Raw genomic sequence first — 144,179 nt, forward strand, 5'->3', positions numbered from 1 at the left:
TAATTCTGCACCCTTATTTTTACTGTGTTGTAATATCGCGATTTTGAAAGAAAAATGTCAGAAGAATCCTGGATACACAATAGAAGACATATTTCTTATTTTTATAATAGTTCAATATTAAATACAGTTTTGTAGCGCATCTCATTTATTTGCATGTCATGTCACCACACAATGTCCTGTTTCATAGTTCTTTACGGATTTGTTCTATTCTGGTTTTCAGTTCTGCAGCTGATGTAGAATCTTTATAAGTATCAGTAACATTTTCAAGTAACAGTAACTGTAAACTACTTACGTTATGAAATTAGTAATTGTAACTCAGTTATTTTTCCACCTAACTAGTAAGTTGTACAATTACTTTACTGCATGGAAAGAAATATTAAATTGAACCAAATGTTCTCCTCAAAGAATGGGTAAATTGACGATTATTAAAGCCGGCTTCCGTGGCGGAGTGGTTAACACATCGCGCTAAGACGCCAGGGATCCCGGGTTCGAATCCTGGCCTGGGCATGGATGTTCGTGAGTGTCCATTCATCAATTTCATCATATCCACTCATCTCTATCATCGTAAACTAGCCAAAAGTGACACAAAAAGCGAAGTAAAATAAAGCAAATCAATCAATCAATCAATTGATGATTATTAAAATCTCGAGACCATGAGGACAATTTTGCATTTTTTTCGTCAAGAGCCAGGATGTATCCCAAGTTTATTTTTATTAGAACACTTACCATATAAGACTACATACATAATCTCCAACAATCCTCATGGACAGTAATTTTATAGTTCAACAAAAATTCTAAAAAATATTTGGTTTGCTCAACAAAATGAAATGAAATGTTAATCGTCATTGCTTTGTAACAGAATTTTACCGTGAATTTTATTGCCTCAATGTTTGTACATGAAATGTAAGAAATAAGTTATAATTTCATGAAACTTAATGCTTAGCATTTAGTGGTCATCGGTCGGTGAAAAGGACATCGTGCTTGCAACTCATGATCCGAACAACGTCTTACAAGATGAAACAAATTTAGAGTAAAGTAACTGTAATAATAACTATGTCAAGTACTTTCTAAAGAACAGTAATAACAATAATTATATGCGAATTACTTTCTCAAGTGATTAACTCGGAGTTACTTTTAAAGAGTAAGCATTCAAACACTGCTGATATATCATCGAGTTCAGCAACATATTAGTATGAATTGCGAGGGAAGTTGAGCCTCCCCCTTGGCAAAGTGGTATTGTAATACAGGAGTCCCAGGATCGATAGACGGTGAGTGTACAGTGATCGTCAAATAAAAATGGGACAACTAGATCCTGAAAGTCTCCCTTTTCTGCAATGCGTCTTGTGTGTTATCTAAATCTACGGCGATGAGTGATGTAATGGCAAGTTCTGTCACTGCCGTTGAGTTAGGCAACACACATAACGCATTGCAGGGATGCAGGTATTTCAGAATATAGGTGCCCCATTTTTATTGCCGGTGACTGTATATAGTGGTTTCGATCCCACTTTAAACTGTAGGTCCAGTCCCAATTAGCCTTTCTGTGTATAAAGAAGATTTAAAAACGTATTTCGAGGGAAGATACAATACAGTAATAAATACCACTAGAATAGAAGTTCAATAGCTTACAAAATAATTGTTTACAGGGACTACTAAAACTAGATTTTCGGGATATATAAAATCATATTTACGTTGTTGTTTCAATGCATATTTATTATTTTTCTTTATCGTACCCTGCAAAACATTATTGCGTTCTCTGAGAGCAGTGTTGGCGATTTGGTTCCAAAACTGGGAGAGGGCAAGGACACTTTAATTTCCATTGGTAGATGAGGTTTTGTATAGTATTGGGGTAAAAGTGGGGGCCATCTGCCCCTCCCCCTAATTGCCGCCACTGTCTGAGAGAGATGCTTTTTGCCAATCATCATCGTATTCAGGAAGAAATTTATTTTCTTAGGATTTTTGAAAATACCTCTAAAAATTTAAACTTGCAAGAATATCAATGAATGCGTACCAGTGCTTGACAGACAAGACAAGTAAGTCGCACCCCTGGCACTGTTTTTTTTCCTCCTGTTTCCCCTAATATACAATTTACAATTTATGACCACTTGCTATCCGATATTATTAGGGCTTGAAACATAATTTCTTGACCATATTTTGGACTCTTGATTTCTAGTAAATCATCACCATTCAATCAAGTGTCTACGCTAGCAAGCAAAAATGTATGTACTCTTCCATGTAAAGTTCAAACAGTCCACTTTGTTGATTTACAGTATATTCCGTAGAAGCTTATACTGCCATGGTACGCAACTGCCATTGTCGGTCAAACCTATTGTCCTTTTGTATAAATTTCAATAGTGCTCTTTACTATTGGTAGAAGACACTTAGATTAGTTTCTCAAATGCTCATCTGCAAAAGGAACAAATAAAAATAGTTTTAACATCGTATATGAGACTATGAACTTACAAAACATGTTTAAAAATTATTGATATTACATTGTTACAACCTTAGACAAGTTGAGTTAATAATGGAACTTACAGATGTTGAGTAAATGGATTTGAAAATAATGGATCCAATTGGCACTATAATGCTTAACGATATCGTCCTTTTATTAAAGGGCAGTTTGGTTCACGATATGAGCTCACTTCAATGATCTAACTTTATAATGAATGTTAAATATGATGAGCCTAAAACAGAAATTGGCAAAATAATTGTTAGAAATATTTTCATAGTAGAGTGACGATTGCAACGTTATATGGAGTGAGGTTCCTCCAGGTTCGAATCATGGTTTCATGTATGTATTTAATCATTATCTTTGTTCCAATCATCCATTTTATCAAATCATTATTCAATATCATTGTTCCAAGGAGCAGAAGTTGGAGGTAAAATAACAGAAATACATTATGAAATGCAAATTCAGTTCCTACTATATTTTTATTGAATTATTATAGTAGACCAGCCAAGAAGCAAAAAAGCTTAAATAAACTTTTATCTGCATGGAATGTTAATAATAGGCATCCATGCAAAATCAATCAGTCATAGGTCTGAGAGAAAAACTAGTCAAGCTTCAAACTCACTGGTACTTGAAGTAAACTACGAGGGGGTGCTGGTAATTTCTTAGCCTTTGCAAGAAACAAATGAGACAGAGATGGGAATCAATTTTTTTTATTCAACATAATCCCCTCTGAGGTGAACACACTTCCTAAGTCTTTTCTCCAGTTGTTGTAACCCCCCCCCAAAAAAAATTATTTTGGTTGGTCCGCAAACCACGTACGTACAGCATCCTGTGCCTCAGAAAGTGACCCAAATCTGACCCCCTTCAGAAATTTCTTGAGATATGGAAATAGGAAGTAGTCAGAGGGGGCCAGATCTGGTGAATAAGCAGGGTGTTCCAAAACTGTGAACTTCAAATCCTTTAATTTTTGCTGGGTAATGCCTGCAGTGTATGGAGAGGCATTGTCGTGCAAATACAGAATTCCATTTGTCAATTTTCCGCGTCGTTTGGACTTAATTGTCTGCTTCAAATTATCAAGAAGTGATTAATAATATGCCCCTGTAATAGTTGCACCCTTTTCCAAAAAGTCAATTAGCAGTACACCGTCTTTGTCCCAAAAAACACTGGCCATCACCTTGGCTGCCGTCTTTTGCACACGGGCCTTCTTTGGGCGTGGAGGGTCCATGCCTTTGACTGTTCTTTTGTTTCAGGATCATAGAGGTAGATCCAGGTCTCATCCTCAGTCACCAATCGAGACAAAAATGTGGACGCATCCTTTTGAAAATAATCAAGAATCACTTTGGATGTCCTCACCCTGTCACGGTGCTGATCAGCGTTCAAAAGTTTCGGGATCCACTTTGCTGAAACCTTACTCATACCTAGATGGTCGTGGATAATAACACCAACTCTTTCACGGGAGATGTTTAGAGACTCAGCAATGATTTTAGTGGAAATTCGCCGATCTTGAAGAATTAGGTCATGCACAGCATCGATTACTTCCGGAACAACCACACATGCTGGCCTTTCTGTGTGTGGCTCATCATCTGTGCTGAAATGGCAGGTTTTAAATTTAGCTACCCAGTTCTTAACAGTGGCATATGCAGGGGCATGGTCCCCCAAAGTCTGTACCAACGTGTCATGTATCTCCTTGCCGGACTTTCTCTGCAGGAATAAAAACTTTATCACCACTCTATGGTCTTTCACTGTAAATGTTGCTTCAGGTGCTGCCATCTTTCAGTCACATCTGAAATAAAGAAAAACCATTAGACGTACAAATATACTTTTCTCTACCAACAATATACAGACATTAAGCTGCAATTTAAGACCAAATTCATGAAAATACGACAACATGAAGGGGGTAAGGCTAAGAAATTACCAGCACCCCCTCGTATTTAGTAGAAACGGCTACTGAAATCCAATCTGATATTGAACCAAATATACGTAGCATAATCAGGACAAATTATGATTTCTATGAAGCTCTGTGTCATCCACAATTAAATTATTGCCCTTGTACTTGCAAGTATGGGAACATTTATCTATACCGGTACTCATTTTGAAATTCTCAGTAAACATACAGACTTGTGTTCGATAGACGGTAAGATTTTAGTCTCATAACTGTTAGGGTGTACTTTTACACTTTAAATATATACAGTATCAAGTTATTGGACGAAATGCACTCTCATTATGAGCCGTCCTAAATTATAAAAGGACAAGAAAACAGAAGAGCTTCATACAGTTTACAAAACGGTTTTCTGACGTGTTTCTGTAAAGGAAGATAACAGAACTGTGTCCGAAACTTGCAACATTCAGGGATCTCCCATTACATCTAATCGAATCAAACCTAACTTAGCCTGACCTACTTAATACATATGAATATTTGCGAGCTGCTTCAAAAATAAAAAGAGACAAACTCTTGTAGAAAATAGGTCAGCAAGTACTCGTTTCAACCATGTACAAGGACAAAGTAAAAAACATTTAAACAAACTACTGATTTGTAATAAACATTCCGATGTTGTACATGTGAATAGCACGAGTTTCGTAGGTTTGGAAATTAACTTACAGGAATGAAAATAGAGCATTTTATGCAATATTGATTTAATGATATCAGATATAATACATATTAAGCTACGTATATTTTATGCTATAGTAATGATCTCAAAACGGTAGTTATTAAGATTATGCCTAACGTAAAATATAACATTCTATTCTGATTTTACATTTACAAAGAATTATCAACTTCGTTTGGAAGATAAAAAAGTCTTGCAGTGTCAAGCGATATTCTCAACATTTTGCCTTTGATGGATAATATTAAGCAACAAGCAATTAAATATTAAGACTTACCTCCGAGCTTGTTCAGATTTTTAACATCCTCCGTAGAACATTTGTTCCATTGTTCTCGTATCTCTACGGGATTCGATATCCTCTGGTAGCTTGGTTTGATTTTCACTCTTTCAAGAACTTGCATTGATCATATCGTTAGACAACACGGAATGAAATATTGGCAACAGTGTATGCTAAATCTGCACCACGGAGTTTATTGCGACGAAGCGCCACTTCAAAAGTTTTAATGATAGGCACTACTCTCTGAAGGTACGAAATGTTTTTATTTTTTCACATAGTATTTAAGATGCTTGCAGGAAGAACATGTGATCTTTGTTTCACCACGAAATCTTCCATACTAATCATAAAAGAAAGAAAATGCACCGGTATTAACAAAACTACCACTTCAGCGCCATCTGTACGCAGCAGTTTGAACATGACGGAGACCTTATATTTTCTGTTATTTATTTAAATCCCTTTAATCGTAACAAAATTATAAGATTCACATGTTCTAGTGAATAAAACAATCTTTTATATCGGAAAATTTCTTCCTTACCGAATCTATATTAGTTGTACGGTTACCCTTAGAAATTTGGGTCTATGCTTTAGCATGGCTTTAGAACCCCCGTAAGGAATGAAACTATGATGGTTCGAAGCAGGCATTGTTCTCTGCTTATTGACGTCATCATTTCAATTCATTTTCATCACAATGTGTAATACAGACCGAATTAAAATGGTGGTGGACAATTCGCCTACTGTTTTTTACGCCGTTGCGTGTACCGTCGTCGACTTGTAATCAAGGGATCCCGGGTTCGAAACCCGGCGGAAACATATACCGGGTGGTCCAAAAGTCCCGGAACAAGTCACATATCATGAGAAATACATATCGCCATATCTCCGTTCCTAATTGAGCTAGGAGGATGGTTGATAGCTCGTTGGACTCGGAATGAAGTCCTCTTTCCGATTCTACAATACAAAATTGGAGTTTCCATTTAAAATTTCAAAGTTGCCCCCCGCCCCATCACCAGGGGGCGGGGATAGGGAATCAAGTGTGATATCGTTGAATAGCTTTTTTTCACTTATTCAACACGTATTTTTTCGTTTTCCGAAACTATGTGTATTTCTCATGGTATGTAACCGTTCCGGGACTTTTGGACCACCCGGTATATAGTGGTTCGGATCCCACTTTAAACTGTAGGTCCAGTAGCGTTACATAAAGTGGACTTCCAACTCCAACTCAATCAAAAAAAGTATTCGCTGTCTATTCGAGGATGAGAGTTCTGGATGCCGTACAGTTTAACCATGGACGAGATGAAAGTAATCCTAAGATGGAAACACTGTTATATAAACTGGTAACTCGGCGGCCCAGGTTCGAGTCCTGCCTTGGGCATAGGTGTTCCTTTGTGAGAGTTCATTCATTCTCACCTTGCGACTGCTCAAAGGTGGACGAAGAACCATCCTTTCAGTAAAGCGAGAAACAAACTGTGAATGTTCGATTGTAATTATATAGCTGCGGAGTTTTTCAAACGGTGAAAATATTAAATTTTAAATTAAATTAATTACAATTTTGAATAAAAATGTAAATATTTGTAATATTGGCCAGTTTGCCATTAGTGAAAAACATTCATAATCAGATAGTTACTATTATTACAGATATTTATATTTTACTGTCCTCGGAATACGAACATTTTTAAGCCCTTCCATTTATATTACAGGTATTACAATTTCGAATTAACATTATTCAGCATTTCAGTGTACATGTCGACGTGCACTAATTATTTTTACAATTACATTATTTTTCATTATGCAAATTTAAATATTTCCGAATTGTAAAAATTCAATGTTTGTTTTTACTTGATATTTATTAGATATGAATAAAATCAAATTATTGTTCATGAAGAGTATAAGATTATTCATTATGCCTGTGGACCGCCTCGAAACTATAACTTATATTTTCGAAATTATTACATGTATTATAGTGATATGTTCAAATGTTGATGCTATTATTCAGTTAATGCAAAATGTTCATTAACCCAATGGATCCGTTAATCCCCCTTATTGACACGAGACAGAGACTCAATATTATCCCTAGCCGAGCCGACGAATCTCGTCGCCGCGAGTCTAACTCGAACCACATTAATACCAATAAAAGGTATGCTTTAATCACTTCATCCATAAAATAGGTTTAGTACTAATAACTAAGAATGTTAAATACATATGTAGTAAATGAAGAGGTTTAATTGTTCCTTCATTACATTAATTTTTGTTTTTACTTCAACCTCTTCTATATGTTCATTGAGAAATTAAGACCTGAACGACGCCATTTTGATTAATGTCCCAAAGATGGCGGATCCACGAGCGGTATTGATTGGTTGAGCACGTCTTCCCAAACGTCCATGAAGTACGCCTTGGAAATATTCCTCAAAGCTTGATCGAATACCAGTGCTGCCTGGGACGAAATGGTATCGTCGGATATCCCAGTGACGTCAATGATCATCTCCCTGAAATAAACGAATAAGATAATGTTATCCAGAACACACAACTGGGAGAATATACTCTGTCTATGGAGCAAGTGATAGTGCGGGGGCAAATATTGCAAAAGGTACGGCAATTGACCCCACCAAGCTCCCCTTAATCGTCGCCACTGGTTGTGTGTGTCAGACGGAAGTCCGCCATATTTTTCACCGCCATATTGAATTCAGCTATTTCTTTTTTAAATGGGCCTCTGTTTAACACACACAATTATGGTTCTCCTTGGGCCTAACCTGTTTCTATCATAACCTATGGTACCAGCCAGCATAAATCCTTTACACTTTATAAGGGGTGTTAAGGACCTTTTGACTCAACCCTGTATTTGCAATTATCCTAGATGGAGAAATGCAACGTGAATCAGAGAGTGCACATACTACCTAATTTTTAAATGTTAAGAATTAGACAGATTAAATTCGACCTCGATAGTCTATCGGTAGAACTGCTGGTTTGTAATCAAGGGTCCCTGGTTCGATTCCCGAAGGAGTCATATTTCATTAAGTAACTCGGATTCCACTATAAGCTGTAGGTCTCGTCCAGATTATTTTCTGTGCAAGTAAAGCAAAAACGTACTTTTGTATATTATGGAAACAGAATGCAGTGTTATACCTTTATAAACATATATATGTATATGACTGTAAAATGTGCCATTGGTAAAATTTTACCATAGTAAAGTATTAAGTAAATACGTTTTAGCCTGTATTTGTTAGTTCCCAATTAATTGAAACCAAAATCTCTAGCCCCCCTGCTTATTTTAGGCTTAGCAATTATTTTTCGTGAATTGTCGATGCATCGAGTGTGGGTAGACGAACCCCATATTCTACTGGGTCTGGTGCGGGGCTCATCCAGCTGCCTAGTCACTAAGAGCTTTAAACACGACGCTCCTACATACTATTCCGCTTACTAAATAGTTTCGATGTTATGTTAGAAGGGCAAGGTTTAGAGATCTCCGAGATTAGTTTTAGTGACTGTTAACAGCTGGTTGTGATCCGCGCAATTCTCTTACTTTTGATTCTCTTAATCTACCAAACGTTATACTCATTTCATCCATTTTATGCCTAGAGACAGCTCATACAACTAAGGATAGGATTAAATTACGAATTACTTCGTTTACCATTTTATTATCCAAAGGCTTATTTAATATTTGAAGGGCAGTTTTAAATAACATGTTGCATAGAATGCATGCACAACTTTAAATGTTAAAGAAAGTCAATAACTTTTCATAAGAATGTTATTTCATAAAAAGTATTTCCTGCGAAAAGCGTTCAGATTTTTCGACACGGTCAAAGTAATCGTGATTTGTAAAAACAAGGAACACTGCCATCTATTTTTCATCAGTAGAACTAGAACAGCGTCCGGGTTTTATATATAGCAGGAGACTCGAAATTAGGTGGAGGGAAGAGAGAATGTAAGATAAAGATAATAGAAAGAAAGAGAGAAAATAAAATAACGATAATGAAATAAGTTAAAGGCGAAAGAAGAAGAATACCACCGAAGGAAAAAAACAACTCAAAATACAAATTCCCTGTTGACGCTTGGGGGGCGGGCTAATCTAGATAAAAATAATTGTTTGTATATGGTTTATTACGAAAGTTAATAAAAACAGAATTATGTTATTAGTAGACCCTGGATATTTATGTAATATCAAAGTACAAAATATGTATATAAATATGTAACAATAATTGATAAAATATGTACATAAATATGTATTATCAAAATGATATGTAGTTAAATATGTAGTATCAAAGAATATGTAATATTAATAATAATCGAGTATCCAAGCAATTTCAAGAATTCTGAAGATATTCATTTTATTTGAACATGTTCAACATAATTTTAAGGAGCATATTTCGATAAATAACAGTTCCCGTATTTTGTTTTTGTCTTGAGCCTGTCTTTCAACTTGGCAGTCAATTTTAGGTGACCTTAAGCACTATGCATATCATTGATTAGAAAATATGACGTCACTTGAGCTACAAATTTTCTTCATCCTGTTTCAGAGATCGAAAATACAGGAAATAGGATAGGAAAAATATACCGAAATATGTTGTTTTATGTAAAGTAAATTAGAAAATATGTAAAACTATGTAATATCCTGGCAAATATGTAAAAATATGTTACATAAAACTTATGCAAGATCATGTCAGTTATATAATTCGCTGACATTTTTCTGTTCAAGGTATGTATCTGGAAAGGAATTGAATATGTAATTACATTCAAATCCGGTCTTTAATAATTAAATATGATATACAGGGTGTTTCTAAAGGTCGTTTACAACACTTGGGAGGTGATTCCTCACACGAAAACAAGCAAAAAGTCTAAGTTCCATTTTTACGACTGAGGCTTCGTTTCCGAGATAGGAGCCTCGCAAAAGGTGACAAAGTGAACGTCACACCTGACTGGGACGAATACTATAACAGATAGAGAGGCGGTTCCAAGGGAATCATAAAGGAATCGTATGTGCTCAGTCCGGAAGTCACTACGAAAAGTTCACTGCACGCATGCGCAATGGAGTCCTCAAAGGAATTGGGGATTTGCAGCAAGAAGAATGCATGGAAAAGGTATGTAACGCAGCAAGAAGCACCGTGACAATGAGAAATGCGTTAAAGACAACACACCCCGAACTCAAACATCAAAACATGAGCACGGAACACAAAATCCAAAAAGTTGAGCACGGTTACATACCCCAGTTACACGCGAGGAATGAACGAATCATGTCATGTGGCATACGAGAGACACATTACTACACCAGGAGGAGGGAAAGAAAAACACAATATCAGATGATTACGACAACGTGTATTTTTACACGCGACTACTACGTAATATCCCCCCCACACACACATACAACAAACAACAAATGCTACAATGTCTTACGGACAGACAGTGTGTGTCACTGTACAACAATTGAAGATGTCACTTTCACCACACAAAGGGGGTGGGAAGCAATACCAAGAGTGTTCTCACTGGGATTTGCCGAGGGCGATAATCACGGACTGTTTTAAAAATGTCTGCCGTTCACGTCTACGCAGAGATGACAGCGACGAATCAAGTATTGTCGACTACGAGCAAACAAGTCAGGTGTATCTGCTACCGTCGCGGCGGCGACGTTGATGCGAGCAACGAGGTCTTCAGCTGATGTGACAGGTGTGTCTTATACGAGGGTTTTCATTTCTCCCCAGAAGAAAAAATCTAGAGGGTTGAGACCTGGCGACCTCGGTGGCCAAAGCACAGGCTCATCCCTATCAATGAACCTACTGCGAAACTCGTCATGCAGAAAATGTCGTACATTACGATCGAAATGAGCTGGTGCCCCATCGTGTTGGTATCACATTTCTTGTCGCAGTGCCAAAGGTATGGTCTCCCAACAGTTCAGGCAGAACCTCACTAAGAAATGCATGATACGTGCAACCATTCAGGCGAACAGGGAGAATGTATGATCCAATTAAATGATCATGTACTATCTCGCACCACACATTCACTGAAAACCTGTGACGTTGATGGGCCACAAAAAGTGCATGTGGGTTGTCAAAGTCCCACACATGACTGTTTCTACTATTGAAGACATCCATCCTGGTGAAAATGGCTTCATCTGTCCACAATACCTTTGCCCTGAAGTGAGGGTTTGTGTCCAGCTGATGCAACAACCATTGGCAAAATTCCATACGAGGGCGAAAGTCACGAGGTAACAGTTCTTGTACTTTCAGCAGTTTAAAAGGGTACATTCCTTCCTCTGACAACACTCGCCAAACATTTACATGAGACGTGTTTCGTGCCCGAGCGGGCACGCGCGTACTGGTGCCAGGATGTTCTGCGACCACTGTTAACACATCTTCTGCAAACTGATGTGTGCGTACACTTCGGGGTCTTCCAACTTCTTGCCGCGGTAGAGACACTGACCCTGTTTCACGCAGTCGACTGTCCACTACCTGAAAGAAGGCGTGAGACGGTAAACGTCTATGTGGAAAGCGTTCTCCATAAAGACGCCTTGCCTCATGACTATTACCACGTGCCTCCCCATACATGAGATGCATGTCTGCTAACTGCTGGGTCGTATACGCAGCCATCTGTGTAATAGGGAGCTGAAACTGCAAAGTATCGTTTTTGTTTAACACTGACAGACTTCACAAATTGGCCGTATCACCGTACGAACACCACAGACAATTGTTGCGATATTTGACTTCCCCACTCCACCACGTCAACTTCTTCCAATACAACATACTAGTACTCTTCAATGCGTATGGCAACCTAGAGCGAACTGCTGATCATATCCCAGCACCTGCAACACGACTGGGACGACTGCCGGAGAGAACCAACCCTTCGAGCTCCTCTCGCGGGTACAGCAGTCATGAAGGTCAAACGTAGACTACGAGAGGCAGACTTGCCTGCGCAACGCTTTCAAAACTGGTCTCTTTTAAGTCGCAGTGATCGCTTGCGAACACTCTTGGGTGTGGTGAAAGTGACATCTTCAGTTGGTGTACAGTGACACGCACAGTCTGTGTGTAAGACATTGTAGCATTTGTTGTTGTTGTGTGTGTGTGTGGGGGGGGAATTACGTAGTTGTCGCGTGTAAAAATACACGTTGTCGTAATCGTCTAATATTGTGTTTTTCTTTCCCTCCTCCTGGTGTAGTAATGTGTCTCTCGTATGCCACATGACATGATTCGTTCATTCCTCGCGTGTAACTGGGGTATGTAACCGTGCTCAACTTTTTGGATTTTGTGTTCCGTGCTCATGTTTTGATGTTTGAGTTCGGGGTGTGTTGTCTTTAACGCATTTCTCATTGTCACGGTGCTTCTTGCTGCGTTACATACCTTTTCCATGCATTCTTCTTGCTGCAAATCCCCAATTCCTTTGAGGACTCCATTGCGCATGCGTGCAGTGAACTTTTCGTAGTGACTTCCGGACTGAGCACATACGATTCCTTTATGATTCCCTTGGAACCGCCTCTCTATCTGTTATAGTATTCGTCCCAGTTAGGTGTGACGTTCACTTTGTCACCTTTTGCGAGGCTCCTATCTCGGAAACGAAGCCTCAGTCGTAAAAATGGAACTTAGACTTTTTGCTTGTTTTCGTGTGAGGAATCACCTCCCAAGCGTTGTAAACGACCTTTAGAAACACCCTGTATAGTTAAAGTAACAGTTCGATATTGAACGCACCCAGTTTTGTAATTAAATATAGTGAACGTCGCACCAGGGATTCATCAGGATTGAAATGGATCAATAATTTTGAAACTTTTATGAGCCTCACAAAATCCAATTATGGTCAGTTTGGCTTTAAATTGATACTTGAATAAGCCTTCGTTCTCATCTTCGCGACTATTCTAAAGTGGCAGTGTTGCGAAGTTTAAAAAAAAGCACGTAGAGGTTAGGCATAGCTTGGTTGAATTCCGGTCATTTATGTATTTGCTAATATTTTTGCATTTTAAGAAATTTACGTCGATTTTGCGTCATTTTTGGCTATCGCGGCGATGAGGATGAGTGATGATTGGCTGAAAAATATGGCGGACATTCACAAAGAACACCCGTTGCTGGCCATCAAAGTTACGCAATGCTATAAAATTTAGGTATTTCCATAGCCATTTGGTTGGTTTGGTTCATACTTTTCTGGCACTTTTGGATAATCACGACGATGAGGGTGATTGATATCATGAAATGATACTATTTGAGACTTACTCGTCCTGATTGGCGGAGAAGTTGTCCAGGTGTGGTGGCTCCGGCTGTAGAGCGATGGAAAGGTTCCCTCCAGCGTGGTGGATGGTCGCCGTGGCTGTTCCATTGAACGTTTCTTCCTGGTCATCCAGAACGATTTCCACGACGTAGGTGGCCTGTTGGGAAGCAGTAAAGGCAATGTGAAACTACTTTTCCTACAAGTTGCACCGATGGCGCAGTGATAATGTCGTTGCCTTGTATTCAATGTTTCCAGCACATAGTGGTTCGGATCCTACTTTAAACTGTAGATCCAGTCCCGATTAGCCTAATTATACCGGGTGGTACAAAAGTCCCGGAACGGTCACATATCGTGAAAAATACACATCGAATCGGAAAACTAAAAAATACTTGTTTAATAAGTGAAAGAAAGGTATTCAATGATATCACACTTGATTCCCCATCCCCGCCCCCTGTGGGTGGGGCGGGGGGCAACTGTGAAATTTTAAATGGAACCCCCATGTTGTATTGTAGAATCGGAAAGAGGACTTCATTCCGAGTCCAACGAGCTATCAACCATCCTCCTAGCTCAATTAGGAACAGAGATATGGCGATTAAAAAAAATAAAATAATAAAAAAAATTGAAATTTCATAAAAAAAACCAAAAATTCAAAGGAACGCTCCTCCTCTAATTGAGCTAGCGTGAAAGCGATTGCAGAGTGGGAATCACACCGGATCACACCGGAATAAGTTTCCATTATCCGTTCCAGCCCCCTCTTACCAATGGAGTCGTTCAGTCAGCGCATGCGCAGAATGGTCGCGACTAATGAAGCTCTCAGACCCTGTATTTGTTTTATGTGAATTATTTCGCTAACAATAAGAAACATTTAAAACAATGTTACGTATTTGGTGATAATCTGATGTTCACAGTGTGACTTCCGCAATGGACAAAGCATTAAACTATATATGCTAACCACTGGCGGCGATTAGAGAAGGGTATTGGGGACACTTGCCCCACCCCTCACTTTTTGACACTTTTGCCCCCGCACTATGCTAAACCTTATCTACCAAGGGAAAGAAAACTGTCCTTGCCCCCACCCCCAGTTTTGGCACCTTCCTTCCACACTTTTGGAACTCAACCACCGCCACTGGTGTTAACTGATCAATTTTTGCAAGTTGAAAATGTAATGGTAAGATTTCTGTTACAATTAATACTGGCAGGGCTGTAAAATAATTATGTACTTGTCACTTACTTCTATCTCCCACCACTCAGTCTCTGCTGTCACGACGTCATTTTCCAAGATGGCGTCAGAAATCCTTCTAATCCCTGACCCTCCGATGCAAACGCCATCTTTGATTGTCATAGTCCCGCTGCGTTCCTTTGGAAAGATTCAACAGAAGAGGCTGTGTTAAATGAAGATGATAGGTTGAACATATTTAGTTTATGTAATAAATTCACGTATCAAGCAAAATAAGTGTCATTGGCAACAGTTAATCTATGTGGGCACATACAAGATATATTGTTTTCTTTGACGGTTCATAGCGTATATATATACTGGGTACATACACATATATAATATGTGTGTGTGTGTGTGTGTGTCTAAGTCTTGATCTCATGTTGACAAAGTCACATATAAGGTGCTATAGGGTGATTCAAAAGTGCCTTAATACCGCCTATAAAAAGTAAAGGAGTTAGGCTGGGTACAACTGATCATAATATAGGGTGTTCCGTATAGGACGCCAAATTAGAAAATTAAATAAAAATAGGGAAAATATCTTGAAAATAGTTATATTTCACATATATGTAAGCAGTAACATCTCCCATTTATATATGAAAGACAATGACAGGCATATGTCCACCCCTATTGAGTCTGCATGCATTTTTACGCTCCACAAAATTATTGATAACCCTCTCGCAGATGTCTGTCCCGATGCCTCCAATCACCCGTATGATTTCCGCCTTCAGTTCCAAAAGGGTTCGTGGTTTGTTGGCGTACACCTGTGATTTCACAAACCCCCATAAGAAGAAATCAAAGGGTGTAAGATGACACTCTACCTGCCAAAACATACACCACACAGTCGTTCTCAGCGGATGGATGGATTTCGCGCTCCTTCGAGGATCTTCGGAAGGAAACCACAACAAAAGAGTCAAAACAATTGAGGCTACATTAATCGGCATGACAACAGATGCCAACATTGGTAAGTACAGGTCTGCCAACCTCGAGAAACAAAACAATAACAATCGATTCAAATTCGGCGTCCTATAAGGAACACCTTTAGGGTCAGAGGGGATTTACATTGCTGTGTTCCAAGCGGACATCCGTCATATTGAATTCAACTCAAATTTTTTGCATAGGATGATGTGAAGTGATATATATATATATATATGCACAGGAACTTTACCTTTACCTGTATATATTGTATTCGTTTCTGTACCCCTGGGTAACTAAGTTTATTTTTTACATACGCATATACGAACCCTCTAATATGACAATGGCTGAGGGCCCCCTAAAGGCTTACATGTCTCCGCCCCCCCCCCCCACACTGCGGGGTTTTGCGGCTTGTAGATCCGGCACTGGTTTGAATAATGTACATCAGTGGTTCTTGGTCCTAGTGATACCGTAAAAGTGTATATGATTTGTACGGTAATGAATATATTCATATTAAGAATGAATAAAGAAATTATGCCTTAACCATAAAGAATAATAGTGGAGACACGTATTATTTTGGATCTCACTTTCAATTTTAGGTTCAGTGTCGATTAGCGTAACTGTGCAATCAAATGTCCTTAAAATAATACATAAAAAGTAATAGCTTGTATATACCATAGGCTTGCTGACAGATATAACCTTAGATTTGAATTAGTTGCCAACCACTTGATCTAATGAACCTCTCGCGACCTGATATAATTTATGCCAGGACGAGGCGGTTCAGAAACACTGAAATACAGGGTACCTAAAAAGTTCTGAAACCAATTGGGGAACTGATGAAGAGAACAACTCCTGAATGTGAAACGTTCCCCATTTATCCGCTATCAACACACATCCTCAAAAGTTTCATAGTTTCTTGAATTCTCCTCAAAATTTGAAGACCTAGATCAGCTGTTGAGGTGCATATCCTTTCCCGGAGACGGCTTTTCACCTAGGATTTCTGGTAAACTTTCCGTATCCGGAAAACGGATTTCTTAAAATTTACAGGAGAAATTACTTACCGAATGCAGTTTCTTTAGACTTGCGGAAGTTCGGGGAAGTGTTTTCTCGCATCGTTCATTGAAATTTGCCGGCAAATCATGTATTTTTCGATATAAATGTGTGACCGATGCACGAAAGCTGTTGCGTCCATTTCCCTCCAGCCGGATATTACCTGTGTGTGATGACGTAATCCCCGTCAGTGTTTCCAAAGACGTGTTTTTGTAACTGAAGAAGGTGCGTTTCCGCAAATGGTTTGTGGGGCTATGTACCAATGGTTCGTGGGGCTATGTGTCAATGGTTCGTGGGACTATCTGTCAATGGTTTGTGGGGCTATGCGAGAATGTTGTGTGGGGTTACGCATTTTTTTGTAAACCAATTTTTAACTATTCTAACCTAAACGTGACCAAACCTAACCTAACCTTACCGGAAATGGTTCGTGGGGCTATGTATGAATGGTTCGTGGGGCTATGCGTCAATGGTTTGTGGGGCTACGTATGTATTTTTGGGTGGAGTGGGTTGGAAACACTGCATGCCGACTACGGTAGTGAAACTGTGACCTCCATTTCGCGTATTACCGAAGGGAAAAAGAAACGAACAAAACTTACTCCATACGTCGAAAATATAGATTATTTCCGTGAAAAAGCAAAATACCACCTTTAGCAATGTTTCTTAATGCAGAATACTTAAGTACGAATATGGAAAGTGACATAAATAGCGAGTTTCAGGCGTTTTCCGGATACGGAAAATTTACCAGATCTAATTTTCCCATGTGGTTAAGTCCATGGAGTTGAAGTCAGGTGACCGTGCTGTCGTTTATCTCAACTCGGTCGTCTTTGGTTAAGTGTGATAGGTCACGTGTAATCTGAACAGTATCATCATTGTCTAGACGTTGTGGGCACCTTGTAGATGGAAACACTGTCCACGAAGACTAATTTAAGCCTGAAACGGAAGTTAGAGCTATGTTGCGAGAACTCTACCTGTGTTTTTAGTGGAAGAGTAGCGTTTGGAAGGTCCAGGGGATCCAGTTGTTGTTCCAGGATTAGTTCCAGCGCCTCGTGGAGGACTTGGTCCACGTAGCCGTTCAACGCGTCATCTTGGCAGAGCGCAAGGACGGGAAGAATGGCCAACAGCAAAACCTTCATTGTTTAGCTCCCAGATTGAAGTTCCTAGTGAAATTATAAAGTATATACGTTTTAGAAACCGCTATCAGAGGCATAACAGACTCTTAACTACTTTGTATCTTCAATTAAAAGATAAGATTAAGCTAACCCCCTGCAGATTGCAAAATGGACAATCTCGGTGATGTGATCAGCACCATGCTCCGGTCTTATTTCGTAATGCTTTCCATGGCAAAGTTAAGACTGTTTGAGCATTTTCTACTACTTAACCATGAACACATCTACAGTTTTTCATTGAAATATGGATACAAGGAATAAAATCATTTCGTCAAGGATATTCAACACAAGATAGTACAAAGTAATTTCATCAATGGGAAAAGTAAACACAAAAAAATATAAACCTATACTCTATCCCGGGAATCTCTGGAGCAAGGCCGCGCATGATGGTAGAGAAGGGGAGAAAGCGAGTGGATGGAGCGATGCAGTACACGCTCCTGCAAACGAGTGGTAGTTGCAGTCGTTTTGCCCTCTACGCAATCCCATTCCCTCTTTCGCGTTCACTAACAGAGCCCTGTCGAGTCACTACTTGCGCAGACACTTGTTTTCGTTCGCTCCCTCCAGAGATAACCGAGACAGACTGTAAGGAAAGACACACACACATGCACGTCTGTCTCATTTCGGAAACATTGGGGTAATATTGCAGTAGTGTCATAACTAGAGCCCGGATTTTTATGTAATATGAAAGTACAAAATATGTACATAAATATGTAACAATAATTCGTAAAATATGTACCTAAATATGTATTACGAAAAGGATATGTAGCTAAAGTATCATAGAATATGTAATATTAATAATAATAATCGAGTATCTAAGCAATTTCCAGAATTCTGCTAGATATTTATTTTATTTGAACATATTCAACATAATTTTAAACACATAAGTTATTCAAATTAAATTTTGTATGAAATTTATAAACTCAAGAAAGCACATCAAATTGCACATATTTAAGAAACATATTTGTCAACTATTAATTACTTTTCAAATCGCAAATTATTGTAGAATATGTAAATATGTACGAGAGCTCTTCGTAACTTTCGAAACAAACTGTAAAAACAAAGCGTCTACCGAAAGAACAATCGAATGAAATACATAGCTACTTTTGTACGTATTGCAAAAAGGAACATATTGTGTAACTCGCTACGTACAGGAAAGTACTTTCTTGTCCACCGATGCCAAGTTTTTACAGAGCATTTCCTGACATTCGCTACGAGACTCGGCGGCAAGCGGCCCTGCGTCAGCGCTTGTCTATCCCGGTGAACGGGGTCCGCGACAGTCACACGCTACAGTCTGTTTCTTTCGCTCTCCCTGCCTTCGCTCTTTTTCCCTTTCTGTTGAGGTTGCAGACTGACGCCAGTATAATACTCCCTCGGAAGTTGTGTTGTGTCGTGTCCGTGTGTTGAAGATTGTGGCTTAATATGGCACCACAAAAGTTTACATTACAACAAAGGATTTATCTTGTCGAGTGTTACTTCGGAAAGAGGAATTGTGCAGAAGTGCGACGACGTTTTGCAACGAAATTTCCTGGTGTTCCCGTTCCACATAGGGCCACTATATTAAACCTCGTAAAAAAGTTTAGAGTAACAGAGTCAGTTCTGAATAAAAGTGGAAAGAAAACCCCACGTGTACTTACTGAGGAAAAACTCGATGAGATAGGACAAAGGTTAGAACAGTCTCCTCGGAAATCTATCCGCCGCCTCTCACAAGAAACGGGTGTTTCAAAAACCACAGCATTTAGAGCCGCTAAAATTCTTACATTTAAGCCCTACAGAGTGACAATAATGCATGAATTACAGCCTAGAGATAATGCGAGTCGTGTGAATTTTTGTAACTGGGTTTAAAGAGAGTATTGTACGAGAAATCGGGAGAATTGCAGTAGACGAACTTGCAGGTGTAAATGCCAATTTCCTTCGGACATTCCAGAAATGTGTTGCAGCAGAGGGACATAATTTTCAACATCTTCTGTAGTCAAGGTTAGTACACAATATGAAAAATGTAATTTTAATAGCAGACTGTAGCGACTGTCGCGAACCCCGTTCACCGGGAAGACAAGCGCTGACGCCGGGCCGCTTGCCACCGAGTCTCGTAGCGAATGTCAGGGAATGCTTTGTATCTGCTTATCCTAAATCTGAAAGCGAAACGAAAATATGTGACCAGAAAGAGAAGGGTAGAGAAACTCCAGTAAATAACAGTTGCAGAATTATTTTTTCTTCTTCATCCTCTCTTTCGACTTGGCGGTCAATTTTAGGTGACTGTAAGCACTATGCATCTCATTGATTAGGAAATATGACATCACATGAGATGCAAATTTTCTTCATCATGTTTCAGAGATGGAAAATACAGGAGCAAGGATGAAGATAGGAAAAAAATACCGAAATATGTTGTTTTATGTAAAATAAATTAGCAAATATGTAAAATATGTAATATCCTGGCAAATATGTAAAAATATGTTACATAAAACTTATGCAAAATAATGCCAGTTACATAATTCGTTGACATTTTCGTGTTCAAGGTATGTATCTAGAAAGGAATAGAATATGTAATTACATACAAATACTAGCTCTAGTCAACAAACGATTGACTGATTTCAGTGTCTTTTTTTGCAGTTGTTTTAAATTAGATTGACATTCATGACTTATTCCTTGAAGTAAACTTATTTTAGGAAATATCTTATTCGACTCTAAGAAATAGATATTGTGAACGCATTTCGAATTTCGAGGGACAGTTTGCTCCACAGACGGGCAGTGGACACCGTGAAGGAGTTTGTGTAGAAGTCTGAGCTGTGAAGGTGAATTGACAGCTGAGATATATCTTGCGATCTGGTGTTGAGGTTATGGCAGTCAGAAATCTGCTTGATAGATAAGCGGATTCTTTTAAAGCCATTGTTTAGTAGAGTATGGTAAGCTTAGTCAAAGACTTGGACTACCTCACGATGACACGTGGTTCTAGGTTATGGAGGAAGGGAGAAGACTAGGCTCGCCTAAACCCTCGGTATAAGTGGTTAGACACATCCATTTTGCTCGCTCTTGGCTTATTCAAGGAAGCCACGTTGTCATCCCAACGACAGCCAGGTTGCCAACTTCTGAGAATTCAAGTTGCCAACTTCTGAGAATTCAAGTTGTCAACTTCTGAGAATTCAGGTTCCCAACTTCTGAGAATTCAGGTTGCCAACTTCTGAGAATTCAGGTTGCCAACTTCTGAGAATTCAGGTTGTCAACTTCTGAGAATTCAGGTTGTCAACTTCTAAGAATTCAGGTTGCCAACTTCTGAGAATTCAGGTTGCCAACTTCTGAGAATTCAGGTTGTCAACTTCTGAGAATTCAGGTTGTCAACTTCTAAGAATTCAGGTTGCCAACTTCTGAGAATTCAGGTTGCCAACTTCTGAGAATTCAGGTTGTCAACTTCTGAGAATTCAGGTTGCCAACTTCTAAGAATTCAGGTTGCCAACTTCTGAGAATTCAGGTTGCCAACTTCTGAGAATTCAGGTTGCCAACTTCTGAGAATTCAGGTTGCCAACTTCTGAGAATTCAGGTTGTCAACTTCTGAGAATTCAGGTTGCCAACTTCTGAGAACTCAGGTTGCCAACTTCTGAGAATTCAGGTTGCAAACTTCTGAGAATTCAGGTTCCCACTTCTGAGAATTCAGGTTACCAACTTCTGAGAATTCAGGTTACCAACTTCTGAGAATTCAGGTTACCAACTTCTGAGAATTCAGGTTACCAACTTCTGAGAATTCAGGTTGCCAACTTCTGAGAATTCAGGTTACCAACTTCTGAGAATTCAGGTTACCAACTTCTGAGAATTCAGGTTGCCAACTTCTGAGAATTCAGGTTGCCAACTTCTGAGAATTCAGGTTGCCAACTTCTGAGAATTCAGGTTGCCAACTTCTGAGAATTCAGGTTACCAACTTCTGAGAATTCAGGTTGCCAACTTCTGAGAATTCAGGTTGCCAACTTCTGAGAATTCAGGTTGCCAACTTCTGAGAATTCAGGTTCCCAACTTCTGAGAATTCAGGTTGCCAACTTCTGAGAATTCAGGTTGCCAACTTCTGAGAATTCAGGTTACCAACTTCTGAGAATTCAGGTTGCCAACTTCTGAGAATTCAGGTTGCCAACTTCTGAGAATTCAGGTTGCCAACTTCTGAGAACTCAGGTTGCCAACTTCTGAGAACTCAGGTTGCCAACTTCTGAGAATTCAGGTTGCCAACTTCTGAGAACTCAGGTTGCCAACTTCTGAGAATTCAGGTTGCCAACTTCTGAGAACTCAGGTTGCCAACTTCTGAGAATTCAGGTTCCCAACTTCTGAGAATTCAGGTTGCCAACTTCTGAGAATTCAGGTTGCCAACTTCTGAGAATTCAGGTTGCCAACTTCTGAGAACTCAGGTTGCCAACTTCTGAGAATTCAGGTTGCCAACTTCTGAGAATTCAGGTTGCCAACTTCTGAGAATTCAGGTTGCCAACTTCTGAGAATTCAGGTTGCCAACTTCTGAGAACTCAGGTTGCCAACTTCTGAGAACTCAGGTTGCCAACTTCTGAGAATTCAGGTTGCCAACTTCTGAGAATTCAGGTTGCCAACTTCTGAGAATTCAGGTTCCCAACGTCTGAGAATTCAGGTTGCCAACTTCTGAGAATTCAGGTTGCCAACTTCTGAGAATTCAGGTTGCCAACTTCTGAGAATTCAGGTTGCCAACTTCTGAGAATTCAGGTTGCCAACTTCTGAGAATTCAGGTTGCCAACTTCTGAGAATTCAGGTTGCCAACTTCTGAGAATTCAGGTTGCCAACTTCTGAGAATTCAGGTTGCCAACTTCTGAGAACTCAGGTTGCCAACTTCTGAGAACTCAGGTTGCCAACTTCTGAGAATTCAGGTTGCCAACTTCTGAGAATTCAGGTTGCCAACTTCTGAGAATTCAGGTTGCCAACTTCTGAGAATTCAGGTTGCCAACTTCTGAGAATTCAGGTTGCCAACTTCTGAGAATTCAGGTTGCCAACTTCTGAGAATTCAGGTTGCCAACTTCTGAGAATTCAGGTTGCCAACTTCTGAGAACTCAGGTTGCCAACTTCTGAGAACTCAGGTTGCCAACTTCTGAGAATTCAGGTTGCCAACTTCTGAGAATTCAGGTTGCCAACTTCTGAGAATTCAGGTTGCCAACTTCTGAGAATTCAGGTTGCCAACTTCTGAGAATTCAGGTTGCCAACTTCTGAGAATTCAGGTTGCCAACTTCTGAGAATTCAGGTTGCCAACTTCTGAGAATTCAGGTTGCCAACTTCTGAGAACTCAGGTTGCCAACTTCTGAGAATTCAGGTTGCCAACTTCTGAGAACTCAGGTTGCCAACTTCTGAGAATTCAGGTTGCCAACTTCTGAGAATTCAGGTTGCCAACTTCTGAGAATTCAGGTTGCCAACTTCTGAGAACTCAGGTTGCCAACTTCTGAGAATTCAGGTTGCCAACTTCTGAGAACTCAGGTTGCCAACTTCTGAGAATTCAGGTTGCCAACTTCTGAGAACTCAGGTTGCCAACTTCTGAGAACTCAGGTTGCCAACTTCTGAGAATTCAGGTTGCCAACTTCTGAGAACTCAGGTTGCCAACTTCTGAGAATTCAGGTTGCCAACTTCTGAGAATTCAGGTTGCCAACTTCTGAGAATTCAGGTTGCCAACTTCTGAGCATTCAGGTTGCCAACTTCTGAGCATTCAGGTTGCCAACTTGTAAGAAATCAGGTTGCCAACTTCAGAATCGCCCATTATCTATCGTCTTATTGAAATGAGCAAGTTTATTCACAGGTGAAGGGCTCGGGTGTAAAACATGGTAAGTTACATCTTGGCCATTTCTGAGTTCATTAAGAAACAAAGGTTATTAGAAGATGTACTGTAGATAAATTCATATCTTGTGATTTCCAATTTCAGAAGGCTTCACTGACAAGGGAGGTTATCTAAGTGACATTTGAGCGGGTATTGCCCGCTAAAACAGTTTTTTTTTTTAGCTGAAACACAAAAACACGTACTTCTTCCTTTGGGCCCCTCTATACAACTGCAAAGTTTCATGGAACTCGGAGGGGGACACTTAGATAACCTCCCTTGTGAGTCCAATGCAAATTGTATGACATGGCAATTTCACTCGAAGATTGAAGGATTGCACATTTTACTTTATAACTCAAAAATAACCAAAATGTCACTTACCATGTTTTACACCCGAGCCCTTGAATTAGTTATCGTTTTTTCTTCTGTATTTTACTCTATGCTTCAAGCTTCGCAGAGAGATAGCCTAGAATATAAACTGCTGATGGAAAGATTATGTACACTTTTGTTCAGATAAAGTGGCACATTCTTCAACTGTTCAACCCTATAAAGTGTGCCACTTTATGTGAACAGGACTGTACATTTCCTCGATCGGTCAGTTTAAGTAAGTTTAATTGATCATAGAAAAGGAGATAGGTGATCTCTGTATTTGCAGTGGAATATAAACCAGACGCAGTCCTTTTGGTCTTTCTGCAGACTTTCGTAGATCATCTAATAGATCAGAGTAGACTGAGGTACAGTAGTCAAGGTGCGGGATGAGCGCTTGGACGAGCTTGGTCGGTAGAAAATGTTTAAACTCGCTAAGTTGACATGCTCAGACCAGGAGAGGTTCTGATCCAATACACCCAGGTACCCAATTTCTTAGTGCCTGCGTGAACCCCAGAGCCATTCCGTGCAGGGACATTACTGGACAGATTCCCTCCTGAAATTACCAGCCGGGGAATCGAACCTTAGCCCAATTCGTAAATACAATCTACGACACTCTGTACACAGACACAACACAAAATTCAGTTATGGGTTTACACACTATCAACCAGCCTAAGCCAAGTACAATATGAGTACTTACAAACACATAAGAATTAAACTGTTCAATATCTTACCAGAGAGACCTCACTATGCACCCCTTGAAAAAATTTAGAAGGGTGCTACAAGACTAGGTAAGGGACAAGATTCTGTACAAAATGATGAATTCATCCTTGACTTAAAAGATGATTTAAATTTCTAGTATTCTTAATATGTAATTCTATCTTCTCCATACCTACCACTCCAGAGCCATCTGTATCCTACTCTAAGCAACGGATTGCGCTGAAACTTGGTACAAAGGCTTTGGAGACCATGGGTAAACGTTTGGTGGTGAACATTATAGTTCAAATTTTCACCACTAGGTTGAATTGTGGCGCTGAATTAACACAAACCAGTAATTTGAGTTTTTATCGGTATAGCAGTGTTCAATGTATGCCATGTCAATGTGAATGACCTTTTGGAAGCGTAAGGCCCGCCTTACACGAAAGCATTTCCCTTAGCACTTACCATAATGCTACCATGTAAAGTGAAAAAACTTAAGGAATTTCAGATGCCATAACATATTTCATGGCATTTCTTAAGGATAGAATCTCTAGGTCACGAGTGTAGATGTAATGGCGGCCGCGTGAGATGTAAACAATGTATCACTTCACATTTTTAAAACACGATAACTATTCAACCCAGAGGAATGTTTCCTATTAAATGGTTTTAGGTCCAAATCAATGGCGGCGCTTAAATACATGCTTTATAATATTGACAGTACACATATGGAATAATATTTTAGTTGTTTCAATTGTAAACAACTTGCATTCAGCATAGATGGTATAACTCGACGTGCCTTTCGTGCTGTATAAATTATACATTGTAGTCGCAAATGCTAACCGAAATGTTCCATGAAATGCTTCCGTGTAAAGTACTATCTTCTATAAGATTTTTGGAAGCATTTTTATTTATGCTACGAAAATGTTAAAGGGATTGCTTTCGTCTAAAGCAGGTCTAAGGCAGTGTGGTCAATGGCGGATGATGTTCACCGTGCATGAGATTTCAGCGCCACATTTTGACCTGGTGGTGAAAATTTGAATTTTCTTTTTTGTTCCCCGTGCCCTTCGTAGCCTCTATACCAAGTTTTAGCGCAATCCGTTGCTTCGAACGGCCTCCAGAGGGCTCTGAGAAGGACAACTTTAATACTGACAACCCGTAGCTCTGTATGTTTCAGCCATTCTTGTATCATGTTTTGTCTATGTAGAGTCCAGCGCAGATAATTCTGCCGTGCGATGCGCGAAACAACTAAAGAAGCAGTGTTGCTAATGGAGCAGATAGAAAAATCGCTGCAGTGCGCCGATGCACAGCTGTTACGTACAACAATAAAATTAGATAATTCAGGTCTATCTAACGATGAGTTTTAAACGTCATGCATTATACCAGGACTAGGATTAATATGTACTAACAAGTGGCTTTGTATGTAGCTACATACATATGAACTAAAAATTCGCAAAATATGAACTAACACATAAGTAAAATTACCAAAAATGCTGCAAAGAAGACTTCTTCATACGATTCCTTATTTGAGTGATTTCAAACAAAATAAAAAAATATATATATTATTTTTCATTGCATTAATGCACTGGTGGCGTTCTAACTTTTCACTCCCAAAACCCGTATACACTGGTATGGAACTGCAACGGCAGATAATAACATGCCAACGTGTTAAACCGCTACAATTGCACCATAACACTCCTCCTGAAGCAATATTATTATTTCCTCTCTGAGATCGGCGACAGTCGGTTGCCTTTGTTGTACATTTACAAAGGATGCCGGCTTCCACAACAATAACAAGTACATATACTGCCACTAGACGATAAGCTGCGCGGCTTTTTCTTTTGTTATGAACCAGGGCCGGCGCTAGTCATTTTGCCTCCCTGGGAGGTGGCGGCAGATGCCGCTCTATTTCGACCCCCCCCCCCGGTCATTACGCAGCAACGGAAAATTGAAAATCAATATATTCCTAACTAAAACATCAAAATATAAAATAAATAATGAGACTTCTTATGCTATTTCAATACTATTCAGCGCAAAAGAATATCTCGCTCGATCACAGTTTTCAATAGGCTTATTTTTTTCTTCTCTTCAAATTTTGCCGCTCTGGGCGATGGGACGGTTCGCCCTCCCCTTCCGCCGGCCCTGCTATGAACTTGGTCACCCATCAAAGCATGGCAATTTTAACACAGAAAACAATATATATCGCATTAAGCAGCAAAAATGACAGCCTCCTCTATGCAATATCTACAAGAACACGTGCCGGAGCCAGAGTTGAAATGATGTTGGAGCCACATAATTTATTTATTTTGAATAATTCCAAAATTATGAAATATGAACAATTTGTTGCTGCTGTTCGCTGCTCTCTTGCCAAAATGCTTTATTGGGATGCTAACACCATGACTGGCTTCCTCCTTCATGAACTCGTGCACGTTGCTTAGAATTTCCCGAGCTTGGCTATGCAAGGTTTTTGATTTCAACTTCGACAGAACTGGAGGCATTATGGAATTTAACGTTCATTAGCAAACACACAATTTTACATACACACACGCAATACACGCACACAACGTCAAACCGGTCAAATACTTAGTATAAAATAAAAATATGGTGCTTCCAATCCAACAAAACTCACCGCCACTTTACCTGCCTTTTCCCCTTCCGTGACAGAAATAGTGCTTCATTATTACAGTTGGCAACACTAGTTACTAGCTAGCCAATGAACATGCACTGCATAAAAGAAGCAAGCACTACGCCGTGCTATATTGCCACATTAGCGTCCCTACCGAACGGTGGGAACCGCGAGCTGGAGCACTATTCAATTGTTTTCAATGATGTTTGCGCGAGTGTGTCCAGGAATGGAATGACAATGTGGCAACAATAGCGAAGGTTTTCGAGCAGGGTAGAACACATGATGCTAAGAGAGAGGGAGACGAAACGAAAATTCGTTTCTACGCAACGGCAAATTTACGTGTGTGGCACTCTACTGATGACAACATCTATTCCTTATTGTAAAACTTAATCATGAAAACACATTGATATATTGAAAAAATACACAAGAAACGTGTTGGCCAGGTACGGATTACTCTTTACGGTACAAACACTGACCTCTCTTGTTGACCAACGCTGGTTCCGAGACCACAACAGGCTGCACAGAAGAATGGACGTGTTGGAACAATTCGGGGTCTGTTTTCTAGACAGTATCTCGGTATTTCTCAAAGTCACTTATCTCTACAAGATGGCGGAGTACTTGTAACGAATCCTGTTTGTGGGGAAGGCACATGGGCGGGTTGTTACGTAAGAAGTGATGAAACGAAGGTCAATTACTGTTTATAAGCTCCATTATCTGCTGATTGAAGGAGTTATTGTTCTAATTGGATTTTTGTCGAGGTACATCGGCCAGGTAGATAAACCTTGTTGAACTTGCCGAAGTGATTTCCAAGTTTTAAACTCAGGGACAGCTGAATATTGAAGTTTTAAGTTTAGTTTAGGCACAGATACGCTATTTGGGACCGGACCTACAGTTCAAAGTGAAATCCGAATTGCCGATTTCTTTACAGTCTAAAACTTCTTCTCTAATTTCCTTGTATGTATTTTTAATTTCGGTCCATTTGTCATTTATTTATTGTCTCCAGTGGAATTCCCTCTTGCTCCTCTAACACATTTCCTAATACTGAAAATCTATTATTTACTTCTAGAATGAATCGATTTTTTATTTCCTTTGTTTTTAACTTATCAATGTTGAACTTCTTGGTGGCTACTCACCGGGAATTCCTTGAATTCCGGGAATTATGCATGAATTATTGTCTCTGGGAATGTTGTAAATAGCCAATTAAGATAATTAAGAATATGCTCGTATATGAAACAATTAGGAAAGTTAATAAGTGAGCAAATGAATTCAGAAATGTATCTCCTTTTTGATCCTAGTGATCAAAATTTGATTTAATACCTCTGACGAGGAGAAAGTCATCAGCTTTTGTGTTTGTCCGTCCCTCGGTGGCGCTGTGTTCAATTAGAAACCCCGAAGCACTTATGGTTGCGCTCCTTATTAGACGCACTGGGCCATAGGCAGCGCTTGCTGTTAGCGATCCTGGACTATTCCCCTTTTGGTCGTTACATAGGAGGTGGCGCTACTGTCAGTTTAGTCGCCCCTAATCTTTCTATAAGTATATAGCTTGTGTTGCTGTATAATGCCAAAGAAGCGAGGAAAGCGAGCATATATATGTAATAAATGAGATTACGCTTTAAAAGAAAAAAAATAAATAAGAAGAAAAAGAAGAAGCCTTTCCCAAAATAGAAGAAAAGAAGTAGAAGCCTTTTCCCAAATCAAAGATAGGAAGGAAGAAGAAGCCTTTTCCAAAAATTAGGAGAAGAAAAGAACAAGAAGCCTTTCTTATTGGGAAGGATAATCCATTTCTACATGGTGGTTCATATGTCTTGTTACCCCCCCCCCCCCCGAATCAATATCTTGTTATCTCTAATTCAGTGTTTCATTTGCAGAGATGGCTGACACAAGCTCCTACAATGTAGAAGAGCGTCTTCTTCTTCTCCGATGAATGCGCAAAATATCGAAGTGTACGTGCAAGGAATGTGTATTTCTGGTCCAAGGAAAGTCACGCATTATTACGAAGAGCTGGAAAACAACCCCCCACATGTGATGCTCTGGGTCGCTATGTCCGCTAAACACTTGATAGGTCCCTATTTCTTCGATGGCATAGTCAATCAACACTCCTACCTCGCCATGTTACGGGCATTTTTTGTTCCACAGCTCCAAAGAATGAATCTCCTGGGACGTTCCTGGTTTCAACATAATGGAGCACCGCCCCACTATGCCATCGCCGTCAGGGAATGTTTAAGTGAATTGTATCCCAATAGGTGGATAGGACGCGAATCGGTACATCATCCGGCGCCTCTGGATTGGCCTCCCAGAAGCCCTGATCTCTCGTCTTGTGACAATGCCGTCTGGGGCATTATTAAGGAAAAGGTATCACAACAATGATACCAAACAACAGAACAATTATAGGACGCTATTAGGGCAGCCTTTCAGACAAGAATCACGAAAAATTTGCTTCGTAAAATCTCACACAGGTCATGTCGCCGTGTCATTTTGTGCCATGAAAATAATGGTTACCTTACACTTCATTATATTATATTGTATTATTATAAAATAAAGTTGTATTATTATCAAGTTATGTAAAATTATGGGGGTAACAAGACATATGGACCACCCTGTATTTGAAGAAGATGATGAAGAAGAAGATTTTGCTTTCAATGATGCATATATATATATATATATATATATATATATATATATATATATATATATATATAAGAAGAATGTAACCGATGTAATTTTTGAATCATCATATATTTCATTGTACATATAAGCTTCGCTATATATATATTTTTCTCCGTATTGTGTACGGTTTTCAGAATATAGATCCGCATTTAACTATATCCTCTTGGCTACAAAACGCTTTCTTATTTGGAATTCTCGAATATAGAACCTATCCCTGAGATTAAGATATTTCTATAACCGTGGTAAATAACATTATAGTTCCTCACGAAAGGGGGTAGCAAGTTTAGCTTCTATTTTTATCGAGGAAGGAAAAGAAAGTTGCGTGGAAAATGGAACAGAATTATCTCAATCCGTTTGCTTTGTTAGAGTCCTTTGGAAAACATCTATCTGATAGATGAAACATTATTGGAAGATAAGAATGATTAGGTAAATTTGAGTTGGAAATTCGTAGACAATAAACAATTTTTCCTAGATTAGTAAATCCCGTAACATTTGGGACTTTTGCTTCTAGATGTAATTCGAGTGTGTGAAACTCCGCACTTTAAATATTTTAAACATTATATACCGTTTAATTGATTTGAATCAGACATTTTTGGTACGTTGGAATCACACAGACCCTTAATATTGCTAATATATTGATGTGTGTAGGTGGCGAGGTTAACGTAAAGTTGAAATTGAGAAAACATCTGCCTGTAGCCTTGAATTTTTCTAAATTTTGCATTGAAACCCCGGAATTATACTTGAATTTTAACATGTTCCCAGAGTGGCCACCCTGTAACTCTTTAAAAGGAAAACCTTCCACAAAAGGTATGAGCATTCCGTGACATTTGCTACGAGACTCGGCGGCAAGCGGCCCGGCGCGGCGGTCAGCGCCGGCCGCTTGCCGCCGAGTCTCGTAGCGAATGTCACGGAATGCTCTGTATAAAGGAGGTAATGAAGCTACCTGCCACTAAGCTATCCTGCAGTACAAATTTGACCCAAAAGAGTTTTCTGAAGGTGCTTAAAAAGAGCGTCATTATTCCTTATTTTTGACTTCATTTGGATTTAGAGTAACCATTTTTCATAAGGGGTAAAGGCAGGGACGATGTTCGGCATTACACCGAAAATTCCGGTCAATGCCGAACATGACAGCTGTGACTTTTTTCTTAGTCTCTTGTGCAAAGCAAATAGTTTGGGAACATTGTTCCAGAATTGATTTTAAAGGAAAGGTATTAAGTTTTTTTTTTTTTTGGAACCTATGAAATGTCTAAAATGTTTTCAAATAATTCACTAATTCACCCTCAAACTTAAATGTTTGGCAATAACCCGGTTTCCCATATACCATATATACACATGTGTAATTAATTGTGTTTGTCGATTCATAATTTACCATCATGATCGTGATTTACCCAGCGAAACAGAAAAAAAGACAAGAATGTTTGCGGAAATCATCTGGTTTACAAAAATAGTTCCGTGTTTCTACGCAATTTCTTCCACTATTAACGAATAAATTTGCTTTTAATATGTATAATTTTAATCCATCGCAAAATACAATAAACATGCTGGCGATCTACCGCCGCGGTGGTAAACCGATGGCCCGCAGCGCATTTTCGAAGCATATGTGAACTGGTTGATGGATGAACTCTTGCTCCGTGTACAGCAAATTCACGACCAAGTCCTCGATGTTCCTCGCAAATTCGGTGAAGTCTTCGATTCCAGAAACGATTCCATCAACGATTCTGAAAAGAGAAACAGTCTTGATTTATTGAGAAGTTTGCGAGTATTTTAGGTTTCTAGGATCCAACTCAGATCCATGGCACTCCGTGTCGTTGCTCTATCACTAAATTAACAACTCAACCTACAGGCATTCGTTGATATCAAGTTCAAATAGTTCCGTCAATTGGCGGGAGATGGCACTACCTGTTCCATATCTTGACTCTCAAATAAATTTGCGTTAAGCCTCTGTATGTTAGTACACTAATCTAGTAGCTAAATCAATTTTAAATACTTTCATATATTGAGATCTACTTCAATAATATTAATATTTGCACTTTAATTGGTGATAACCTGTTGATGAGAATCTGAATATTAATTTATTGGGTTCTTTTATATTAAGAACACTAAACTTCTTTTCGATTACAAACCTTATTGTTCATAGTGTAGTGAAGCTAAGGAGTTTTCCGACCAACGTGTCAAATGTTACTTGGGAACGAACCATCAGAAATAAAGGCTACGTTTCGAACTGAAGTGACACGGCAAGCTCTCTTGTCGCTTTTAGACTTGATAACAATAGCGCTCAAGTTTCGCTCCGGTCAAGATACGATCATAGTCAGTCTGGTGTTGAATACTTGGCAGTATAGACAGATTTTTCTTGTACCCTGACGATTGTTATAACTACAATGTTTAAGCGTTTTAAGCGGACTTAGCTGTTAATTGCATTGGCGTTAGAGAAAACAACAAGAAGGAATGAATTAACGAAGGCTGCTTTGGGTCCATTCAATTAGTGCAAGCCGTAATAGAAGAGTTTTATGCCCTGTATCCTCTCCTAGTGGACACGACAAAGTTTTTCAAGAATTTTCGAATCTCACTTTCAACTTTTGAAAACACTAACTTTAATAAGAACACTTTCAAGTCATTTTATTAACCATATGTTTGTTTTCGTTTTATTACTTTGTATGTTTCAAGGATATTAATAAACAAGCATTATAGCTATAGCCTAATTGGATTTTTCTTACATTAGACATACTACAAGTTTTTCCCTAGGAGAAATGTCTTCGCGGAATTTCGTGTTTTTTTCTTCTTTATTAAAGGCTAAGTTTACCTAATAAACCCGTACAGGCACCATGAGTAAGGTGTTAGATCTTAAGAAAGTGCTTACTCGAAAAATGGAAATTCTGTTGCGAAGGAGACGTAGTCTAGTAATTCATAGTTGAACACCATTTGCACCTCTATCTCCCTTGCGCTGACAATGGTCTCTATGTTGCCATCAAGCTCGAACTCCTCGAAACGGAGGGTGTAGTTGTTCGCCACCTGGAAAGAACAAAAGAATTTGCAGCACTGAAAAAAAAACGAACATACAGTAAAACCTCGGTAATTCGGACCCCGATAAGCCGGACTTCGCTTAATCCGGACAAGCAAAAGGCAAAATGAAAAAAAAAGCAGAAAGCAAGGTTTAAAATGTGGCTAGAAGTCAACAAGAGAACTTTCCAAAGAAAGGGCTGTCAACCACTGATGAAATTCTGTTTCCCGCAGACTTTGTACTGTACTGTATAGTGTATTTAGGCCTATGCCCTTGAAATACACCATAATAAACGTGTTTTGTTGCTATAAACGGAGTTTTAATGCACTTTACTGTTCTTTTAGGTTATTTCAGTTAATCCGGACTTTCGTTAAACCGGTCAACTTATCCCCCTCAATAGTCCGGATTAACTAGATTTTACTGTATTTTCTGTAATACAAAGGGGCTGAACCGGTATCGACGCCGATGCATCAACACCACCGCTCCAACACTGATTAGCTACTCCAGATTAGTTTTCTGTAGCGTTCTACAAGCGAGAGACTATATTTGACCAGTCAACGCACTACGGCTGCGTCTGAAAGGCGTAAAGCGCAGACTTGAAGTATGGTCTTGTCGTAAGTGACGTCACCTAGTGCAGTTCGAAAGCGCCAATTAGAGGAGCAATTCAAACCACAGCGCGGAGAACGCATCGTTGCAGGCTTGAACACTTGACTCGTGGATGCAACATGTACAGTTACTCACAATGTTGTTCGCACAGGACAAACGTACTGACAGAGTCGGATTTGCTAAAGAGCATTTACATAAGGATCAGGAGTTTTGGGACAGCGTGATCTTGTCCGATTAAACCAAAATAAACCTGCACGGATCAGATGGTGTGACCGGAGTGTGGAGGAAGGCAAATACGCAGGACAATGTTGCCAATACAACGCCTGCGGTAAAACATGGTGGAGGATCCATTATGATCTGTAGCTGTATGTCGACTAAAAGAGTTGGGAAAATGCAAGTCATTGGTGGAATCATGAACAAATATGTCTGTAATAATATCCTGAAGAATAATGTGAAAAAAAGTGCCCAGCAAATGGGGTTACCATGTGTGTTGACATTCCAGCAGGATAACGACAGCAAACATACTGTTCAACTCAACAGGGACTGGTTGATCTAGAATGTACTAAACCACTTGCAAACACTAATTAGTTTAAAGTTCAGGTCTGAATCCGATCGAGCATTTATGGAATTTTTTGAAGAAACGTGTCAATAAACATGAGTGCAAGTCAAAAGAACATCTGAAGAGGACCGTAGCTTTAGTAGTGGGATGGTATCAGCCCAGACATCTGCAAGTCCTTGGTCGCTTTTATGCACAGGAGATGCCAAGCAGTTATTAAGGCCAGGGGTTATGCATCTGGCTATTAAACTGTCTCATTTTGTAACATTTGTAATGTTTCTTTTTCTGTTTTCATTGCAAATGTACGAACAGAAATGTGACATGAAAGTAGCAAGTTTGTGCTAAAATGTAATGTTCTTTCGTTATTAATAAAGTTTGTGTTTGAACAAACGTTTGTAAATAAATCTACATACGTGTTATACGTAACTGCATGTTGGGAGAATATATAATGTACTAAGGCTTATTGTAATTTTTGCTTTCGTTTACTTCTCACACTTCATCTGCACGAACAACAATGTGAGTAATTGTACCAAGCCCACCATGTTTGCTATTATTATATAAAAAAAAAAGACACAAAATTCTACCCTCTCTAACATTGCACGTTTTGACTTCAGTGCCTTTTCCCGAACAGCCTACAATTATAATTCGTATGAAGAAAACATTTCTTACCAATTGGCTGGAGTTGCGTAAATGAACATCATAATGACTAATAAATTCATAATAATATCTGCATGTTCCCATACGTTAAGAATGTGTAGTAAAATAGAGCCATACATTCACAAGCCACCTTAACAAGAAATCAGAATTAACTGGAAATTCAGGAGTACCGGTGAAAATGTTGATAAACACGGATGACATCGTAAATATGTATGCATCAAATATTCGTTATTTTGAATAAGCAATGAACGAAGCCGTGTCTGGAGAAACTATTCTAACACATTGTAGTACGATACGTTATTCAAAAGTGAGCACGGTTTCCTGTAATCGACAATAGATGTCACTGAGATTTACGGGTTTAGAAATCGTGAGTAAATTTCACGCGGATTGCAGACTAAAAGTGTGTTAAATTAGTTTGGTTTGGCTTAATAAAAGTGGCGTTCTATCGGACCACACAATCTAGATAGTTTACGTATAAGGAACAATAATGGAACTCATTATAAACGTTCAGTAAGCCTTAAACATATTTTGTATATAATTAACAGTTTCGGGGAAAAAAAGATTTAATATTCTCGCATCCTTCATGATCCGTGTGTAGCGTTGTGAAAACAGAGGTGCAATGGTGCATCAAAAATTTGTCAATGAAATTTCCTCTCTTTACAAATAAAAATGAATCTATAGCAGTTTGAAAAACAGCAGATATTTCAAAGTTCTGGCGGTTTTACTTCTAGATGGCTGTGTTATGTGACTTCATTAAGTACAACATATTTCTCGTCCTTAGCAGTTTGAATAGACGAGTGGAATGCGATTAGACGGCCCCGTGGCGGAGTGGTTAACACATCGCGCTACGACACCAGGGGTCCCGGGTTCGAATCCAGGCCTGGTAAGGATGTTTGGGAGTGTCCATTCATCAATTTCATGTCATCGCTCATCCCCATCTTCGCAAATTAGCCAAAAGTGGCACAAAAAGAGAAGTAAAATATAGAAAATCAATCAGTCATGGAATGCAATAAATTGATGGCCAGAACGTGGACAAGAATTGGCCTCCAGCCAATTATCCACGACATCGGCCAGGAAGATTTACTAGCCAGGCTTATCGCCTAACTCGATTACATTTTCCTTTTCAGTGTGAACAACATTGTTCATACTCTTTAATAGTATGAACAATGAATAATATGAACTTTACGTGGAGATGTGCTGATTCTGCGAGGGAGCTTAGCAGAGTTTGATAGCGTCTGGTATGCTGCATTCATCTTTTGGGGGCCTGTGTTCTTATGTTCACTTATTTATTTGCTAATTATTATTATTTGTCGTGACTTGTGGATTCGATTGTTGTGACATTAACCGAAGAGTAAAATTTCAAGTCAGCCAAACAATAAATCTACAATAAAACTACAAATATGTAAGTCGGTGATAGAAGCAATACTAACTACTGTATGGAAGGGAAAGCTGGCCAACGAAAGGAAAGGAACTTCGTCCAAGATAACGACAGTCGAACTAAAGTGCTACCGAAAGGTAGTAGACAAAACAAGAAGAGCCAGAGTAAGTAATGAAAGGATAAGGGAAGAGCTGGAGCAAACATGAATTGTAAACCAAGTCATGAAAAGACAAATGAAATGGTTTGGCCACGTAACTAGGATGAAGGAGGAGACCCAAGCAGTTATTGGAGGCAAGACCAGAAAGAAGAAGGCGCAAGGGTAAACCGAGGAAGACATATGACGATGTGGTGGAAGAAATAGGAAGGAAAAGAGGAGAAACATACCAATAAATAAGGAAGGTGACCAAGAAGAGGGAAGAATGAAAACAGTGGGTCGTGGCATCCGCGACGCTGTAATGACATAAGGCGTCCCCCTTGATTAGAGCCAAAACTAATTTCTGATTTCATAAACGTGGCTCTTTGTTTGTTTGCTTGATTTTACTTTGAACTTCACTTTATGCACAAAAAGGCTAATCAAGACTGTACAGTGTAAAGTGGGATCCGAACTTGTTTGAAAAAGAATTGGATTTATCGTTGACAATAATTAATTGAAGTTGCTGCTACATTAGAATAACAAGTATATTGTAAAATCATGTAGGAATTTAATCTAAGAGATTACTGTTATTTTGATGTCACTGTGTAATAGTAAACAAACACATACTTACAGGGGCGCCGACTTGTCAAAATTTTGGGGGTGCCTCTGATCACTGAAATAAATTAATGAATGACTCACTTTTTAAGTTGTGGCCTCAGTGTTCGGAATCTCATAAAAGCCCATGAATTCCTCAAAAATAACAAATTTTTTATACACAGTTCGAATGCAGAATGTTAATTGTCCACTGATGGATATGTCACAAGTTTCGTCAACCATAATAGCAAAATATTCCCGACTTTTAATATCTGCTACCACGGAGCGCAAAAACAGATCTCCCTAATATATCAATGATCTCGTTCTGAATGTCATGCGAGAGCCATTTGTAGCCCGAACGTCCCATCCACTCTCCCTAGTTCATGCACATCGTTTCTTGAAACTATTTTTAGTAAACATTTTAACAATACTCATAATTACATACTTAGTATATAGTAATAAGTCATGAGTTTTGCTGTCTCTGGTCATAGCCCCCAAAAGTTCATGGTTTAGCGGTCTCAGCCCCCCCAAAGTTGATGGTCTAGAATATTTCAAATGTGTATTTAAAGTTAAGTTCATGTGGCACAATTCAGAGTGAACTTTACAAGAGAAGCAAAATAATACATTAGATCCTCTTAAGCAAAATTATTTGGGGGGCTCTGCCCCCACATCGTTAACATTGGGGGGCTCGAGCCCCCCCAAACCCCATGGAGTCGGTGCCTATGCATACTTACAATAAGCGTGTTCTCTTACAGTAGCACTTGAGTATTTTGAAAATAAGGCTACGAGACAGTATATAACATGGCCCTGTTTTTTATTGGAGGAAGTTGAAAGTAGGATCAGAAGGGTAGGAAATAGGGGGGGGGGGGGTAAAAATCCACCTCGCCCGAGTGAAAATTTTATCCTGTGTACTATACGGCGGACGGTTTTAGAAGCGATATCGGGCGGGGACACGCAGAGCCTGTCCGTGGCGATTAGCCAATGGCTGGAGTGCAACGTTGTACACTTAGGAGGAAAGTGTGGCGCGCAAGTTAAACGCCGTGTTCTGTATTTATCTTGCGCGCAAGAATTTTTCATAAAACTCGCTAGTTTAAAGTTCATCATAAGATTGGGCAGGACATTTTGAAACTAACTGTCCAAGTCGGCTACAGATGGAATTATCGTCTCTTGAAGGAACACTGGGAAACAACACGTCTCAACACACACACAATGACCCTTTTATTTTTCATCTGAATGTTTTTTTTTCTTTGCCACCGTGTTGACAGCTGAGTTGTTGTGTCTTGGGAAAACAATGGGTGTTAAATTCGTCATAACATGCACAACGACCCTTCATCGTCGTGGACGTTCTCCAACACTTCGAGTCTAAGTCAGTTTGAGTTCAGCGTTTTAGTAGCGAGGACTGTGTAAAATTATTCGCTTATCGTTCACTCGTGCGCCACAAAGAACAGTTGTGAGAGGATTCCATACAGCCCTTTGTGCAATAGTGTGTGTTCCGTGAGTGTTATTCAATAATGTCTCTCTCGAAACCTAGCACAAGAAGTACAGGCACCAAGGGTAAAACAATGCATTCACAAGGCAGAAATATCAAATTTAAAGCGTAGTCTTACTTCAAGGAATCAGCGTCGGAAGAAGTGCGTGCTAAAACAGTGATACCAGCTTAAATTACTTTGAAAAGTATCTACTCAGCCGTTCTGCAGTCTCTCTCTCTCTCGCTAGCAGTTAGTTTGGCAACAGCGCATTAGCACTGGCTGCGTATTGGCTGCACTCATGTTCCTCCTAAAAGCGTACGCCGTATAAACTTACCTGCTTGTTACAATGCACCAAGTAGTGGGTAAACCTAACTAATGAGTACTTGCAGTCTGCGTTCGAGTTTTCTCTGAAGCTCAGTTTCAATTACCACAAATTTGCCGCGCAACATGGCGCGCGGCATGCGACGCGGCATGTGCCAAGCATTTGTTGAAATGGAAACTGTCTGCAACATGCCGCGGCGCAAGTGCCGGGGACAAAATTGCCCCAAACGATTTTGACGCACAACATGCGCCAATGGAAACAGCCTGCAGCAAGTTCCTGGGGCACGGGCATGCGCACTAGAGTAGAAACAGACGACGCGACTACAACCACGTGCTCGCTGTTCGGACTGAAGCGGCGTCACGACACAACGTCCTGTTATTTGAGTGTAGTTGTACGTGAGTGTTTGTTTTGTGGACAATATGGAGTGGTCGAAATATGAAATAGTAAAACTTAAAGAGCAATGTGAACAGGAGTCAGTGTTGTGGAATATCACCAATCATTAAAGAGTTTTCGTATCCACTTTGAAGACGTAAGTCTCTCATCAACGAGTTATACGCTCCTTCCGAATTTATTTTCGCTAGAAAACTTCTAATCCACCATCTAGGTTGTTTCGCCTCTTTTTTAGAAGTTCGTGGTATGCGCCTGCAATAACCACAAAACCCACCATAGCTGTATTGTCCATCATTACACAAGTGAAATCATCACCAAGTTATTACAATATAAGTAGTGTGTTTGATGCTACAACCAGCACAGAATTTTTCGGAAAGGAAGAGTTCTCCTCTAGCAGATTTGCTTACACTTAAAACAGGCTCAACATGAGCATATGAGCTTTTTGCTCAAGTGTAGTACTCTGCATAACCCAAGAATTTTGTAAAAATGCCCTCAAATATTTTTCGGAAAGGAAGAGCTTTTTCGGAATGGAAGAGCTCCCTGAGAAAGGAAAATATGCCCCTCTTGTTGCCCACACTTAAAACTAGGCCACCCACACCCATACATACCCACCCATACACACCTACACCCACCCACACCCACCCACACATATTCACTTCCGGTCTACTTCCGGTCCACTTCCGGTCCACTTCCGGTCTACTTCCGGTCTACTTCCGGTCCACTTCCGGTCCACTTCCGGTTTGAGTTCAATTGGACACCAGGCCCATCTTGCATATCTAGTACTAAGACAATGCAATATGCAGAGACCCTCTAGAACTGCTCCGTGACTCTCTCATTTCTTACATCATAAATATATGATTTTTCACCTATGAGAATGACACTACATATGGTGTCATCAGGTAATGCCTCATGGAATTCACAGATAATTTTAATGTTTGTCCTGTCATTCACCACAACCTGTTTTCTTTTTGAAGTGTTGATGACAAACATGGGTCTCTGTGCCTTGAATTCATCTGGTGTGTAATACATGTCAGTATTGCCAGTAGTGACCCTTTTGAAAGCCGAAAATGCCTCATATAATTTGAGGAAATCATCCTTGGACATGTCTAAATTATAATTTTCTCTAGGAAAGACCTCATTTCTGCCATTTTTAAGATATATGTTCTTGATGTTGCAGCTATCAAATTTACTTGAATTTTTTTCCTGATTGTTGTGTCTTCCAGTCTGAAACAATACTACTACAAAATCAGGCATGTCGTATTGAATACTGGAGAATGAATTTGTAGCATCAAACTCATAATATGTACCAGATGCAGGCTTCTGTACGCATTGATATGTGTAAAATTGCAGAGGAACCTGTGGATTTTTTATTATATCTGCTTTGTATTTAAGAGCATAACTGGCCTCATACTCAACAACAGGGATTCTTAACTCCATAGTCTGAATAATGCATTTGCCTGCATCAGGTAGGGTATTGGGCAGAGCTTCCCCTGTAGAGTTTAATGTGCTGTACCTCATCAAAGCATTATTATCATTGGCAGCTCTTCTAAATGTGATTCTTAAACCACCCTTCCACATAATATCTTTGTAATCCGAGAAGAATCCTGGCAACAGGCGCATCGGGAACAGCACTGTATGGCTCTTGGATAATATTTTATCACCAGCCTCAAATCCACCTATTTGGTAGTAAGAAGCCTCGGTTTTGGATAATTTTAGTGTGGCCAAAGCCGTGGAGGTAATGCCGGGATAATCTATTCTGTTTATAACAACACCATGTTTTCTGATCTCAATTTCAGAAAACAGATGCGGCACAAAATTGTCTACAAGTCTTATATTAGAATTTGCCGGATAATCTGTTCCATCGAGCTTTACAACATCAAATTTGATGTATAGATCTGCTCTGTGGGGGTGTATAAAGCCATCCCCTACATCAAGATCAACCTCAACCTCTGTGTTGGGTTGATTTAAATTTGCAAATGTCCTCCTGTTTGGGGGGAATGATTGTAGCTCATAACTCTCAATATTTTCCATTGTATGTATTTTTATTTAAATATTAATCTCTATGATTGCAGTTGTTGTGGCTCCAGCAAAATCAACTAATTCTTCTTTTTCATTAGTGACCATCAATTCAATATAATCTATTCTATTATGGCACACAGGAAAATATAATGTTGGGGATGGATTGTAGATGATTGGTTCCATGAATTCAGAATTAGGTTTGAATGTTGCAATGATGCCTGTTTGTTTGTGAGTGCCTATGCCATTTGATTTGGTGATCATACCCTCGGCCACATTACAGTGAATATTCAGAGTCTCTATGGCTAAGAATTTAGGTATATTCATAGCAGTGTGTTTGATGCCTGCTTCAAGTTTTGTGTTGTTCTCAAAGCCTAACAGCTCTCCTATAGTACCCAGATCCACTGTTTCTGTGGCAGATACAATCTCTACTCTGTGAGTGACAGAATTTTGACTTAACACTACACCTCTGGGTAATTGAGCATTTAGAGTGGACAGATTATATTGCCCTGGAGTGATGACAATTTTTTCATAACCAACTGCAATTGTGTTGTTGTGGTGTGTAATATTGGGGATCAGGTACATGCCGTAAAATGCTCTGAGAGCTATTGTTTTGGGATATACTATATCATCATGTAATTTAAGTTTCAATATTGAATTTTGGCTGGTGAGATGGAATACCCCCATGATGTTTTAAATACCACAAGGCCTTTTGAAAATTTTCAATTGATGGTTTATTTATTTGAGACATGTATCTGAGAACAGATAAACACAAATGTCCGCAATTAACATCTTTGAAGTTTTGAATACGGGTATTATTGTAATAAAGATTAGGTGAATTTAGATATTTTACTAAATTTTCAGGCGGAACACCTCCAAATGAATCAAACACAAATGCCTCATTTTTTAAATATTTAAGATAACAGATCCAGTGAGTGCCCTGATTTTTGTACTCATCCAAATTAACAATGCCACACTCTTTGTTGAGTGGTTGTTCTGGTAAAGAATCGGACATGTACACACCTCTAAAATGTTTGATGCCCAGTGGCTTGATTAAAGCTTCAATATCTTGGTTTGTAAGCGGCTCTTGTTTTTTTTAAACTTATTCTTAACACCTTTGCCTTTTTTCTCCATGGCCAGGTTATGGCGCCTCTGCTCATCTAATTCTGCCCTATTTTTCTTGGAATCTATTACTGTTTTTGCTATTGCAGCTGATCCGCCGGCCAAGCTCCCAACTGCCCCGAGAGCAGCTAAGATGGCCGGGATAGTAAATATGAAACCCCCCACATGTGATTTTTTTCTTGATTGCTGTAATTTTTTTAATTGGGGGGTGCTAAGCAACAATTTCATACCATGACCCTTTGCAATACAAGAGCTTTTTTTCTTGCGCTGCTTTTTGGTCAAAAGACTGTCAATAGTTTTAAGAGATTTGAGACCTGCATAAGGTATTTGATACATAACACCCTTGGCCTTCATTGTAGGTTTATTATATACATGTTCACAACCCCCACCCCAGTTTTTGTTTGGTGCTCATAGCTATGGTGGTCCCCAATGCTGCTATTTTTTCACACAAAGAAGCATCTTTGCTTACAAATCTACCAAATGCAGCCTCTTCTAATTTCTTGTCTGCAACATGTCTCTTGTCAAGATCAGAATGTGTGTTGTATGCAATATCATGGTCTCTACAAGCAGCATCGAGGGGATTTACACCAGGATCACCTCTGTTTAATCTATGGTCCAATTTTGTGCCTGGACCACAATACTGATAGCCTGGAATATGTAGTTCAAATGGCAGCTTGTTTATAATGTCATTAACAAGGCCCCGACCCTCAGAAATATTCCAAAATTTAGGTGGTAGAGTGTTAATAATTTTTATGAGATATCCAATCCCCTTAGTGTCATTCACTATAAAATTAGACAATTTAGTGCTTATCATGTCCATAATTCCAACCTTTTCATTGTAAAAATTGTTGTTGCCAGCATTTTCCTCCCCAGCTATCACCAGCAACCTATCTACAAGTTTCCTGACATCATCAACCCACACAAATTCTTTAGGCAGGGTGTTGTATTGTTTGATTCCACTGCCTGTCTTGATCTGTGACCATATGGGCTTGATTAAATTGTTGTATTTTGCTCCACTGCTAGACTTGACTCTTTTTTGTGTGGGATCATTGTTCTGGTACAGAGCATCTGATTTTATTAATATTTCCTTGTAATCCTCATAATCTTGATCTGTATAGCTGCCAGGCCTTTTCCTAGTCATCAGTTCCCACAATCCAGGTGTTCCGGAGTACTTAACAAAAGCACCTTTTTCTCCAAGTCGAGATTCTGAATATACAATTATATCATCTCCCATAAATGTTACTCTGAAATTGCCAATTCTATGTATGATGCTGCCATCAAGCTCTGTGTCAGCATATAAGCCAAACACCTCATCTTTGTTGTCTTTAGGTGTGGTTAAATATTTTTGAGCAAGAAGACCCAATTCAATAGGATCCTGACTAGCCTCAATTCTTCGAGGAGCAATAGGACTAGGTGTATGAATACTGGAAAGTGGGGTGAATGGATAATCTAATATGTTCCTGGCAGCTACAGGTACAAGCTCTGTGATCAAATCTTGATTTTGCTCTGTAACAGTTTTGATATTCTTACCTAAATTATTAATAGCGTCAATTACAGGCTGTTCTGTTTGTTTGTGTTTTTCATATATTCCCCGGTTCTGTGATTTCCATCCCTTAAATCTTTTTACAAGATAATCTCTTAACTTAAGATCATCAATGATTGGCCTTTTCATGTTTATTTATTTATGTCTCAACGTCTAGAAAATCGTTGATTTTATTTCTGTATTTTCCAGTGTTAGGTGTTCTTGTCATATCAATTGTGACAAACCCATAACTGTCCTGGTTCCAGCACTTGCTGCAAAACTTGGAAAAATCATTGTAGCTCAAGTCCCCACCTACATATTCATCATGTATGTGTTTGAGGTTGGTATGATCTTGATGAAACACACATATAAAATTGCTGTTGTCCCGAATCAGTTGCTTGGGTATTTTTGAAAAAGTCTGTGCCAGGTAGAAACAATCAATGTTTTTGTGTCGCCCCTGTGTAAAGAAATTTCTAACCTTGTTTTGATTATCCAGTATAATGTCATCAAACACAACAACAGAATTATCGAGACATTCATGAAGTGGCTTAACATCTGGTTCAAAAATGGCAATATCCAATCCATCATATAGCTTCATCAGCTGCTGATATTTTAATTGTTCCAAGCTCTTAGAGAAGACATACAAGTGCCTGTTTTTCCAGTCTAACCAGTTGGGTGCCAATAAAAAATTATCAACCATTAGTGTAGTTTTACCACAAGCAGATGGCCCAACAATAAGACACCTAATATTTTCAGGTAGCAACTTGCCATTTCTCTTATTTTGTTGTTCAGGTTCTGGCAGCCTTTTTATAACATCCCAGGTGCTCATATTATTATTTTGTTTGCATCGATCCAGCTGTTTTCCGGATGACCCAGCCATTTGACAAATAACTTGTTGCCTTTTCTGCGGATGATTTTTTCTATGAGATATGTGTCAGGCTGTTTAGTTTTGCTGAGCTCTTGTTCATAGAACCGGCCTTTGAGAATTTCTCCTCGGTGATCTTTTATTATATATGTGTTAAGGGTCCCGGGTTTAACTTGAACCACTGTAAATAATTCAGTGCTCCAGTTTCTTGTAAAGCCTCTCTTGAATAAGTGCTTATATTTGCTGATTCTTACTTGATCACCCACCCTGTATTTGGCCCTTCTTATTGTTGGCTGGTATTTAGGATAATAAACAGTCCTGATCAATTTTTGCTCATCAGATGGAGTTACTTCAGAGGGTTTCATGTTGATTGTGGAATGGACCGAGTTGTTATATTTATGTAGAAGTTCTGGAAGAATATTAAGCCATTTATAATTACCCTGCAGTGTGAATTGTTTATACATAAGATTTTTTAAGGTTCTGTTGAATCTCTCTACAATTGAGGCCTTGAGGTCACTGTAACTCGAGTAATGTTTTATTGACTGGCTTTTAATAAATTGTTGGAACACAGAATTATAAAATTCTTTGCCATTATCTGTTTGCAAATAGCGCGGTGATCTTCCACTCTGATTGATGATTGTCCTGATGGCTTCTGTAACACATTTTCCAGTCTTGGATTTGAGTGGCACAGCCCAGGCAAATTTTGAAAATGTGTCTATGACAGTAAGTAGATACTTGTAGCCCTTGTTGATTTTGTCTAAGTTTTTCAACTGCCCACTTGCCATCTCAATCAAGTCGCTCTGCCATAAATCATCTATGCTCTTTGTGACTACTGGGAGTCTCTTAAAATTATGTCTGGCTTGTCTGTGTAATTCATCAACAATAATTTGTCTAGACATAATATGTAAACAAGAATATTGCAACTATAGGGTGTTCAGCAGCTGATACTGCAGGATTTTCTAAATATAATTTGTCCCCTATTTGTATTTTAAATTCCAGAGAGCCATCATCTTCAACATAGGCTGTTTCCAATGTATTGGGATCTGTAAAATCCTCTAACTCTACACTGGTGATTTTTACTTTGTTATCAGCATTTGTTATTGATAAGGTAGGGTAATGATGTGCCTGTGGTTGAAGCCAATATTTGATCTTGATTGGTCTCAGTGTGCCCCCAACAAAAAACTGGTAATAAAACTGTGCAGGGGACAGCATATATATTTTGCCACCTGGTGTAAATGGAGAATCATATTCTTTGTTGGGGATGCTGTACAATTCAAGAATTACTGTATGTTTTGGATTCTCGATTATGCCTGTTATTTCTTTTTCTGCTGTAAGCAATCTGCTTGTTACAGATTCAAGGTGCTCATTGATCGTTCTAACAACATCATCATGGCCTGGCTTGATTTTTATGTCCACAATAAGTTTCTTGTATTGTTGCACAATTTCTTGAAGCTGGGTGGCAAAAACAGACAAGGCATTTGCTTGATTGGATTCCATGGTTCCTAGCTGTTGCTTGATATTAGGTACAATTTGCTGTAAATTTTCAACAACTGCCAATTTTGAATTTTGAGCAGTAAGATCATGGACCTGTCTTCTGATATCCTCAAACAGGGCATGCAATTCATTAATATGTTGATTTGTTGGTAGAGTGGCCACTGTCTGTGTAAGTTGCTTGATCTCTGTCTGGATATTCTTGATATCTTCTGATTTCAATATGCGATTCACTGCCCTCTTAATATTTTTAAGTTCCTGTGATGTGGGCAGATTTGATACTGTATTTTGTAAAAATTCAAGTGCCAATTTCACATTGTTTAATTCAGAAGCATCAGCCACATTTTGCATAGCATTTTGGAGCAGGGCTATATCTGCCTGAGAGGGTGTGGATTGTTGTAAAATTTCAAGTTTTGTTTGGATATCATCTATCAAGTGATGAAAATGAGATAGCTCAGATTCAGTGTTGAGGTTTTCAAGCTTTGTGATCTGGTGCTGGACACTTACAAGGGTGTCTACAATCCCAGGCAATCTGGATTCTAGTACATTTGCCAAATCACTTTGCACTGCTGCTATTGTACCTTCAAGATGAGTTATGGAACTTTGAATTTTTCCAAAATCTTCATATGTTTCAAGTTGCAGCTTAATGTTGGCAACACTCCGAGTTATTGCATTCAAAGCATCAGAAGATGGCAAGTTGTTCATAAAATTTTCAAGTGTCTCAATTTTTTCTTTAACCTCGGCTATGGCATTGTTCAAGGGGTCCAGATTAGGTATTTGGAGTGACTGAATCTGTTCCTTTAGAGTGGAAATCACTAGATCAAAATCTTCTTGTGATTTTATGCTTTTGACAATTGTTTGGAGCTGTGCCTGGACATTATTTATCTGCTCTTCCAATTGTTGTTTCAATTGCTCGGAGTTGTTAGCCTGGGTCTTAAATTTGGCTTGAAGAGCTGCAACAGCCTCTTCTAAACTTTGAAAATTATCCAATGTAGCCAAATCAGTATATTTCTGAAGCAGCACTTTGAGTTCAGAATCAATTTTAAGGAGAGGGTCCATGCATTGTGATTGCAAATTTGTAATTTCTAATTGAAGACTGGCATTGAGTGTGGTTTGTAAAGCTTGTAAATCACTTCTTAATTTCTTGACTCTGACATCAAGCATCAGAATCTCATCACTGTGATCTTCATGCCTTGTATGGCCAAATATATCATTAGGCATTTTCTTTTAGTGGTTATTTATTATAGAGTATCTGATTCTTAATTCTATAAAAAAGGGTATAAGCTTGTCATAAGATCCCGAGACCTCAATATATAAGCAGTCACCAGCAGAAACAGTATAAACAGTGCCAGAAATCATGTTTGAGTGCTTTATTCTATAAATATTTCTCCCTATTGAAATCTTGACATCACCCTCAGGAGTTGTAATAAATTGCAATTGCCCACCTACAGGTAATTGGTAATGATTTAAATTATTGTTAAATATGTACAATGTTTTGCCTGTTTCATCATCAACTTCTGTAAGTATGCTGTTCAGATGAATAATTAACAAGCCACTCAGTTTAGACAGCATATCAGAAGAGGGTTGTGGTGTTGGCAGCTCCATAATAGCCTGTTTTTTGAACCCAAATAAGTTCATAGGCATGTTTATTTATTTCAAATCATGCTCTGTGCTTGTGCATTGATTGCCATTTTTCAAATCACAATGCCCCCAAGGTAAAGTATGTATGCCACATGATAAAATGCATCTCTTATCATCATGTGGGTCCAGAGCCACTTTTCTTACAATATTTGAAGTTAGCAAGTGATCCACACTCTGAATTCTATTTTCTGATGTTTTGATTGAACTCTGGGATTTGATGCAATTTTCATAATCTTCAAATTTAAGCTCTTTGTCAACAGTTACTTTGCCAATACCCTTGGCTTTTTTGACAACAGCACTACATGTTTTAAAAGTGTACATCTTGGCACTTAACCCAGCAAATTTCACAATAACATCACCAAGTGTCTCATCTTTTAACTTGCCGGGCACCTTTTTGTTGTGGTGGTGTTGAATTATTGTATGTTCACTTGTATCAAAGTATTGAAACAATTCAGGCTGTAACATATCTTGATAAACATCTTCTGTTTGAATATCAAGAATAAAACTATCCGTGTCCATGTACATCAGTTTTACACGATCACCATAAAAAGGTTTCAGCACATCATAATACAATATTAACATATGTAATTTGGACCTTTCCAATATCGCAGCCCCTACATAAATAGGTTTATCAAACTTAATTTTTGTTTTCTTCATGTTGAAAAGTGCCATGTGATCATCATAAATTCTTCTGTAATTGAAATTAGGCTTTGCAATCAATTTTTTGCTCCGGCTGGGGTCAGTAATTATTTTAACATCGGTATGTTTTCTGACATTTTCAATTGTTTTGCCATATACAGAATTCACAATCAATTTAAACAAGCCCTTATCAAATTCGCTCTTTGCAGATGTTCGAAGCTCTGTATTTGTATCAATGTATAGTTTCAACCATTCTGAGTGCCTGAACCTCCAAACTTTGCCAATTTTGGTCACTTGAACACCATGTTTCATCAGGAACTGGAGGTTTTTGTAATATATGACATAACCCTCTTTTGGCTCCAGGGTCATCATGAGCTTCTTCTGTTTAGAGCCAGGTGAGCACTGAACCTCGGGAATTGGGGGCAGATCAGAAAATGTGCTGTGCAAATCATCAGGAATTGTCAGATCAACCTCTAAGAAGAGGCCATAGTCACTGTCATCAAAGTCCTGAAGATCTTCAATATTGAAATCTTCAACCCACTCAAGCCCTGCATATGGCAGTTTTTGCATCATGGCGTGACCATAGAGGTTGTTGGCATCTACATACAGTATATAATTTGATGGCAGTGCTGGATCATAATCAGGCAGCATAATATGCTTGTTATTTGCTCTGGCATATCTCTGGGAACATTGCACCATCCCCCCTCTTATACCTTTCTCCACAAACAGATACGTATCTTGATCGTGGATCAGATCCAATTGCATGTTGGTGTTCAAAAACATTGCAGCCCATGCTAGGCCCGGGGCAATGTAAAAATACACTGGGTCCAGCCTATAATTTTGCATGGAAGATTTTCTGAATGCTTGCAATATATCAGCTAAGAGGGTCCCATCAAGTTTCGAATATGCCTTGTGATAATCACCAAATGTCTTGCATTTTAAATTGTTCCACACCAACTGGGCATGGTGATAATCATCATCAGTGATTCCAGATCCTCTGATTCTGCTGTAAAACTCTTCTTGAGGTGGCAGGGAACACTCATCAAATTTAGAAAAATCTGTAACATAGTCATATGGATATACACCCTTCCGCCTAATTAATTGCAGGTCCTGATTTGGAAACGAGGCACGTGTAATTTTTAAGTCATCATCAGGTAATTGACTGGCCAGTGTAGCCAGGCTAGCAGATAAAAATCTGTGAGAATCAAGAAATCTTAATTGAATAGGAACACCATCAACTTTAATTATCTTGGTAATGGCAATATATTTTTCATCATTTTCAGCTAAAATATTTAAATTCTGCTTGTCAAACCCCTCATATCTGATCAGATGATGGAAATCATAATTGGATGCTCCATGGCAAAATATGGGGATAAATCTTGGTCTCTTGATCTGAATATTGCAGCTTTTACACAGGGCCATTAAGAATTTACCATCTGTATGAGAATGGCGATGTACCTTGATATTTGCATCTGAAAATTCACAATCACATACCGGACATTTTTCTGCATTGTTGAAATCTTCAATCTGATCCTCTGTTAAAGGCAACATAGGCTTTGATTTTAATAAGATGTTAGATGCTATGTCACGGCACTCATTTTCTATTCTTTGTGCAAATTCTTTGACGGCATTTGGTCCCATGTATAAGCACAGCTCACCAGCTACACCACCCTGTACAACCATATAATAAAAGGTGGAAGGTTCATGTAACTGGTATGGTGTAATTGAGGATTCTTCAGGATCTGGATTGCAGAATGCAAGAGGTTTGAGGTTCGATTCAAAATCATAGACAATAAATGCTGGGTGTTCCAACAAGGCTTCAAACTTTTTGAATTTGCAATTTTCACTTGGATTGGGCATCACCATATGAACAGGTTTATGATTCCCACAGTATTTCAGATGCTCAATTAACTTGTTTTTGGCAATTTCTGCACTCTTTTCACGAACCCCCTTCACCATTTTTTGACCATCAAATACAGTTAAACATCTTCTACACAACTTGAATATTGTATGAGTTTTGTCTAGTTGTGTTCTCACTAAAGCTTGAAGATTATGTATCAGAGTGTAATGATAAGTGCTATCCCCTTCAATTAAGAGCAAATCAATCAGAATAGAAGATTCATCATCAAATGTACTGATTCTGAGAGGTGCTATCAAGCAATTGCCAGTGGAACAAATAAATACATTAATAGATAATTGTTTGCCATTGATGTGCCTGGCCCTTTTTTCAAATTTGTCAATATTCTGAACAGACATTGGATATTCCAAACCCTCCATTGCATCGTCAAAAAGATGTTCATGTTGTTTGTAATAACTTATTCTCTGAGGATTCCTTGAAACTGGAAACAAAGCAGCTAATATACACCACAAAAAGCATTTCTGGTCGGTATTTTTTATATTAACCACGGCTTGTTTGTTTTTAATATTGGCAGGTAATGGCAGATAAGTGGAACCTTGTAATGGGCTGAATTCAGAAATATGAACATATAACTTGTGTGATGAGCCGCATAGGCTCCATCCAGACTCTTTTGCTGCAAATTCAGAGTGTTTAATATTCAATTGATTTATCAAGCTGCTTATTATTCCGTCTGAATTTGTATTTGAATATACAGGTACAGTTTCTGTTATGTGGGGTTGTGTAAATTTTGTGCCATTTGGTTTCTTATATTGTACAAACAATTTGAGGGACAGCTTATAAGAGCCATTTTGTGCATTTAGAATTGCCTGCACATCAGAATTTACACTGTTCAAAAAATTCTGAATGCCACATCTTGGCTCTGATACAAACCGATAATCTCTTAATTGGCCAGCAAAACTGCTATGGATAGGTAGTGCATAGCGTGGCTGCTTTGCAGGTCCAGCAGTAACAGGTGCTTCGTGCTTTCTTTTCAGACCAGATGTAGATGGTTGAGTTGATGACTGTACAGAGCAAGTATCTTTATGCGTATATGTGAAGTATTTCATGCTGTATTTTCTATTGCATTTGGGGCAAGTTTTTGTGGGAGTTCTATATTTGTCTGGGTTACAAATCTTTTGGTGTCTGGCCCAATTAGAGCTAAATATATTTTTATTGCATTGGTTACAATGTTTTTGATTCGGCATTTTTGTTGTTGTTTATTATATACAATTTCCTGGGTTTCAATTCAAAACTTTATACTGAATCAGTTGGGTTCAACACTGTACTTTGTGTGTGTGTATGTGTGTATGTGTATATACACTTAATATTTTTGGCTTTGGTATTTATATACAATTTCTTGGGATTCAAATCAAAACTTTATGCTGGATAAAAAATATCAGAAATAGGCCACAACTTGGCCACAAGTGGACCAGAAGTAGGCAAACCGGAAGTAGACCGGAAGTGGACCGGAAGTGGACCGGAAGTAGACCGGAAGTAGACCGGAAGTAGACCGGAAGTGGACCGGAAGTGGACCGGAAGTAGACCGGAAGTGAATATGTGTGGGTGGGTGTGGGTGGGTGTAGGTGTGTATGGGTGGGTATGTATGGGTGTGGGTGGCCTAGTTTTAAGTGTGGGCAACAAGAGGGGCATATTTTCCTTTCTCAGGGAGCTCTTCCATTCCGAAAAAGCTCTTCCTTTCCGAAAAATATTTGAGGGCATTTTTACAAAATTCTTGGGTTATGCAGAGTACTACACTTGAGCAAAAAGCTCATATGCTCATGTTGAGCCTGTTTTAAGTGTAAGCAAATCTGCTAGAGGAGAACTCTTCCTTTCCGAAAAATTCTGTGCTGGTTGTAGCATCAAACACACTACTAATATAAGAGAAGAAACACTGAACTAATCTAAAGCACTACACACGCTACACTGCGGTCCTGCACTCCAGTGTTGTTGCGGGAGTATTTTGCAGAAGTAGTTTTGAATTGGAAACAGTGCACTAAATGACGTCATAAGTCTGGAACTTGTCAGATTGGAAACTAGGCTTAAGTTCACCTGCTCGACGTAATGGACAGGATTCGTACCCGTTTCGCCCAGTACCGAAGAACTTGTTTTATTGACCCAAGTGATAACCCGCGCCAGAACGGATGTACCGTTTCGCCCAGAGGGAAATGTGAAAGTAAAAATTCCCAATTGTGTAGGGCAACGATGGATATTGCGCGACTATTGTGTTTGCCTAACCTAACCTCACTGGCTAATACTATTGTTGATATTGTGTTTGTACTGTGTGTTCTTATGTACATATATCTGTATTTCTGTCATTAATGCATTAAACAATGCGACAAGTCTCCCCTTTGGAAGCCACACCTGATTATTTGGCTTTTTACTTTCACATTTTCGTTCACATTCAAACCATCTTTTAAAAATCCTCTCTGGGCGAAACGGTACTTCCGTTCTGGCGCGTTTTATCATTTAGGTCAATGAAACAAGTTCTTCGGTACTGGGCGAAACGGGAAGACACGAATGGACAGAGTAGCGGGTGAACCTACCGAGTGAGTATGGGCTACTTCAAGGGCTGGTTTAGCACCCGATAGCTTTTATTACAAATTTCATCTACGTAATATGTAGATACAGTCTGTATGGCGAACGTAGATATACAAACCTCAGCCTGGCTGATGTTTCCATAAAAGGTAAAGATGACAGAATTCTTATCCATCGTTACGTTGACGTCACTCGCTCTCTTCAGCTGGGATAGGCCCTTCATCACTCCAATACTCAGCAGGTAGTCCACCAGAAAGAAGGAACCGTTCACCTGTAAATAAGAGAGTCACTAATAGATCATTACCTGTGCGTGATTGGAGATCGGTTGGTTCATTGAACTCTCCAGCCTAATTATTGCCTATTTTTTGTGGGAGCAGGAAAAGGTTTATTATCCATTTTGCCTTGACTCATCTCACTCAACAGGTCGTTAGGTGCCGGGGCTTGCCCCGAGTTGATAGCTTCCTGTAGATGAGGCCTTGCTCGAAGGAAAAGGTTTATTATCCAAGAGGGTCACTAATAAGTTGTAGAAGCTACATTTATGAATAAACTTTGACACGTACAGTGGCGAAGCGTGACATGTTTACGTAGTCATCGCAAGATTTGCCAAACATCAGGGTCGACGGAAAGGGGTGGAGGGGGGGCACAATATTTCTCTGCGACAAACGCCAAGGTTATTGCCAATTCAATGTAAAAGCTCATACCACAGACCTTATGACTACAAAAGACACATAATTCTATCCCATACGACGAGAATTATTAAATATGATGGAAACTGAGACGCAAACACCTCAATTGTTGCGTTTAAAGGTAAGAAGAACTTTTACGGTTCGCCGCCAATTGTTGTTTCGATAATGAAAAGCAGATTCATGTCGTTCAATGTGTGCTTTTCCTCTTAACAAGTGGAAATAGCAGACATTCGAGTGGCGTGCCCAGGATTTTCAAAGAGAAGAGGGGGGGGGTTACGTATACTTCTTAGTAGTCATTCCTGAAGTCTTCATTTTGCCATCTTTCCTGTCTTTTCTTTCTTATATTTTTTCGAAGAATATTGAGCCTAAGCAGAATTATGATCCTCACCACCCCTCCTTGAGCACGCCACTGGACATTCGGAAGAATGTTAATGACTCCAGTCCAGACAAACCCTGCCGTGGCTGTAAACATGGGGACGGGGGCTGAAAAAAGGGCCTGTTATGACCCAGACCTTCAAGAGTGGGGGAAAGCACAGGTCGTTGAACCATGTATGGTCTGCCTGTTCGGATGCGTTCGGTTGTTCTCGGCACCGGCAGAGACCAGAGAGATTCGCACCATTCTGCGATGAGCTGGACCGACGAACACCATTGCCTTCAATAGGAAACTTGGCGGGAGGGTTCGGCGCGAGGGGTAGTACTGGGGCCTCATTTCGATGCGCTAAGATTAGCGAATCTCTTGCGTATTTCGAGCTGTTTCATGCTGTCGCTTGGATAATTTCGCACAAATATGCGAGTATTCTGACTTATTACTTTTACTGCTTCTCTAAAATATATAAAATGCAATATTTTTATTAATTGCTTGGTCATCTCCGTATCTCCCGATGACCGGACGCCTCGCCTCGCATCTGACGTACCAGGTACAATTGCAAAAATGTAGGTACCCTTGACCCTCTGTACCTCCTAGAGAAAGTGGAATATATTGCATGTTTTATAAAGATTTTGTTGTTTATGAACGTTTTCAGTTCATTTTAGCCCTCGGAAATGTGTTATTGTGAAGAAAAGTACGTCTGTTTCTTTAGCGTGTTACTTTACTGTGAAGCAGAACAGCCCGAAGGCTCCACGCAAGTGAATATAGCACCAAAAACGACTTTCCACAACAGCAGCTATAATTTTACGTAGTTAGGTTAGGATTGTTAGATTTGGTACTGATAGTTATTTTCGCCGTATTCTTTCGCTATTTTAGTATACATACAAACAGTTTTTACTAACAAGAAGCGACGAATATACTTCGAAATTGCAGGTTTTTACTTACCTGTGCCATTCTTTGGTATCAAATATCTCCGTTATTTGTGCTTTCCCAACGCTTGAACCACTTTTACATTACATAAAACATTGATCTGTCGATTGAAAGAAAATGCGGCGTAATTCTCCAGGGGGTACAGTGGGTAAGCGTTCCCAAAATGTATTTGAATTAAGGTACTGTTGCAAAGTAGATATTTATTTCTTGTAATTTTGCTTATCTTAGTGGTGCCGTGGGCGAAGCGCACAGTGGTTGAAGCGCACCTGACTTTGTGACCTTGACTGCACCTAACTTCTGGTTCGCGGAACCGGTCATATGTCTTAAGATAGTAGAGTGGAGGGTTTAGGTAAGGTTAGGTTAGGCTATTAGTATTATAATTATAGTATAGTATATCTCTGTAGATGGGGATGTCATTTTGTAAATATTTGTATATTTTCTGACTGTATTTGTGGATTAGACTTAGTAATTCTAATAATATAAATGTTGCTTGTACAGAAGAGTAACCCACCGAATTCCCTTTGTGCGTTTCGCCCAGCGAACTTCCCTTGTGCGCTTCGCTCCCGTGCGTCTCGTCCACAGAATCGTCTTAGTCCCCTAACTCTTAGGTTAATCGCCACAATGAAGATGAATGACGGTTATAGTTCTCGTCTAGTCTTACGGCGGGCACTCTACAAGCTGGCAAGGGAAGTGGGAAGTGGGGAATAAACAGCAGGCCAATCAGATAACAGCAGTGGCGCGGAGAGTTATGACGTCGCGGGAGGAGGTGCTGCGCACACCTCGTTCTGCAGGGTGCTGTGTTTCCCTGAATTGCTCCCCACTTTCCTTGCCAGCATGTAGGGTGCCCGCCGTAAGACCAGACAAGAGCTTTGGACGAAATTGATTTTAAAAAGGCTGTCCTGTGTCTTGAACAACACCAATCGTGGCACATGTTATATATGAAATTATTACGATAGCTGCCGCCCTCTGTGGCTGAGTGGTTATCACAGCGCCCTGAGACGCCAAGGGTCCTGGGTTCGAATCTCGGCTTGGGTGTTTGTGAGTGTCCCTTCATAAATTTCATCACTCATCTTCATTTTCGCGATTATTCAAAAGTGGCAGAAAAGCAAAGCAAAATATACCAACTCAATCAATCAATTTCGATAGCTACACAAAAGCACGTGAATGTCTACCCACTACTATCCATCTTCGTTGGAGCGTGGCTAAGTTCTGACGGGAGATCAAGTGCGGACCTACCGTTACACGGAAGCCGTAACATCGGTATGTGAGAAATAGAGAAAGTTAACTTCCTCTAAAATAGTTTTCAACGTGTCGTGAACGGCTACAGCCGGATTGCGCACACTTTTCCGGTTTTTTCAGTGGTATCTGATAAGCCGTTGACAAGCTGTCACAATGTACAGTATTGGGCACAAAAAATGAGGCGATGTTGTCAGATGTAAAATGTTCTCAAGCCGTTCTCACTTCTGTTGTGTTTGTTTGTGTGTGTGTGTGGGTTTTTGCTGGAAGGGTAGAATTAGATAGGCATAGAGGATGAACCTGATTGGTGGACTAGAATGTAAATATACTGAAGGTCACGAGCTTCGATTGACAGAAGTGTTTGTTGTACAATCATTAACCTAACCTAACCTAACCTAACTTTTGAGTTTGAGTAAATTGTATGAAAATTGTATTTTGACTTGCTACATTTACTGGACAATTTTATATTTTTTTATTTAATCCTAAAGAGATTTAGTATTTTATTTCTAATTTCTCTTCTTGTCTAAAGAAAAAAAACAGTTTTGCGCACAGACTTTAAAGCTATCAAAGTGGCAACGTTCGATCAAAATCTGTGCGCAAAACAGGTCAGTGAGATTTGTGCGCAATTCTGGATCTAAAGTGTGCGCAATTCTGTTGCGGCGGTCGTGAACATGCGTAAGCCACGTGCCCTGCAATTTAAAACACTAGTTTAAAAGAACCATGAAGGTGTAATTTCAGGTTAATTTTGATATAAAAATGTGTCAAAATAAAAACTCAAATTTTGGAAAAAATTTCACCAAAATTCTTGGTCCCTATTAATGGGTTACCCTGTGTATACTTTTCTTGGAGAAACTGCTTCCGAGGCACTCTTACCTCCGATGCTCACCTCTGCTTCGAAGTGTCCGAAGTCGTGCGGGAGGTTGAATCCGTTCCCCCTCATAATGAACTGCTTCGACATCTCCTCTAGGAGGACGTCCACATACTTGTTGTGGTCTATTGGCTGCGGGTAGACCCTTAGAAAAAAGAACTGTACAATTAGTTTCTGAGCAGGTATAGAAAGTAAGTTTTGTTGGGCTTATCAAAAATACTGCACACACACAGGTTCTCTCCTAAAGTCAGAGTTTTTAAAGGTTCAGGAATTTTAAATAAATCCAATTCCGGTCCAGGAGAGAAATTCAGCAAGCGTAAGTGGGTTCTGGACCGTAAAGAACCTTTTTATCTGTAAAGTATTTCAATTCGGTCCAGGGACCTGTTTTCCGGATCAATTTAAATACGGTCCAGGAACCTTTTTCCCCGTATGAATTTAAATTCGGTCCAGGATCAATTTAAATTCGGTCCAGTAACCCTTTTTCAAGAAGGATTTAAAGTCGGTACGTGAACCTTTTTTCAGGAGTAATTTAACTACGGTCCAAGAACATTTTTTACAATAAAACAATACACAACTTAGATTGTATTTAACTTGTGCGAGGTAAAAGGTTTCGGTCTTGCAGCGAAACGTAACAGAACCCATTAGAAATTATGGGTTTCTGGACCTATAACAACCCTGCCTAGAATACAGTGTGTCCACAAAAGGTCCTTCCTGATTGCAATACCTGGATCTCACTATAAACTGTAGGTGCAGTCCCGATTAGCCTTACTGTGAATAAAGTGGACTTAAAACTCCAAACCAACTCAACTGATTGCAAAACCTTTGAACCTTATGAACATTTTAAGATAGAGGAGTTAAATTTACGGCAAAGTGTGGGAAAACTCACCACGTTTCTCAGTTATTGACGTTGAATGAGTGTGAACATTATTATGGGACACTCTGTATTTGCTACCAACTTATCTTGGTTAGAAACTTGACATCATAAGACAGTGTTGAGCAAGGCAAATCTTAAACTACCCCCTGCACATTGTAATATGTTGTGAAGGCATAGGGGATGCCGAGGTAGAGTCTCCGACATTCAGGATCGTGGCCATTTCTGAGGATGGTGTGGTCAACACCACGCTCATGCCGCCTTTTCTCCTCATGGACACATTTAATAGAGGCTGCATGCAGGGGAATTGCCGGAAAAATTGCCACTTGAAATAACCCCTAGAATCGAACCTGTCTCTCCCGTGTAACAGTCATACGCCTTACTGACTGCACCACAGCGGCTCTCAATGTTGATATTATAAAGATTAATACAACAGTTTGAATTTTTTTAAGTCCACTTTATGCACAGATAAGCTAATCGGGATCCAAACCACTGTTCAATGTAACTCCACCGGGTATCGAACCCGGGATCCCTTGATTAGATAAATACAACTATAAGTTTACTTTGTTTACTAAAATTAGGGCAGAAAGGTACTGTGCCCAGTAGAGTGCTGCAGCAAGAGCTTTTCGCTCGAGCGCCCAATAGTTCGCACGGACGACGCTAGATAGCGTACGGAATTGAGAGCTCCTCGTTCGCCATGACGTCACGAGCGAATGACGGTCGACCAGGCAAAACGAGCGCAATGCACTCGAAGCCAGGTGTATGTCTCTGGTGGTGGGCCCTCAAATATGGAAGTGAAATATACAGGGTGTCTCATAAGTAATAGCGGAAACTGACATAGGTGAAAATACGCAAAAATAGAAGCAAAAAAGTCTCAGTAAACATGGGTCTGCAAACGAGCCGTTTTCGAGATAATCGTGAATGTGTGATAACAAGCCGCCACTGACTTCATTGTTTGTAAACGTCGTCCTAGTTGGTAAAATGCTAATAATACAGTAAGAGAAGTCATTGGAGATCTCATTGCTAGATTGTGTACCGATTGTATCCATCCTGTTTGATTCCAACGCCACCTCTCGGAAGAAATATTCTGTTTTGTAAACAAAGAGGAAACCTCGGACCGCGCAGGGAGTAAAGCACTCGGTGTTTACAAAATGCAATCAGTGATGGCTTCCAACCACACATTCGCAGACATTATTAGCATTTTACCAACTAGGACGACGTTTACAACCAATGAAGTCAGTGGCGGCTTGTTATCACACATTCGCGATTATCTGGAAAACGGCTCGTTTGCAGACCAATGTTTACTGGGACTTTTTTGCTTCTATTATCGTGTACTTTCACCTGTGTCAGTTTGCGCAATTACTTATGAGACACCCTATATAGTAAAGTGAAAGCCGAAGTGAATTTGAAACTTAAGTACACATAGTAATCATCTCCATGTTAAGATGTAGTTTAGTCAATCTTACCGATACAGTGATGAAAATGAAATAAATGATTAAGGGCTGAAACTACCAGTCGGATAATTTACGCATGTGTAAATTTTGTCAGATAAAAATATTTGATTGTATACGCTCCAGCATGGGAGACTGGAACGAGGAAAGTGGATTTTTGACGTCTCCTATTATCCACCCCAACTTTCTATCCCTATTTTTCACAACCTCTCAATAAAAAAATAAAAAAAAACTTGTTATATTAGAGTATTTACAGTAAAGGAAGAAAAGTATTGTAGGTTTGTATTTTATTTAATGACATCATGCCATCAACACAACAGCAATCTCTTAGCTTAGATTCCTACATGAATTCGCAATATACTTATTATGTCCTGGAGCAGTAACTTCAATTAAGTTATCTCTACCCAAATCCAACTCCTTTTAAATCAAGTACATTCGCTTATGTCATCACAAAGAAGGTTTTGCGGCGCCCGTGGCGGACTGGTTAGCACATCGCGCTACGACGCCAGGGGTCCCGGGTTCGAATCCCGGCCTGGGCATGGATGTTTGTGAGTGTCCATTCATCAATTTCATATCATCACTCATCCCCATCTTCGCAAATTAGCCAAAAGTGGCACAAAAAGCGAAGTTAAATCAATAAAGCAACATCGGGACTCATCGGGGACGCCCCGGGCAGACGTCAATGTCTTAAGCACCTCCTGGGTGGGGGTATCCCAAAAATTCTGGAAGACACCAAATCCTTAGCACGATAAGGTTCTGCTGAGTTATGTCCAATAGAACCCTTATACTTATAGCACACCCTGTAGTCCGATAGCCTTTGAAGCGAAGATACAAGAATCGTCAATCCTTACGCATGCTATTAAAGATAGTGCAACGATTCTGCAAGAGAGTATAGATGGCAGTTTCATCTCCTTAACGACATGTTGTCCACATTGAGGTTGTTTTTATTGTCTGAGAAAACAAAGGGTGGTCAACAATTGACGGGATATCTTGTGGAGGTAATTACATGCTTTCTGGGTACATTACGAAAGAGAAATGGCTATCTCGGTACGCATTGCCTCTTTTGACCGATTCAAAATACGAATCTCGCTTCTTTGCTGTTGATTGGCCAATCAGAGGTGACGTTTCGCATTGTCATTATGCACGCATATGGCGTTTCTGCCAACAATCACTCCCTTTCTTTCCCTTCAGTATTGCTGTTCTTGTCTGAATCTCGTTGGTGTTTACTAACGCACGGTTGATGTTCACCTGTTTCTGTTATTAATTAGTGATATTAGGCAACTTGTTTCACGTGGCTTCGAGACGACGCTCTACATGCTCTCGCTATGTATCCTTCCGAGTCTACTTATTTCAACATAAAGTGCATTGATCACAAATGACATCTTCGTTTATACCATCCAGAAATGGGTTGTTAAGATGTGACCACGATTGGTTTGAAAGAGACGACAGCTTTCATGCGAGTCTCTTTTACCATGTGCGCAGACACTGGCGTACGAAGGGGGTGCTTATGGGGCTACGGCCCCTTCTCAAATTTTGAGAATATATACATTTTCGGGAAAACTTAAATGGTGAGTACAACCCAAACCCACCACGGAATATAGTCCACACGTTTACTTCGTTAACGTCCAAGAACTGAAGGAAACCGCCGCCACGAACGTGGGTGGAGTTAAGCAGCGGGCGAGTTGTCTTCGTACAATCACATTCAACCTTCAGCCAATGGGCGCAGCTATCATTCTGCTCGTCTACTCCACGTGGAGTCTCAGTCACATGACTGCGCATACGCTGTTGCCGTACTTTGCAACTTCATGTGGAGACCGTGGGAAGGTGCTAATGCGGGGGAGGGACAAGGTGGCGTAGGGTAGATGTGTGGCAACACTGTGCTTTGATAGTGATTGTTGCAGCTGGTGGGTCCGCTTCGTGGACTCCAAAGCCAGCCTGTCGTTAACGAAGCTAGCGCGTCGACTATACCAATATTGTCTTTTGAAATACCTTTTGAAGCGTAGGATGAAAATGTTAGCTACGACTAAGGATGGGCGCAAAATCCGGATAACGGATATCTGGATTTGAAATTATTCGGTATTCGTTTCGGATGCAACGGATAATCCAGAGAATTAGGATATCAGGATAGAACAGTTTTGATTAAAGATTTGTAGAAATCCGTACAGTGAAATACGATAGAGATTAATAAGATAATATGTGGATGGCAGTGGCGTATGCTAAGCCCAAGATATGGGCTATCTCACTATGACACATGCCCTGAACACCGTGTATAAATGGGTACACACACACATTTTGCTCGTTCACGGCGTCTTCAAGGAAATATCGTTGCCATGCCAACGGCGGCTAGGTTGCCAACTCGTAAGAAATCAGGTTGCCAACTCACAAGAAATCAGGTTGCCAACTCGTAAGAAATCAGGTTGCCAACTCGTAAGAAATCAGGTTGCCAACTCGTAAGAAATCAGGTTGCCAACTCATAAGAAATCAGGTTGCCAACTCCTGAATGAGCATAATTTATTTGAAATGTGTAATTTTATGAACAATTTATAATATATGTTTCTCCTGTATTCTACTCTCTAGTTTACAGGCTTCGCAGATAGCCTAACTAGCCTCGAATATATGCTCCTGGTGGATAGCCAGTAAAACGGATGAAACTGTCCTGATAATGCACACATTCGTATATCCAGACGCTTCAGATATTCGGATAATGCGAATAGTGGGTATCCTGATAATGCGGACAATTCGAATATCCGGATAATCCATCCTGATATCAGAATATCCGATATCTGAATATTTGAAATCCGGATAGGAAATTACCAGATATTCGGATGAAATCTTATCCGGATATGGTCATCTCTACTTCCGACATACTTTATAGTGTATAAACGAATAATGGAATTTGGAGAGACACTTTTAATGAAACTGTATGAATGAAAGGGAGAAAATAGCTTAATAGTCACAATTGCAAGTACTGTTTGTCAAAGAGTGTTCACGTGTGGGGCGATACCGGGGATGATAAAGTCCGTGAACTTAGCCCGCCACTTGTCTAGAAAAATAACCAAATTTTGTCCATCGTTAGTGCTACATTAGTGCTGTTTTCTGCCGTAAAGAGTTTCGTTAGTGCTGTTATATTTTTGGAACAAGGGCCGTTCCCAAATGGGACTGGCTAAGTTATTGGTTTCTGGAAATTTTCAAAAACCATGAAGTTAGCCAGTCCCATTTTGGAACAATCCTTGTTCCAAACATATAACAGAAAACAGCATTAACGTAGCACTAACGATGGACAAAATTTGGTTATTTTTCTAGACAGTGGCAGGCTGAGTTCACGGACCAAGGATGATATCTTCCCAGTTGGCAAATTTTTTGCAAAGAATGCACCATCTGTCTCACTGTCAATAGGACGTCCAGGGGATCCGGACCCCCCCCCCCTCCCCCGAAAGACGTACAAAGTGCTTAAGTTAAATAATGAAAATATACTTCTTTAGCATTGATTGTATAACCAATCGTAATTTTCTCTCAACTTATTGGAAGGCAAGGATTACATTGGGATCATACGGCTTTTAAAGTACAATTAGTGTTGCCCATGAGACCAGACTTTGGCCTGTCTCGTCTCGTGGAGTCTCGTGGAAATGCTGTCTCGTCTCGAAAATATTCGTTTGTCTTATGACACATGGTCAATCTCGTCTCGTCTCGAATTTCTAAAAGCCTGTCCCGTCTCGTCCCGTGGGCAACACTAAGTACAATGCACAATATGCATAAAATATTAATCAGGAACTTTAAATTTCGCCAAATGGTTCTAACATCCTTGTTTGTAATTCAATAAACATTCAATTCATCATCTATTTGCCATTAATTTCCTTGCCAGGACAGTTGTTTCCCATAAAGTCCTGCAAAAAACTAAAACTCTATAACTTTTTAGCTGTTGCGTTTAACAATACACATTTTTTGGGTGAGAAGGGTGAAAGTTTAAAGTTTTGTTCTGGTCACACTGCTCAGTGACGCTTGCACTGGTAATCACGTGATCATGTGACTTAAGATGGCGTCCGTCCAGGAAAAGGCACAGTGTGTTCTGTGGTTTGCAGAGTTAAAATCTTGTGTTTCAGTGCAGAGAAAGTTCCAGACAACATATGGGAAACCACCCCCAGCAAATTCAAGTATCAAGAGATGGTATGAAAAGTTGAAGGCAACGGGAAGTGTGTCAGATTTGCCACGCAGTGGAAGACCAGGATCGAGTGACGATGTGATTCAGTCAGTGATTTTTCTTCGAGGAAGACACGGTAAATGGCAACAACTATCTGAACATGCTACAGACATTCCTTGTGCCAGAACGTAATAGGTTAGGCATATAGGTTAGGCATCATCAATGACGTCCACATGCAACAAGATGGGGCGCCGCCGCATTTTGCCCTTGTAGTTCGACAGTTTCTTAACGAACAATTTCAAGGTAGATGGATTGGCCGAAGAGGGCCCACACCTTGGCCTGCAAGATCACCAGACTTACCACCTTGCGATTATTGGTTGTGAGGACATGTAAAGACCGAAGTGTATTCACAGAAACCAGCTAATCTCAATGACCTAAAAGAAAAAAATAAGAGATGTGGTTCTGAATATCCCAGGAGAGCACCGTCAGCACGCAGTTCTCGGTTTCACAAAAACACTGCAACATTGTTTGGAAGTAGTGGGGGTTTGTACTACAACCAGCACCACTTACAAGTGTAGAAAAGGCGAGGCTATTTGATTGAACAATCTGATTTGCTTACACTTAAAACAAAGCCAAAAGGGGCCTATACCCCAATTTTTCAGGTGTGATATGCTCTGATTTTTAAGAAATTCTGAATTTCTAGTGTAGAAAAGGCGAGGGCTCAACAGATAGATTTACCCATACTTAAAACAATGGCAAGAGGGGCTTATACCCCAATTCTTCAGGTGTGGAGGTTCGGGTTTAAGTCCTCATAAAATGTGAAGCCTCCCCTGATGGCAAAATGTTAATATTGTTGTCTTGTAAACAAGGGGTTCTGGGTTCGAGTCCTGATAAAATATTTAAGATTGAAAACATGTGGCAAAATAATATCTCTACAAGTGAGATTTTGAGAATAATTACTGTTAGTTGATATACAACTCCCAGATCTGAAAACCTGGTAAAAAGTGTTTTACAATAATATATTGTACAAAAAAAACTGAATTTTCTTATTTTCTCATGTTTTATAACCAAATGCTCAATACAATAGAAGAAAAGTGGGTAGGCATAATTAATTGCTTCCATGCTTTGCCGGCACGCAAGAGATAAAATCTACACGCTAGAAGGGAATAATAATGATTTTTCTGTGCGATTCACTGAAGGGGCCATTAATCTTTCTGTGCGTGCAACATGTCTGTAACAAGGAAAATGTAACAAAGATTGAGACAAAGATACATATTTTCACACAGTGGCAATGAACTGTACCCCCCTTATGTTGAAAGCAATTCTGTTCTGATAATATAAGCCTAGGCAAGGACTTAGAAAATAATATCACAGTTCAAAATCCAATTTTGTCTGTATAAGGGTCTCAGAACCCAGTAAAATGTGGGCATATTCCATTTGGAGACGTGTTAATATTGTGGCATTGTAATCAGGGGCTTTGGGTTTGAGTCCTGATATAAGATTGAAATATATGCAACTGCCCACACATAAGATATTCACTGCTAGCTGATAAACAGTTGAGGTTTGTGTGTTGTTGTACAACAGGATAATATCTTCTAGAACTGCTCTGTGACCCTCTCATTTCTTACATCATAAACATATGATTTTTCACCTATGAGAATAACAGTACAAATGGTATCATCGGGTAATGCCTCATGGAATTCACAGATAATTTTAATGTTTGTCCTGTCATTCACTACAACTTGTTTTCTTTTTGAAGTGTTAATTACAAACATGGGTCTCTGTGCCTTGAATTCATCTGGTGTGTAATACATGTCAGTATTGCCAGTAGTGACCCTTTTGAAGGAAGAAAAAGCTTCATATAATTTGAGAAAATCATCCTTGGACATGTCTAAATTGTAATTTTCTCTAGGAAAGACCTCATTTCTGCCATTTTTAAGATATATGTTCTTGATGTTGCAGTTATCAAATTTACTTGAATTTTTTTCCTGATTGTTGTGTCTTCCAGTCTGAAACAGTACCACCACAAAATCAGGCATGTCGAATTGAATACTGGAGAATGAATTTGTAGCATCAAATTCATAATAGGTACCAGATGCGGGCTTCTGTACAGATTGATATGTGTAAAATTGCAGAGGAACCTGTGGATTTTTTATGATATCTGCTTTGTATTTAAGAGCATAACTGGCTTCATATTCAACAACAGGGATTCTTAACTCCATAGTCTGAATAATGCATTTGCCTGCATCTGGTAGGGTATTAGGCAGAGCTTCCCCTGTAGAATTTAATGTACTGTACCTCATCAAAGCATTATTATCATTGGCAGCTCTTCTAAATGTGATTCTTAAACCACCCTTCCACATAATATCTTTGTAATCCGAGAAGAATCCTGGCAACAGGCGCATGGGGAACAGCACAGTGTGGCTCTTGGTTAATATTTTCTCACCAGCCTCAAATCCACCAATTCTGTAGTAAGAAGCCTCGGTTTTGGATAATTTTAATGTGGCCAAAGCTGTGGAGGTAATGCCGGGATAATCTATTCTGTTTATAACAACCCCATGCTTTCTGATCTCAATTTCAGAGAACAGATGCGGCACAAAATTGTCTACAAGTCTTATATTTGTATTTGCCGGATAATCTGTTCCATCGAGCTTTACAACATCAAATTTGATGTATAGATCTGCTCTGTGAGGGTGTATAAAGCCGTCCCCTATATCAAGATCCACCTCTATCTCTGTGTTGGGTTGATTTAAATTTGCAAATGTCCTCCTGTTTGGGGGGAATGATTGTAGCTCATAACTCTCAATATTTTCCATTGTATGTATTTTTATTTAAATGTTAATCTCTATGATAGCAGTTGTTGTGGCTCCAGCAAAATCAACTAATTCTTCTTTTTCATTAGTGACCATCAACTCAATGTTATCTATTCTATTATGGCACACAGGAAAATATAATGTTGGGGATGGATTGTAGATGATGGGCTCCATGAATTCAGAATTAGGCTTGAATGTTGCAATGATGCCAGTTTGTTTGTGAGTGCCTATGCCATTTGATTTGGTGATCATACCCTCAGCCACATTGCAGTGAATATTCAGAGTCTCTATGGCTAAGAATTTAGGTATATTCATAGCAGTGTGTTTGATGCCTGCTTCAAGTTTTGTGTTGTTCTCGAAGCCTAACAGCTCTCCTATAGTAGCCAGTTCCACTGTTTCTGTGGCAGATACCATTTCTACTCTGTGAGTGACAGAATTTTGACTTAATACTACACCTCTGGGTAATTGAGCATTTAAAGTGGACAGATTATATTGCCCTGGAGTGATGACAATTTTTTGATCCCCTACTGCAATTGTGTTGTTGTGGTGCGTAATATTAGGGATTAGATACATGCCATAAAATGCTCTGAGAGCTATTGTTTTGGGATACACTATATCATCATGCAATTTGAGTTTCAATATTGAATTTTGGCTGGTGAGATGGAATACCCCCATGATGTTTCAGATACCACAAGGCTTTTTGAAAATCTTCAATTGATGGTTTATTTATTTGAGACATATATCTAAGAACAGATAAACACAAATGTCCGCAATTAACATCTTTGAAGTTTTGAACACGGGCATTATTGTAATAAAGATTAGTTGATTTTAGATATTTTACTAAATTTTCAGGTGGAACACCTCCAAATGAATCAAACACAAATGCCTCATTGTTTAAATATTTAAGATAACAAATCCAGTGAGTGCCCTGATTTTTGTACTCATCCAAATTAACAATGCCACACTCTTTGTTGAGTGGTTGTTCTGGTAAAGAATCAGACATGTACACACCTCTAAAATGTTTGATGCCCAGTGGCTTGATTAAAGCTTTAATATCTTGGTTTGTAAGCGGCTCTTGTTTTTTTTAAACTTATTCATAACACCTTTGCCTTGTTTCTCCATGGCGAGGTTATGGCGCCTCTGCTCATCTAATTCTGCCCTATTTTTCTTGGCATCTATTACTGTTTTTGCTATGGCGGCTGATCCGCCGGCCAAGCTCCCAACTGCCCCGAGAGCAGCTAAGATGGCAGGGATGGTAAATATGAAACCCCCCACATGTGATTTTTTTCTTGATTGCTGTAATTTTTTTAATTGGGGGGTGCTAAGCAACAATTTCATACCATGTCCCTTTGCAAGACAAGAGCTTTTTTTCTTGCGCTGCTTTTTGGTCAAAAGACTGTCAATAGTTTTAAGAGATTTGAGACCTGCATAAGGTACTTGATACATAACACCCTTGGCCTTCATTGTAGGTTTATTATATACATGTTCACAACCCCCACCCCAGTTTTTGTTTGGTGCTCATAGCTATGGTGGTTCCCAATGCTGCTATTTTTTCACTCAAAGAAGCATCTTTGCTTACAAATCTACCAAATGCAGCCTCTTCTAATTTCTTGTCTGCAACATGTCTCTTGTCAAGATCAGAATGTGTGTTGTATGCTATGTCATGGTCTCTACAAGCAGCATCGAGGGGATTAACACCAGGATCACCTCTGTTTAATCTATGATCCAATTTTGTGCCTGGACCACAATACTGATAGCCTGGAATATGTAGTTCAAATGGCAGCTTGTTTATAATGTCATTAACCAACCCCCGACCCTCAGAAATATTCCAAAATTTAGGTGGTAGAGTATTAATAATTTTTATGAGATATCCAATCCCTTTAGGGTCATTCACTATAAAATTAGACAATTTGGTGCTTATCATGTCCATAATTCCAACCTTTTCATTGTAAAAATTGTGGTTCCCAGCATTTTCCTCCCCAGCTATCACCAATAACCTATCTACAAGTTTCCTGACATCATCAACCCAGACAAATTCTTTAGGCAGGGTGTTGTATTGTTTGATTCCACTGCCAGTCTTGATCTGTGACCATATGGGCTTGATTAAATTGTTGTATTTTGCTCCACTGCTAGACTTAACCCTTTTTTGTGTGGGATCATTGTTCTGGTACAGAGCATCTGATTTTATTAATATTTCTTTGTAATCCTCATAATCTTGATCTGTATAGCTGCCAGGCCTTTTCCGAGTCATCAGTTCCCACAATCCAGGTGTTCCGGAGTACTTAACAAAAGCACCTTTTTCTCCGAGACGAGATTCTGAATATACAATCAGATCATCTCCCATAAATGTTACTCTGAAATTGCCAATTCTATGTATGATGCTGCCATCAAGCTCTGTGTCAGCATATAAGCCAAACACCTCATCTTTATTGTCTTTAGGTGTGGTTAAATATTTTTGAGCAAGAAGACCCAATTCAATAGGATCCTGACTAGCCTCAATTCTTCGAGGAGCAACAGGACTAGGTGTATGAATACTAGAAAGTGGGGTGAATGGATAATCTAATATGTTCCTGGCAGCTACAGGTACAAGCTCCGTGATCAAATCATAATTTTGCTCTGTAACGGTTTTGATATTCTTACCTAAATTATTAATAGCATCAATTACAGGCTGTTCTGTTTGTTTGTGTTTTTCATAAATTCCCCGGTTCTCTGATTTCCATCCCTTAAATCTTTTTACAAGATAATCTCTTAACTTAAGATCATCAATGATTGGCCTTTTCATGTTTATTTATTTATGTCTCAACGTCTAGAAAATCGTTGATTTTATTTCTGTATTTGCCAGTGTTAGGTGTTCTTGTCATATCAATTGTGACAAACCCATAACTGTCCTGATTCCAGCACCTACTGCAAAACTTGGAAAAATCATTGTAGCTCAAGTCCCCACCTACATATTCATCATGTATGTGTTTGAGGTTGGTATGATCTTGATGAAACACACATATAAAATTGCTGTTGTCTCGGATCAGTTGCTTGGGTATTTTTGAAAAAGTCTGTGCCAGGTAGAAGCAATCAATGTTTTTGTGTCGGCCCTGTGTAAAGAAATTTCTAACCTTGTTTTGATTATCCAGTATAATGTCATCAAACACAACAACAGAATTATCGAGACATTCATGAAGTGGCTTAACATCTGGTTCAAAAGTGGCAATATCCAATCCATCATATAGCTTCATCAGCTGCTGATATTTTAATTGTTCCAAGCTCTTAGAGAAAACATACAAGTGCCTCTTTTTCCAGTCTAACCAGTTGGGTGCCAATAAAAAATTATCAACCATTAGTGTAGTTTTACCACAAGCAGATGGCCCAACAATAAGACACCTAATATTATCAGGCAGCAATTTTCCATTTCTCTTATTTTGTTGTTCAGGTTCTGGCAGCCTTTTTATAACATCCCAGGTGCTCATATTATTATTTTGTCTGCATCGATCCAGCTGTTTTCCGGATGACCTAGCCATTTGACAAATAACTTGTTGCCTTTTCTGCGGATAATTTTTTCTATGAGATATGTGTCAGGCTGTTTAGTTTTGCTGAGCTCTTGTTCATAGAACCTGCCTTTGAGAATTTCTCCTCGGTGATCTTTTATTATATATGTGTTAAGGGTCCCCGGTTTAACTTGAACTACCGTAAATAATTCTGTACTCCAGTTTCTTGTAAAGCCTCTTTTGAATAAGTGCTTATATTTGCTTATTCTTACTTGATCACCCACCCTGTATTTGGCCCTTCTTGTTGTTGGCTGGTATCTAGGATAATAAACAGTCCTGATCAATTTTTGCTCATCAGATGGAGTTACTTCAGAGGGTTTCATGTTGATTGTGGAATGGACCGAGTTGTTATATTTATGTAGAAGTTCTGGAAGAATATTAATCCATTTATAATTACCTTGGAGGGTAAATTGTTTATACATAAGATTTTTTAAGGTTCTGTTGAATCTCTCTACAATTGAGGCCTTGAGATCACTGTAACTCGAGTAATGTTTTATTGACTGGCTTTTAATAAATTGTTGGAACACTGAATTATAAAATTCTTTGCCATTATCTGTTTGCAAATAGCGCGGTGATCTTCCACTCTGATTGATGATTGTCCTGAAGGCTTCTGTAACACATTTTCCAGTCTTGGATTTGAGTGGTATAGCCCAGGCAAATTTTGAAAATGTATCTATGATAGTAAGTAGATATTTGTAGCCCTTGTTGATTTTGTCTAAGTTTTTCAACTGCCCACTTGACAACTCAATCAAGTCGCTCTGCCATAAATCATCTATGCCCTTTGTGACTACTGGGAGTCTCTTAAAATTATGTCTGGCCTGTCTGTGTAATTCATCAACAATAATTTGTCTAGACATAATATGTAAACAAGAATATTGCAACTATAGGGTGTTCAGCAGCTGATACTGCAGGATTTTCTAAATATAATTTGTCCCTATTTGTATTTTAAATTCCAGAGAGCCATCATCTTCAGTATAGGCTGTTTCTAATGTATTGGGATCTGTAAAATCCTCTAATTCTACACTGGTGATTTTTACTTTGTTATCAGCATTTGTTATTGATAAGGTAGGGTAGTGGTGTGCCTGTGGTTGATGCCAATATTTGATCTTGATTGGTCTCAGTGTGCCCCCAACAAAAAACTGGTAATAAAACTGTGCAGGGGACAGCATATATATTTTGCCTCCTGGTGTAAATAGTGAATCATATTCTTTGTTGGGGATGCTGTACAATTCAAGAATTACTGAATGTTTTGGATTCTCGATTATGCCTGTTATTTCCTTTTCTGCTGTGAGCAATCTGCTTGTTACAGATTCAAGGTGCTCATTGATGGTTCTAACAACATCATCATGGCCTGGCTTGATTTTTATGTCCACAATAAGTTTCTTGTATTGTTGCACAATTTCTTGAAGCTGGGTGGCAAAAACAGACAGAGCATTTGCTTGATTGGATTCCATGGTTCCTAGCTGTTGCTTGATATTAGCTACAATTTGTTGCAAATTTTCAATAACTGCCAATTTTGAATTTTGAGCAGTAAGATCATGGACCTGTCTTCTGATATCCTCAAACAGGGCATGCAGTTCATTAATATGTTGATTGGTTGGTAGAGTGGCCACTGTCTGAGTGAGTTGTTTGATCTCTGCTTGGATATTCTTGATATCTTCTGATTTCAATATGCGATTCACTGCCCTCTTTATATTTTTAAGTTCCTGTGATGTAGGGAGATTTGATACTGTATTTTGCAAAAATTCAAGTGCCAATTTCACATTGTTTAATTCAGAAGCATCAGCCACATTTTGCATAGCATTTTGGAGCAGGGCTATGTCTGCCTGAGTGGGTGTGGATTGTTGTAAAATTTCAAGTTTTGTTTGGATATCATCTATCAAGTGATGAAAATGAGATAGTTCAGATTCAGTGTTGAGGTTTTCAAGCTTTGTGATCTGTTGCTGGACACTAACAAGGGTATCTACAATCCCAGGCAATCGGGATTCTAGTACATTTGCCAAATCACTTTGCACTGCTGCTATTGTACCTTCAAGATGGGTTATGGAACTTTGAATTTTTCCAAAATCTTCATATGTTTCAAGTTGCAGCTTAATATTTGCTACACTCCGAGTTATTGCATTCAAAGCATCAGAAGATGGCAAGTTGTTCATAAAATTTTCAAGTGTCTCAATTTTTTCTTTAACCTCGGCTATGGCATTGTTCAGAGGGTCCAGATTAGGTATCTGGAGTGACTGAATCTGTTCTTTTAGAGTGGAAATCACTAGATCAAAATCTTCTTGTGATTTTATGCTTTTGACAATTGTTTGGAGCTGTGTCTGGACATTATTTATCTGCTCTTCCAATTGTTGCTTCAATTGCTCAGAATTGGTGGCCTGGGTCTTAAATTTGGCTTGAAGAGCTGCTACAGCTTCTTCTAAACTTTGAAAATTATCTAATGTTGCCAGATCAGTATATTTCTGAAGTAGCACTTTAAGTTCTGAATCAATTTTAAGAAGAGGGTCCATGCATTGTGATTGTAAATTTGTAATTTCTAATTGGAGACTGGCATTGAGTGTGGTTTGCAAAGCTTGTAAATCACTTCTTAATTTCTTGACTCTGACATCAAGCATCAGAATCTCATCACTGTGATCTTCATGTCTTGTATGGCCAAATATATCATTAGGTTTTTTTGTTTAGTGGTTATTTATTATTGAATATCTGATTCTTAATTCTATAAAAAAGGGTATAAGCTTGTCATATGATCCCGGGACCTCAATATATAAGCAGTCACCAGCAGAAACAGTATATACAGTGCCAGAAATCATGTTTGAGTGCTTAATTCTGTAAATATTTCTCCCTACTGAAATATTGACATCACCCTCAGGGGTTGTAATAAATTGCAATTGCCCACCTACAGGTAATTGGTAATGATTTAAATTATTGTTAAATATGTACAATATTTTGCCTGTTTCATCATCAACATCTGTAAGTATGCTGTTCAGATGAATAATTAACAAGCCACTCAGTTTAGACAGCATATCAGGAGAGGGTTGTGGTGTTGGCAGCTCCATAATAGCCTGTTTTTTGAACCCAAATAAGTTCATAGGCATGTTTATTTATTTCAAATCATGCTCTGTAATTGGGCATTGATTCCCATTTTTCAAATCACAATGCCCCCAAGGTAAAGTATGTATGCCACATGATAAAATGCATCTCTTGTCATCATGTGGATCCAGAGCCACTTTTCTTACAATATTTGAAGTCAGCAAGTGATCCACACTCTGAATTCTGCATTCTGATGTTCTGATTGAACTCTGGGATTTGATGCAATTTTCATAATCTTCAAATTGGAGATCTTTTTCAACAGTTACTTTGCCAATGCCCTTGGCCTTTTTAGCAACAGCACCACTACATGTTTCAAAGGTGTACATCTTGGCACTTAACCCAGCAAATTTCACAATAACATCACCAAGTGTCTCATCTTTTAACTTGCCAGGCACCTTTTTGTTGTGGTGGTGTTGAATCTTTGTATGCTCACTGGTATCAAAGTATTGAAACAATTCAGGCTGTGACATATCTTGATAAACATCTTCTGTTTGAATATCAAGAATAAAACTATCCGTGTCCATGTACATCAGTTTTACACGATCACCATAAAAAGATTTCAACACATCATAATACAATATTAACATATGTAATTTGGACAATTCCAATATCGCAGCCCCTACATAAATAGGTTTATCAAACTTAATCTTTGTTTTCTTCATGTTGAAAAGTGCCATGTGCTCATCATAAATTCTTCTGTAATTGAAGTTGGGCTTTGCAACCAATTTTTTGCTCCGGCTGGGGTCAGTAATTATTTTAACATCGGTATGTTTTCTGACATTTTCAATTGTTTTGCCATACACTGAATTAACCAACAATTTAAACAAGCCCTTATCAAATTCGCTTTTTGCAGATGTTCGAAGCTCCGTATTTGTATCAATGTATGGTTTCAACCATTCTGAGTGCCTGAACCTCAAGACTTTTCCAACTTTGGTTACTTGAACACCATGTTTCATCAGAAACTGGAGGTTTTTGTAATATGCAACATATCCCTGTTTCGGCTCCAGGGTCATCATGAGCTTCTTCTGTTTAGAGCCAGGTGAGCACTTAACCTCAGGAATTGGGGACAGATCAGAAAATTTATTGTGCAAATGATCTGGAATTGTCAGATCAACCTCTAAGATTAGGCCATGGTCACTGTCATCAAAGTCCTGAAGATCTTTAATATTGAAATCTTCAACCCATTCAAGCCCTGCATGTGGCAGTTTTTGCATCATGGCATGACCATAGAGGTTGTTGGCATCTACATACACTATATAATTTGATGGCCGTGCTGGATCATAATCAGGCATATATTTGTTATTTGCTCTGGCATATCTCTGAGGACATTGCACCATCCCTCCTCTTATACATTTCTCTATAAACAAGTACGTATCTTGATCGTGGATCAGATCCAATTGCATTTTAGTGTTCAAAAACGTTGCGGCCCATGCTAGGCCCGGGGCACTGTAAAAATACACAGGATCCAGTCCATAATTTTGCATGGAAAATTTTCTGAATGCTTGCAATATATCAGCTAAGAGGGTCCCATCAAGTTTCGAATATGCCTTGTGATAATCACGAAATGTCTTGCATTTTAAATCGTTCCACACCAACTGGGCATGGTGATAATCTTCATCACTGATTCCAGATCCTCTGATTCTGCTGTAAAACTCTTCTTGCGGTGGCAGGGAACACTCATCAAATTTAGAAAAATCTGTGACATAGTCATATGGATATACACCCTTCCGCCTAATTAATTGCAGGTCCTGATTTGGAAACGAGGCACGTGTGATTTTCAAGTCATTGTCAGGTAATTGACTGGCCAGTGTAGCCAGGCTAGCAGGTAAAAATCTGTGAGAATCAAGAAATCTTAATTGAATAGGAACACCATCAACTTTAATTATCTTGGTAATGGCAATATATTTTTCATCATTTTCAGCTAAAATATTTAAATTCTGCTTGTCAAACCCCTCGTACCTGATCAGATGATGAAAATCATAATTGGATGCTCCATGGCAAAATATGGGGATAAATCTTGGTCTCTTGATCTGAATATTGCAGCTATTACACAGGGCCATTAAAAATTTACCATCTGTATGAGAATGGTGATGTACCTTGATATTTGCATCTGAAAATTCACAATCACATACCGGACATTTTTCTGCATTGTTGAAATCTTCAATCTGTTCCTCTGTTAAAGGCAACATAGGCTTTGATTTTAATAAGATGTTAGATGCTATGTCACGGCAAACATTTTCTATTCTTTGTGCAAATTCTTTGACGGCATTTGGTCCCATGTATGAATATTCTTTACTAGCTACACCACCCTGTACAACCACATTCCAAAAGGTGGAAGGTTCATGTAACTGGTATGGTGTAATTGAGGATTCTTCAGGATCTGGATTGCAGAATGCAAGAGGTTTGAGGTTCGATTCAAAATCATAGACAATAAATGTTGGGTGTTCCAACAAGGCTTCAAATTTTTTGAATTTGGCATTTTCACTTGGCATTGGCATCACCATATGAACAGGTTTATGGTTGCCACAGTATTTCAGATGCTCAGTTAACTTGTTTTTGGCAATTTCTACACTCTTTTCACAAACACCATTCACCATTTTTCTACCATCAAATACAGTTAAACATCTTCTGCACAACTTAAATATTGTATGAGTTTTGTCTAGTTGTGTTCTCACTAAAGCTTGAAGATTATGTATCAGAGTGTAATGATAAGTGCCATCCCCTTCAATTAAGAGCAAATCAATCGGAATAGCAGATTCATCATCAAGTGTACTGATTCTGAGAGGATCTATCAAGCAATTGTCACGGCCAGTAGAACAAGTAAATACATTAATAGATAATTGTTTGCCATTGATGTGCCTGGCCTTTTTTTCAAATTTATCAATATTCTGAACAAGCATTGGATATTCCAAACCCTCCATTGCATCGTCAAAAAGATGTTCATGTTGTTTGTAATAAGTTATTCTCTCAGGATTCCTTGAAACTGGATACAAAGCAGCTAAAATACACCACAAAAAGCATTTCTGGTCGGCATTTTTTATATTAACCACGGCTCTTTTGTTTTTGATATTGTCAGGTAATGGCAGATAAGTGGAACCTTGTAATGGGCTGAATTCAGAAATATTAACATATAACTTGTGTGGAGAACCGCATAGGCTCCATCCAGACTCTTTTGCTGCAAATTCGGAGTGTTTAATATTCAATTGATTTATCAAGCTGCTTATTATTCTGTCCGAATTTGCATTTGAATATACAGGTAGAGTTTCTGTTATGTGGGGCTGTGTAAATTTTGTGCCATTTGGTTTCTTATATTGTACAAACAATTTCAGAGATAGCTTATAAGAGCCATTTTGTGCATTAAGAATTGCCTGCAGATCAGGATTTATACTGTTCAAAAAATTCTCAATGCCACATCTTGGCTCTGATACAAACGGATAATCTCTTAATTGGCCAGCAAAACTGCTACGGATAGGTAGTGCATAGCGTGGCTGCTTTGCAGGTCCAGCATTAACAGGTGCTTCGTGCTTTCTTTTCAGACCAGATGTAGATGGTTGCGGGGGCAATGTTGATGACTGTACATAAGAATTACACTTATGCCATTTGTAATATGCCTTGCTTAATATTTTATGGCATCTTGGACATATTTTCATGGCCTTTCTGCATTTCCTAGGCTTACAAATATGCCGGTGCCTAGCCCAATGAGAACTAGATATATTTTTATTACACTGATTGCAATATTTTTGTTTTGGCATTTTTTTCTTGTTGTTTATTATATAAGATTTTCTGGGCTTCAATTCAAAACTTTATACTTAATAAAAATATCAGTTGGGTTCAGCAGTTAATGGCTGAGCTGGTGCTTTTATACCCAAAACAACAGCAGTAACTAGGTTTTGGTGATAGTTTTGCTGATGTACAACACACTTCACCAGGTTTAAAACCTCATCTCTATATCAACTAAATACAATTCAAAATTGGATTTTGAACTGTGCAATAAATATTCTGTAAGTCTCACTTGTGTTTATATTAACAGAACAAGACAAAACCGGAATTATATTCAGGATTGCATGTTTTCATACAAAAAAGCCATATTTTTGACAAGTTTATAAACAACAATCATACAGATATAACTTTTACACACATGGCCGAATCTGTCTGAGCAGAGGAGAAAGAAGGTTTTCAGATCTGGGAGTTGTATATCAACTAACAGTAATTATTCTCAAAATCTCACTTGTGGACATATTATTTTGCCACATGTTTTCAATCTTAAATATTTTATCAGGACTCGAACCCAGAACCCCTTGTTTACAAGACAACAATATTAACATTTTGCCATCAGGGGAGGCTTCACATTTTATGAGGACTTAAACCCGAACCTCCACACCTGAAGAATTGGGGTATAAGCCCCTCTTGCCATTGTTTTAAGTATGGGTAAATCTATCTGTTGAGCCCTCGCCTTTTCTACACTAGAAATTCAGAATTTCTTAAAAATCAGAGCATATCACACCTGAAAAATTGGGGTATAGGCCCCTTTTGGCTTTGTTTTAAGTGTAAGCAAATCAGATTGTTCAATCAAATAGCCTCGCCTTTTCTACACTTGTAAGTGGTGCTGGTTGTAGTACAAACCCCCACTACTTTTGGACGTGAATGGTGCACAATTGTAGGTTTGGCGACGAACCTAACAAGCAGGAAATAAACTTTGAACCTTGCTGTAAGTACACACACAATATTTTGTTAATAAACTTAATAGTTTTCAAGTTATAGAGTTTTAGTTTTATGCAGGACTTTATGGACCCCCTACGTATGAATTATGCCGATCTAATCTACACGTAAACTACAGCAGATAATGTCTACGTGCGGTTATATCTCTATACGAGTAATGGCGGCTGGTCGCTAGTGCGTAACGTTTGTGCTCCCGAAATAACGTAAACAACTGCAGTAAATTAACATTCTAATGGTCAAACTACTATTGTAAGGTGAGATTAATATCTGAGAAGTGCATTTGCAAATAACACGCCTTCGGTTTATTACTTTGTGCCTTGTATTGTACTATTTTCTAATTCACCGTTCAGTATGGCACCGAAGAAATCTGGAAAGAACCAGGGATCACCGAACAGCGTAAGCAGTGTTTCCAACTTCAACAACGTAGAATTTGTGAAACGTGTTTGTGAAGAAGTGAAGATTGCTGTGCAGGCACCTGAAATGATGAAAATTATGGTGGACTCGATAGTCGAGGCAGTGACAAAATCAGTGCTTCAAAGTCTGGAGGAAACACTAAACTTTAACGTTGAAGAAATGCACAGCATGAAGGATGAACTGAAGAAGAAGGATGAGCAACTCCGAGGGCTCAGGGACAAATTGGACGACTTAGAGCAGTACCAGAGGAGGAACTCCATCCGGATATTCGGTATTCCCGAAACTTCCAACGAGAATACCGATAACAAAGCAACCGCCTTGTTTGAAGAGCAACTGGGCATCAAAATCCAGCATGGTGATATTTGCAGAAGCCACAGGGTAGGAGGACAGAAGAACGGAGGTAAGCCAAGAGCCATTCTTGTTAAATTTACTAGTTACCGTGCGAGAGCAAGTGTGTTTCGAAATAAAAGGAAACTGAAGGGTTCTAATATCACCATCACAGAAGATCTCTGCCGCGCACGTCTCGAGCTTCTGAAACTGGCTACGAGCAAATACCATTACAAGAACTGTTGGACCCAAGATGGGAATATCGTGATAAACATTGGAAACGTGAAGCACTTCATCACTTGCAGAAAGCAATTAGATGAACTTTGAACGCTTACCGGGAAGATATGAGTGATCTGTACTTTATCATTTTTTAAAATCTCTTTTACCTTTCATAACATAACATTTAAATTTCACATTACTCTTATAATTTTTATTTATCGGGAACACATTTAGTCTTAAGTTGTAGCTTCTAAATGTTTGAGTTCCTCTTTTCTTTGATATATACGTGTTTTGCTTCTTTTATTATTGTTTACTACTTTCAATATTTTAATCGCAACTGCATAATTTTACAGTTTAGTTTCGTAAATGTGAGATACGTTCTTGTACATAAGCAAAGCTTAATTGTTAGTAAATCAAAAAAACATATTCATAAGTTTCTAATGATCAAAAGTACCGTAAAAAGCAGAAAACTTTTATTTGTATTTGTATTTGTAACCTTTATCCATCTGCGGATAAATGTAGTGAGTTTGCAACCTCTCTCTGCTCTGCAACCCTCCAGAAGTTACTTCTACCGTTATGCCTCTAACAGAACCTACCACCCCCCTTGAAATGAACTCCACTGCTCTAGGGCATGTCCTCCGTCGCCCTCTCGCCGATGACAAAAGAACCGGCTGCTCCCTGGGTCTCAAAATAGCAAATGTAAACGTCAGGTCATTATTCCCCAAACTTCAGGAAATATGCATCGAAATTACAGAGAAACAGATTGACATTCTTGTCATAACAGAAACGTGGTTAACTTGCAATATAACGGATAATGCATTGAAAATTCCAGGTTATGACTTAATACGCTCTGATCGCCATTACAGCATGGGTGGGGGTGTCTGCATATACGCACGGGAGGGACTAAAACTGCATCCGTTGTCTTTCGAAATCGAAGGAGAGTTTGACGTTGAGTACCTTGCAGCTACGGTTGAAATAAAAAAGGAACGTCTCGGTATTTGTGCCGTATACAGGCCTAAGCGTATTCCATATACACAGTTGTCAATTTTAGAAGATATATTGACCGAAATGTATCCCTTAGTTAATGACCTTGTTATAGCTGGAGATTTCAACATTAATTTCTTACATCCAGACTGTGCTGACGTCGTTTACATTCAAAATTTGTTTAATCAATTTCAATTAACGCAAATAATCAATAAACCGACCAGAATAACCTCCACGACTAAGTCATTAATTGATCTGACGTTTGTCAGCAACATGCAAAATGTAATCCAACATGGTGTCGGTGAGCCAGTCAGCAATAGCGATCATAGAATGACCCACGTTGTACTTGCGTATACCAAACCAGAAAGCGTGAACAGAATTATATACCACAGAAAATACGGTGATATTGATTATGATAAATTCGTGAAGGATGCAGAAAAAATTAACTGGGGAAAAATATATAACACCGATAACTTGAATATGAAAGTAGAGTATTTCAATGTCAACTTACTTGATCTCTTTGACAAGCACGCGCCAGTCCGTAAAACACGAGTTCGTAACAAACGTATGCCGTGGATTACATCGAATGTGAAGCTGTTGATGAAACTAAGGGACAATGCGTTTCGTAAATTCAAGCGAATCGGAACTGAATCTGCATGGAAAGAATACAAAGAATTGAGAAATTTCACGACATACGTTATTCGGCAAGAAAAAAAGTGTTATTTTGAGCATAACATCAATAAAACACCAAGACAACCAAAGCATTTATGGAAGCAGCTGAAATCTGTAGGCATTGGCTCATATAAAAATGATCTCCCCTCCACGTTTGACAATGCGAACGAGATAAATGAACACTTTATTAATTCAATTGATAGTCTAAATATCGACCAACGTCTGATATCTCAAGAATGTTTAAAATTTAGTAACCAAAAGTTTAATAATATGCTTCCCGAATTTGCTTTTAAAAAAGTGGATGGCTATACTGTAAGAAAATGTTTGTACGAAATCAAGTCTACTGCTATTGGTGCAGATGGAATATCAACTAAAATGCTGAAGTTATCGCTACCTTTTATTTTGCCTATTATCACACATATTATTAACTTTTCGCTCGAGAAATCCGTATTTCCCAGGAAATGGAAAGAAGCTTTGATAACACCACTCCCTAAGACGACCCGACCAACTAATGTAAACGACCTTCGACCTATTAGTGTTCTGCCTGTGTGTTCAAAACTACTAGAAAAAATAATCTATAAACAGACATTTAGCTTCATTGCCCAAAACAATATTCTTCCACCCTCACAGTCAGGATTTCGGCCGGCACACAGCACTGCTACGGCTTTGCTGAAAGTCACAAATGACATCCTCCAGGCTATGGATAAGAAATTCCTCACTGCATTAATATTATTGGACCTGTCCAAAGCATTTGATACGGTACAACATAAATTACTGCTCAGTAAACTGAAATATTACAGTTTTTCACAATCTACCCTTAACTGGTATTTTTCATATCTAAGTAACCGAAATCAACGTGTAAAACTGTCGCCTACTTTATTATCTAATAAATTATATATTTCATCTGGTGTTCCACAAGGATCTATACTAGGTCCCTTATTGTTTACGATTTATATTGCAGACCTACCCTCAGTTGTCAAATACTGTAACGTACATTCATATGCTGATGACACTCAACTAACCAAATCATTCAATCCAACAGAAATTGCTAGAAGTATTAAATACATAAGTAATGATTTGGGTGCGATAAAAACATGGTGTGATGCAAATGGCCTTAAAATTAATGCTAATAAGTCATGTTATACATTTATTGGAACTCGAAATGCTATTGGTTCGGTCGAGCACACTAATACAACAATTACAATAAATGATGATGTCATACCTAGAGCTCAAGTAGTTAAAAGTCTTGGACTGATATTTGACATTCGTCTATCATGGAATGAGCATATTAGCCGCCAAATCAATAAATCATTTGGAACACTTAGATTCTTGTTTAAATTTAACAAACTATTATCTTCACAAATCAAGCAGCGATTAGTTGAAACACTTATATATCCATTTCTCGACTATTGTGACGTAGTGTACTCTGGTAGAATAAATAAAACTTTACAAGCAAAGATTCAAAAATGCCAAAATGCGTGCATGCGGTTCATATTTTGCATCCCGAGACGTGAACATATTTTACCTTCCATAAATAATAAGAATATCCTCAATATGTACCGTAGGCGGCTACTGCATACATATTGCCTTATACATAAAATTATTACATCTGGCAAGCCGTCGTATCTGGCAGACATGTTGATCCCTCGCACCAGTATTCACAGCCACCATACAAGAAATAATTTCAAATTTAACCTTCCACTCTGCAACACACAGGCATATCAGTCGTCGTTTTCATATTCTGCTGCAAAAATATGGAGTGCCCTACCTAAGACCATGTCGAGCATATCTAAAATAGAATCTTTCCGAAATGAAGTAAAGAATTTTCTTTTGGCAGAGCAGAGATTGTGTTCAAATACTATGATGTAACTTGTATGTTTATGTTATGTATTTTGTCTACATGTTTTTATTTTTACTTATTTTGCATTCATTTTATTTTATTTTTATGTAGTTGTCTTTTCACAATTTTTGTATCATTTTATTCATACATTTATTACAATTATTTTATCAATAGATTTTGTAACTAAATCATACAGTTTATTGTACACTGTACTAATACTGTAATAACATATGTATAAGAAATGTAAATTTAAATGTAATCGATGACACGGGTTAGGTGGCAGAACAGCCTCAGGCTGAACCTCGCCCACGTAAATAAAGAATTTGAATATACTTATACCGTTTTTCTACATATTCATGAAATACTAATAAAATATTAATTTATTCATATATTTTAATTATCTATTTTAATATTTTAATTTAAATATTATTATTCCTGAAACACTTGGTTCGGACACCCCTAAAGGTATTTGAAAAAACATGCCTGACTGGCGCCATGTTAACCCCCCCCCCCCCCCACTAGGTAGCCCCAAGGCTTCGACCAAATACTTTCCAATTCTGAAGCCCATTCGAAACATTAGATTGCGGTGAAACTAAGTATTGAGACCACGGAAAAGCTAATGCCGACGAAAAAAAATAGTTCAAAATTTTCACCACCATGTGGAAATATGGCGCTGAAATCAAGTGCACAGTGACCAACATCCTGCTGCTGAATTATCTTGTCTTAAGCTTCCAAATTCACGTTGACGGCTCGCATATTGAATACTTCTCTACTGACGTAACGTAAATATGAAGTTTTGCATGTCTGATTTCTGGTTGTTATTGCAGCGCCACATTTCCACCTGGTGGTGAAAATTTCAACTATTTTTTTTGGTCGGCATTCGTTTCCTCATGGTCTCCATAGCCTCTGTACCTAGTTTCACCGCAATCTCATGTTTCGGAAGGGCTCCAGATGGCTGTGAGTGGGGGAAATTTAAATATGGCCACCCGGTACAAAGAATTGTGGAGATTGTTTTTCTTCGTGGGGAATTATCATCGCATTGCGAATTAAGAAAACATAGCAGACAAACTACTAGATTGTACTTACGTCAATCTTCTTTGGCCAAGGTATTCATTGTTGGAAGTGCTCAGTATACAGGTGCAGAAGCAGACGGCAGAGGAGAGGACCAATATGCGGAGGCAAAACATCGTGCGTCACTTCAAGGAGTCCTAAGATGAGAAAAATGAAGATCGTTCTACAATTGAATTTTACTTTTGTTATTTAGCGTCGCTTTGTTACCTTTGGATAATCGTGGCGATGAGGATGAGTACATGAAAATAAGGAAAACACGCAAGGAACTAGGCCGGGACTGGAACCCTGGATCTTTGGCAGCGAGATCACCTAACCCGCTGAACTCACGTTAATTGATTAAGTAAGTTAAATAATATATATTGCAGGGTTGTCCACACATGTGGACGATAAAGTAGACAGTGAAAGTGCGAAAGGAGCTTAATTTTAATGTAGACAATTTCACAATACATGCTTCTGCGTGCACGAAAGAGAGCACATCAAATAGTAGATGTATAGCTATATTATGTTAGTAAAGTTGAAGTCCTCATTGAAGTCCTCAAAGAAAGTTCCGGAAGATCAGTTTCCCTCTGACAACCACATGTCAAGTCTACGCGGAACCCCTCAAACCTTTCCCACAATAGCGTCCGTTTTAGGAACTGACAGCACTTGTCAAGTCCACGTGGAGTAAACGAGATGTTGCCAATTCAGTTTCTTTAGAGATTGCGTTGCGTGAGGTTGCGTCATCTTTGCTTGGTTGCGTTATTCTGTTTTGCTGTTTTTATATACAAGAATGTAGATACCTTGATAGCGTAACACCGCAATGAATGGGTGTCTATAAACACTGCAGGTAAAAGTGACAATAGCACTTTTTAGAAAAACAGGTGCCGACTCGAAACGAGATACGTGCCCGGTCGGCTTCCTCTTGAGCTACGTCTAAGATACCGAACTGGCGTTCGAATCAGGACGTCAACTTTACAGGTCCATTGTCTGATCCATCGAGTCACTCATGTGCGCAAGGCCAGGTGAAAGTTCATTTGCTAACCTATTTGTCTCGCTCGCAGGCCGGTTTGAATTGAGCAAGTTGGCGTATGTACACGTGGTAGTGAAGGATAGTGCATACTCTGCTTATTATTGATATGCAAATAAATATATATCCTTTTTCGAATGTAGGGTAAAGTCTCCAAATATGAGACCCATTTCATTAAACGCAAGAAAATTGGAAACCTGAAGTTATAAATTAAAAACAAAACGCTCCGTATATGAAATATATTGTGGTTTTTAACATACTAAAGGTATATTCAGCACAAAACTATTCTTAAACAAGCTATGTGGAAATGTTTCAAAACATGTGTATTTTCTGTTTAGACAAAATGTCTCCTAATATGAGATACTTCACTTCTTTTTCTTCTTAGCACACTGTGGACACACGAATGTTTTGTCAGAAGCCCCGCTATATTCATGAGCCCAACGATGACAAACCAATGCACTCTTTCCACTGTTGACCTTGTACACCCAACGGCGAAAGAAACAGTAGGCGAATTATCCACCACCATTTTCACTCGGTCTGAATTACACAATGTGTTGACAATGAATTGAAATAAGGATGTCAATATGCAGAGAACAATGCCTGCTTCGAACCATTCCTTAAAACAACACAGAATGTAGAATAAAAATGTAATGAAAATAGCGGTGGACAATTTGCTTACCATTATCTTTGCCGTTGACTGTACATTGTCCGAGAATAGAGTATCACAAAACAAACATTCTGCGTCATTATCTTCGTCATCGGAGGTGTCCGACAGATTTGGGTCAGATTCTTCTGAACTTGATTCTTCTGTTTGTCTTGCTGAGTTAACCTTCTTTCGTTTAAGGACAAACAGTTGTGTAGCCATGTTTCTTCCTTTTGGCCCCACTTTTTCAGTCACAAATTTCTTTTTACCTTTGGCCTGATCGTCGACCAAAGAAGCTCTGTACGGGCACGAAGTAACAACCTTTGCAGCACCTCTTCTATACTGGATCCGCGCTTAGAAGGAACTGTACTGTAAACAAATGCACGTGTATGAATACAGTGTTGCCAACCAATAACTGCAGAATATAGCGAAAAGCGAATTCTCACAGTGTGTATGGTTCTACATTATATTGTAGAAATGCTTGTTATGGATAATCTCCATAATCACAATGTGGACATGTCATACCCTATTTGTTGCTAGTTTTCATAGAATAAAGAATACAAATTTTCCTCCTCACTTCCCTCACAATAAAAAACATTTTTTGAATGGCCAGTTCTTTCCGAGTGGTATCTTTGTATATCCGTAGGTTTATTAAATATATATATGTATAAATATATTCACATAACTAGAGTAGTTTTGCATACATTTTTAGATGCTATCAAAAAGCATCATTTTTTTATGCTATCAAAAAGTGAAGTAGACCCTGTCTTGCAATGGACGTAGAGAATAGATGTGCAGAATTTCGTCTAATTTACTCAAAAATCGTAAGAGGTTTGACGAATCGAAAATTACCAACGAAATGGAACTTCAGCCACTTTATTTCTTCCATTTTTCAACATTTTGAAAATCTAGCATCATATTTACAAACAGCGACGTAGAGAAAGTTCGAATAGGAACATCTGCAACAATACCACAAGGAATAATACTGCTGTTAAAGACAATAAATAAACAAACGAAAAATAGGTCACTTCCGTGTCTATTTTTGAATGAAGTCAAATAAGTATGATACTACTGTGCAAATATCTGAAAGCCATTATTGTCACCAATGCAGGACCAAAAAGTTCAAACAGCTAATTTTAGCAAAAGAATAGGCGGATTGGCAACACTTCTCGTTGAGTCTGCTTGAACAACAGACCCTACCACGCGCGACAAAATATAGTCCACTTTCAAACTTGCAAGAATAGAACATTCCTTCAACACAATTGTAATTATCGTACTCTAGAATTATCATAACCAATATTTAGTATGTAAATGAACTCCAGGTTGGCATAAATACACAAGACGTAACAATTTTTACTCTGGGTACAACACGCATGCGTAAAGGCTGGGCAGGTGGGAGGGAATTTCAATTTGTGCGAGACGGATGTTCGCGTTGACTACGTTAAACACTGCAGCAGGAAACCGTTGAAAAGCGGCGAGAAACAAATTGTATTGAATGTGTTCGCAAAGTTTTGCGAGAAATATCCAACTATGGTTTTCCAGGACGTGATGAAATTGACATCTGAGTTTACTGGTGTGTCTGTTAAGAGTGTAAATCTGCTCGCAGCGAGGTTCTAAATAAGGGCATTTTAACAACACCAGGGAAAAAGCGTCAACGTCAAAAGCCTGTGTTACAAGTTCAGTGCGATGAGTTTGCGAGAAGTGCCATCCGTCGTAAGGTTCATCACTTTTTTGAGAGGAACGAAGCGCCAACAATAAATAAAGTGTTGGTGAGTGTGAATAGTGATCGGGATCTGCCGAACCTTAAGAAAACAAGATTCCACACACTTCTGAAAGAAATCGACTTCGAGTTTGTGCAACGCAACAGAAAAAAATATTATTGTTGACCGAGAAGACATATTGTTGTGGCGCCGGAACTACCTGAGGAAAATACGCGAATACAGGCGGGAGGGGCGAAAGTTGTATTTTCTTGATGAAACGTGGCAGAATGAAGGTCATACTGTTTCTTAGGTGTGGGTAGATTCTGCCGTAAAATCTAAAAAACAGGCTTTCCTCTCAGGATTAACCACAGGGCTAAGAAACCCGACCGGCAAAGGCAGACGCCTTATTGTATTGTATATTGGAGAAAGAAGAGGAACGCTTCTGGGAATCAGATTACATGTGCGACACGGTTGTTACCGACTTGTTATCAATCCAGCTGATAGCAGTAGCGGCGGCACCAGCAGTGAAGGGGATGAACCTAGTTTCTATCTGACTCTGCTTAGGCAAGTAAAACACTTTTATATCTTCAAATTAAATTCTTAAGTACAGAAGTTCAGCTTATCTTGTGAATAGTTATAGTTTTCCTTTTTATTTAATTTCTCGTAGCTTGTAACATTGCTTTCGCGCCAACTTTCTCTCACACGTGGTGGAAGCAGCAGAAGCTTTATGATCATCCAATCGCTGAAGCCTGGCGGAGTAATACCTTTGCCCTTGTGTTTACAGTGCAGTCCCTTCTAAGCGCGGAAAAAGTATAGTACTTGAAGATCCCGCTGCTTGGAAGAGGCCTGGGGCGCGCCAAGTATCTGAGCGCTCAGCGAGCAACGTGATCGCTCAGCTTTTTTACGAGCAATTAAGCGTTGCTCGGCAAGCGCTGCTCACTTGATCGTTGAGCGAACTTGCGCACTTGATGGCTGAGCGAACTTGAACCTTGCTCGCCACAGGTTTGAGCCACAGAATATAGCATTTCTGTGTTTCGATCTCGTGAGAAACTGTATAAGGATGGCGGGTGGCGGGCGGCGACCAATGACGAAATATTTATGATGAACGGTTTGCGATACAGCGTAATTTGAGAGGAAGTTCAAGTAATAAATGGTGATGTAATATTCTAGCTTTTTTAATTTGTATTAAAATGAAAGTGTTGTTTATTCTAAATAATAAATATTAACTCTAAATATACACCGTAGTTTTGGAAAGATGTGCAAGGGTGTGAAAATGAAAATTTCGACAGTTTTGTTCACATCAACTATTCTATTTCTACAATTAACAGCTTTTTCAAACACCGAAATATTGTCAACTCGACGCAGCCACACTGATCACAGATTATTCAAAGGTACTGATATTTTGATCAATGAGCAAACAGCGTCAAGTAAGTGATCAGCGTGCTCAACGAGCGAAAATCTTGCTCAGCGAGCGTCGCTCAGATACTTGACGGGCCACTGATATCGGATAGGGATACTGCTACATTCGAGAGCCCTGCATCAGGAGCTGGAATGGCAATTTCCTCTCGAACTGGTTCAGCCCGGTGGCCGGCGAAATCATGTTATCTGAAAACATGTCTATTTACTGGATGGAGGCCTGTTTTTTCTGAAGCCGGTAAAGGAGCCTTGTTGTAAGATCCAGAAAAAAGTCTGGATACCACAAATGGAGTGATGATTCTGTCAGGATGATTTCTAAGCTACGTTTCAATTTCTGTGGCATTGTAAGACTTCAGATGCTTTCCGAATCTAAACGCTAAAATTACATTTGAATTTGTTTAGTTTTAGTTTTATTGGGTAAGTTTCAAAACACGCAAGCAACGCACAGTTTTGGTTCATTCTGCATTAAACTTTCCCAGAATAGAAACGAGAATTTTCACGCAAGATATCACTGTAAAATAGTAAAAATAAAGGAAATTGCACAAAATGAATGTTGTAAAACCGAAGCCATTTTTGGGAAAACAAAGAATTTTACATACTATATCGTGGAAAGTGTCCTCCTCCGTGGGCATGCGGCCTTTTGACTCCGATTGCGGGATGGCATGGCCTGTGTATAGGACAGGTGGCAACCCACCATCGTGAGGAAATTAGGGGGGCTACGAGGGTTCAGTTCGTCCGAAAGCGAAATTCGTAGAGAAATGCTACAGTTCGTCCGTGACGGTTTAATGAGTTGTTTCTTTCGAGCCTGGCTGATGATGAGTCACACCTTGACTAACCGGTGGCAGCGGTGGAATTGGTGACTAGGATGCCTCAGTTTACAACTTTTAAACTTGTCGAGAGCAAGTGAACTTGGATCCAGAAATTTTAGCCATGGCAGATGGAAATACTTTCTTACTAGCTGACGACTGTGAAGGTGAGAGGTTATTAATATTTGCAAGTTCCAGAGGGAAATAAATATTAAAGCAACCAAGAAATATTTTCTTGGATGGAACATTTAAGAGTGTTAGCAAACAGTTTGCTCAGTTGTATACAGTTCACGTAGATTTAGGAAACAGTAGAGAAGAGACAAATGTTACGCCTGCAGTTTTTGCGTTGCTTCCGGACAAGAAAAAGGTTACCTATGTTACCACTGAAGCAATGGAGCAGTCAGAAGACATAACCAAATGTTTAAGAAATGTCTCTTTCTTTATCCAAATGGATTAAATATCTTGATTTGATTTGCTTTATTTTACTTTGCTTCTTGGGCCACTTCTGGATAATATGCGAAGATGGGGATGAGTGATGATTTGATGAAATTGATGAATGGACACTCGCAAATATCAATGCCCAGGCCGGGATTCGAAACCGGGACCCCTGGCGTGGTAAATACCTTGATATTATAGTTTATTATTAAGATGTTATCTATATTTATATCAACTAACTGACAAAGCAACAGCTGCTAAAATTAATGATATCAAGCATTTTGTGTAATTTTGGGGCTAGGCCTAAATTTTTTATTAAATTTAAGGCCGAGTACGTAAATTCCATGAAGCTGTTAGGCATTTTAAACACTCTAAATATCCATGGATTATCCGTGCGCGTCCAATGGTGTCCGTGGGTCACTTATGACCCCCTGTCGTGCATGCCGAGTACGAGGCTATACGGTAGGCCCACCTCTATTTACATAGAAGTGCCAATTAAAGAAGGCACGCAGTCCTGGCTGGCGATAACAATGAACCTTATCGCCCTGTAAACCTAAGCAATGAGCAATAGGCTTTAAAGCTTCATTAAACACTATTGGTAGCCCTCGGACGAAACGCTACTCAGTCAGGTAACCGTAAGTTGCCTGTTCCTGAAATACGAGTGAGTAGCGTCACCCAGTCTGGGAAATCTCCTAAACGGCTGAGGGTTCGATGTGCTGACCCCACGTCACCCCATTACTGGTTGAAGATCTCCACACCTCTAGGTAGGATTGTGGGAGGGAGACTGGCAGTCGGGAGATAGGCCTAGGCCCTTCCAGGACTGTAGAGCCACAGGTTATTTATATCATGGAAAGTAATTTAGAGAAAATAATTCAAATTTTACAAAAAAAAATCTTCTCTTGTTCATAGCGATTTAAAACTCTTGGAAAAAATTTCATTTACTGACAATTATCACCATAAGTGCCGATTTTAGGGTTTTAAGGCATTTTCTGCCCTCCAAATCGCACAATAAGTATGTGCACTACAGACACACGCACAAACAAAACAATACTGTTGTCAATACTGCCCCCCCCCCTAATATTGATATGAAGTTGACACCCTCGGGATATCACACTATCGAAATAAGACATTCATTACCAAAAACGCTCGGATAAGGAAGCCTTGTCATGGATCTAAGTTCATTTCATACCATATGGAAATAAAGCGAAGAAAGTGTTTTTATTTACATGTTTGGTTGTTTTTCGATATTTGTTTTATCCTGTATGATTTTGTACTCCCCATCTCGGAAAACGTGAAAGCCACGGAAGTGTTAGCTGGATCATAAAGTTTTAAATAAGATAAAATTGACAGGTATTAATCATGAACATATTTTCTACGGAATTTCCTTATCTAAGTAAACTAACGTAAATCCAAAAACAGCGAAACTTCTTGAAGAAGAATTTGTGAGCCTTTCTTATGGACAATATTCATTAGATAAACGTGTACGGAGTCAATACAAGACTATACTTGAAGCACTGACATTTTCCTAAACACTTACATCTTGAATTAGTTCGGGTGGGCAGAGGAATTTTTGGGTTGGTGCTTGCCCACCCCAGCCCACCCGTCGCGCCGTCCCTGCTGAAAGATTATCAACATTTTCCACAGGGGGCGCCATATTCTTCTCTCCACTTACGGTTCTGATCATCAGCTACTGCACACGTGACAATGCACATCCCTTAGATGAGATTATTTTCGCATTGCTTCAGTTCTGATCTCGGATCTGTAGTTGATTTCTTACCGCTTGTATGAAATGACGTCACAAGACGTTCGAGTTTTTCACGAGTCATTTGACAGTTGGGAACAATGGTGAGATATTTAAAAGTTTCTTGTTTGGGAAGTGATGGATAAAGAAGTACAATTAAGAAGAGTTAGTGTAAATGTCGTTAAGAATCATCCACGCTTACAACATTACAACTTTATTAATGTTATGGAAAAAACAGGGTTGTCAGTGTGTTCTTCTTTCTGAGAATATTTAGAACACAATGCACGTTATATTGTTCAACTGTTCGTATTGAAAATTACTGAGCGTCAAGCAGAAGATGTGTAGATGGAGGGCTGATTGAGTTTCAGACCCTGTAAATTAAAAAGAAAAGATTTTTGGATTATTGATTCCACTTACGTAGTTTCGTCGTACGTTCGAAGACAGTTGATTGGTTTTGTTTACAGTAAAACCTCGTTAATCCGGACTAATAGAGGGATAAGTTGACCGGTTTAACGAAAGTCCGGATGAACTAAAGTAACCTAAAAGAACAGTAGAAAGTGCATTAAAACTCAGTTTATAGCAACAAAACACATTTATTATGGTATTATGGTGTATTTAAAGGGCATTCCTGTGTCAATGCGGCTTCTTCCCGAAAGTCTGCGGGCAACAGAATTTCATCAGTGGTTGACTGCCTTTTCTTTGGGAAGTTCTCCCATGGACGTTGGATGTACGTATTTTTAGCAGTTACGGATTAATATGACGAATGCAATTGTTGACTTCTACCCACATTTAAAACCTTGCATTCTGCTTTTTTTTTTTTTTTTTTTTTTGTCTTTTGCCTGTCCGGACTAAACGAAGTCCGGCTTATCGGGGTCCGGATTAACGATATTTTACTGTATTTTACTTCGCTTTCTGCCACTTTTGGCTAATTCCGAGGATGTGATGAATTGATGAAAGCACAATCACTAAGAAAACCCATGCCCAGACAGGGATTCAAAGCCAGGGCCCCTGGCCTCGTAGCCGCCTGTGCTAACGACTCCGTCATGGAGATTCTGCTTCGCAGTTGTTAAATGAATTTGTTGGACCCTTTCAACACACTCCAGAAAATGCCCAAGGACGACAAAGGAAGGGGGAAGATGTAGAAACGTACGTAAAGGTACCTTGTAAACCCCGGTGGGTGAATAAACGCCCAAGTAAGCCTTTGGAAAGTTCGTCGTCGTCTGATGAAGACGAACGAGTATTATATAATAGGTCCGATTTGAGAAAGTTAAACATGGAAATGGCTAAAGAAAATTTGACTCAGTTAATAGCTACTGTACCTATAGTTAAGGAAATTAATGCTGAAAGCCTGTATCGATTTCTGTATGTATTACAGGGTATTAAAGACAGAAAAATGGTTTCTTCTCACGAGATTATTCTCGCAGTTTTACGAAAATTAAATGCTGAAATGGGTAAATTACGGATGAAATGTATAATTGAAAATATCCCTTGGAATGATGCTAGTTCAAATGATCTTAAATAAGTATGCAGCTTCTATTGGGAGGCAGTCTTTATGTAATAAGTATGTAATGGGCAATCAAAGAGACAATGAAACTCCCTTAGAGTATTTCGAAAGTAGAGTTCGAGCTGCTAAGATTTTGCAGTATGATCAGTGGTGTAGCGTTATAGTACGCCCGTACGCCCGGCGTTCCCAGATTTAAAATTTCAAAAATGCTTAAATGCTGTGATTATAAAGTAAAACGTGACTAATTTCATATATGGCTATTTTTCGCGATCCGCTTGCAACGCTCCACTCTCAACACTCGTTCTAGCATCTCTTTTCAATGCCTTTCCCGGCCGGACGCCGAGCAGGTTCGGCGTACAGGACTCCTATATTCCTTGCTGCCTTTATGGAGGGAAAGCTTCCATTTCTACAGCACGCCCGTAAATGGGCTCTCTTACGCTGGCGTACGAGAGGTCTACCGTGATTGGTTCATGTGACCCTTCCTGCCTTCTGAAGCAGAATTCCTACCCGGTTCTTCGTTCTTCGCGCTCATGCAACTCGTGCTATGTGATGCTACAATACGCAATATTGACTGACGTAACTTTACCAATCCCAAATATACTGCTTCTTAATGGCCACTGCATTGTATAATTTATCGCACGAACAGCGATGTGTATTAGAAACTAAAAGATCAACACAGTTTTTGTCAAATAAGTTGGTGAAGTCCTCGTGATAGAAATTCAGCCTGTGGCTGCTCTACCACTTAACCCGCAAAACTATTATTTTCTTATTGTATTTTTTCGTTATTATCTAACTACTTAATATTGTGTGAATGGAAATGTTTAGCATTCATTTGAAAACTCTTAACATCGAATGGTCTCTGGAGAAAATTATTTTAAAATGTTTATCAGCATTCTCAAGATGTAATAAACAGTGGTCTGAATTACTAATCGGCACTGTTACGTCAGTAGAGTGTACGATATTTGGATCATTCACTCTGCTTTTCACAGTGCGCCAAGACGACAGAGGTCCCTGGTTCGAATCCCGGCGTGAGCACGGGTGTTCTTTGTCAGTGTCCCTTCATCAATATCATCACTCATATTCATATTCGCAATTAACCAAAAGTGGTAGAAAAGCGAAATAAAATAAACCAAATCAATCAGTAGTTGGATCGCCCACAACAATGACGTCTACTGTGGTGCAAAGGCGCTTGTGATTCAGGTAGGTTTTTAATGACTTGCGTCATGCAGAAAGATATAAAAAAAGATATAGAACACCAGAGTTCAAAACATCTGTGGCATAGTGAGGCATCTAATTTTCTAGCTAAAACATGCAATGATGATGTTTTATTGAAAACCCAGCTTACTTCAGGCAAATAATACCTGTGGCGACTAATACCATAAGTAAATTATTAAGCAAGAAAGGGCCGACTCTTCCTTCGGACTTGGCGTTCCCACCCGAAATGTCCATGCTACGCCACTGAGTATGATATTGATGAAAGTACATTTGTAAGTAAGTTGTAAGGATTATAGTCGGGATGTAAGAATCGTTTAGATAATTTCCTGGGGTCCTTTTTATCGGTATCATTCTAAATGTATTTAAGGTCCCTGATGCAAATATGGCCAAGCTGGTAATATGGCCAACTGGCTATCCTGCATGTAATTCCTAATGATAACTACAGATGGTGCTATACATGTTATATGGGCATGTCCCCTGAGGGGCTTCACAAGAGTTGGTGACGCGGTGTCCGTTACAACCAGTGTTGCCACATGAAGGGAAATTTCTCTTTTGCAGGGAAATTCGGACCGAAATTGTAACCAAAAGGGAAAAGGGGATTTCGATGAAAAATACCACAATTGCAGGGAAATTTTAAGGTCATCTGACTACATTATTACAGTTTATGTTAATTTCGAATTTCATATCCACATTTTGATGTTATTTATTTATTTTGCTATTCCAACTTGTTTCTGCTCCTTTAAGTTTATTGTGCGTTGCTTTTATGCATTTTTGGATAAATAGTAACGATGAGGATTAACGATTATATGGATTCCTGACCAGGATTCAAACCTGGGACATCTGGTCAGGAAGTGAGGAAACCGAAATGTGAAATTCTTTAAAAATATTTTTTTATTCAAACGAATAATGAATTCAACAGAATACTTAACTACGTACTACGTACTACTACTGCTTCCACTACCACCACTACTACTAATTATTATTATTATTATATAATTTGCTTAGGTGAAGGGAAAAATTGGTTCAAAAAGGGAAATTTTGTCCCTTGGAAAGGGAAATTGTGCCCTCATCTTGTGGCAACACTGGGTACAACGGAGTGGAGACTCCATATTTTCGAGTTGTTGTTGCGAAGAAAATACGCTTGTTATTTCGCTGCGGTAAGTTCACATTTGTTTCTACGTCTGTTTAACTGATAATTTCAATTTCGTAATTGTATAGTGAGTAGTGCTTAAACAAGTAAATTGCCATAATTACATTTATCTTAACCGTTAGTTTACTATTTACAATTTGTGTAATATTACGTTGAGGTTGTTGTTATGGCCATACTTGGCATTTTCACTTGTCTAAAATGCACCCAATAAAGTCAACATAACGAAATGAGGTAACTTATTGTTTTATTGTAATTCTTATGTTCCTATTTTCATTTGTAGTAAGCTTAAATGTTTTTATCTAACATCTCAATGCATAAAAAGTAACAAAATTTATCATTTAAAACGTAAACAACTAAAAAAGGTGCTAAAATGTTCTAAACGTCTTTTACCTTGCTTATTCGTCTTTACATGTTTAGCTGTATGAAATTTAAAACCATGTAATTGTATAAAATAGCATTTAAAAGGTGTGAAAACTAACTTTACATTGTATTTTTATTGACTTATATCATTTCAAAACAGAAAAACAAATGGTGGCCATATTAACTTCATATGCTTTTAATATGGCACAAAGTCAGACTTACGTTCACGTGCTTATTTTTTATATTCATATTCACGAACGAAACTTGTTTTTTTGGTATGTTATAACCAAAAGACCAACACATTTCCTCGTACAACTTTGTTTGCAAATTGCATGCGACGATGTCAGGATATTTAATTAAAGCTTAATGTGGCCATATTTGCATCAGGGACCTTATCAGAATTTGATGACTGTAATTAAATGTTATAGCGAAAGCTTTCGAAGGAGATTACACCCACGTGTTTCATACACTGTCGCAAGTACGAGTAATTACATTTTGTAATAACCAATTGGAATTTTTCATAACTTATAAATATATGAAGCTAACGAGAAGTAACAAAACGAATTGAATTAATTAATCTCCGGATAGATTTTTTGCGCCGTAAAGCAGTCCTTCTATATCTTTATAGTTCAATGGTATACACACACTGAAGAAAGTGAATGACAGCAAGAGCTTGGACATTTCCTTTCACAACTACGTGCATTTGATATAGAGAGGGCCTTTAGCAATACAGTTGAACCTGATTTATACGTACATGTGTCAAGGTGAAGAGAAAATAATGCGTGGGAATGAGAATTACTTATCAGCTTTAGATACCATGTCATATCATTATTAAAATACTGTAATTGTATCTATTTTGAGGAACAAGATAATACAGGATATTTCTGCCATGAAGTAGTAAATTAACTAATATAAAACTTTGATTCTTAAAGACATTACATTAGCCATCTTATTACTGAACACTTTGATACAGAAACTATATTTTTTAGTTTTACTACCCAATTATAAAAAATCGTTTAAGATAGCATTTCTTTTACTAATGACTGTGCAAAGCGTAGCATAAGCGATGCCTAAATCTGCAGCTTCTTCAGTTTCAGTTTTATGTGGTTTAAGCGTTCCCTCCCCGTATAAACTTAACTTTCTGGTCAAGCGTGTAACTTTTCCTCTTGCTGTTCTCAATGGCCGACCAGTAGCATTGTGACATTGTTGTAGCTTGGTTACGTACAAATCAACTGTATGAAAATTAGTACTAATTACGTACATATACGAACATCGAATTACGTACAAATTTGGTTTAATTAACACTTTTTAAATTATATTTTGTCGGGATCTGCAGTAATTTACGTATACAAAAGAATTGCGCAGAATTGAGTTACGTATGAAGCAGTCTCAACTGTATTTTGCGGGATGGCTCAAAATCTGTAGACCTGCCACTGGAGCGAAAAGAACACTGAAGTACTCACAGCAATATGTCTAGTCCTAGAGCACCTTCTCGTCCAACCAGATGTTCTTAGGCCTTACTTCGAAAGAAATAAACTGCGAGCAGATGAGATCGTTAACTTCTCGCTAATCTCTCGACTTGTAACGAACGGTCTTACTTCCCCAAGGATACAACGTTGCTCAGCATCTCCATTGTTAACTCGATGTCCATAAAAACGGCGTATATGGTCTCCGGCGAGTGACGCCGGTAAAAGGTTCCAATTAGGAAGCAGATTGCTACAGGACGCGGCGATGAATGAGCATAAGATTCGCTTTTCTAGCCTTCTTCCAGTGGCCTTTTCATAATTTGCATGCGGACTCCACGCTGCGATGCCAAATGTTGGTTTCGCGATATCCCCCACACAATCAGGTCCGTTTGGCACGGAAGCGTATGCCTCGCCAACACTTACGATACACCCGAAGTGTCACTGTGCAAAGTGGAAGTGATAACGCACTAAAAAACGGCAACAATATGCACTAATATATCGCATATACGAGGTGTGATCAAAAAGTGTCGAGATTTGTTTGTACAGCTCTCGTAATTTTTATGGTAGGGACTCGGCTATTGATATTCAACCTTGAATGTGCATTTCTTGCATGATAAAGAACTGCGCGATACCCGTTATCAGTGTACTTAGCTATCCTGGGCCGCACCACGTTTCAAGATCAGATTTTCAGATGCAAAAGAACATCTTGTGCATCAAATTTCATACAGGGTGTTTAACTCGTTCTCGGTCCATGATTTTTGCTTATAAAAATCAAACTATTGGTCATAATGTAATGCAATTTGCTACGGACGTACCTTGGTCTGTGAGATGCATAGTGATGTTACAGCGAGCGTTGATAGTGGTGGTTGCTATTAGCATCAATGCATGTCTGCACATGATGCTTCCAGTTTCTTCACAAAATATTGAATGGAAGACTTTGAAGGCGGTTTCAGGACCCCAAACTGTGCAATAAATTGTCGCTGGCACGCCTATATGGACTCCGTTTTCAGCACGTGCGAACGATAAACACACGAGTAGTGTAAGTTGAGCGTTTCAAAATAGTACTTGGTACGAGCCCTCTTTTAGCCTCTTTTTTTATCAATTGAAAATCAGTTTTTGACATATTTTGACAATTTTTTGTCGATGTTTTAGCGTTTAGCGATGTTTTAGTAAAATTTCCCTTTTTCCCACTCGTACTTGGTACGAATGCCACGATCTTACGTGATATAACTTAACCTATTCATTTTTTTTTCGTGCTAAACTACACGAGAGCCTCTACGTGCTTTGACCTACTTTAGAGTAGGACCATGAAGACAGTTCTGCAACCGAAAGTGAGGCTCGAAGTGAGGCTCGGTGAGGCTCGACTTAATGGTTTGCTCTTGTAAGACATAAGCCTCATTTTCTCGCAGTGTTGCCAACACCTTACTCGAAATAAAATCACCAAGGTTTTTTTCTTGGTCTAACATATGTTATTGAACTGCGTCGTCACGTCCAAACCCGCATGAATTCCGGACACTATTGGTTCTATTCATATTTTTTCTTACGTATAGGTGTACATGATGAATCCCCAAACAGATTTTTCCTAAGTCTTACAGTTTCCAAGATAATCCCACTTCCGGTCGCCATTTTGGATTTCCAAGCATAGGTTCTATTCATACTTTTTCTCACGTATAGATGTACATGATGAATCTGCAAACAGATTTTTTCTAAGTCTTACAGTTTTCCAAGATAACCACCCCTTTCGGTCGCCATTTTGGATTTCCGAGCATAGGTTCTATCCATACTTTTTCTCACGTATAGGTGTACATGACGAATCCGCAAACAGATTTTTCCTAAGTCTTACCGTTTCCAAGATAACCCCACTTCCGGTCGCCATTTTGGATTTCCGAGCATATGTTCTATTCATATTTTACTTACATATAGGTGTACATGATGAATCACCAAACAGATTTCTCCTAAGTCTTACCGTTTCCAAGATAACCCCACTTCCGGTCGCCATTTTGGATTTCCGAGCATAGGTTCTATTCATACTTTTTCTCACATATAGGTGTACATGATGAATCACCAAACAGATTTTTCCTAAGTCTTACCGTTTCCAAGATAACCCCACTTCCGGTCGCCATTTTGGATTTCCGATCATAGGTTCTATTGATATTTTACTTACATATAGGCGTACGTGATGAATCCGCAAACAGATTTTTCCTAAGTCTTACCGTTTCCAAGATAATCCCACTTCCGGTCGCCATTTTGGATTTCCGAGCATAGGTTATATTCATATTTTACTTACATATAGGCGTACGTGATGAATCCGCAAACAGATTTCTCCTAAGTCTTACCGTTTCCAAGATAAACCCACTTCCGGTCGCCATTTTGGATTTCCGAACATAAGTTCTATTCATACTTTTTCTCACGTATAGGTGTACATGACGAATCCGCAAACAGATTTTTTCTAAGTCTTACCGTTTCCAAGATAACCCCACTTCCGGTCGCTATTTTCGATTTCCGAACATAGGTTAGTAGATAGTAAATGTGATTCCCACCGCAACCCTGATTTCTTGACCCCACGACCGCCAAAACCTCAAAAACTCACTTTCTCTACACGTTCCGCGCCTCATTTATTGCGCTGACGATGTTTCACAGCGCAGAAAAGCAGTGATGAGTGAAATGCACTCTCTCATCCTCTCATCCTTCAAGGATGAGTGCACCTTATCGTAATTTTCCAAGTCCGGGGCCAATGTTTATATATCGTGACCTTTGTAAACCTCTCGGGAACGATGTGCCACACACGCGCGCGTGCCTCTCATTATTTCCGTATTGTGACGCAAGCAAACAAACAAATAATAATTGTTTTTTTAGGATTCCTGGCCCCTATAACCCCGCCAGGAGTGCGTGGTGCCCAACCCAAAAAAAAAAGGTTCTAACGGCTGCGGTTAGATAACCACACCTCTGTAGAGTTTCACGTGTTTTATTTTCTCAAAGGTCCTATGGGACACCTCTGTTTGTCAAAAATTCGAGATATTTGCAATTTAACGCAGGACTTAGAAAATTTTCGATTGATGAAAAAAAATTGGTTCTATGACGACCTATGTTTATTTTGGTATGGGTGGACAGAGGACACCGAGACTCGACCGACGCACTAAACCCGACCTCTCTACGACTATTCGTTCAAAAGTTACGAGTGATCAAAGTTTTTGGGAGGGGGTGGGCTAACTTCTTAACCCTTGACCCCAAGACCACCAAAACTTGGTACACGTATCCTACACCTCCAAAATCGACAGGGGGCATCTAACGATGCCGTATGGGGGTGTTTTTCGATATATTTTTTCGATAACTCTTACCATTTTCGAGATATTTGCAATTTAAGATTTTTTTTAACGCTGGACTTAGAAAATTTTCGGTACATTTTTTTTTGTTCCATGACGACCTATGTTTATTTTGGTATGGGAGGACAGAGGACACCGAGACTCGACCGACACACTAAACCCAACCTCTCTACGCGTACTCTACGTCACCAAAAAAGGTTAAAGGTTCCAAATAACAATAGTTAGAGTTTCGCCAATCTAGTAAAGTGGATTGGTTGAAATCTCCAAGGCGTATTTTGCATTTTTTTTCCAAATATGAACACGTTAAAACTGAACTGTCTTGGATTTTTGAGTTTTGTATTCGCCCTGAGAAAATTCTATATAAAATAACATACCTGAAAATTATATTCGCAGTAGATTGATTTTTTTGAGTTTTGTAATCACCTCAAGAAATTCTATATAAAATAACATACCTGAAAATTGTATTCACAGTAGATTGAATTCTTGAGTTTTTGTATTCGCACACAAGAAATTCTATATAAATAACATACCTGAAATTCTATTTACAGTAGATTGAATTTTTGAGTTTTGTAATCACTCCAAGAAATTCTATATAAAATAACATACCTGAAAATTGTATCGCTATATACTAGATTTTTTTATTTCTGTGATTTTGGAGAAAGCAATGGCATCCACCACCAGTTTCAATCATAAAAATGATAAAACTGAATGTGTTACTTGCGAAAAATTAATATCTAAAACTAATATTAGCAAACACAGGGCAAGATGTAGCGAAACAGGTTCGAGAATTAATCGTTCCTTACCTTCTAAGTCTTGTGCTCGATGTGGAAAGATGATTAGCATTACAAATTTAAGTAAACACCTCAAAATTTGCAAACCATCGACCGGACAAGCATCGAAAAGGAAAATCGATAATGCAGATACGGAAGCTTCCACTTCCAAGCAAATTAAATTATCCAATGAACGCAAACCAATTTGATCTGCATACATACGTTGAACGTATGTTGAAACGTTTATATAGGAACAATAGTGGAAAATATCAGAATCAGATTATCTGGATTCTCTGAGTATGACCTGTTTGCAGTTTGCAATGAAACAGAGATGCAATGGGTGCTTGACAGTGCCTTGCCCTTTCACTACCTGTGCCTCAGACATATAAGCAAGATTGAAAAAATTGTTTACAACAAATGTGGCAGAATTGCTGGATTTTTTGTGAATTTTTACAGAGATAATTATAGTTATTATTATGTACTCAAAATATTTCAGAATCACTGGTCAAGCAGTTGCTACAATTTGTTTACAGAGCACAGGGTGAGTATTGCTTTATATCCAAGCTTGAATTGGATGCATTACAAATTTGGAGTATTTAGAAATTATAATAGTGAATTTGTCACAACAGATATTGGCCACTTTTACAGTGGGGATGATTTTGATCCAGATAATGTATGGTATTGTAAATATATATATCTGAATAAGATGATTATGTATTTTATAAGACAAAAATTCAAGAGTTGTGATTCTGATTGCATTGCAAAAATTCTAAGCGGTAATTGTTTTAGTGGCAGATGCAATTGTGGAAAACAACTGTCTAAATTGAGAATATAATTTTCAGAGCAGAGCTGAGAGCAGAGCTGAGAGCAGAAATAGCAGAGCTGAGAGCAGAAATAGCAGAGCAGAAATAGCAGAGCTGAGAGCAGAAATAGCAGAGCAGAAATAGCAGAGCTGAGAGCAGAGCAGAAATAACAGAAGGTATTAAAATTTAATATTTTATCTTAGCCATGAGTGAAGAATATATTGTGAAATTTGTAAATAATCAATATATTGTTTATAGTGTGTATGACACAACTGCAAGAGAATTTTCAGATAATTTCAATCACAGAACTGTGTGCTTTGAGGAGGCACTGGATGTGCCCACCCAAATTATGCAAGTGAGCATCAAGAAAGTATTGAATGAAAATCAAGTTATTAACATCCTGTTGGATTTTATTACAGAGATTAGGATTATAGATTCTAGAATTGTTGTCAAAATTTCAGACAGTGGCACGGAGTGTTTTGTCAACAAGATTTTTAGACCCAAGCTGAGCACATCACTGAGTAAGAATAAAGTTCTCAGATTCTGTGACAGTGTTGTGTCCCCTATGAACAAGTTGAATCTGTTCAAGCTCAATACCCACAAATATAATCATTTGCTCAGATCTCCATACTCTCAAATTGGATATTTTGATGATTTTTATGTCATGGCTCTTGTCGGGGCAACAAAAATACATTTTGTTGAATTTAAGGATAGGGTACCTGACAATATATTAACATATGAGTATATTCTCAACATGGGATATGCATTTATCAAAAATTCCAGCAAATCGGAAGAAAATTCCAATTACATTGAGCTGTGTGAATTATGTTGATTGTGTGGATACAAAAATTGTGTACACATCTGAGCCTGTAAGTGCCATTGTTTCATGCTACTTGCTTTTTAGAACCCAGAAAAAAAAGGTTCTTGCAGTTGAGTGCTTCATGCAACTTGACCGGTTGCAATATATTGAATTGAAGAAATTGCCCCATCTCATACATAGCCTTGTTCTGGAGGAATCAATCAACACTGTTATTATTCACTGGGTGATATCTTTTATGGGTCTTGAATTACATCGAAACAGTTTCATCTCAAAATTTGCAACAGTTATTAACAATGATCTTATATCGCAGCATATTGAAGATTCGGCCTAAATAATGCAAAGTTTTTTTGATAGAAGATCCATTTCCAAATACATCAAATCACAATCACTTATTGAGGATTTCAGGCTTAAGTTTTTGGATTTGTCTGAGCGTGACTTGTTCACAGTTCAGAATGAAACTGAGATGCAGTGGGTGCTTTCAAGGGATTTTGTTTTTCACTGCCTGTCTCTGAAATTTCTGACAGCATTTGAAATATCCATGTTCAATAAGGGCAAAAGAATTGTTGGATTTTTTGTGCACTATTCTGTTGATTGTTTTGGATTTGCAGATGATGAATTTTGGTACAGCAATTGCATTGGGGATAGTTTTGTGTACAGAATAAATATGATTATGTCACAGAGTTTAAATTGGATCCATTGGAACAGAATTTCTGTACCTTTACACCAGAATCTTGTTGAATATGTCACCACGGATGAGGGCAACTTGTACCGATTTGAAGATTTTAAGCCACTCATGAGCAAATTTTCAAAATTTACAAATTTCAGTGAGGTTTTGATGTATATGTTTAGGCAAAAATTTAAAACATGTGAGCATGAATGTATTTGCCTGTCACTTGAGGCACATAACATACAAGATACATGTCAGTGCGGCAGGAATTTGTTTGCATTGCCCCTGGACCTGTCGTGAATTTTTTGACAGGAGATCAATTTCAAATCACTTGTTGGTGATTTTAGGCTCAGATTCAGGGACCTGTCCGAGCACAACCTGTTTGCAGTTCAAAATGAGACCGAGATGCAGTGGGTGCTCAGCAGTGACAATAATTTTCAATATTTGTCACTGGGGAAGATTGGCCGTGTTGAAAAAAATATGTACAAAAAACTGAGGAGAATTTGTGGATTGTTTGTGCATTACCAAGCTGAGACCTATTATTTTTACTGCAGGTTGAAATTGTTTGAGGATTATTGGTGTAATTGTAGTATTGTTTCAGATCAGAGATTGAATTGGGTACATTTTAAGTTTTTGAATAAGATTATTCCCAGCCCCAATCTGCTTCAAATTTGTGACCACAGATGAGGGAGTTCAGTACAGATGATTTCCACCCGGATCTTGTTGAGTACACAAAACATCCCTGAATGAGCTTGTTTTGTATTTTTTCAGGCAGAACTTGTACAGTTTCTAAACTCCTGATAATACATACATACATTATTATAGGCATGGTATAGGCATGGGGTTTTTTGAGAGATGAAATTTGTCACAATATATAAAATCAGAATCACTGGTGGAAAAGTTTAGGCTTGCATTTTCCACCCTGAGTGAATATGATGTGTTTGCAGTTAGAAATGAGACAGAATTTAGGTGGGTACTTGACAGTAACCATGAATTTGGGTGCATACATGTGGGCATGTTGGGCAAGAAGAAAAAATATGTGTACATATTGCAAAGGAGGATTGTTGGATTGTTTGTGGGATGTTCTGATTTTTTCCGGAAAGATTATTGGTTCACAACAAAATATTTTGAGGCATTGTATTGTTTTGATATCCCCTTTGACATATCTCAAAACTGGAAACATTTGACTCCTGACACTTATCTGAAATTTTTTGATGATTTTGAATTTTTGACCACAGATACAGGCTTGGTGTTTTCCGGTCCGGATTTTGTCGGAAAGAGATTATATGTCAAAAGTCCTATGAATCCAAGTGAGATTATTCTGTATTTGCTGAGCCTGAAGATAAAATTTCACGATTTGAGATATTTTGAACCTTTGAATTGCAATTTTCTGAAATCTTGAAATTTTAACATATCTCTAATTTAGGAATATCTACATACATACATACATGTGATTGTGTCCAGAGCCACATGACATTTTTTGACAGAAGGAATGTTGCAAAATATATTAGGTCTGAATCACTTATTCCTGATTTCAAAATTAGATTCTCAACACTCTCAGAATAGATGTGTTTTCAATCAACAATGAGACAGAGTTGCAATGGGCACTGGGCAGCACCCAGAGTTTCAAATGTTTGAATTTGGGATATATCTCTGATTTTGAGTGCCACAAGTATAATATTTGCAAGAGAGTTGTGGGGCAATTTGTTGTTTTTTATTATTGTGTTGATTCTTCCTATTATGGGGGATGGTTTTCAAATCATGCAAGTGTGGGGAGATTCTATGATTTTGAGAATCAGAGCTCCAAATCAGAGCTCAAACTGGAAACATTTTAGATTTTTGATGATGCATCTGGATAGGTTCCAAAAGGGAGAATTTGTTACAACAGATAGTGGAATGTTGTATAGTTGTGCAGATTTCAATCACAATAGGCATATATTTGATGCATACAGCTCTAAGATGTTGAACATGAATGAGATAATCATGTATCTTCTTCAGCAAAAATTTAAAAATTGCAGCATTGGGTGCTTTAATAGGATAATAAAATCATGGAATGTATTTACAGAGTGTGAGTGCGGGAAACCACTAAGCTGCATGCCTCTGCTGTTGAGATAGCCCAGCCTAACATGTAATATTGTTTGCAGGTTGATTCAAGATGCAAACATTTTTTGAAAGAAGGGATAATTCCAGATACATCAAATCCAAATCTCTTGATCCTGAATTTAAATTGAGATTCTCAAAATTGTAAAGTGTATTGTGTGCTCCATGATGCTCACATAATTTGTGGATAGGCATTTTATGGCCTGTTTCTGGTGCAGAGGGTCTAGCTCCTGGTCTAGAAAATTACAAAATATGGCCTTGCAATCTAAGTTATACAGGGCAATCACTCAAATATTTCCATTCAATTTTGTTTGGAAATGTTGATGACTGTGCAGAACAAGCATAAGTGAAATATTTCATGTTATATTTTCTATAGCATTTTGGGCATGTTTTTGTGAGAATTCTGCTTTTGTCTGGATTACAATTCTTTTGGTGCTTAACCCAATTGGGGCTGGATATATTCTCATTGCATTGATTACAATATTTTTGATTAGGCATTTTTGTTGTTGTTTATTATATAAAATTTCCTGGGCTTCAATTCAAAATTCTATGCTTAATAAAAAATATCAGTTGGGTTCAGCAGTGTGTTTTGTATATTTAGTGTGTGGGTGTGTGTATGTGTGTGAATATTTTTGGCTTTGGTATTTATATAAAATTTCTTGGGGTTCAAATCAAAACTCTATACTTAATAAAAAATATCAGTTGGGTTCAGGAGTGTGCTTTGTGTGTGTGTGTGTGTGTGTGTGGGTGTGGGTGTGTAGGTGTGTGTGTGTGTGTGTGTGTGTGTGTGTGGCATTTTGCCTTAGTTTTAAGTGTAGCCAAAAAAATATCAAGAGGGGCATATTTTTGACAAGTTTATGGACAACAAACTGAGAGATGTAGCTTTTACACACATGGGCAAATCTGTCTGAGGGGGCTCGTCATTTGTACACTAGAATTCAAGATTCTTGGAATTTTGACAGAATAACACACTATAAACAATAAAATCATATGGGTACTTGACATAGTTTTAAGTGTGGGCAAATCAATCTGAGGGGGCTCATCATTTGTACACTAGGATTTAAAATTAAGAGGGATTAAGAGCATATCACACTTGAAGAAATGGGGAATAAGAGGATCTTGGCATAATTTTAAGTGTGGGCAAATCGCGCTGTTTAATCATTTGAGCTCTTCTTTTCTACACCTGTAAGTGGTCCTGGTTGTATTGTAAATCACACTACTTGTGTGGGTGTGTGTGGGTGGGTGTGTGTGTGTGGGTGGGTGTGGGTGTGTGTGTGTGTGTGTGTGTGTGTGTGTGTGTGTGTGTGTGTGGGTGTGTTAATACGTTTGCTCTAGTTTTAAGTGTAGCCAAAACAATATCAAGAGGGGCTTATTTTTAACAAGCTTATGGACAACAATCTCACAGATGCAGCTTTTGTAAGTCAAATCAAATCAATCTGAGGGGGTCATACTTTCCCGGGAAATTCCCGAGGGCATTTTTACAAAAATCTTGGATTAGACAGAGTACCACACTTGAGCAAAAAGCTCATATGGGCATGTTGAGCTACTTTTAAGTGTAGCCAAATCTGCCTGAGGGGGGTTCATACTTTCTCGTCCTGGTTGTAGTATAAATCATACTACTAACGACCAACTCCAGGATTTTTCAATTAAGTCAGAAGCAGGCCGTGACATCCTTAGTTTCTTGCATGAAACGAAAACATCTGTACTAAATATTTTGAAAGATAAACTTGAAACAACTCTATAAAAGTATACGTTGTTCTGTTTTCCGAATACGAGAAAGTTGATGGCACAACGAGTATTTTTATCATCGTACAAAAAACCAGACTCTTTATTTTGCTGACGTCGAAAATTTGGACAACTTCTATTATAAAGTTTCCAACGAGCTGGTTAAGAAACATGACGGTTTCGAGGCTAAAGGGTCGGGATGGTCTCTGTGTGGAAGTCCTCACACGTTAACTGTTTACGTGAACCGATTCTCGCCTCTTCGCGCTTCCAGCTACGTTCCTCTTCCACCAAACATTCAACACAAGAGAGCTGTGTTAAATATACGGAACAGCGATAACAAGTGTTTCCTTTGGTGTATATTGGCTGCACTGCATCCTGTTTATTGCAAAAATAATCCACAGTGGGTTGGACATTACAAACAATACGAGTCCGAATTTGAAAGTGTAATGTCTGGCATCGAATACCCGGTGACATTGTCGGATATAACAAAGTTCGAAAATCGTGCAGGAAAACGCATCGCTATTAATGTATATTCCTTCACGTCAGATAAATATCTCGTGCATCCCGTCAGGATAAGCGATATCGACGATGACGATGCTCGTGTAATAAATCTTCTTCTAATTTCAAACGAGGATGTTCATCACTACACGCTAATTCGTTCTCTATCACGTTTGGTCAGAAGTCAAACTACCAAGTATAAACATTGCATCGAAGTTTGCCCGAGATGCCTAACCACGTTCGACGATCGAAAACAACTCGATTCTCAAAATTACACCGGACGTCAAATTGCTATCGAGAAACTTGCCGAACATAAAATTTATTGCGATGACAACAGACCGGCTAGAATGTTGATGCCCGAAACGAACGAAGTCGAAGAATTCAAAATGCACAAGGCATTGTTGGAACATCCCACAATCATCGTTGCTGATTTCGAGGCGTTCCTCAAAGCACTCTCATACTGCGAACCGGATCCTGAAATTTCCTCCACAACGCCGTACCAGCTTCATCAACCTAATAGTTTCGGCTATGTTGTTGTGCGACGTGATAAAATAAATGAAGCATATATATACCGCGGGCCAAATGTAATCGAACACTTCCTGGAAAAAATGGTGGAGGAGGTTGAGGTAATTGGTAGCGTACTGCTTACATCAAAACCGATGGCACCTTTAACTGAAAATGAACTTCAAAATTACAATTCCACTGAGGTGTGTCCGGTATGTGATCAAAGTTTCACTGATGAGAACAAAAAAATATTCCACCACGATCATTTCAGCGGAAACTACATAGGTGGAATTTGCAACACGTGCAATCTTAAAATCCAGAAACCTAAATTCATCCCCATATTTTTTCACAACGGAAGCGGATATGATTTTCACCACCTGGTGAGACATCTTGGCTACGATCCGAAACGTATAGGTGTCTTGGCCGAGAATGAAGAACGCTACATTAGTCTCAGCAAGCAAGTGTCGATTCCGGGAACGAAAAATACCATCGAGATGCGCTTCCTGGATTCGTATAGATTTCTCTCTGCAAGTCTGGATGCTTTAGCGAACAAACTCACCGACGAACAATTCAAAATAACTAGAGCTAGTTTTCCCAACGTAGACATAGAACTCGTTAGACGTAAAGGGGTTTATCCTTACGAATGCAAAAGCATCGACATGACGAGGAAACCCAACGACGGAACGTTGCAACGTTTAGGAAGTCGTTGATTTTGTTTCTGTATTTTCCGTCGTTGGGTTTCTTCGTCATGTCGATCGTCGCGAATCCGAAATCGTCACTGTTCCAGCAAGAAGAGCAGCGTTCCGAAAATTGATTGATCAACAGGCCGTTGAGTTTAGATAACATGGAAGGTAGAAATTCATGATCTGCCGTGCGGTGTACAGTCTCCATTGTTTGCTTTCGGAAACCAAACAGATTCATTGTCCTTGCTAGTTATTTATTGTGTATGTGATAATTTGAGACAGTTAAAGTTTTTTTATTTTAGTTATAGTTATTTAAGTTTATTTTTTTTTAATTTGCATTGCCTACAATTTTTACTAATTTCTAAACGATAGTGTCCCCAAGGCAACGTGTGGATTCCACAAGACAAAATACATCTTTTATCGTCATGCGGATCTAATGCTACTTTCCTAACTTTGTTTGTTGTAATCACGTGGTCTACACTTTGGATTCTTTGTTCTATACTTAGTATCGTCGATTGTGAGTAAAGGCAATCGATGTAATCGTGGAAGGTGAGTTTGTTCTCCACCGTATTTTTGCCCACACCTTTTGCTTTCTTCGTGACGCTACTCTCTGTTCTCATGGCATACATTTTCGAACGCAAACCCGCGAACTCGACAATAATATCACCGTTACATTCATCTTTCAGTTTACCTAGGACATTTTTGTTACGAGATGGAATTCCAAATCTGTTGGGTTGAGGATACGCAGAAGTATCGAAATACTCAAGCATGGAAGGATTTTTTATGTCTTCGTATAGGTTAGGTGTTTGTATGCTGTAAATGAAGCTGTCGGTGTCCGTGTACAAAAGTGACATCTTATCATTGAAGAAGGGTTTCATCACGTCGTAATGAAATTCGAACATGTAAAGTTTCGACAAGTCGAGAACCGTTGCGCCAACGTAAATTGGTTTTCTGAATTTCATCAATTTTATATCTAGATTGAAAAGTGCCAAATTCTCGTTGTAAATTTTTCTCGACTTGAATCTAGGATCGGCTATCCACTTCCGACATTTATTCTTATCGGGAATTAATTTCACGTCTACGTGCTTTCTAACATTCTCCATGGTCTTTCCGTACACCGCATTGTTCATTAATTTAAAGAAGTCCTTATCTAAATCGGAAGTGGCAGCTGTTCTATGTTGTGTGTTAGTTTCTATGTAAGGTCTTAACCACGTGGAATGTTTAAACTTTAGTATTCTTCTAACATTTACTATCTGAACACCCTTCCCAATCAAAAACAGGAGATTCTTGTAGTGGACGACGTATCTCTGTTTAGGGTCCAATGTTAACAAAAGCTTGTCTTGAACCGAGTCGGGTGGACATTTGATTTCGGGAGTCGGAGGCAAATCCGAAAACGTGTCGTGCAGGTGGTCGGAGAATTGGAGATCTACCTCTGCGAAGAAACCACACTCGCTATCGTCGAAATGAATAATGTCTATCGAAGTGGGATCTAACCATTCGAATCCCCCGTAAGGAAGTTTCTGAACCATGGCATGTCCGTAGAGATTATTAACGTCGGCGTAGAAGATGTAATTCGATGCTCGATTTGAATCGTAATCTTCTTTCATGTGTACGTTATTAGCTTTTGCATGTCTCTGTACGCATTGCACCATTCCACCTCGTATCCCTCTTTCGATAAATAGCAACATGTCAACGTCCGATATGAGTTCCAGCTTGACCTCTGTCTGGAATAACATTGCCGACCACGCTAATCCCGGTAGGCTGTAGAAATACGCTGGATCTAATTTATAAATATTCGTTGCCGTTTTCCTGAACGCTTGAAAAACATCCGCGAGTATCGTCACGTCTAATTTTAAGTATGCGTCGTGGTAGTCTCCGAGTGTCCTACATTCTAATTTCTCCCACATGAGTTGCGCGTGTTGGTATTCTTCGTCCGTGATTCCTTTCTCTCTGAGTCTGCTGTAAAATTCTCTTGGAGGTGGGAGAGCGTCGTCGTTAAATTTAGAATTATCACTAACATATTCGTAAGGATAAACCCCTTTACGTCTAACGAGTTCTATGTCTACGTTGGGAAAACTAGCTCTAGTTATTTTGAATTGTTCGTCGGTGAGTTTGTTCGCTAAAGCATCCAGACTTGCAGAGAGAAATCTATACGAATCCAGGAAGCGCATCTCGATGGTATTTTTCGTTCCCGGAATCGACACTTGCTTGCTGAGACTAATGTAGCGTTCTTCATTCTCGGCCAAGACACCTATACGTTTCGGATCGTAGCCAAGATGTCTCACCAGGTGGTGAAAATCATATCCGCTTCCGTTGTGAAAAAATATGGGGATGAATTTAGGTTTCTGGATTTTAAGATTGCACGTGTTGCAAATTCCACCTATGTAGTTTCCGCTGAAATGATCGTGGTGGAATATTTTTTTGTTCTCATCAGTGAAACTTTGATCACATACCGGACACACCTCAGTGGAATTGTAATTTTGAAGTTCATTTTCAGTTAAAGGTGCCATCGGTTTTGATGTAAGCAGTACGCTACCAATTACCTCAACCTCCTCCACCATTTTTTCCAGGAAGTGTTCGATTACATTTGGCCCGCGGTATATATATGCTTCATTTATTTTATCACGTCGCACAACAACATAGCCGAAACTATTAGGTTGATGAAGCTGGTACGGCGTTGTGGAGGAAATTTCAGGATCCGGTTCGCAGTATGAGAGTGCTTTGAGGAACGCCTCGAAATCAGCAACGATGATTGTGGGATGTTCCAACAATGCCTTGTGCATTTTGAATTCTTCGACTTCGTTCGTTTCGGGCATCAACATTCTAGCCGGTCTGTTGTCATCGCAATAAATTTTATGTTCGGCAAGTTTCTCGATAGCAATTTGACGTCCGGTGTAATTTTGAGAATCGAGTTGTTTTCGATCGTCGAACGTGGTTAGGCATCTCGGGCAAACTTCGATGCAATGTTTATACTTGGTAGTTTGACTTCTGACCAAACGTGATAGAGAACGAATTAGCGTGTAGTGATGAACATCCTCGTTTGAAATTAGAAGAAGATTTATTACACGAGCATCGTCATCGTCGATATCGCTTATCCTGACGGGATGCACGAGATATTTATCTGACGTGAAGGAATATACATTAATAGCGATGCGTTTTCCTGCACGATTTTCGAACTTTGTTATATCCGACAATGTCACCGGGTATTCGATGCCAGACATTACACTTTCAAATTCGGACTCGTATTGTTTGTAATGTCCAACCCACTGTGGATTATTTTTGCAATAAACAGGATGCAGTGCAGCCAATATACACCAAAGGAAACACTTGTTATCGCTGTTCCGTATATTTAACACAGCTCTCTTGTGTTGAATGTTTGGTGGAAGAGGAACGTAGCTGGAAGCGCGAAGAGGCGAGAATCGGTTCACGTAAACAGTTAACGTGTGAGGACTTCCACACAGAGACCATCCCGACCCTTTAGCCTCGAAACCGTCATGTTTCTTAACCAGCTCGTTGGAAACTTTATAATAGAAGTTGTCCAAATTTTCGACGTCAGCAAAATAAAGAGTCTGGTTTTTTGTACGATGATAAAAAATACTCGTTGTGCCATCAACTTTCTCGTATTCGGAAAACAGAACAACGTATACTTTTATAGAGTTGTTTTCAAGTTTATCTTTCAAAATATTTAGTACAGATGTTTTCGTTTCATGCAAGAAACTAAGGATGTCACGGCCTGCTTTCGACTTAATTGAAAAATCCTGGAGTTGGTCGTTGAATGCAGATCTAATTGGTTTGCGTTCATTGGATAATTTAATTTGCTTGGAAGTGGAAGCTTCCGTATCTGCATTATCGATTTTCCTTTTCGATGCTTGTCCGGTCGATGGTTTGCAAATTTTGAGGTGTTTACTTAAATTTGTAATGCTAATCATCTTTCCACATCGAGCACAAGACTTAGAAGGTAAGGAACGATTAATTCTCGAACCTGATTCGCTACATCTTGCCCTGTGTTTGCTAATATTAGTTTTAGATATTAATTTTTCGCAAGTAACACATTCAGTTTTATCATTTTTATGATTGAAACTGGTGGTGGATGCCATTGCTTTCTCCAAAATCACAGAAATAAAAAAATCTAGTATATAGCGATACAATTTTCAGGTATGTTATTTTATATAGAATTTCTTGGAGTGATTACAAAACTCAAAAATTCAATCTACTGTAAATAGAATTTCAGGTATGTTATTTATATAGAATTTCTTGTGTGCGAATACAAAAACTCAAGAATTCAATCTACTGTGAATACAATTTTCAGGTATGTTATTTTATATAGAATTTCTTGAGGTGATTACAAAACTCAAAAAAATCAATCTACTGCGAATATAATTTTCAGGTATGTTATTTTATATAGAATTTTCTCAGGGCGAATACAAAACTCAAAAATCCAAGACAGTTCAGTTTTAACGTGTTCATATTTGAAAAAAAAAATGTAAAATACGCCTTGGAGATTTCAACCAATCCACTTTACTAGATTGGCGAAACTCTAACTATTGTTATTTGGAACCTTTAACCTTTTTTGGTGACGTAGAGTACGCGTAGAGAGGTTGGGTTTAGTGTGTCGGTCGAGTCTCGGTGTCCTCTGTCCTCCCATACCAAAATAAACATAGGTCGTCATGGAACAAAAAAAAATGTACCGAAAATTTTCTAAGTCCAGCGTTAAAAAAAATCTTAAATTGCAAATATCTCGAAAATGGTAAGAGTTATCGAAAAAATATATCGAAAAACACCCCCATACGGCATCGTTAGATGCCCCCTGTCGATTTTGGAGGTGTAGGATACGTGTACCAAGTTTTGGTGGTCCTGGGGTCAAGGGTTAAGAAGTTAGCCCACCCCCTCCCAAAAACTTTGATCACTCGTAACTTTTGAACGAATAGTCGTAGAGAGGTCGGGTTTAGTGCGTCGGTCGAGTCTCGGTGTCCTCTGTCCACCCATACCAAAATAAACATAGGTCGTCATAGAACCAATTTTTTTTCATCAATCGAAAATTTTCTAAGTCCTGCGTTAAATTGCAAATATCTCGAATTTTTGACAAACAGAGGTGTCCCATAGGACCTTTGAGAAAATAAAACACGTGAAACTCTACAGAGGTGTGGTTATCTAACCGCAGCCGTTAGAACCTTTTTTTTTTGGGTTGGGCACCACGCACTCCTGGCGGGGTTATAGGGGCCAGGAATCCTAAAAAAACAATTATTATTTGTTTGTTTGCTTGCGTCACAATACGGAAATAATGAGAGGCACGCGCGCGTGTGTGGCACATCGTTCCCGAGAGGTTTACAAAGGTCACGATATATAAACATTGGCCCCGGACTTGGAAAATTACGATAAGGTGCACTCATCCTTGAAGGATGAGAGGATGAGAGAGTGCATTTCACTCATCACTGCTTTTCTGCGCTGTGAAACATCGTCAGCGCAATAAATGAGGCGCGGAACGTGTAGAGAAAGTGAGTTTTTGAGGTTTTGGCGGTCGTGGGGTCAAGAAATCAGGGTTGCGGTGGGAATCACATTTACTATCTACTAACCTATGTTCGGAAATCGAAAATAGCGACCGGAAGTGGGGTTATCTTGGAAACGGTAAGACTTAGAAAAAATCTGTTTGCGGATTCGTCATGTACACCTATACGTGAGAAAAAGTATGAATAGAACTTATGTTCGGAAATCCAAAATGGCGACCGGAAGTGGGTTTATCTTGGAAACGGTAAGACTTAGGAGAAATCTGTTTGCGGATTCATCACGTACGCCTATATGTAAGTAAAATATGAATATAACCTATGCTCGGAAATCCAAAATGGCGACCGGAAGTGGGATTATCTTGGAAACGGTAAGACTTAGGAAAAATCTGTTTGCGGATTCATCACGTACGCCTATATGTAAGTAAAATATCAATAGAACCTATGATCGGAAATCCAAAATGGCGACCGGAAGTGGGGTTATCTTGGAAACGGTAAGACTTAGGAAAAATCTGTTTGGTGATTCATCATGTACACCTATATGTGAGAAAAAGTATGAATAGAACCTATGCTCGGAAATCCAAAATGGCGACCGGAAGTGGGGTTATCTTGGAAACGGTAAGACTTAGGAGAAATCTGTTTGGTGATTCATCATGTACACCTATATGTAAGTAAAATATGAATAGAACATATGCTCGGAAATCCAAAATGGCGACCGGAAGTGGGGTTATCTTGGAAACGGTAAGACTTAGGAAAAATCTGTTTGCGGATTCGTCATGTACACCTATACGTGAGAAAAAGTATGGATAGAACCTATGCTCGGAAATCCAAAATGGCGACCGAAAGGGGTGGTTATCTTGGAAAACTGTAAGACTTAGAAAAAATCTGTTTGCAGATTCATCATGTACAGTCATGGAAAATAGTTCTTGGGTCACGAGACCTACGATATCGTAACACCTTAAAGCCTGTTGTCTATGCAACCCAAATAACAAAATTGTCGCTTGGGTTTGCCTGGCGGACCTGGATTCTCGGGAATGAATGAGTATTGACAGCAGCATGAGTCATACCCCCATGCCCAGCCATAACAAACAACAGCTGGGTGCCGTGAGACCACCAGAAAAAGTTTCAGGAATTGGTTTCTTAACAACAGCTATTCGTAAGAAAATGTTCTCTTTACTGATATTAGAGTCATTGTCAAGAAAGTTCACGGAAATGGTGGTTTTTTTTTCGTCTAATCATTATCGTGCAACACACATGCTGTCAACCCAGAAGTCCTTGAAAAAGATTGGAGTTAATACAACTACTTGACAAATGATAAGACGAATCGCTATTCATTAGTCCCAAATTTGAATTTTGTGTAAGACATGGATCATCATGTCCTATCATCCATTTCATAACTTCATTAATCATCCTCATCGCCTTTGTTGACGCCAAGTGCTACAAAAGCAATATAAAATAAGAAAAATTAAGAAATTAATAAATGACATTTTCAGCGATTTCACGCAGCGACTCAGTTGCATGTAGACAAAGTTTCATTAATCGGGAACCAAGGGCCCCCTCGTTGTTGTGCTTCATTGTCATTTTCCCTCCACTTTGCCTGCCGCGATTAACCTGATGTTGATTAATGCACAATCCACAAAGTGCACCAAAGCGGCGCATATTATGAATAGGTAAACTATGTGATATTATGCTAATTTAGAATTTAGTAATAAAATGTGAATTTTGGGGGCTTCAGTTAAGTGGCTGCAACATCCATTACGTAATCGCGATATCATCAAATTGTGCGAAGCGTGTCTACACCTACGTAAAGTGTCAGTCCCCGTCATAGGCGTGCGCAGACCCTCTGATTAGGGGGGGGGGATAGCCTTGATGATAGTTCAGGCCGGAAAAGAATAACGTAATCTCAACTCACTTGTTTAAATTTTATTGCATTGAAGGGTGTGTTTATATATACATCCCTCCCCCCGCCCCACACACACATATAAATACATACATACATATATATGTACAACACACACACACACACACACACATATACATATATACCAACAGTAAAAATCATATAAATTGTCTCTCAAATCTGCGCGTTCCTTTTCCTCCAAACAATTGTTCATGCACTTAAGAGAAAACCTTTTAGCAGCAGTACTTCTCTCCTCGGAAATATAAAATGCATTACAGAAAACAAATTGCGAGCGAAGCGACCAATAAATTTTCAGATCCAATTTTTTGCAAAATGAAAACAATGACGATTTAATATGGGGAAAAAATTCATGGAGCGCCATATTATTCTCTTTTACAATTTTTTTCATTTAGATCGTTTGGCGTCCAGGGTAACTCCCGCCGACCCCTAACTACGGCTCTGAACTTGACTAGAGTGCGCGTCAAATCTCCTGCATATGGCCTTGAAAGGCTGAACAGCACCAGCGAATCACAGACGTGCGGCGTTGCCTAGTTCATAACCTGTTTCACCTCGCTACTGAATCGTGTACCTGGCGCTCGGATATAAATAGATTATTTCAAGTGTCAATAGTTCAACAGATTGAAAGATAATGAATTTGCGAGTATGTACGAAAAACAAGCGTGATTGTAGCTTATACCGTTCCCTCTGTAGAAGCAATGTTATTATAAACGCATTTGCATTGTATCGTTTTTGCTCTCCCTTCGTTTCTGCTGCATTCAGAAACTTTTCGATTAGCGAAGGGAACAGGGTACATTCGTACAAAATTGACATCAGATTATCACAATGAAATGACAGCTTATACATTTAAAGACTGGTTTCTGAACACGTTCATTAATTACTTGGAAGAAGGAAGCATAATTATTATGGATAATGCAAGTTATCATTCCGTAATAGTTAACAAAATTCCGAACACCTCTACTCGCAAAACTGACATTCAACAATGGTTACAACAACGCGGAATAAATTTTTCACAAACAGAAACTAAAGCAGAATTATTACAACGTGTTCTGCCGTTTAAAAATCAGGACAAAATATATGAGCTCGGTCAACTTGCTAATCAAAGGGGGCATCAGATTATACGACGGCCGCCATACCATTGTCAGTACAATGCAATTGAGCTTGTGTGGGCTCAAGTAAAGCGTCAGGTTGCCAATAGAAACAGTACATTCAAAATTGTGGACGTTGAAAGACTTGTTAACGAAGAACTTGACAATGTAACACAAGAACAATGGGCCGCTTGTGTTAAACACGCACAACAATTACAGGAAAACGATTTTGTAAAGGAGATAGGTCGGGATGAAATTTTGGACCCAATTATAATAAATTTGGACAGTGACACAGAGGGCGAAAGTAGTGCGGTCAGTGACGATGAGGACAACGACGGCAGTTGTTGGAGTGACGAGCAGCTCCTGGCAGTCCCTCTGGCATAATCAGGTATGTTATTTTCTCCCATTAAGTTTATTATATGTTATATTATCTAATGTTCCGTGCTCTCCGTGACAAGGCGTTTCGCTCAACCACGCTGTCTCTTTTCCGTGCGAGATTTCGACATGGCACCGCCGCAGTGCGCTGCTATTGGCTATCGCCATATGCAGGAGATTTGACGCGCACTATAGACTGCAAGAAAAGCAGACATTGCGAGCGAAGCGAGCAAGAACATTTTACAAAAGGTATTTATATTTGTATAAAATTTGAAATCAAGGGGGCAATTGCAGCTCTGTCCCTCCCCCCCCCCCCCGCAGGTGCTCTTGGCAGTCTGGATGAAATAATGCAAGAAAGACGTGAAAACAATATCCATCTTGAGTATCCTTTTGTCCTGCTACTCTTAGATTCTGCTACTCTTGCTTTCCTTTACTTCCATGTTTGCCCCCTAAAATTGATTTCCGTTCAAGGTTGTGGGGGGCTGTGGTTTCGCCACTGCACCCCCTTCCCCTGTAGTTGCTTTGAACTTTCATCGGCTTGAAAATACTTAATTTTCTTTAAGAGTATAATATAGTTTAATAACGGCGATAGGATTCATCTATCCTAAATTTCTAGGTGAAAATATAATAACATAGGGACACAGATGTCTGGAAGGGGGGCAAGGATTGCCACTTCTTCCCCTTAGAAAATGAATGTCAACCAAAAAGTACGTTTTTACATGTATAATTTGATTTCAGTCATAATAATTTACATTAATTATTATAATGAGGATGCAGGAATGCGATAATGCAACACTATTATCGGGGTAATATGCCCCATGTAAAAATACCTTGCTTGTCTCTTCGTGGAAAAAATCTGCAGACGTCCATGATTAGGGGTGCATTTGCCCTCCCCCTGGCCCCCTGGGCGCACGCCTATGATCCCCGTGATGGAATATGTAGCTCCAAGCCAGGGCTTTAAGATCAAATTTGTTTTGTTATTGTTTTTATTAGTAATTACCTCAGTTTTCTTCCTCTGAAGTTTTAATTATTCATTACGACGATTTATGATTACATTAAAGACATGAATGAACATACACAATGAACCCATTTTGGTCGGAACTCGAACTCGGAACCTTGTTCGGCAAGAAACACAAATATCCATAATGCATGAGTGTTTCATTGGAGATGTTCCTCTACTTCCGTCATTTTATCACTAATATATTTCTATAATATACAATAATAAATCACAACTACCTAAAAATAAATATTATTTTGCATTTTCACATGCATATGTTTTTTTTGGTTAGAGTGTGAACTGGCACGTGTTTATTTAGATTGTTCTTTATGTTTCGTGTGTAGTTAAAAATAGGAAATATGCTTGAGGAACGATTGGGGCTATAAGAATTCCGTCCGTGACAGAGTGGTTAGCACAGTGCGCTACGATGTCTGATGTCCTGGGTTCGAATCCCGTCGTGCGTATGGGTGTTCTTTGTGAGTGTCCCTTCATCAATTTCATCATATCACTCATCCTCGTCGTCGCGATTAGCAAGAGGTGAAAGAAAAACGACGCTAAATAAGAAAATAAAAAGACTTCTAAGAATCATTCTTATTTCCGGATGTGTCCTACATTTTATAGTTGTGTCTGGCCTCCGGAAGGAATTTGAAAGAAATCTCAAATGTCTTATACGTATTTTGGGCATCATGTAACTTCAAATTAGATGGAGAAACAGAAAATCTGAGGGAAGTCTGAGATAACGTGGTTCCTTGGAGGAGTATGCTTAAATCAAAGAGTGTGCATAGTTGCTTTTGGATGTTCGGAAAAGCAATTACAATCCCAGCTCAGAAATTACTTCACGATTTTCTAGATCCGGAAAAGTCCGGATATATGTATAAAAATGCTTACTTTGTGAAGTTTTATCGGGTGTCGGTAATTTGTTCGAAGTAACAAGTAATTTTTCTCCTTATTGGAGAAATAAGGTACACAATTTTTTTTTCCCAGTGTATAGTAGTTTTTTACATATTAATAAAGAAGAACTTCCAGACTTTGTTTACGAAATTGTGAATTCTTTCCTTCCCGAATTCATGGATTGTTTTCACTTCCTGGCCCCATATCGACGAAAAACGTTCTGTCTTACATACACAAGTTGAAATCACATACAGCCGTGCTATTAATTAGCAGTTGAGGAATTTTGAACTCAACCGTTCACTTCAACATTAATTTTTCAGCTGAAGATGTGTCATATTCTCGTTATATGCTAAGATGTCCTAGTAACCTATTATATTTACTTCAAATACGATCGTGTTCAACATTTTGAGACATTTTGTCCTACTTTCCGCTGAAGAGTGATCTGATAGCCCTATGTGTGATGAGAACTGTTTTTACTCAATTTCTGATATAATTTATTCCAGCATTTCCTTCAACTTCTATTACCTTGTTATTACCTCCAATGCTTACACGACTTTTCTCGACCTTTGGGTTCAGAAATGTTTACAACACCCCCATCTCCCGCGTGTAAATACCAGGCAACAACACTCTAGAAAACCACAATGTATACAACTTGTTTACTACATATTTTACGAAAATATTAGAATGTTAGCTTGATATAACTGTGGATTGGAACGAACGAAATAAAATACCTGTTTGGAACGAGCGCAGGCCTGCTGTGAGTCACTCTGGCAGTGAAGGTGACTGATCGAAGCAGTTGGTGCTTGCTCGCTACAAGCAGGCGCCTTATCTTTCCTCAAGGGAACACGGAAATCTTCGTTACTTTTTTTCGCCAGACTAATGGTGAACATTTACAGGAACGTAAGGAGTAGTATCGTATTCTATTGGAATTAGATTTCGTGGTGTTTAAAAGATATCATAACAATATGTAAATCTCTTTTGTGACCTACACTGAACTTATTTTAAAGTTTCATTGACATGTGAAAGCGGAAATTTAGAGATCCTTCTTCCTTACGGTTTCTAAACAACCGAAGAGTGTGGTGAACGTGAAACTACTTATTGTTCGCAACAACGATATGTATTATACAAATGGTCTCTAATCAAAAACCCTATTACATCACAGGAAGTGATATTTAAAACAATTCTACCACGTATCCAACGTAACCAATATTCAGATTGATTTCAAGCTTCTGTTTGGGTTATTTTGTGTCGCATTTTTACCTCTTGCGATAATCGCGACGATGAAGATGGGTAATGATACGAATGCAATGCTACATCTAAGCCTCAACAGGTTTCAAAAATGGATACTCTGGCTTTGTAGAGAGTTACGGTGATTTTGATTTTTATTTTCATTTGGTATTTTAAGTCCACTTTATGCACACAAAGGCTAATCGAGACTGCATCTACAGTTGAAAGTGGGATCCTAACCACTGTGTCTCCACCGTTTATCGAACCGGGGACTCCTTTATTACAAGGCGACTCCTCTACTACAGCGCCATCGGGAAGGATGAGAGAGAGAGAGAGAGAGAGAGAGAGAGAGAGAGAGTTACGGTGACTACGATAATGAAGAATTGAAAGTAGCAGAACGACTAAGCTATTCTTTTGTCAATATTGGGATTGTTAATGAATGTTATGAATGTCAGTTCAAATTGAAAAAAAATAAACTAAAAAATTTCCAGAGTGCCGTTACAAATCGTTAATTTTTCTCTTTCCACACATTACTTTGCTACTATGTAGATATTTGCATGCTAAGACGTAGAAAGTGCTGCATTTTCAGTGTGTGGAATTGCAATTTATTTCTGAGAATGGAGTGAGTAGTGGGAAAAGGATCACCTCACATGTTTGGATTATACCCCCTTCCCCTACACACACGCACACAAAATATATCGGCTGTTGTTCTTATAAGGAAATATAACATGTATGAATTGTGTCAAGAAATATTGGAGCCTATTCACATCCCTACGGAACTTGGAAGAAAGCCCACGTAAAGATTGGGAAGTTTTGTTACGTCAAAATCTGGATGTATAGTAAATTAAAAAGCAAAGTCCTACCTTGTGCTTTGCACCAAGCCATGAAGGTGTATAGGGGGTGTGGAGTTAGTGGAGTTATAGCCCCACGCTTTCTTCATCAGGCCGAAGGTGGGAATGATGTGATCAGCACCACGCCCCTGGCCGCCTTATCCCCCCCTTCCCCAGAGTTTCCTCCAGGTACCGACTTTATACGACGCTGGGTGGGCACCGAAGCAGCTTGAACAGGTGGACAAAATCCCGATTATCCCCCGTCGGGGATCGAACCCAGATCTCTCGCATGGTAATAAAACGCCCTAACGACTGTGCTACTGCGGCACATACAGTAATTAAGGCAAGAATTGTTTTAGCGTTTCGTTCAACGTTTTTAGGGGAATCATTTTTGGAGATATAACGTTTAGCTCTTGTCGGTTCTGCGACCTGGCTTGAGAAAAGGCGATTTTCTGACGAAGAACATTCCACCTGACAAGTCACGTGACTTTCCTACATTTCCTGTGCCTGTTGGCTTTTGCATGAAAGACGAGTTGCTCTTGAGACAGACAGAATCACCCGATCACCTAATGGTGCAATGTGGGTTGCCTACCCTTCCGGCATTATTTACTGCCATTATAGTCTTATGGGGAAGAACTTTTTTCCACCACTGTACATCTATACGTGAGAAAAAGTATGAATAGAACCTATGCTTGGAAATCCAAAATGGCGACCGGAAGTGGGATTATCTTGGAAACTGTAAGACTTAGGAAAAATCTGTTTGGGGATTCATCATGTACACCTATACGTAAGAAAAAATATGAATAGAACCAATAGTGTCCGGAATTCATGCGGGTTTGGACGTGACGACGCAGTTCAATAACATAGGTTAGACCAAGAAAAAAACCTTGGTGATTTTATTTCGAGTAAGGTGTTGGCAACACTGCGAGAAAATGAGGCTTATGTCTTACAAGAGCAAACCATTAAGTCGAGCCTCACCGAGCCTCACTTCGAGCCTCACTTTCGGTTGCAGAACTGTCTTCATGGTCCTACTCTAAAGTAGGTCAAAGCACGTAGAGGCTCTCGTGTAGTTTAGCACGAAAAAAAAATGAATAGGTTAAGTTATATCACGTAAGATCGTGGCATTCGTACCAAGTACGAGTGGGAAAAAGGGAAATTTTACTAAAACATCGCTAAACGCTAAAACATCGACAAAAAATTGTCAAAATATGTCAAAAACTAATTTTCAATTGATAAAAAAAGAGGCTAAAAGAGGGCTCGTACCAAGTACTATTTTGAAACGCTCAACTTACACTACTCACACGCTATTGCACTGAGTACCGACTCATAACTGTACTGCTTTGTTAATGTACTGTAATCACGAACCACTGATTGTAAGCACGAACTTTCAACCGAACCGAACAAACACGAACCATTATCAGGTGCGTCAAAACAGCAGGGCAAAGAACTCAGACTGAAAGCACACATCCGGACGATTGGCATTTAACTGTAGGATCGCGCAGACGCACGCGCATGCCCACGCAATGAACTAGAGAGACTGTGGCGCCATCTCCAATGACGTCATCATGCTTCTCATACATCAAGGTATGAAAATCACACACGGCTTACCTCATTTTGAAGTTTGTATCTATAGCGCAGCAGCACTCTCCCTACTCACTTGACATGGCTCCTTGCGACTATTGGAATCTCCTTAGATGATTGATGTCTCCAGAAAGACATTCGACAACGTGGAGACAGTAAAACTAATGAGGCGGACAACTTAAAATTCGAAGAAATGAATAAGCTTTGAACGGGGATTAAAAGCTTGTAGCGATAAAAAATAAACTTTATTTTCTGAGATACTAGCCTCGATACTTTTTGATGTTTCATTAAGTTTCCGCCAATATTGTCGGAATCTAGGGTACATAGAATCATACAAGTTAAATAATACATTTAAAGTGAATTTGTAATAAGAGAATCAAACCTCACAACGTAGTCATTTCGCGTCTGACGTCAGAACAGGAAGCTGGGATCGTGTTGTGCAATAAGGGAGACCCCTCGATGCCTAAGAAAGTATGATGTCATACTTCAAAATTGCGAACTTTCAAAAGAAAATAATGTGCATGTCGAAGTTTTGCAGTGTGCTATCACGTTTTTTTATACACACAATGAAACTTATTTGAGTGATCATTTAATAATATTTTGTGGACAGTTTTAGTTTGTTCTTTCCTAGACTGAACACTTTGCCCACGGAAACTCCACCAACAATTTTGAACCTTTTTGTATATTTGTGATTTAGGTCATTCCATGTCAAATCAAATAATAAAAATTATTTTGGAACCTTTAGGATTCAGATTTTTTAGATTTTTTGTTTATACATTGCACCTATCAAGAGAACAAAAACGGCCAAACTTCAGATATTTTCGCCTCTTCGTTTTTGTGTTATTGACTTTCAAAAAAGCAAAAATCCCAAAATATGACGACAATTTGAAATCTTTAGACAGCTGTAGATAAAAAAAAAAAAACTATTTGACCTAGAGAGCTCAAATTGGTGTCTCCTCTGCTTTTAATGCGCCTTAATTTGAAATGCAACATGACTGTGGTATTTGAATTTTAAAATTTTTGAAACACTTTTGAAGACATCAATTGACTTTTTGTGTGCAAAATTTCATAATGGGACGGCAATGGGTTCCTATCTAAATTATTTCTTGTATTGTAATGTGTGCGAAATTTGCTAAATTTGTTGACTTTCATGTTAAAACCGTAACTATAAGCTGATTGGTTGATGGTATAATTTTTGGACTACAAATAACATGAAAATGCCTAAAATTTATCACATTTAATATCAGGTAAGCAAATTGAAAAATGTACAAGGGGAAGTCATTAAATAACAGGAATTTTATTCTAAACTTCATGGAGATTTATGCACAATGAAAATTTGTGTTTCGACAATCAAAAAGGTTCCTTAGCAACACGCGATAAAGGTGTCGTGACGATCGAGTAGTATGCGCCTGTGCAGTACCTCGTACAACATGGCCGCTTCACTGTTGACTGCACAGTAGAAGAGCAACGAAGTGTTATTCATTTTTTGAGGTCCGAGGGAGTGAAACCTTCTGAAATCTACAGCAGAATGAAGGTTCAGTACGGAGACAATTGTTTAAGTCAGGGGAGAGTGTATGAATGGGTGGAAAGATTTAAAGACGGAAGACGAAATGTCGGTGATGATTTTGAATTTGAATTTGATTTTAAAATTGTGGGAGCGTCAGCACTTAGGCTATTTTGCTCCCGTCACATTATACGGGGGCCAGCCCCTTATCATTACAAAGAACAACTCCAACGTTGCATAATTAAAAATCTTAAAATGTTCTGACTTCTGTTAAAAGCTGAGGCTGTGAACGGGCACTCAGCACACATAAGGACAACAGGACAATACAAACAAAATTATACTGGCCAAGGGGCCAGTCGCCAGAGCCTCGTTAGTCTTCAGTCCAGGGTGTACTAACGTGGAAGTGAGGTTGACATTTGGGTGTACTACGTGAGAGGTCACCCCTTACCCCCCTGTCGGTGATGAACATCGGAGTGGGAGGCCAGTTTACGTGGGAACTGAGGAAGTGAAACAGTAGATCTATCAGCGAATCCGTTAATTTAGTAAGCTTTCCCATGACTCCGTACTGAACCTTCATTCTGCTGTAGATTTCAGAAGGTTTCACTCCCTCGGACCTCAAAAAATGAATAACACTTCGTTGCTCTTCTACTGTGCAGTCAACAGTGAAGCGGCCATGTTGTACGAGGTACTGCACAGGCGCATACTACTCGATCGTCACGACATCTTTATGGCGTGTTGCTAAGGAACTTTTTTTGAGTGTCGAAACACAAATTACGTTGTGCATAAACTCCATGAAGTTTAAATTAAAATTCCTGTTATTTAATGACTTCCCCTTGTACATTTTTCAATTTGCTTACCTGATATTAAAAGTGATAAATTTTAGGTATTTTCATGTTATTTATAATCCAAAAATTATATAAAGAAACTAATATGAAGACTTAAACATCAACCAATCAGCTTATGGTTATGGTTTTAACATGGAAGTGAACAAATTCAGCAAATTTCGCACACATTACAATACAAAATAAATTAATTTCCATACGAACCCATTGCCGTCCCATTATGAAATTTGCACAGAAATAGTCAATTGATGTCTTCAAGACATATATTTTTAAAAAAATATGCTGTGTTTGAGATTTTCAAAAAACTATTTTTCAAGTATTTTAAAAATTACAAAATTCAAATACCATAGTGATGTTGCATTTCAAATTGAAGCTAATTAAAGCAGAAGAGAATTACACCAATTTGAGCTCTCTAGGTCAAATAGTTTTTTATCTATAGCTGTTTAAAGATTTCAACTTGTAGTCAAATTTTGGGTTTTTTTCTTTTTTGAAAGTCAATAACTCAAAAATTAAGAACCGAAAAAATCTGGAATTTAGCAGTTTTCGTCAACTTTACTGATACTACCACCGTACCAAATATTATAATTTCTGAAAAGTCAAGGTTCAGACCCCATTTGATTTGACTTTGAATTATCCATTTACGATTTTACAATTGGACATTGACTTAATGTATCTAAGTCTCGAACCCAGGATTTATTGTTTTTACTGTGTTACTTGTCGTTTCACGCTAACCTGAAGGTATCAGTTTGTAGTGAAGTAAAATGTTCAACAAATACTGTTGTTTATTTTACTGAAGATTCATAATATTATATATTTAGACCTGTTCCAATGTATTTGTTGAACATCCATTCCCTTGTACTAAAACGGTGAGCAGATTTAAAGTGTGCATAAGTCAGACACATGTTGAACTGTATGAGAAACTTGATGCAAGCGAATTGTAAATGTTCTTTCAGAGCCGTGTCGTGCACCAGGAAGTTGATATTATGACAACTTTGGATGCAACATCGGTTTCTCATTACATGAGATTTAATGTCTCTTTTTGCAAAATATTTATCACAATTACGAGTCGTACGTGATGATTTGACCTGTTCTGGATTCTCTGCAATAGCTCCTAATGGGCAATCGCTTGTTGTTTCGTTTCGACGTGGATGCGTTCGAAAACTCATCACTGAACTCACCGTGGAAGTAAACACGTTCACACTGATCTTTCACGGATTGAATTTGTTGTCAGTTTTCTCATCGCGTTGCTTCATTGAAGTACTCTGTCATATCAGTGTTAATTGCCTTTTATTTTCTGAAATTTGTCCTATATTTTGATTGAAAATGCACTGGTTTTTCGAAGTAGGAAATTGTCACGTTTCCTGTTTAAGATCACTAAATATACTTAATATTACTTCTTTTCGGAGAAAACAAGACGTTCCAGCCTACAATGAGGTCACTTCAGACGTGGAAAGTACTTTAGGGTGTTTTGTTTACAGAAAATATCTTAAATCTTACCATAAAACTTCTGCTGAACTTAATTTCACACGACAGCATTAACATGATTGATTGGTTTCATTTATTTTACTTAGCTTTTTGTGCCACTTTTGGCTGATTTGCGAAGATGGGAATGAGTGATGATATGATGGAATTCATGAATGTACTCTCACAAACATCTATGCTAGGCCGAGATTCGAACCCGAGACCCCTAGCGTCGTAGCTCGACGTGCTAACCACTCCGCCACGGTGACCGGCTCGACTGCATTGGCAAATATCTTGTTCGAGATAAAAACCATTTGTAAACCACTTGTGTGTCCATTGTTGAAAACTGATAATGTTTTGTTGTTATCACATCTGCGGTTTACATATGACGGTCATGTTTCTTTTATTGCACGTAATGTACTTTGTTTTTGCAGAACTTTATGTAATCGTAAATATCTCTGTAACGATAAAGTGGAGCTATATGACAAGGATCATTGTAATCGGCATGATGAATATTTCATGCCAGAATAATAAAAATCTAAAAAATTATTCTTTTAATGAAACATTTTAACCCAAAAATTGACATTGTACTTTCAATAGAAGATTTCGTTAGAGCATTATTGTGAACGTAAAGAGTTAAGTGTTCGGACTGAAATAGTCACGATGTTCCTAATGTGAAATTTGATAATGACCCGATGTGTTTCTACGAGGCTGCCATTTTTCAGATTTTTCTTGCTTGTGGCCATGTTTGGATCCGGTCTTCTTTCATGGGAAGCTGCAAAATATCTTAATTTTCAATAATTTTAATTTTTCCAATTGCAAAAAAATGGTTATGATAATGTTTTTTCATTATGTAGCTAAAGCTAAACCTAATTTCTGATTATTACTCAAATTTTGCAATATGTTTGTTTGTTTGAGTTTATTTTTAAGTTCACTTTATGCACAGAAAGGCTGATCGGGACTTGACGTACAATTTAAAGTTGCAGAACCACTTTTTGAATCCACCGGGTGCGTGACTATTGTTTGAAAAAGAATTGGATTTATTCTTGACAAGATTTAAAGTTACTACTGCATAACATAATAAGTATATTGCAAAATCATGTAGCAATTTAAGCTAAGAGAATAGTGTTACTAGTAGTGTAGATATTAAATAAACACAAACATACAATAAACAATTACAGTGAATGTAAGACATGTTTTTTTTTTTTGTTTTTTTTTGAGGAATGTGGAAAGTGTACTTCCAGGGTAGAAATATGGTGAGGGGGGCAGGGTGGACAGTAGAGGGCGCCAAAAATCCACGTCGCCCGGGTGAAATTTTATCTTGAACCGTCTCTGTGTAACACGTTACTAAGGACACAGTTTTTTAAAAAATTATACAACATATTATGTCTTTCCCACAATTATGAAGTAATCTCAATATTGTCTATGAAAATTAATTTAATTCCATACTAATTGCTATAATTGGTTAATAAATCAATGAAGTTACATGAAAAATGTATAATCACAAAAAAAAGTAGTATTTAAAAACTTTATAAGATAACCGCAACCTGACGTTAAGAAATATCTGAAGAAACTGAATTGGCAACATCTCGTTTACTCCACGTGGACTTGACATGTACTGTTAGTTCCTACAACGGACGCTATTGGTGGGAAAGGTTTAAGGGGATATACTGGGCTGCACGTGGACTTGACACACAGAACGCGTTCCAAATGTCGCACGAGTTTAACGCGTTAAACGAGTTATGGTAACTGGCCGTCCCATAAGTGCTCTTTTGCGTTTCGTGAGGTCCGTTATGCTGTCCCAAAAGTCGCTTTCCGTGCGTTTCGTGCAAGAACGAGATTAACCAAACGCACGGGCCAGGAGGGCCAGGAGGCTGGTTTGTTCGGTGATAATCGTCTGCTGCTTGCAGACAACGCTCGTAATTGATGGCTTCAAACTGTACTAGTTCGGAAAATGTATTATAATGTTAACAGAGAGCGATATGAAGCAACATGCACAAGATGAGTGTGCATTAACTGTTATTACAATGTGATTAAAATGAGTAACAATGCCCGCAGTGGAGTTTATTTCAGACAGAAGAAATTTCCTTCCGCTGGACGCCATGCAGAAACTTTCATAAACAAAACACTGCCTCTGCGCTTTCATCTAGAACGTTCCATAAGTCTGTAAAATAACTTGTTTCACAAGGTTCATTCGTTCGATTCGTTTAGACTTTCGGAACGCAACTATAGTTGTCAGAGGGAAACTGATCCTTCGGAACTTTCTTTGAAGTAAAGTGGCGTTCGAATCAGGACTTCAACGATACTTCGTGGTGTGGTGAAGAGTTTTCTAGGGTTTGCAGTCAATTCAGTTCTGAAGAATATGTTTTTCTCATCTTCATATTGTTGCCTTGAAATTTGATACGGATCTTATCTGATACACGAGAATCTTTGAGTTAGTTACTCGTCAATCGTACCGAGGAAAACTTGATAGGTTCATTTGGATTCTTGTTCTGGTTCGTCAGATATCGATACATCGCTTCTAATCGATCATTCACAAGCACAATGACATAATGCCTTTTGATTCGAAACGATTTATACCATGCGAAACTAGTAAACGTCTAGTTTGTAAATAAATGACATTTTGTCAGTGTCTTAGAGAGAGATCAATTGCTTGGTATCGATTATAGACTGTTATGTACAAATGATGTGGCTTTTTTGTATAAGTTCGCTAGTAAACCTGTAATATTTAATGATATTTACAGCCACGGGCTCTACCAGAAACTTTTATGGGAGAGAGAGTCAGACCATTGATAAAACTTGAATAATAGAATAACAATAATAATAATTACTATCATGGTTATGGTTACTATTATACAATAATAACTATAATATACTAAAAATATAGCAAGTCTCCTCCCAATTCATTTATATATAAATAGGAAACTTTTCTACTCAATCCACCAGATGGGAGAATATCCAGTACAATTGTTTTCCATTCTTTGTCTACATTTCGTGCAGTCAGTTCACTGAAATTTAAGATTTCTATGTTGTTATTAACTTTTACACAAGACGTTCAAAAACGAGCTTCAGTAACGATGGGAACATTTTGGTGAAACTTTGTTCTGTAACCTCTCACATAAACTCTTAGAACTTTGAAAAAAAAATTCTTGGATTGAATAATAAAATAGGAAAACATGTTCTGAATGTCCACGACACGAATTCTTTCTATCTAACAGTTTTTACTAGTTAATTTGCTTCAATTGATTTGCTTTATTTTACTTTTGGCTAATTTGCGAAGATGGGGATGAGTGATGTGATGAAATTGATGAATGGCTGCAGTCTTTATGTTGGGCGATATATCGTCCAGACGATATATCGCGATATTGAAAAAAATATCGTCCAGGTGATAACAATTGGACGATATATGGTCACGATATTTGGCGATATATATCGTGGAGACGATATATCGCCGATATCACGATACGGAAAATATTTCGTGTCGCATCGGGACGATATATCGCGATATCAAATTTTCAATATCGTCCATCCCTAGTTTTTACTTTGCTTATTCTTCTCCTCCAATAGCCTAGTGACTACTTGAACACTATTACTGTTATTAAAATTAAAAATAACAAGCTTTCTGCTTTTCAGTAACTTGAAATAAACGATGCCCATTTCTGCGGCATCATTTTAAGACGTGAAGATTAGACATGATCAAATCCGGATAAAATTTTATCCGGAGCATATTCGCTCGGTTTGGGAATAACGACCCTGACAGAACTTGTCAGATCCTGCTCATGAAATATCTAGAATAAAGTTTTACAGGAAATGGTAAGGACGCTGGCCTCTAGATAGAGGTAAATAGAGGCCAAGCGAAGGGATAAAAAGGTGTGAGGAAAGCGACACGGGATCTTTTTACTTGGAATCGACGGAGAAGCAGGATCGACTGGTCTATTTGTAAACCGAGCAGGGTAAGCTATTCATAACCCCAATCTGCCATTCGCATTGCTCAGTCAAAGTTTCAAACTCGAAACATGCTTTTACTTTAATGTAAAGCTTTGTGTTCATACCTGGCCCGTTCAGGGCTGTCTCTACCATAAGTTTTCATAATTCGGGAGGGGCTAGTACATCCCTTGTTAAGATCCCCCACGTTCATGATGGAACGCAACGAATTTCCTATCCGGATATCGGACATCTGAAGTGTCCGGATTATCCGAATTGTACGGATTACACGGATATCCGATTTTAGGTTAGGTTAGGTATCCGGATATCCAAATTTTTCCTGATATCCGATATTCGGATTATACGAATTATCCGATTATTCGAATGTGTGAATAATGCGGACGGTTTATTTATTTAAGCAATTGAACGCGACAGGTATATCACCTATTTATGGCGTTCATTGTACAATAGTTGAAATGCATTTTAACTCAAATTAATGCAATATATATACATACATAAATATACACATAGAAATAGGCACACACACACATTTAATAAACATGCAATTCTCATATTCTATTGTTTTTCATATGTTTTAAAATTGTCGTTTTCAGTTTTGAGGTCGAAGAAAATAGATCCACATTGTTTTCACATTTAATAATCTCGTTAAATGCCATACACATCCTCCAAATTGGCGATATTTCAAGTGCACTGGTTCTACTGCGTTGGAGGCTAGTAGTGTCAATATGTACTTCTGACGCCAACTCTGATTTCTTGACCAAACGACCACAAAAAGTTGAAAAACTCACTTTCTCTCCCTGTTCCGTGCCTCATTTATTACGCTGACGATGTTTCACGGGCGCAAAAAGGCAGTGATGAGTGAAAGATGAGCTCTCATCCTCTCATCCTCTCATCCTCTCATCCTCTCATTTTCTCAATTTCTCATTTTCTCATCCTCTTATTTTCTCATTTTCTCATCCTCTCATCTTCTCATCCTCTCATCCTCTCATCTTCTCATCTTCTCATCCTCTCATCCTTCAAGGACCAAATGTTTGTAGATCGTGACTTTTGTAAACCTCTCATCTTCTCATCCTCTCATCCTCTCATCCTCTTATCTTCTCATCCTCTCATCCTTCAAGGACCAAATGTTTGTAGATCGTGACTTTTGTAAACCTCTCATCTTCTCATCCTCTCATTTTCTCATCCTCTCATCTTTTCATCCTCTTATTTTTTCTTCCTCTCTATTTTTAGAATATTGTCGTCAACATTAGAGATGAAGTTGGAGTGCTGGAATCAAGGGGACAAAAATGTTTATATATAGTGACCTTCGTAAACCTCTCTCTCGGGGAACGATGTGGCATATACACACGCGCGCGCTCTCATCCTCTCATCCTCTTATTCTCTCATTCTCTCATTCTCTTATTCTCTTATTCTCTCATCTTTTGAAAGATGAGTGCACCTTATCGTAATTTTCCAAGTCCGGGACCAAATGTTTATATATTGTGATCTTCGTAAACCTCTCTCTCGGGGAACGATGTGCCACACACACACACACACACACACACACACACACACACACACACACACACACACACACACACGTGCGCGTATGCCTCTTATTATTTTCCGTATTGTGACGCAAAAACAAACCTCTCATCTTCTCATCTTCTCATTCTCTTATTCTCTTATTCTCTTATTCTCTTATTTTTTGAAAGATGAGTGCACCTTATTGTAATTTTCCAAGTCCGGGACCAAATGTTTATATATTGTGATCTTCGTAAACCTCTCTCTCGGGGAACGATGTACCACACACACACACACACACACACACACACACACACACACACACACACACACGTGCGCATGTATTGTGACGCAAACAAACAAACAAATAATAATTGTTGTTTTTTAGGATACCTGGCCCCTATATAACCTCGCCAGGGTGCGTGGTGCCCAACCAAAAAGTAAAAGGTTCTAACGGCTGCGGTTCTAGATTACCACACCTCTGTAGAGTTTCACGTGTTTTTTTTTTTCCCCCAAACTTCCATGAAACCCTACAGAGGACCTCCGTAATGCATGCAACGTGTACTAACGACTCTAGTGTTATTTGATGTTGTAATATTTTTGGATATAGAGTTTTATTGTGTGATAGATAAAAATAATTATGTTTATTATAATATTTTCTTGATGAAGATGGAGAATATGTGTGTGTTACAAATAAAGTTGCATGCTTTTTTTTAGTGTGTTTGTATGTGTATGTGTTTTTGATGTTTCGGCAGCATCTGAAACGATAAAAAAAAAAGAATTTTATTGTTAATTTTCACGTGTAAAAACAACAACAAATTTTGTGCAAATTCTGATTGTCTCGTGCTATAGTAATGAAAAAGATATTGTAACTGATAACTGATGAAATTGACATTGTAACTGATCTGAACTAGTGAAATTCGTATTGTGCCATTGTAACTGATTGTGCTAGTACTAAAAATTTCTTATTGTGCAAGAAAATAGATGTTAAAAACCTGTTAAAACTGCTCTGTGACCCTCTCATTCTTCACGTCGTAGGCGAAGGACTTCTCTGCAATCAGGATGACGCTACACAGGGTGTCCTCGGGCAAGGCATCGTGGAACTCGCAGACGATCTTGATGTTGGTTCGATCGTTGACCACCACCTGCTTTCTTTTTGTGGTATTGATGACGGTCATGGGTCTCCGGGTTTTGAATTCGCTGGGCGTGTAGTACATGTCCACGCTTCCCTCGGTCACGCGTTTGTAAGCCGAAAACGCTTCGTAAAGTTTGAGATAATCGTTTTTGGTCATGTCGAGGTTGTAATTCTCGCGCGGGAACACTTCGTTTCTTCCGTTCTTGAGATATACGTTCTTGATCTTGCAGTCGTCGAATTTGCTGGAATCTTTTTCCTGATTCTTGTCCCTCCCGGTCTGAAAGAGCACCACGACGAAATCTGGCATGTCGAACTGTATGTTGTTGAACTGCGTCGTCACGTCGAATTCCATGTGACTTCCCGTCGCCATCTTCTGCACGCACTGGTAACCGTGAAAGTGAATCGCCACCTGCGGACTTTTCAAGATCTCCGCTTTGTACTTGAGGGCATAGTTTGTCTCGTATTCCACGATCGGCATTCTCAATTCCATGCTCCGGATGACGCATTTCGCTGCTTCGGGTAAAGTGTTGGCTATCGGCGTGGTGCCGTCCGGACCCAAAGTAGCGTATCGCATCAGTGCGCCGTTATCGTTGGCCGCTCTTCGAAACGTGACTCTCAGTCCTCCCTTCCACATGATCTCCTTGTAATCGGAGAAGAATCCTGGAAGCAGACGCATGGGAAAGAGCACTGTGTGACTTCTCGTCGATATTTTGGTCCCCGCTTCGAATCCCCCGGCCTGGTAGTACGCTGCGTCTGTTTTGGATAATTTCAAAGTTCCCACTGCCGTCGACGTGATGCCTGGATAATCTATTCTGTCGATGACGGTGTTGTGTTTCCTCACCTCCACCTGCGAGAACAGGTGAGGCACGAAGTTGTCTACGAGTATCAAGTTTGCTGCTGCGGGAAACGCGTCTCCGCTTTCTTTCTTCACCACCTCGAATTGAAGGTAGAGGTCCGCTCTGTGAGGATGAATGAACCCATCGCCTACGTCAACGTCGTATTCGATCTCCCTGTTCGCCTCGTTGAGATTGGCGAACGTGCGACGGTTGGGAGGGAAAGATTGCAATTCGTAACTTTCGATTTGCTCCATTTTACACTATGTATGGTTATTTATTATACGTTGATCTCTACGATGGCAGTAGTTGTTGCACCTGCGAAATCCACCACGTCTCCTTTCTCGTTCGTCACCACCAACTCTATGTCGTCTATGCGGTTGCGACATACTGGAAAATAGATCGGCGAAGAGGGCGTGTAGATGATCGGTTCCATGAACTCGGAACTTGGTTTGAAAGTGGCTATGATTCCCGTCTGCTTGTGACTTCCTAATCCGTCCGAGGATTTCGTGATCATTCCTTCCGCCACGTTGCAGTGAACGTTCAAAGTCTCTATGGCTAGAAATTTAGGAATGTTTGTTGCCACGTGCTTGATGCCAGCTTCGAGTTTTGTGTTGTTCTCGAAACCTAAAAGTTCTCCCATGGTGCCCAGGTCCACGGTCTCCGTCGCCGACAGGATTTCCACTCTGTGCGTGACCGAATTTTGAGAAAGATACGTACCTTTGGGTAATTGAGCTTGCAAAGTAGAAAGGTTGTATTGGCCTGGCGTGACGACGATATGTTCGCTTCCTACGCTAATTTTGTTGTTGTGCTGGGTGACGTTAGGTATGAGGTACATGCTGTAGAATGCATGCAGAGCTATGGATTTAGGATAGACGATGTCATCGTGCAGCGTGAGTTTCAAGATCGAAGATTCGCTCGTGAGATGGAACACCCCCATTGTCGTGATGGTGTTTAAGATTCCACAATGCTTTCTGGAAATCCTCGATCGTAGGGTTATTTATTTTAGAGAGAAACGCGAGCACGGAGAGGCAGAGATGACCGCAGTTCACGTCTCCGAAATTTTGAATGCGTTCGTCGTTGTAGTATATGGAGGTTTTGCTCGTTTTCAGATAATGAATTAAATTTGTAGGTGGAACATCTCCGAAAGAATAGAAAACGAATGCTTTATCATCATTTTTGTGGTAACATATCCAATGCGTGCCTGGATTTTCTTGACCGTCCAAGTTGACTACCCCGCATTCTCTTCTTTTAACGCTTGAAGGTAACGAGTCGGACATGAAAACTCCTCTGAAGTGTTTGATTTTTAATGGTTTGATCAGAGATTCAATGTCTCGGTTGGTGAGTGCTTCTGCTTCTTTTTTTTAAACTTTTTCATCACGCCCTTCCCCTTCTTCTCCATGGCCAGGTTGTGACGTTTCTGTTCTTCCAATTCCGCCTTGTTCTTCTTCGAGTCGATGACAGTTTTCGCGATGGCGGCACTTCCGCCGGCCAAACTTCCAACGGCCCCCAATGCTGCCAGGATGGCCGGGATGCTGAATATGAAACCTCCGATCTTTTGCTGTTTCCGCGAACGCTGCAATCTTTTCAGTTGAGGTGTGCTGAGCAGCAATTTCATTCCGTGTCCTTTCGACAAGCAAGAACGTTTCTTCTCGCGTTGTTTCTTGGTGAGTAACCCATCGAGGGTACCTAGATTTTTTAGATTCGAATATGGTATCTGGTACACGACACCCTTGGGCTTCATGTTGATGCTCTATGTGTTATTTTCACGGTATGTTATTTATATATATATTCTGAGATTTTTTCTTGTGTAGTTTTTTATGGTATGTTATTTATATATTTTCAAGGCCTCGCAGTCGTTACACAAATTCTATTACGTGCTTCGTTTTCTTGCCAAGAAGTTCCTTTGTCCCCTTGTACACGATTCGAGTTTTGTTCTCGATTAAAATAGATAGCTTCTCGTCGGATAACATGTTAGCGTATCGATCTGGTAAAAATAGACTGTATTGTGCGTTGAGCAACAGGCGTACCTTGGGACCATACTGGGTAGAAACGATTGAACCGGAAGTTATCGTGTAAGGTTTGTCGACTTCCAATTCCTGAATTTTTACATACTCGACTGACAAATTTAGCATTTGTTTTAATGCTTGGAGATCACTTATTTTTTCAGTCGTCATATCAAAAAAAATTTCAGTGTGTTAGAGAGAAATTTAATTTTTTTTTCACGATGTGTGTTATTTATATATACTTTTTTCATGAGATTTTTTGTATCGAAGATTCTTTTGTGTTTGTGTTAGAGGAAGAAAGTTCGTGCTTCCGAAAACGCGATGATGAGTGTAATGATTTCTTCAGTTTCCTGTTTGGACTTGCGCCAATCATCAGTATATCGTCTTCTTCCCTGCCTCGCCTCGTGCAGTTCGTCCAACCTCTCGTTCAATTTCTCCCCCGCGGCCGACAGAAGAGTGTCGAGATCACCGCACCTCATTCCACTGATCTCCCGAAGACGGTCCTTGAGAACTATTTCGCATCCCATGCGAAATGCCGGCGTCATTTTAGCTATGATCACAAGTTTATTAACATCTCCGTTAACTACCTTTTTGAATATTTTAGATAGTAGTTCGTGCGGCAAATCAGTTATGCAAGCCATGTTGTTTTTTACTGTATGTTATTTATATACCCCACCCCAATTTTTGTTTTGTGTTCATGGCGATGGTGGTACCCAGTGCGGCGATCCGTTCACCCAGCGATGCGTCTCTGCTCACGAACCTTTTGAAAGCTGCGTGCTCTAACTTTCTGTCTGCTTCGTGACGTGCGTCCAGATCCGTCTGCGTGGTGTTGTAGGCGATGTCGTGATCTTTGCATGCCGCGTCCAACGGATTCACACCCTTGTCTCCTCTCTCCAATCTTTTCTCGAGTTTGGTACCCGGTCCGCAGTACTGGTAGCCAGGTAAATGCATCTCGAAAGGTAACTTGTTGATGATGTCGTTCACGAGTCCCTTTCCTTCGGCCACGTTCCAGAATCTCGGAGGCAGCGTGTTGATGATTTTGATCAGGTAACCTATGCCCTTGTCGTCGTTCACGATGAAGTTGGAAAGTTTCGTGCTGATCATGTCCACGATGCCAACCTTCTCGTTGTAGAAATTACGATTACCTGCATTCTCTTCGCCGGCTATCACCAACAATCGGTCCACGAGCTTCCTCACGTCGTCCACCCAAACGAATTCTTTGGGTAACGTGTTGTAGCGTTTGACCCCGCTGCCTGTTTTGACCTGGTTCCAAATCGGTTTGATGAGATTCCTGTACTTCTCGCCGCTGCTCGATTTCACCCTATTCTGCGAGGCGTCGTTGTTTTGGTACAAGGCATCCGTCATGATCAGAATTTCCTTGTAACTCTGGTAATCTTCGTCGGTGTAATCTTTCGGCTGCTTTTTGGCGACGAGTTCCCACAGTCCCACCGTACCCGGATACCTGTTCCAACTATCCTTGTCGCCTAAATTGACTTTAATGTCGTTGCCTTCGAAGGTCACCTTCGATTTCCCAATCTTCCACACCACACCGCCGCCTTCGTTGGTTTCCATGCTGGGATACAATCCGAACACTTCATCCTTGTCGAACTTCCCCGTGCTCAGGTAGTCTCGTGCCAAAGGCCCCAACTCGATTTTATCCGAAGACGAGGTGCTACCAATAGCTCGAGGTCGTGCCGGTGCATCCTTCAGTTCGAACGGCGTCGAAGGAATGCTCGAAATGGGCGTGGGTACGGCATAACTTTTAGCTGCGAGTGGTACGAGTTCGTTGATCAAATTTTTATTTTGTTCCGTGACACTTTTAATTTCTTTACCTAGACCGCTGATGGCATCAATCACAGGTTGATCCTGACGTTTCTTCTCTTCGTAGAATCCGCGATTCTCGGATTTCCAACCTTTGAAACGTTTCGCGAGATAATCGCGAAGCTTGAGATTTTCGTCTTCAATTTTTCGTTTCGTCATGACGTTATTTATACACGTCGTTTCTCACAACGTTGCAACGTTTAGAAAGTCGTTGATTTTGTTTCTGTATTTTCCGTCGTTGGGTTTCCTCGTCATGTCGATCGTCACGAATCCAAAATCGTCACCGTTCCAGCAAGTAGAGCAGCAGCGTTCCGAAAATTGATTGTAGTTCATGTCTCCGCCTACGTAGTCATCGTACGCGTGCTTGAGGTTGGTGTGATCTTGACGAAACAAACATATGAAATTAGCGTTGTCGCGTACTAACTGTTTTGGAATTTTGGAAAACGTTTGAGCTAGGTAGAAGCAATCCATTCCTTTGTGACGACCTTGCGTGAAAAAGTTGCGAATTTCATTTTGATTTTCCAGGATGGCGTCGTCGAACACAACGACTGAATTTTCACGACAATCGTCGAGTGGTTTTATTTCCGAGGCGAACGTTGCAATGTCCAGACCATCGTACAGTTTCATCAGTTGCTGGTATTTGGATTGCTCCAAACTTTTCGAGAACACGTACAGGTGCCTGTTCTTCCAATCTAACCAATTCGGTGCGAGGAGAAAATTGTCCACGAGCAGTGTCGTTTTCCCACACCCCGAAGGACCTACGATCAGACAGCGGATGCTGTCGGGAAGCAATTCGCCGTTCTTTTTCTTCATTTGACTTTCCGAATTAGGTAAACGTTTCACAACATTCCACGTACTCATAGAATCACTTCGTTTGAATCGATCCAACTTGTTTCCGGAAGTCCCAGCCATTTCACGAAAAGTTTGTTGCCTCTCTTGCGCAAAACTTTTTCGATAAGGTACGTGTCGGGGTGTTTCGTTTTAGAGAGTTCCTCTTCGTAGAAGCGCCCCAATAAAATTTCACCGCCACTGTCTTTTATTATATACGTGTGACGGTTCCCGGGTAGAACTCGAACCACGGTAAAAAGTTCAGTGCTCCAGTTTCGTGTGAAACCCCTGTCGAACGTTCGCTTCAATTTACTGACCCTCACCTGTTCTCCAATTTTGTATTTAGCTTTTTTTGTCGTGGGCGTGTACTTTGGACAGTAAACGCTAGAAATTAAACGTTGCTCGTCAGACTTGGTAACGTCAGCTGGCTTCATGCCTATCGTTGCGTGCCGTGTGTGATTATAGTCGTTAACAAGTTCCGGAAGAATAGTGACCCACTTGTAGCTTCCCTGAAGCGTGAAGCGTGACCACATGCGCGATTTCAGAGTGCGATTGAATCTTTCCACGATGCTGGCCTTGACGTCACTGAAGGTCGAGTAATGTTGAACGTTGTGTTTCCGAATAAACTTTTGGAATACGGCATTGTAAAATTCCTTCCCTTTGTCCGTGTGCAGAAACCGAGGTCGTCTGCCGCCGCTTTCGCGAAAAATTGTCTTGAATGCTTCCGTGACGCATGTTCCCGTTTTCGCCTTCAAAGGTAGAGCCCATGCGAATTTCGAAAATGTGTCTATGACGGTGAGGAGGTACTTGTTGCCCTTGTTCAATTTATGTACGAGTAGTGTAAAATTGTGACTCCCACTGCAACTCTGATTTCTTGACCAAACGACTACAAAAAGTTGAAAAACTCACTTTCTCTCCCCGTTCCGCGCCTCATTTATTACGCTGACGACGTTTCACGGGCGCAAAAAGGCAGTGATGAGTGAAAGAGGAGCTCTCCTCTTCTCCTCCTCTCCTCTTCTCATCTTCTCATCTTCTCATTTTCTCATTTTCTCATCTTCTCATTTTCTCATCTTCTCATCTTCTTATTTTCTCATCTTCTCATCTTCTTATTTTCTTATTTTCTCATCTTCTCATCTTCTCATTTTTTAAGGACCAAATGTTTGTAGATCGTGATCTTCGTAAACCTCTCTTCCCATCCTCTTATTTTCTCATCCTCTCATTCTCTCATTCTCTCATTTTCTTATTCTCTCTATTTTTAGAATATTATCGTCAACATTAGAGATGAAGTTGGAGTGCTGGAATCAAGGGGGGGGACCAAATGTTTATATATAGTGATCTTCGTAAACTTTTCTCTCGGGGGGGGGGAAGGATGTGGCATATACACACGCGCGCGCTCTCATCTTCTCATTTTCTTATTCTCTCATTCTCTTATTTTTGAAAGATGAGTGTATTTTATCGTAATTTTCCAAGTCTGGGACCAAATGTTTATATATTGCGACCTACGTAAACCTCTCCTCTCATCTTCTCATCTTCTCATTTTTGAAAAATGAGTGCACCTTATCGTAATTTTCCAAGTCCGGAGCCAAATGTTTATATATATCGTGATTTTCGTAAACCTCTCCTCTCATCTTCTTATTTTTGAAAGATGAGTGTATTTTATCGTAATTTTCCAAGTCCGGGACCAAATGTTTATATATTGCGACCTACGTAAACCTCTCTCTCGGGGAGGGAACGATGTGCCACACACATACGTGCGCGCGCATATGTATTGTAACACAAACAAACAAACAAATAATAATTGTTGTTTTTGTTAGGATGCCTGGCCCCTATAACCTCGCCAGGGTGCGTGGTGCCCAACCAAAAAATGTAAAAGTTTTCTAATGGCTGCGGTTATAGATTACCGCACCTCTGTAGAGTTTCACGTGTTTTTTTTTTCCCCCAAACTTCCATGAAACCCTACAGAGGACCTCCGTAATGCATGCAACGTGTACTAACGACTCTAGTGTTATTTAATGTTGTGATATTTTTTGGATATAGAGTTTTATTATGAGATAGATAAAAATGATTATGTTTATTATAATATTTTCTTGATGAAGATGGAGAATGTATGTGTGTGTGTGTTACAAATAAAGTTGCATGCTTATTTTTTTAGTGTGTGTGTATATGTTTTTGATGTTTCGACAGCATCTGAAACGATAAAAAAGAAATTTTATTGTTAATTTTCACGTGTAAAAACAACAACAAATTTTTTTGTGCAAATTTTCTGATTGTCTCGTGCTATAGTGCAAAAAGATATTGTGAGTGATAACTAATGAAATTGACATTTGTAACTGATCTGAACTAGTGAAATTCGTATTGTGCTATTGTAACTGATTGTGCTAGTGCAGAAAATTTCTTATTGTGCAAGAAAAGATGTTAAAAACTTGTTAAAACTGCTCTGTGACCCTCTCGTTCTTCACGTCGTAGGCGAAGGACTTCTCTGCAATCAGGATGACACTGCATAGGGTATCCTCGGGCAAGGCATCGTGGAACTCGCAGACGACCTTGATGTTGGTTCGATCGTTGACCACCACCTGCTTTCTCTTAGATGTGTTGATGACGGTCATGGGTCTCCGTGCTTTAAACTCGCTGGGCGTGTAGTACATGTCCACACTTCCCTCGGTCACGCGTTTGTAAGCCGAAAACGCTTCGTAAAGTTTGAGGTAATCGTTTTTGGTCACGTCAAGATTGTAATTCTCGCGCGGGAACACTTCATTGCGTCCATTCTTCAGATAAACGTTCTTGATCTTGCAGTCGTCGAGCTTGCTGGAATCTTTTTCCTGATTCTTGTCCCTCCCGGTCTGAAAGAGCACTACGACGAAATCTGGCATGTCGAACTGTATGTTGTTGAACTGCGTCGTCACGTCGAATTCCATGTGACTTCCCGAGGCCATCTTCTGCACGCACTGGTAACCGTGAAAGTGAATCGGCACCTGTGGACTTTTCAAGATCTCCGCTTTGTACTTGAGGGCATAGTTTGTTTCGTATTCCACCACCGGCATTCTCAATTCCATGCTTTGGATGACACATTTCGCTGCTTCGGGTAAAGTGTTGGCTATCGGGGTGGTGCCGTCCGGACCCAAAGTAGCGTATCGCATCAGTACGTCGTTGTCGTTGGCCGCTCTTCGAAACGTAACGCGCAGTCCTCCCTTCCACATGATCTCCTTGTAATTCGAGAAGAATCCTGGAAGCAGACGCATGGGAAAGAGCACCGTGTGACTTCTCGTCGATATTTTGGTTCCGGCTTCGAATCCTCCCGCTTGATAGTACGCTGCGTCCGTTTTGGATAATTTCAACGTTCCCACTGCTGTCGACGTGATGCCTGGATAATCTATTCTATCGATGACGGTACCGTGTTTCCTCACCTCCACCTGCGAGAACAGGTGAGGCACGAAGTTGTCTACGAGTATCAAGTTTGCTGCTGCGGGAAACGCGTCTCCGCTTTCTTTCTTCAGCACGTCGAATTGAAGGTAGAGGTCTGCTCTGTGAGGATGAATAAACCCATCGCCTATGTCCACGTCGTATTCGATCTCCCTGTTCGCTTCGTTCAGATTGGCGAACGTGCGACGGTTGGGAGGGAAAGATTGCAATTCGTAACTTTCGATTTGCTCCATTTTACATGTATGGTTATTTATTATATGTTGATCTCCACGATGGCCGTCGTCGTGGCGAAATCCACCACGTCTCCTTTCTCGTTCGTCACCACCAACTCTATGTCGTCTATGCGGTTGCGACATACTGGAAAATAGATCGGCGAAGAGGGCGTGTAGATGATCGGTTCCATGAACTCAGAACTTGGTTTGAAAGTGGCTATGATTCCCGTCTGCTTGTGACTTCCCAGTAATCCGTCCGAGGATTTCGTGATCATACCTTCCGCCACGTTACAGTGTACGTTCAAAGTCTCTATGGCTAAGAATTTAGGAATGTTGGTTGCTACGTGCTTGATGCCAGCTTCGAGTTTGGTGTCGTTCTCGAAACCTAAAAGTTCTCCTATGGTGCCCAGGTCCACGGTCTCCGTCGCGGATAGGATTTCCACTCTGTGCGTGACCGAATTTTGAGAAAGGTATGTGCCTTTGGGTAATTGAGCTTGCAAAGTGGAAAGATTGTATTGTCCTGGCGTGACGACGATGTGTTCGCTTCCGACGCTAATTTTGTTGTTGTGCTGCGTAACATTGGGTATGAGGTACATGCTGTAGAATGCACGCAGAGCCACGGATTTAGGATAGACGATGTCGTCGTGCAGCGTGAGTTTCAAAATTGAAGATTCGCTCGTGAGATGGAACACGCCCATCCTAGTGATGCTGTTTGAGGTTCCACAATGCTTTCTGGAAATCCTCGATCGTAGGGTTATTTATTTTAGAGAGAAACGCGAGCACGGAGAGGCAGAGATGACCGCAGTTCACGTCTCCGAAATTTTGAATGCGTTCGTCGTTGTAGTATATGGAGGTTTTGCTTGTTTTCAGATAATGAACTAAATTTGTAGGTGGAACACCTCCGAAAGAATCGAAAACGAATGCTTTATCATTATCGTTTTTGTGGTAACATATCCAATGCGTGCCTGGATTTTCTTGGCCGTCCAAGTTGACTACTCCGCATTCTCTTCTTTTGACGCTTGAAGGTAACGAGTCGGACATGAAAACTCCTCTGAAGTGTTTGATTTGTAACGGTTCGATCAGAGATTCAATGTCTCGGTTGGTGAGTGCTTCTGTTTCTTTTTTTTATATTTCTTCAAAGCATCGAGGTTGCTTTTTTGTTTTTTGGTTATACCTTTCCCCTTCTTCTCCATGGCCAGGTTGTGACGTTTCTGTTCTTCCAATTCCGCCTTGTTCTTCTTCGAGTCGATGACGGTTTTCGCAATGGCGGCACTTCCGCCGGCCAAACTTCCAACGGCCCCCAATGCTGCCAGGATGGCCGGGATGCTGAATATGAAACCTCCGATCTTTTGCTGTTTCCGCGAACGCTGCAATCTTTTCAATTGAGGTGTGCTGAGCAGCAATTTCATTCCATGTCCTTTCGACAAGCAAGAACGTTTCTTCTCGCGTTGTTTCTTGGTGAGTAACCCATCGAGGGTACCTAGATTTTTTAGATTCGAATATGGTATCTGGTACACGACACCCTTGGGCTTCATGTTGATGCTCTATGTGTTATTTTCACGGTATGTTATTTATATATATTCTGAGATTTTTTCTTGTGTAGTTTTTTACGGTATGTTATTTATATATTTTCAAGGCCTCGCAGTCGCTACACAAATTCTATTACGTGCTTTGTTTTCTTGCCAAGAAGTTCCTTTGTCCCCTTGTACACGATTCGAGTTTTGTTCTCGATTAAAATAGATAGCTTCTTGTCCGATAACATGTTAGCGTATCGATCTGGTAAAAATAGACTGTATTGTGCGTTGAGCAACAGGCGTACCTTGGGACCATACTGGGTAGAAACGATTGAACCGGAAGTTATCGTGT

At 39.2% G+C, this 144,179-nt stretch overlaps 2 protein-coding genes across 2 annotated transcripts; both read right to left on the bottom strand.

Moving 5' to 3' along the window:
• Positions 1–7,548: 7,548 nt before the first annotated feature.
• Positions 7,549–27,938, bottom strand: LOC145994421 (uncharacterized). The gene is made up of 5 exons (XM_083130549.1): positions 27,807–27,938; positions 17,651–17,839; positions 14,736–14,861; positions 13,510–13,661; positions 7,549–7,809 (listed from the first exon to the last, which is right to left on the bottom strand). The coding sequence occupies exons 2-5, from the start codon at positions 17,813–17,815 to the stop codon at positions 7,638–7,640; spliced, it is 615 nt and encodes a 204-aa protein (XP_082986675.1). The 5' UTR covers positions 17,816–17,839; positions 27,807–27,938; the 3' UTR covers positions 7,549–7,637.
• Positions 27,939–31,487: 3,549 nt separating this feature from the next.
• On the bottom strand, positions 31,488–96,727 carry LOC145994422 (uncharacterized). The gene is made up of 6 exons (XM_083130550.1): positions 96,500–96,727; positions 83,076–83,197; positions 56,934–57,060; positions 52,950–53,099; positions 32,855–33,006; positions 31,488–31,715 (listed from the first exon to the last, which is right to left on the bottom strand). Exons 2-6 carry the CDS (start codon positions 83,174–83,176, stop codon positions 31,547–31,549), a joined length of 699 nt encoding a protein of 232 aa, XP_082986676.1. The 5' UTR covers positions 83,177–83,197; positions 96,500–96,727; the 3' UTR covers positions 31,488–31,546.
• Between the last annotated feature and the right edge of the window lie 47,452 nt (positions 96,728–144,179).

This window comes from Lepisma saccharinum, chromosome 10 (genome assembly GCF_977018435.1).
Source record: "Lepisma saccharinum chromosome 10, izLepSacc3.1, whole genome shotgun sequence".
Classification (NCBI taxonomy): Eukaryota; Metazoa; Arthropoda; class Insecta; order Zygentoma; family Lepismatidae; genus Lepisma; species Lepisma saccharinum.

What these genes read in the sequence shown, in the direction of transcription:
- LOC145994421 (XM_083130549.1), bottom strand. Translation starts at nt 17,815, where the DNA reads ATGAAGGTTTTGCTGTTGGCCATTCTTCCCGTCCTTGCGCTCTGCCAA. An exon ending in CTGAGTGGTGGGAGATAGAA is followed by an intron (nt 13,662 to 14,735) that starts GTAAGTGACAAG and finishes GCTTCCCAACAG; the next exon opens with GCCACCTACGTCGTGGAAAT. An exon ending in TTCTCCGCCAATCAGGACGA is followed by an intron (nt 7,810 to 13,509) that starts GTAAGTCTCAAA and finishes CGTTTATTTCAG; the next exon opens with GGAGATGATCATTGACGTCA.
- LOC145994422 (XM_083130550.1), bottom strand. Translation starts at nt 83,176, where the DNA reads ATGTTTTGCCTCCGCATATTGGTCCTCTCCTCTGCCGTCTGCTTCTGC. An exon ending in CTTGGCCAAAGAAGATTGAC is followed by an intron (nt 57,061 to 83,075) that starts GTAAGTACAATC and finishes CTTTTTTCTAAG; the next exon opens with GGTCTACCCGCAGCCAATAG. An exon ending in ACAGAATTTCCATTTTTCGA is followed by an intron (nt 31,716 to 32,854) that starts GTAAGCACTTTC and finishes TTCTCTTTTCAG; the next exon opens with AATCGTTGATGGAATCGTTT.